Consider the following 142,528-nt stretch of genomic DNA (forward strand, 5'->3'; position numbering starts at 1 on the left):
AAAACACTGATATGCCGGTATTCACCGCATAAATAAGTGGGAAAGTAAGTCGTTGCGTGTGGAAGGCGGCAAAACCCGCATAAACACAAAAAACAGTGGAAATTTCTAAAAAGATGAGGAACACCTTCACGCATGTCAGTTATAGGTGAAGATTTGTCATCCCACTAAATGAAACTGACGGTCCTACCCGCACAATCATGATAGAGGAAACTGAACACTAACCTATTGACAACCACGCGTTGAAAGGTTAAGTTATCCAAACACTTGGAAAATTGCTAAGTTAAACTAAAGTATGCATGAGCGAATCATATATTGTTTATGAGGCAAAACAAGTGCCAAATTAAACTATAATATGCATGAGCAAGTCATATAACGTTTATAAAGCAAGTCAAAAAGATTCAAAAATAAGAGGGAATCTACCCCCTTACCTTGGTAACCAAGAAACCGTAAGACAAGTGCGGGTACAGTGTCAAGGCGAAACCCTTCACATACTTAGCACCTGCAGGGAATTGAAGCCAAGAATACCTTGGTAACCAAGAAACCGTAAGACAAGTGCGGGTACAGTGTCAAGGCGAAACCCTTCACATACTTAGCACCTGCAGGGAATTGAAGCCAAGAATACCTTGGTAACCAAGAAACCGTAAGACAAGTGCGGGTACAGTGTCAAGGCGGAACCCTTCACATACTTAGCACCTGCAGGGAATTGAAGCCAAGAATACCTTGGGAGTCAAGTAACTATAAGACAAGTGCGGGTACAGTGTCAAAGCGAAACCCTTCACATACTTAGCACTCGCAGAGAATTAAAACCAAGAAGGATCTTCCGGGCCATGCTTGTGGAAAGGGAAATAACATCCCCGCATAGCGGGAACGTTGAGAACTAGATTGTTTGAAGCTCTAAGATGGAATTGGTTGTTTAACATAATTGATCACTATGTCTAAAACTACCAAAACCTCGTGGAGAATCTACACAAGTAAAACTCAACGCTCCTGACTTGCGAGGAGGTTACATACCTACCCGCATCATACCCAAAGATCAAGCAGAAAAGTCGGGAATTTCTGCACGTGACATTAGGAAACCCGCGGGAAGAATCCCCACGGAGAACCTTAAAACCAAAAACCCTTTTCAAAACCCCTTGCTTAAGTCCAAAAGTTCACCTCACTTATTAACAATTCATGAGAAGAACATTGGACTGGGGGACTTGAAGAGGTAGGTCCCAGCAGAGCCCAGTTGGACCCGCAAGACTCACCTTGAAGAGGGACGTCTGCGCAAAGACCAACTGGTTCCGCAGGACCCACCATGCTCAGAGAGATGAAGACCTTACGCGCAGTACGACCAGCTGTTCCCGCAGGAAAAGCCTCCCAATGGTGAAGTACCCCGCCTGTTCCCGCAGCTGCGGATACAAGCCATCAGGAAGGCTACCCGCACTAATAGTAAGGCTACACGCACAAGGCACTAACTCTCAATAATTCAGTAATGTCACCTGAAGAAGGAATGAGCAAGGCGGGAATACTCCCGCCCAAATAAGCCAGTCCGTACGCTTCTGGAGGATCTTTTGTACTATACCTGCCAAGGTATGGACAAGATCTGACCAAAGCAGTGACAGCTCACTGACAACAGTACGACGAGGAGCACGCTCTAGTACTTAATGTCACTATCAGCCGCTGCCTACTCACCAACCCTTGTCGTGGCACGTACATAGCCTGCAGTTGGTGGAAAAGGGAATAGTACACAGCCGGCCATGTCACTATCAGCCGCTGCCTACACGCCAACCACCAGCATGGCACGTGCGTAGCCCACAGTTGGTAGAAAAGGAATATTATACAGCTGGCTGTACCTGCTTGGAAACCTACATTCGGCTATAAATACTCCAACACCTTGGAACGGTATCATATCTTATCATATTATCTTATACCATCACATATCTTATCTGCTCTAGCTATTTCTCTTAATATACACTTATATTCAGAGCAATCTAGTCTGATTATCACGCCGGATGGTGGTCACAAGGAGGTACCCCCCCTTCTCAGTGATGAGCTCACGGTGTCTGTTTTGCAGGTCATCAGAAGAGTAACCATCTTTGCCGGACCTAACCCTCATGGGAAACATCTACTTAACCCCCAGATTATCCGTAATCTGCCGGGGTCTTTTAGTGTTTCTTCAATGAGTCAGAATTTACTATTCGTTATGCGTATGTATATATGTTCTCATTTATGTTATATGTTTAATTTACTTATCAATGTTTCTATTACGATTGTTCATTGCCAGCTTTTTGATTATGGGGGTGCAAACGAGCCAAGCCGAGCCCGAGCTCGATTAGGCTCGTTTAGCTTACACAGTTCTCGAGTCGAGCCGGCTTGTTCCTATCTATATTTTTAAAGTTCAGGTTGGTGAGTAGTTTCTCAAGCTCGAGCCATATAGGCCCGAATTGGACATCCAATTGCTTTGATTTGAATTACCCGGAGAATGCCTTATATAGATATCCAATATATCAAAAAGATGGACAATCAAACCTATTTCTCGATTCAGTAGAAGCCCAAAGAGGTGAATAGGGTCCCAAATAATGAGAGATATGTAAAAAGCAGGTCCGATTACGCCTATTCCTAATCCTAAATGGAATGTAACGACGTAGGGATCTTGTTTACTAATTAATTTTATACCTTTATACATAATTTTAAATTTTTATACAATTATAATTAATAGTTATAAATGCTATAATTGTTCATGAGCCAGCTCGAGCTCGAATGCTCGATAAGTGATGCTCAAGCTCAGGTTCGGGCTTGTTTGTTAAACGAGCTTACCTTTAGGCTCAGGCTCGCTTGTTAAATGAGCTTACTTTTAGGCTCGAGCTCCGGCTCATTTAAGCTTGGCTCGATCGCAAGCCGGTCTTGAGCGGCTCGGCTCGTTTGCACCTCTAATTATGATGCTATTTAGCTACTAATTACAGGCGTTTTTTATTTAGGCATATTTGTCAATTATATCCAGGGTTTATTTTTGCTGATTGCAGGTTTCCATATCTTATAATTAAGTGCAGTGAATTACACAGATTAGTGTAGGAAAGATGATTCGAGTTGCCGGTAGGCAGTTGAATGGTATTGTAGGAGAGCTTCAAGGTTCGGGTTCGGGTTCGGGTTTGCGTATGGCACCACTTCTGTTGCAACATTATTCAACCGTGAATTCGAAAACAGTTTACACCGGCTCAGAGATTCTTAACTATATGGGAGGAATAGATGGAGAGAAAAAACAGTTGATCCACAAATTGGTCAATTTTCGCATGAGGCAAGGTAAAAAGACTAGGGTTCGTGCTATATTTCATGAAACACTGCATCCTCTAGCTCGCACTGATGGCGATGGGATCCAGCTTATATCTGATGCTTTGGAGAATGTGAAGCCGATATGTGAAGTGGCTAAAGTGATATTTATGATGTTCCTGGGGTTGTGGATAAAGATCGTCAGCAAACTCTAGCAGTTCGTTGGATTCTTGATGCGGCGTTTAAGAGACGAACTAATCATAGCTCAAAATTGGAGGAATGTTTGTTTGCTGAGATTATGGATGCGTATAGGAAGAGGGGAACTGCAGGGAGGTTCTTCATGGACTTGCTTCCACCAACAGGAGTTATTCTCATTTCCGATGGTGGTGAAATCGGACACACAAGACCTACTTTTCATTCAATCTAATATCCAGTAAGACACTGTTCTGTTGAATTTTTGCTGCAAACTTCATTAGTATTTTCTGTCTCTGGTTGTTTCTTTGGTTATATTTGAACAATTCATACAATGCACATTATGTCAAGAAAACCTTGCATGACCTGAGTTCTAATTCTGGTTATCAGCCTTTTACTCTTTTTTCTTTTCTGTTTTTTTTCCCTTTTACCTTTATTCCGTTGTCTTGCATTGGTTTTTTGTTATAGTAGTGTTATACAATATGTTATCATCCACACTTACCACTTCTAAACTATTAAGAAAAAAATTTTAGTTTCATAAATGCTTAATTGTTAATGGCTTATAAAAATCCTCTTGTCATTTACAGGGAAACAGCAAACTAGAGGTGCATAATACAACCCCCCTTTTTTTTTTGAAAAGTTATAATTAGACATGCTATTTGGCACGCATGTTGCTCATTGCTAATGTGTCACAATTACTAGGAGCTAAACAATTGAAAATTGTTTTTTAGGCTGGCATTTATACGTGTTCTCTAAAAATTCTCTTGTCATTTACACGGAAACAGCAAATTAGAGGTGCATGATACAACCATTTTTTTTTTGAAAAGTTATAATTAGACATGCTTTTAACACTAGTTGCATGCCCATTAATTCGTTCATAAAACCACCAATTTGGTTTGGAATCCAGACCCATTTTATCACATGTTAAAAATTCATAAAAGTCATCTTCCAACCTTTTGGTCTTTGACTGACCAACTACCGTGAGAAATCTTTCCTGTTACGAGAGTACAGCAATTTGATCTGTACTTTTGGGCAGTTTTGGCATGCTACACAAATCAATCTGCTGTATGTTGATTGTTATAATATCACTACATGCAAATGTTGTATTTGATAATTCAGCTTGGAACTCAAATAATGTCATTTTTTTTATGTTTCATTGTGTCTAGAGGACTCCAATTTCCAATTTAAATGAGTGATTGTGTCTTGTGCTTGTTGTGTTGTAAAATTGGCACGAACCAAACTTTTTCTGTGCTAAAAAAAATTACCAGTAATGATTTTAAATGTCCTCTCACCAGTTTTTTTGTCGTTAATGCTTAATTAACCATCATAAGTAGAGCATATCTGTTAGTCACTGGTCATTAAGTATTCCAACTTTGATTATATAATTAAATTTATATAGATGCTAAATGTTGTATACCAGAATTTGACTGGGAGATACTGAAATGAACCATTTATGGTTCTGCTGCTTAATGCTTATTATTTATAGTTCCCAGCAACACAAGTTGCAAATTGGATACTTGACTACAACTAGAAGAAAGGTTATATCGACTTCTTGTGTAACATAATCTTTCGTTTCGCGTTTGAATTTTGCAGGTTCTTCTACATTATGAACCAGTGAAGATTGATGATGCTGGAGAATCCATGGCAGAAAATAAGTGAAATGTTCACCGCGACTGATTGCTATGTTATTAGTCTCAAAATGTGCACTTAAATGAAGCGTTGGACTCATTTTACAAGTTTCATGCACACTTGAACCTCATCCTGCTGTGGTCTAATGGTTTTGTTTATTCCTTTTTGTCTGCAACTTTTAATATCTATTTTAAGGACGCATTATAATCACACGTTACACATGTTTAAAAATAGGTCAAAGAGTGATCGGTTAGCTTGATATACATGTTAACACCCTACCTGCTTTATCTCCCTTTCCTCTGCAACAACTAACACCATATACATTGACGCAAGGTTACAGCCCATGCTACAATATGCCACTTTGCTCCATGTTTCCCTTTTCTTACAGCAACCCCTGTCATATTCATTAGAGCAGTTTATTGTTTCAAAATATTTCTTGCGTCTTTCTTGGCTATGTCCGTCCTACGTCTCCTACATGCACCTTTATTGTCGTTTATACGACCAACTTCAACAGTTCAACATATTTCGCTAACATAACAAATCAACTGCATCATAAGTTGCTGTGTAAAAGGCTACATTTTATGTACCTAGTAGTTTACAATTGCATCAAAGTTCCTAGGAGCATGTTGAAGCCAGTCTTGTAAATAGTTGTAATAACATTCCTCTCCCTCTGTGCGTAGTATGTGTTCAAACTTCAAACGGTATACAAGGTTAATGTCATAATATTAAAATTTAAAGAAAATTATGATTTGCATCCTTGTGCTTTATGGGCAGGAGCACTTTGTAGATCCAATTCTTTAACTGCTCGATTTACACCTTTGTGCTTTTCCAGCGGGCCATCTCTTAGTCCTTCCGTCAGTTTTACACATTAGCAGCCGTTAAATTTAGGGGTACTTTTGTCTTTTCGTAATTAAATACGAGCTAATATAGTTATCTCCTTCTGGTATCTGGTTTAAACACACAAGTATACCCCTTTGCTTCACAACTTTTCATCTTCTTCCTCACACTTTCTTCTTTTCCGTCTTCTTCCTAATACTTTACCTTTCTTCCTCACATCAACTTCCCCTTCCTTAAATACCCATATAAACGTAAAACCAAAAATGGAAGAAATTTGACATTATTATTATTATTATTATTAATTACACCATGACCGTAACGTAACAAGTAACAAACCGGATCTAGAGAAACTTCACTTGGCTGTTAATAATTTACGGCGAGCCGACCGTCACCCAAGGTCATAATAATCCGGCCACGACCGCAGCATGGCGGCTTTCTCTGCTACATTCTCAAACCCGTCAATCTTCACCCTAAACACAAACCATCAACGCTCCTATTCGCCTCTTAACTTCTTCTTCTTCTTCTGTACACCACACACCACTTCTTTTCCTCTTCTTTCTTTCCGTTCACGACGCCATCGGTTTAATTCTACAATCACTGCATCTCTTAAGGTACAGCGTTACCCCCCTTTTTTCCAGCCCACCAACTGTTTGATGAAATGCTGTTTAATTTTTTTTCAGGAGAATATTAGCCGTGCTACGAAAACATGGGCCCATTTTACGAGTTTGAATTACTGGGTTGTTCGGGATTATTATCGTCTTGTGGGATTGGTTAATTCCTTTGAGCCGCAAATTCAGAAGCTTTCTGATGAACAGGTTTGACTGTTTTCATTGCGTTATGTCCTTTGTTATATCAAGTGTTTTAACTTCTTTTAATGGTGAATTAGCTAACTGCAAAAACTGATGACTTCCGTCGACGCTTGGCAAAAGGAGAGACACTTGCGGATATTCAAGCAGGTTGTTAAATGGCTTCTTTTCTGTTTAGGGCATTAAAGTTTGTTTCTTTTTCTATGTATTTACTTCACTTAATTATGCGGCAGAGGCATTTGCTGTTGTTCGTGAAGCTGCCAAGAGGAAGCTTGGTATGCGACATTTTGACGTGCAGGTTTCTCACCGTCTCTCTGTTTTAAACGGAGTTTGTTAACTTAATTCTAGTCAGATAAAGTTCAATGCGTTTATTACGTAGTTTATGTAATGAAATGCTTATTTTGGTTAATAACCTTGATTAGATTTTGGTCTTGCAATTGCTAGATTATTGGCGGTGCAGTGCTTAATGACGGGTCTATTGCTGAGATGAAAACTGGAGAGGGAAAAACACTGGTTTCAACATTGGCTGCATATCTTAATGCCTTGACTGGCGAGGGTGTTCATGGTATGTGTACAATATTTGTATTTTTTGTACTCTAAATTTACTGTAGTATGATCGCCGTAATCTATTGATTTACAGTGGTTACTGTTAACGATTATCTTGCTCAACGTGATGCTGAGTGGATGGGTCGTGTTCACCGCTTTCTAGGTCTTTCTGTTGGTCTTATTCAAGTAAGTTATTATACCCTATGCCCATGCTTAATAACTAATAACATCCATAAACTACTACTTAAAACTTCCTCTTTACTTCTTTGTTTTTATATTACCACATACAGAGAGGGATGAAATCTGAGGAAAGGAGGTCTAATTATAAATGTGATATTACATACACCAACAATTCAGTAAGTCCCAATATGTTGTTTTTACTACAATATTGTCATTTGTACTAAATTTAATTATTTTAGGAACTTGGTTTTGACTATCTGAGAGATAATCTTGCTGGAAGCAGTGGACAACTGGTTATGAGATGGTATTGCTATTAATTTCACAGAGCATATTTGATTTGAGTTGCTCCAGGACTAATAGCACATTGTTTATCAGGCCAAAACCGTTTCATTTTGCAATAGTTGATGAAGTTGATTCTGTCCTAATTGATGAGGGGAGAAACCCGCTGCTGATAAGTGGCGAGGTATCTTTTTGTTCCAACTTTTAAAATTGAAGTAGTAACTTATTATTACTATTATTAGTATTATTATTTATTTATATAACTTTGATGTGCATCTCAGGCTAGTAAGGATGCTGCACGTTATCCGGTTGCTGCCAAAGTAGCTGAGCTTCTCACACGTGGCCTTGTAATCTAGTTTCTTATTTCTATTTCTTTTTATATTTTATTTTCGGCTGTTAATATCCATTGTGCTTCATTGTTTATTTCACTGCACAGCATTACAAAATAGAGCTTAAAGATAATTCAGTGGAGTTGACTGAAGAAGGAATTACCCTAGCTGAGATGGCTCTGGAAACAAATGATCTTTGGGATGAGAATGATCCTTGGGCTAGGTAACTTACATTATGTCATTTTTTTTTCTCATGTAGAAACCTTTAAGTTTATCTTTCAATTTCAACCTCTTGTTATACATTGTAGATTTGTCATGAATGCTTTGAAAGCCAAGGAGTTTTACCGACAAGATGTCCAATACATTGTTAAAAACGGGAAGGCTCTCATAATAAACGAGGTACAAAACACAATTTTTATGTGATTACTTTCTCTTGGTTTTCTTTGATTTGCATTAAGTTACTTTTAGCGATTTTCTTTAGTTTAAATATTTCTTTTTTTCTTTTAGTTGACGGGGAGAGTGGAAGAAAAACGTAGATGGTCAGAAGGGATTCATCAGGCTGTGGAGGCCAAAGAAGGTCTACCAATCCAGGTATATAGTGATGCTTATTAATTGTCTGTGTGTCTGCCACATCATCGTTCTTCTTTGGTAGTTTACTCTCTTGTGCTTTTTAGGCAGATTCAGTTATAGTGGCACAAATTACGTACCAGTCACTGTTTAAGCTGTATCCAAAGCTCTCAGGGATGACCGGGACTGCAAAAACTGAAGTATTTGACAGTTTATGAATTTACATTCGCTCATTAATATCAATATACTATTAGATGCCTTATTCATTTACATTGTTACAGGAAAAGGAGTTATTGAAAATGTTTCAGACACCTGTTATCGAAGTCCCCACAAATATGCCAAATATTCGTAATGATTTACCCATTCAAGCTTTTGCAGTAAGACACTATTTTTTTTCTCTCATTATTAATACATCTAATTAAAAGTCTTTATCCATGCTTTTAATTGTTTTGATTACATAGACTGCTCGTGGTAAATGGGAATATGTCCGTGAAGAAATTATAAATATGTTTAGAACTGGTCGCGCTGTTTTAGTTGGAACCACCAGGTACTACAATGATATTATCTCATATTTTTCATAAATCATTCTTCTTTTCTTTATTTTTTGGGTTTATACATTTTAAATAAAATGATTCTTTTTGTGGGTGTAGTGTTGAGAATTCAGAATATTTGTCTTATCTGCTAAGGGAAAGCAGGATCCCTCACAATGTTCTTAACGCACGACCAAAGGTTTATTAAATTCTTACTTTTTATGGAACTGATTTTCATTCTTGGTATTTATTTTGTTTATATTTTTCAGTATGCTGCCAGAGAAGCCCAAACTGTGGCCCAAGCTGGACGAAAATATGCCATCACCATATCTACAAATATGGCTGGTAGGGGTACAGACATTATATTAGGAGGCAATCCAAAGGTGTGTTGACTTTTTCAGTCTCTATGTACCCTAGTTGTGTTCCAGCTTCCAAGTAACAAAGAATGTGAACAATACATGATTTATATTTGTTTTAGATGCTTGCAAAAGAAGTTATAGAGGACAGCACACTTTCACATCTGAGTCATGAAACTCCAGATATAGACACTGCAGACACAATGTCACAAAACGTATTATCAAAAATGAAAATCGGACCATCATCATTAGCTTTGCTAGCTAAGACTGCTCTAATGGGTTAGTGGCTTTGACCTTTTGACTTCATTGTCAATCTAGAAATATCTTTTGAATACACATGCTAATGTTCTTGGTACTGCTTTTATTAATGCAGCTAAATATGTGTCCAAAAGTGAGAACAAGAGTTGGACATATGAGAAGGCTAAATCTGTAATTTCAGAATCGATTGAGATGAGCCAATCAGTGGGTTTAGATGAGCTGGAAAGACTTGTAGAGGAACAGTCAGAGATGTACCCTCTTGGTCCTTGCATTGCACTTGCTTATGTGTCAGTTTTAAAAGACTGTGAAGCTCACTGTTACAATGAAGGGTTAGAAGTCAAACTACTTGGTGGGCTCCACGTGATTGGCACATCTTTGCACGAGTCTAGAAGAATTGATAATCAGGTAAGTCAGCGACTTTGACCTTTTAAGGACTTGTGATTTTTATTCTTACAAACCAGTTTATATGTGTTTTCTGTCCGTGCACAGCTTCGTGGCAGAGCAGGAAGACAAGGAGATCCTGGATCAACACGGTTCATGGTTAGGTAAGCTTCAACTCAAATAGTTGACTTAATTTTCTTTGTTACTTTCCACACATTGTGTTTTTAATTTTTCTTTTGCTTCTCGATTTTCACTTATCAATGCCACAGTTTGCAGGATGAAATGTTTCAAAAGTTCAACTTTGACACTGAGTGGGCTGTGAATCTGATCTCAAGAATCACAAATGATGAGGATGTGCCAATTGAAGGTGATGCAATTGTTCGACAGGTGTGATTTAGTTCATTATATGATAATTATATTATGTTAATGTGTGTATTATATTCCTGTTAAGTGTTAACTTCTTGATGTTTATTCGTTTTAATACTAACTGATAATTCTTATTATTTCAAATTTCAGCTTCTGTCTCTCCAAGTTTCTGCAGAAAAGTATTTCTTTAACATAAGAAAGAGCCTTGTAGAGTTTGATGAAGTGTTAGAGGTACACACATATTCTATAGCATATGTCATCATGTACATGCAGTTTTTTCTTATTTTCGGTCATCTATTAAACTAGGGCTTTGGTGATGATTTTTCATTATTATATTTTATGTTTTCCCAGTTAAAAGTATATGTCTAGTTATGTTTGAATGGCCATTGGAGTTGCATTACTGAATATATAATATTGTGGTTCCAGGTGCAAAGGAAGCATGTTTATGATCTTCGTCAGTTAATTATAACTGGTGATCCCGAGAGTTGTTCACATCACATATTCCAGTTAGTGTTTTCTTCACCTTATTTCCCTGGAAATTATTAATCCAAAAAAGTAGACCTTAAAACAACTAGTAAATACATATTTAATAAAATCCTGTGATTTTTTGTTGTTACTTTTGCGACATAAATATTTATGCATGGATATTAGGTACATGCAAGCAATTGTAGATGAAATTGTTTTGGCAAATGTTAATCCATTAAAGGTATTATGAACTAAATTATCTTTTCCCTACATCCAACTTCTACTCACCTGGATAGTTCTGATCTCCATAATGTATACATTCAATAGCGTCCAAACGATTGGAACTTAAAGAAACTCTTAAAGGACTTCTTTGCAATTTCTTGGAAGATTTTGGATGGTGAGTTTTATTTTCAGTCTTAATTAAGATTTACTCTTTATTAAGTTTTTGGATTAAATCATATCTGCGGTTTCTTCAGAATCATGTACAGGAATAACAGTGGAATCTTTATTGCGTTCACTTGTTAATGCTCATGAAACGAGTGATGTACATATTAACGACTTCCAGTTTTCAAATTTACCTCAACCTCCAAACGCTTTTAGAGGTATCCGTAAGAAGACTTCTTCACTGAAACGCTGGCTGGCCATATGCTCTGATGATTCACTCAAGTGTGTACAATAATCATTTATTTATGAATTTGGTTTCATTTTTTTTTATTATAATAATATGAAGTAGGAGGCAGTTTTGACCTATTTACTTGGGATGCTAATTGTAGAGAGGGAAGATATCGAGTTACTGTTAATCTTCTGCGCAAGTACCTTGGTGATTTGTTAATTACTTCATATATGAACACTGTTCAAGAGTCTGGCTATACTGAAGACTACGTGAAAGAAGTCGAGGTAATTTAAATCTTATGCTAATAATATTTGAATTTCATGTATTTTCTTTATTATTTTTATAATATATTAAATTTTTAAACTTGAATACAGAGAACAGTTCTTGTGAAATCCCTAGATAGTTTCTGGAGGGATCATCTTGTCAACATGAACAGACTAAATTCAGCGGTATGAACATTATTATAAATTAGATTCCAAAAAGTTTCATGTTTGATTACTTATTTTTCCTCATTATAATCATTAAAAAACGATTATATGAAATCCTGAAACATCATGCTTGTCACTTAGCTGTAAATAAGCTATGCGCATGCTTAAATAGACTTTGAACATTGTACTTCTGTATTATTTCAGTTTTGCCATTGACCTGATGTTTTTAACAGATAAATGGTTAATTTGATGCAGGTGAATGTGAGGAGTTTTGGGCATAGGGACCCATTGGAGGAATACAAAATTGATGGTTGTCGGTTCTTCATTTCGATGCTTAGTGCAACACGAAGGTTGACTGTGGAATCACTTTTGAGCCACTGGTCAACTCCCGAGGAGTCCCAAGAAGTATATGCAGGATGATCAAACAATTAGGAAAGATTATATGTGTATCATTGTACAGGTGATATGTTACATTTTTGGGAGCTAGGTTTGTTCTTTTCAAAACAATTTGTTTTGTGAATTAAGTAAATTATTGAGGATTTATATAAGGAGTGTTTCTTAGCATAATCTTTTTTTACCTTTCAAGCATGATGATGCTCTCTCCTTTAAATGATCACACATTTGTTTTTAAATAATCAACTATAATATCATATCTGTTATATAATAATATACTTTATGGAAAGTAGTCTAGCTAGTTTTATACCATGTTTATTAATTGTATTTATTTCTTGATAATGTGTCTCGTGTGGTTCTTATTATATTGCAATCAATGTTAAAGAAAAAGAATGAAGGCTATGTGGGCGTTTGTTTGGATCCTTATAAGTAAACCTGCTACACCTCCTAAAGTCATCACATTTTAAATAAATATATCTTAATTCCAATTATTCATCCAATCAATATGTTCCATCTGTCTAGTTGTCTCGTGGTGTCTTCCATAAGATAAAACACTACTATACACAAAAGCTACATTGATCATATTTCTATAGGCCTAGCTATACAAACACCAGTTATGTGCTATCTAAACTCAGTGACATGTCATACAACCTGTATGGTAATATGAGCTACATGGTAGGGCGGAAAGGGTCAACCGGGCTGTTTTGAAGGTCGTATGGGTTGTATGATATTTTTGTCATACCAATCGTACGAGGGCCAACCTATATGCGCCGTATAATTTTTCCTGACAAAGAAATGACTTATATGACCATTCACAGAACTCTTATTGGTCGTATGACCTTTTTCACCTGTCATATGGCATATGACATCGTATGACTATATAATATGGCAAAAAAGATTATACAGCCGTATGATGTGACATGCAAGCTGGTGTACACTTTTGATATATGCACCAATAGTAAGACCTTATTTAACATGCAATATATCTTATTTTTTTACACAAAACAATCATCAATAAATACATGGTGTGTGTATATATGTATATCAACCAAAACTTCATGAATAGCTCTCAAAACAAATAATGAACGACCCAAACATGTTTCATGTTTCCTATTTCCATACAGCCATGGCTAAAGACATCACTATGACTCCAATACAATGTAAGCCTCCAGAAAGAAACCTGATACCTACAAAAACCAAAAATCAAAGTCAACAAAAATGGGTTGACCTTTTATAATCTATAGTTTACACTTTACAGTTCACATGAAGTCTTTTTCTGGTTGAAAATCAGTCAAACCTTGACTGGCTGCTGAAGGTGTTGTCTCACCTTGACTGCTATCATTTTGACTGCCATCACCGGGAGGAGTCGTCTTTGTCATGTCTGGTGGCCGTATTCCAAGTCTGCTGCAATCAGTTCCAATAGCACCTGTTTCAAAATTCAAACATTTATGCAAAGATCCGATTGGGGTTAATATTTTCGAGTCAAGAATTAATGATTAATCATACAGTCACTAAAGCATGGAAAATGGGAGATGTTTAGGAGATTGGTGTATTCAGGTTTGCAGTCGCACGTATGCATATACGTTGCATCCTTGTTGTTGCATGTACCTTCTCCGCAGTATGTCCAGTAACAAGCTGAATAATAATTAGAACACCTTAATGAACTAATAATTAAAAACTATGCTAAAGTTCAAGAAAACAAGTATATGATATTTACGATCGAAGACAGAAATATTATCAGGGACGGGAGGAATCTTAGGAGGAGGTGGCATGCACGAGTAGTCGATGGTACCTAAGAAAACAACAGTGTAAAGTAGATGCAACATATGCATATATGCTAGTTTGTTTACAAGGTTAAATGTGATGTTACAGTCAGGCATGACGCAAGGAAGGAACGGAAGATCATCTTCCAAGTCCGAAACTAGAGTTCTTCGCCATCCAGGCTCACACTTGCAAATGAAGTTAAACGGTTTAGCAAGATCAATTGAGCAGTTTCCTCTTCCACAGATGACTTCATCACAAAGATGATCTGTTCATGAACAAAAACACAAACATAAGATGTTATCAGTTTGACTCCACTGCTCGTAAGATTGATCGAGGAAGGGTTTACCGAAGTAAGGAATATCGATGTCTGATTTAGCCGTCGAAGATAGGAGCACAAGAACAAGAAGCAAATAAAATATGGAGGAATTAGCCATTACATAAATCTTCTGCAAGAAATGTTTTCTTTAGTTATATCTATTCTGGAATAATATTATTCTCTAAAGGCAGCCACTACCTAAGGGCTAAGAGTAACAAAATGTTTCCATTAATAACAAAAACCTTGTGGGTAATAAATAAATAATATTATCACAACGCTTGATTACAACGCGGTTTCTAGGAACTTTTGGTCTCACCATGCTTCTATTTGCTAATGTTGGACAAATTTAATTTACCAGGCCAGTTCGTTGCGCCTGATAAGTTGTAACCGGGATGGTTCTTTACGTCTTCAAGGGGACATCCTGGTGGTGGTTAAGGTGTGTGTCTCACAAAGGTTGAGATGAGAGTTCGAATCATGCGGAATGCAAGTTGCGGTTTACAACTATTGCAAATGTATAGTTGTAGTGGTTATAACACTAACATATTAACATGCCACGCCATGCCTTTTTGTGAAGAATTGCAGCTATTCATTATGATGTTTCAACCTGTATACAAAGGAGTCATTTGGTTTGAACAAAACATAGCAAATTAACACTTAGCGGTTCACATAAGATAACTTCTCGTTCTTTGAAAATCACCTTTTTATCTTATTTGATTATCGCGCATAAGCGAAATATTTTAATCTGAAAATGATTACACGATTCATAAAGTTGTCAAAGATTATCAGATTAAAAACACGAAACCTACATTTATTATTCATCGGTAGTTGTGACACATTAGTTAAGGCAGCCTTTTCATTGTGAATTGACAAATTTCATATTATCTTTGTTGAGTGCAACATTGAATATGGAGAATAGACACTCAAGAGTTAAGTGTGCTTAAATGAAAGGTTATGTGACATTTTGAATAGTTATTACTTTAGTTAAAAAAGTATCTGACAAACACATATGCACTTAAAATTTAACGGTTGGCTATGAAAATGTTAAAATATGTCACAAGTTTTAAATATAAAGATATTGTAGTGTAATTAGATACAAGATAAAAATTAATGAGTTGGTGTCGCAAGACCATCATTGGTCCATGTGGTGGCACCAACTCATGCCACGCCATCCAGTTATTCTTTAAACTATTAGTTTTTGTTTTAGTTATGGCACCATAATGAACGCAACCGAATTACTAATATAATTTTTGGGTTTAGTGCTAGTATCGTAATGAAACTAACCTATACCAACCAAATGTTTTGTATATCAGTATACATGACCGGCTGGAGGGTGGTGCCGGTCGGACTGTCGGCCGGGGCACGTAATTTTTAGGGGCAAAAACTTTTTTATCTATATTTTTTATATATACATTTAAAATATAAAACTTAAAAAAATATGATATGATGTTTACCATCTTATAATTATTAGGCCCAAAATTCTTTTTAATCCACAATCCATTCACTCAAGTTTAAATTATTGGGCCCAAACTAAAATTAAAAACTAAAAAAATTAAATAAAAACCCAATGCAAAATAAAAGAAATAGTTGTCGATTGAAATTCCTTTTTTGGTTCATTCCTTCTTTGCGAATGCTAAACAAAATCTGAACAACGACCAACCCAGCCGACCACCAGTATTGGTTCGTTGTTGACCACCAGGCTCCTCTGCGGTTGACCAAGCCAGTCACCAAGGACCGAGCTATTTATTTTTACCAATGTTAGAAGAGTTTCAATAATCATTATTACGGTATTTGATTTTAATAATATATTTTTCTATGTTTAATAACTAATAATAAGCATTGTTTAAAAATTAGCTTATATATGTTGTTACTTGTTAGTTGTTAAGGCTATGGGACTTTTTATTTCGGCTCGACCGAGGTATCTAAATCCTTTAAGACGGCTGTGCCCTTATATGTTTGTTTTTAATATGTTAACCTTTTTTATTGTAAGCAATACGAGTGTGGCTAATATCTTGTGCGTCAACGGATTAACTTTTTCAATTAAGTGACGGTATCGTAACGAACTTGAGCGAGGAGACGTTAAAACTATCCGGAAAAGAGTATTGTTAGGAGACAAGTTAAGTTAAAAGTCGTTAGAAATGGAGACGAGGACTGACTAACAGACAATTCCACAATCAAACCACATCACCTTCACAAACCAACACATTACATCATCATCATCATCATCATCATCATCATCATCATCATCATCATCATCATCATCCACCATAGTTAATACCTACTAACTCTATGGTGGCGCCATGACGTCACGCTCACTGATTCTCCACACGGCTTCCATTGGACGGATGATATTATTCACTCCCAAACCCTATCTTCATCCATCCACTAAGTGGACGTTACCTCAACGACTCACTGTAGTTGTTGCTGCCGGAGCCGATCCTTTCTCCGCCAACATTGCCTTGGTGCATACCTAATTTTATTATTATTATTATTCAAATTGAATTCACTGACTGACTCATCCAATCAATTCTTTCGCTTATGCATACATACATACATTTAGATCTGTTGTTCGTTTATTATGGTTGCTACACCTAACCTAACTCCCTGCATTCTGAAATGGATCCAGATTTTCATTTTCAATCACCAATTTCTTACTAACACTGCTGCTTAACTTACACACTCGCTCCTTTACTATTTCTTAATTGATTTTTATATGTTTATAATCATTTTTTTCGATTATAATTTTATATATAAAATAATATATATTATTTAGTTATTTTTTTCATAACGTTATATATATATATCAGTTAATAATTATTAAATACATATTAACAAAAAATAAATTAATGACAGGCTCGGTTAGGCTCGATAAGTGAAGCTCAGGCTCGTTTATTAAACGAGCTTACGTTTAGGCTCAAGCTCGGCTTGATTGAGTTTTTTCACGAGCTGATCTTGAGTAGATTGCTAGCAGCTTGGCTCGTTTGCACAAATTGCACCCCTGTTTCTTAGTTTTTGTTTTTAATTTACAGACATATCAATCCCATAATTTGACACAATTACCATGGGTGGGTCCACTTCCGGGAGATATAGCTGAAGTTGAAGCATACTGTAGAATCTTTAGAGCTGCTGAAAGCCTTCACAGTGCATTAATGGACACATTATGCAACCCGCTCACAGGTGAATGCAGTGTTTCCTATGCTTTCCCTTCAGAAGATAAGCCATTGCTTGAAGATAAGATAGTCTCGGTTCTCGGTTGCATGATTTGTCTTCTGAATAAAGGGCGTGAAGATCTGTTATCTGGTCGGTCAACAATCATGAAATCGTTTAGTGTTTCGGATGTGGATATGATACAAGATAAGCTTCCACCACTTGCTATATTCAGACGTGAAATGAAAAGATATTGTGAAAGTTTACACGTTGCTCTTGAAATCTTTTTGACCCCGGACGATTCTAGAAGCCGGGTTGTTTGGAGAAAACTTCAAAGGCTGAAAAATGTTTGTTATGACTCTGGTCTTCCGCGTGGGGATGATTATCCACCTCACTCGTTGTTTGCTAATTGGAATCCCGTTTATTTATCTACTTCAAAAGAAGATATTGAATCTAGTGAAGTTGCTTTTTGGATGGGTGGTCAATTAACAGAAGAAGGTTTAAACTGGTTGGTTGAAAATGGGTTTAAAAGCATTGTAGATATTAGAGCCGAAAGTGTGAATGATATATTCTATGAAACCGCATTGCAAGATGCACTTTCGTCTGGGAAAGTTGACCTGGTCAAACTTCCGGTTGAAGTCGGGAACGCGCCGTCGATAGAGCAGGTTGAGAAATTTTCAAATTTGATATCGGACTCGATGAAGAAACCAATTTATCTTCACAGTAAGCAAGGTGTTTTGAGAACATCTGCAATGGTTTCTAGATGGAGACAATATATGGCTCGTTACAGTTCACCTAATAATAATCAAATTCAAGATAATGAAGGATCTTCTACCACCAATAACGGGGCCTACACTGAAGGATTTAATAAAATTGATGATGATCGAAATGAGGGTTTTGTTAATTTGTGTGTAAATCCTATTGAATCCCAGTTACCACCTACCAATGTTTTCTCCAGAAAAGAAATGTCCAAGTTTTTAAAAAATAAAACCTTTTCCCCTTCGACTTATTTTACTTTTGAACACAAAGGATTGGAGAAACAAACGAAACCAAGTAAGAAACCTAATGAGAATGGGTCGGTTTTAAGCATCACCAATCTTGATTCAACAAATGGGAACAATGTTCTTCAGAATCAAGATAATTCGCGCCCCAGTTTGAAAGAATTTAATAATGCAGATAGGAAAGTGACACATTTCACACGAACAGATGATTTAGAGGAATTAAGCAATGATGATGTGGAAATGATTGAGGCAAATATGTGTGCTTCAACAACTGGTGTTGTAAGAATCCAATCAAGAAAGAAAGCAGAGATGTTTCTAGTGAGAACAGATGGCGTTTCATGCACCCGGGAAAAAGTAACAGAATCTTCATTAGCTTTTACTCATCCCAGCACCCAACAGCAGATGCTGATGTGGAAATCATCACCCAAAACTGTGTTACTTTTGAAGAAACTTGGCCAAGAATTAATGGAACAAGCTGAAGAGGTACTTCCATCACAATAGTATTCTTGTCACTTAATATTTTATTTAAATTGGTGTTTTTTCTGCTTGAAACACAGGTTGCATCTTTCTTGTATCACCAAGAAAATATGAATGTTCTTGTAGAACCTGAGGTTCACGATGTATTTGCAAGAATGCCCGGGTTTGGCTTTGTAAAGACATTCTACAGTCAAGATACAAGGTATTAGATTAGTATTGAAAAAAGTGTAGTTTTGTAATCATATTCAAATATTTATTAAAAGAAGCAAAAGTTTGGACTAAAAGCATGCCGGATCAACCAAACCCGCATATAAATTAACCAGTTTTTCAGTCGAACTTGATATCTGACGTAGGGTTGTTCAAAAAGCTCGTGACTCACTTGAAGTTGGCTCAAAAAAAGCTCGTTTGTAAACGAGCCAAGCAAGCCGGTTCAGGTTGTAAACGAGCTGAGCCTGAGCCAGAGCCAGGGTTGGCTGGTTTAAATAAACCCCAAATTTTAATATCATCATCATCATCATCATCATCGTACTCAGTATATCCCACCAATAGCAATGCTATGGTAGGGTCTGAGGAGGGTAAGATGTAGACAGCCTTACCTCTATCCCATAGGGATAGAGAGGCTGCTTCTGGTGAGACCCCCGGCTCGATAGTAGTTTTGCATCAAGCCTTGGACATAAGGCATATAGCACTCAATCATCGGGACACCGGCTGATTGGTGCATGTGCCCTTGTCTTTCGGCTATCAACGCCACCACATGATGCCTGATTAACCTTCCGCCACTTTTAACGTTATTTTCACGAGATTAGTAAAATAACGTCAAAATTAGTGCAATTTTACTTTTGCCCACCCGAGGGTTCACACATATATAAAGATATGGACATACAATATGTGTCTCGATCTTTAAACAATGTGAAAATACAAAACAAAAATAATACAATACGTGCACAAAGATACTAAAAAAGAAATGAACGAGGCACGAACTGGCCCGAGCTCGAATTTTTGGCTCGTTGAAAGTAAACGAGTCAAGCCAAGGCGAGCCAGGCTCGGTTCGCCTAGTTTGCAGCCTTAGTCTGACATGCGCTTTTGTCACGTTCTTATAGTGATCTTCATGAGAGGGTAGATCTGATTGCGTGCTTGGGGGGAGACGGGGTTATTCTGCATGCATCAAACTTGTTTAGAGGTGCGGTTCCCCCTGTTGTATCATTCAATCTCGGGTCTCTCGGTTTTCTCACTTCACATGTTGTAAGCATCTTACTTAACGCAGGGTGATTAAAATTTGAATCATACCATTTTTATCTATAAAAATGATTTGGTGATAAATTTTTGTGGTACAGTTTGAAGACTATAGGCAGGATTTGAAGCGGGTCATTCATGGAAACAGCACACTGGAAGGTGTTTATTTAACTCTTAGAATGCGACTTCGTTGTGAGATATTCAGAAATGGGAAAGCCATGCCGGGAAAGGTTTTTGATGTTTTGAATGAGGTTGTTGTTGACCGAGGTTCTAACCCTTATCTTTCCAAAGTTGAGTGCTATGAACATAATCGCCTTATTACTAAGGTTAGTTGTTGAGTTAGTAGACTCATAGGGTGACGGCGCCTTTTTTATTTGTGACTGTTCTTTGAAGGCAAATTTAATATTGACACTAGCATTTATTGTATCTAATAGGTGCAAGGTGATGGAGTTATAGTGGCAACACCTACAGGAAGTACAGCTTACTCTACAGCCGCAGGCGGTTCTATGGTATGCTAAAATAAAATCAAATAAATAAAAATGATATAATATCCTGGTAGCGTTATATTTTAAGGGTATATTATGAATGCAGGTGCATCCAAATGTTCCATGCATGCTTTTTACTCCAATTTCTCCACATTCCCTCTCGTTTAGACCTGTTATACTTCCTGATTCTGCGCGTCTTGAATTGAAGGCAAGTATATACATAAATACGGTTATGATCATACAGATTCAGTGGGACTTGTCGGTTGTTGGTCAGATTATATATGCAAAAGTTGGAAGTTAATTAAAAAGTATTTGTTTTGATGGCAGATACCAGAAGATGCACGGAGTAACGCTTGGGTGTCATTTGATGGGAAGAGAAGGCAACAGCTATCGAGAGGAGATTCGGTGCGTATATGCATGAGTCAGCATCCACTCCCAACAGTCAACAAGGTTGACCAAACGGGTGACTGGTTTCGCAGCTTGATTCAATGCCTGAATTGGAATGAAAGACTTGATCAGAAGGCGCTCTGATTTTACTTAGAATCTTTTTACCATTTTTTTTTGTGAATTTAGTGTACATATTATGCTTGTAAGTCAACGCAATATTATATAGATTAAGCCTAGAATTTATACGGTACAAGATATGCAAGACAATGATTTTACCATATGCATGCTTCTTATTAAGAAAGCTATCTGGTTTTTTAGTTTATTGGCATCGTTATTTGTCATGTTGATCATTATTTACAAATTTAAATGCTAGAAAAAAAAAGTTTCATAACAAGCCTTTTGATGTTTTCGGAAGCATTAGAACTTCGTAACTACTTATTAAGAGAAAAAATAAGCAGGCGGATTATGCCATTATCTAACTGCTTTATGTAGCTACCTGACCTTTATGTACTTACTAGAGGCGTACACAAAAACCGGAAACCATTGGTTTGGGCCTGGTTTATAATTATCACCATCATAGTTATCTAAAGGCACAAAAGACGCTCGCTCGCCTAGGCGCTCAGGCGAGGCCAGCATGGCTAAACCGCCAAGCCACCATCAAGGCGTTAAGGTGAGCTTTTGGCAAGCTTAGGCCAGCGCAACTAAACCGTCTAGCCACCATCAAGGCGTTTAGGCGAGCTTCTGGCAGGATTCTGACAAGATTTCGGTGTGTTTCAGAGAAAAGGTAGAATAGAGAGGTGAGAGTATTAAAATAAGTCTTGATTTTCCCACAAATCTGAAATGGATGAAATAGTTTAAAAATTAAGTTTTTTAAGAGACCGTGGTGAGACGACGAGTTTTGAGCTAACGTGACAAAGAGGCAACGAGTTTTGAGCTAACATGGCGGGAAGACGGCGAGTTAATAAACATGTCGTCTCGAACTCCTAACGTAGAGACGATAGCGAGTTAGTAAGGGGACAAATAAGGAATTTGAATTTCAAAGAGATATAATTGGAATCTCTATCTTAAAATGGGACATTTTGGGAATTTTCCCATAATATTAATTTTCTAAGGTGGTTTAATATATATATTATATTTAAACTTTTGATTTTAAGTTTTGAACATATTGATATGGATTAGTATTTGAATTATGTTACTCTTCAAATATTGGAATACATAATATATATTATTTTTTCCCTTTCATTTGGTGCGGTTTTTTTTCCTTAGACCCTTTTTTTTTTTTTTGCGTTTTGCGCCTAGGGCCCAGATAAGGACTATGGGCCTTAAATGCGCCTAACGCCTTTGATAACTATGATCACCATTGAAACCGGTTCCATATTGGTTAAACCCAACAGGCCAAGAAACCGACCAAAAATTGATCAAAAACAGTCATAAAACCGGTTTCTAACCGTACAATGTACAGTTTTTACTTACCCGTTTTTGACTTTTTGTTGACCAATCCAAACAGATTTTTTACTTTGAAACTGGTTTGTGCACCTCTAGTTCTTATTTAAAACTGGTTTCGTAAGCAACCTTGAAATTTTTAAAGCTACGTTTTCATTTGATAAAAAAAAGGTTAATTCAATAGAGATTGCTTACGTTCACATGTATCTTTGATACATCACCATCAGCATAACAAAGATTCATATATTTGTCGCCGTATCAACATAATAAGATTCTGAACTAAACGACTCTCTTTCTGCACGCATGAACATTTTTAAAAGTTCATCACACATTAAGCTCATGAAGATTTCCATTAAAAAAAACACCACCAAAAACAAGATGGCAATGATACAAAAACAATTATCTGATGCATAAAATATATCACATCTTTATGGACCTACCAGTTCAGCTGCTCAAAACAGTGGTGTTCAAAAACTTCACTAAATGATAGCATTCAAAACCTCATCCTGAAAGATTAAAATGAATGGATGGTTGGATGTCTAACATTGCAATGTAATCTAAGGTAAATTCAAGATTGTGCCTGAAGTACTCGGCACCGAAACTCTCCCAACGCCCAAATAGGGAAAATGTTTCTGTATGCAGCATATGTGATCATGCAGTTCCTGTTAAACACCCCCATAATCTCCTGCATATTTCCAAGAATATTACATGTTTATTATGTCAAAACTGAAGCAGGCTATAAAGACGCGAGATTACCTCTTGTGGGAAATCTCCATTTTCCATCTGAGAATTAATCAACACTCGGGCCGCAGAGTGCAATGGCTTTGGATCTCTTTTGGCCTGAAAAGTATTTAAAGAAAAATAATGTTAGCATATGAAAGCTAATAACTGACATTGACTTTGACTTTGGATGCATACCTGCTCTGCATCAATGAGAGCTAACATAGCCCACCCTGTATTTACCACATGAGACCGATTTCCCTCTAGATTGGTATACACCTGTATAGAAGATACCGATCAGCAAATTTGAAAGAAATAAGTCAAAGGTTGACTAAAATCCCAATTTTAACCTTGTTCTGACACGAGAGGTAGCTCTCTCCCCAACCGCCCGAAGCAAGTTGTTTGGACAACAAAAAGTTACAGGCCTTGCGGATGCTAGAGCAGTTAGAGAAGTTCTTTCCAGCAGCCACTAACCCTTTGATCCCAAACCATGTGCCATATGTGAAGCAAACCGCCCACGATCCGTACCTAATGAACATATTGCAAAATGTTCTGACATGATCAAATTCTATACATATATTGAATAATTTCATTAAATAATAAGGTGTGAAACGAACCATGAACCATCTGGTGCTTGGATTGATTCAATAAAAGCAGCAGCTTTATTAATGCAACGTTGTACTTCTTCTTTCCTATGATTAGGGTACAATTTTTTAAATAGCACCAGAGCTTGAATTGCAGCAGAGGTACACTCCACATATCTGAAACATCATACCCAGCAGGTAAACAATCACAAATTCTAGATAAAGAATATTAGAGAAAAGGTTTGATATCTTACGGGTAGTCGATAACAATGTCACCAAAAGTTTCAGCAGGATTTACCAACTGAAAGTGTGTCAGAAAACATGTTTAATGACAATTAATATAGATTGGGAAAATTATATTGCTTGCATACCTCTAACCAGCTGTAGGATCTTGTGAGTTCATATGTTGCAAAACTACCATCAGAGTTCTGAAATGATATTAAAACCAGAACCAGCATTATGCTACAATGATATTACAAGTGTGAAAGAAGAATTACTAAAACCAGAATTACCTGTAAAGATAGAATAGCATTGACTGCATCATAGAATCGGTTTGCATCCAACGGTTCATCAACAAGTTCTGATGGCAATTTTGAAAGCAAAAGTGCAGCCTAATAGAAAGCAAATAAAGTGTGTTAACAGCTAACAAATTGACAACTTGAATATGGTAATGTAATATTTACCTTTAGCCCTTCTGCACTACAATCCGAAATGGGCCAACCGTGGTCTGCAGTTGAAAATGGCCAAGCGCCTTTTGAAATGTGGCGGTACCAATAATCAAGATCACCATAGCAGTTATCTAACACCTTTAGAGCCAGATTAAAAAAAGAAGAATTAGAAAGAAGCAAAAATAACCACATTTAGAAGAAGCAAAAGATTACCTGTGACCTCTTTATATACATGTGTCCTTTTATCAATGTTGGACCAAAGTCTTCAATGAGGTTTGTAGCAATAATTGCTTGAATGGCGAATGCAGTATCCCATAACTGACTACCATTATACCCCTGAATTACATGACATTCCATTTATTTGTGTTCCCCTTATAGTAACAATAAAAAAGTTACTAAATAACGTAACATGACAAAGTGCCACATCTGCAGACCTGCATTTTCATGCCGTCTTCAGCAATCCACAGATAATCAGGTATTCTTGGGAGGTGCAACTTGAAAGCCTCTGAGTTTGGGTCTTCTGCCCAGCAGCAGAGCATATTTAACACCTGAAATTAATATTTAGGTTCTAAAAAAAACATCTTTCGGTATAAAAATCTGAGTTTGGGTCTTCTATCATAACTCAGTACATAGATGATAATGAAATAACAAAAACAAGCATAAAGCCTATTTACCTTGTTAACTGGCCCTATGCATATATAACGAGTATTCTCATCCTCATAATGAATATGTTCCATTGCAGTTTTAAGAGCCTTTTCTCTTAACTTCTTCCCGGGCCATGTCATGAGCACAGGCTCCACAAACTTGTGAAGCGTTGCCCAAAGTATGTCTTGTATGAGTGGGTGTGGGTAGTAAAGATCTTCCTGCGAGTAAGTAAGATAAATTATTTAAAATAGCATAAATGAAAATAGGTGAAAGAAACTTATCATCCTTATTAACGTCTTGAACAAAATAAAAACAAATGTAGACAACGGAAACAAACCTTTGCACAAAGGTTTCGTGCATTATTCCAATCTATGTCATGATAGGGAACGGTAAAAAGTTCCTTTCTCAAGGCTAGAACTGTGGATGTGATGGGCCCCACAAACCTCCTCCCATATAAGTATGACATAGGCAGGTAGACCATTCGACAGTGACACCACATCCTACCTGAAAGGTTTTACTAAAAGTTATAATATGTTTGCATAAAAATAATAATGAAGAAGAGGCACTCACCTGGATGCACAGGAAGGAAATAAGGAAGGAGCCACATCTCAGGAGGCATTGGATTATTTCCGGACCACTCAAATACACCAAGTACCTATTTTTAACAGCATATATGAGAAAAAAGGGATGTATAAATGTAAAATCAAATGAACAAGATTAAGGAAAAGTAGCTATACTGAAAGCCAGAACTTTCCCCATGATGTTATATAAGTGGCACCACCATGGTCCAAAATCCATTTCCGCCCTTTCTCCATTGCCCCTTCTCCATCATTAGCCCCTTCACCAAGCAATCTCAAAGTAACATAGTTTAAGGCACTACCAAACATGGTGCTATGACCCTCAATGTGTAGGCCCCACCCACCATCTATATTCTGTAGTTATAACATTCTATTATTCTCTCAATGACTCTTGAAAACATAAGACATGTACATAACAAGGAAAACACTAAGATATGCATACCTGATGATTGTATAAATAGCGACACATCTCCCTTTTATGCTCTTTAGATAAGACCGCATTCAGTGCGCCAGTAACAGTTAGAGTGATAACCTGATTCGTAAGATTAACTAGCACTGTCACCATTACATGGATATAAAAATTCTTTTAAACTTGAAACTGTAGTAAAAAACGCTAAAAAAGCTGTAAATGAGAAGACAAGACAAGACTAACCAAACCAGGCAATAGAAACATAGGTCCCCCGTAGTCTCCCGGCCAATGTCCATCATCCGCTTGAAGGGTTGAATGGAAACCGATAGCTCTTCTTAATACATTTGTTACTTTATCCTCTGTGATATCTTCAGCATCTTTAATATTGACTTTTGGTGGGAAAGCAGAGAGTGATCTCTCCTTTGCAAACTAGAATATTCAAAAATAAAGTGAAAATAATTTTATTGAAAATCCACATAGAAATGAGCGTATTCATATCCTTCAAATGCATATATAACTTAAGGGAGAGAGATGGTTTGATGGAACTATGATTGCTTGTGATAAATTATATAAATACCAATTTATGTCAGGTACTTATGCGATCCCAGCAGACCTAGCTACCATTACATAGTTACTAATCCAGTTAACCAAAAAAAAAAATGGTCTGTCATCTTCATGGTTCATCATTGACCCATGCTATCTTGTTAGCTAATCCAGGATTTAATAATAACTATAAGTAGATCTGAACTATGCTTGTGCAGAGCAAACTAAAAGCAGCTAGGCACATTCAAGGCATAGGTCCACACCAAGATAAGACAGATAACGACATGACATTGAGATAGGCCCATGTTATTTATTACTTGGTTATCCAATTCAGCCATGACACTTGTACTTGGTATCATTCATCATTTGAGCATATCTGGTTCTGTGCCGGAAACATCAATCAGCAACTCAGCCTAATTTAAGCAATAAGACATTTATCCTTGAATGCATAGCTTAGGGACCATTGACAATGAAAATTCAGCATGGAAATTACACTAACCATCAATTCCACTTCTTTACTTTTCAAATCAAAGTACTAAAGAAACTTGACTGCTAATAATTTATCACACTCATAACTCTCATCAACCAGCAATTAAAACAGAAAGCTGGCTTTTATACAAAGGAACAAGACGATTTTAGCGTTTTAGGTCTACATCTGGTTTTGTTGCTAGGGCAAAATACCAAAATGCAATTACCTAATTACATGCAAACAGGCCATTATACCTTACATTCTCTAGCCTACAAGAAGTACCAACACAACTTGCAGGCATGCCATATCTCTCAAATTGATTTACGTAACTGGAAGCAACCAATTAGGTTTACGACGAAACCTAGAAATCGATCACGGATCCAATTAGGATAGACCGAAAAGTGAATAGTAACTGCTGCTGCAGCAAGTGCTTGAGCTGAGTAGTTGCTCATACAAAATTGCGGATGATTCACATATCATTTGAATAGTGTTGTAACTACCAATCCTAGCATATGAATTAATTAAAATGTACCTACCTGACTGCGCATAAGTAGATCTGAACTGTGCTTCTTCTCGAAGCGATTGTCGCGGAACGTCTGCCGGACCTTGTCGATTTCGGCGAGTTCCTCAAGGGAGCCTAGCGTCGGATCGAACTCCCAAAACTGCCGGCCGACGTGGTCGTTTGTTGTACGGACTCCCTCCCTCTGCGATCTTCAGTTTCCACATTGTTTACTTCTTCTTCACAATCAAATCAAATCAGAAATTAGATCCTAACAATTTCAGGTGCATGCTCGACAACTGTTACTGAAGAGAATGAAATGCACAAATTCATAGTACACAATCGGTTATCCAAGTAATTGATTTGAGTTTTGGATGAGACTGACTACAGCCCCTGCTTGCTTAATAGTGACCGCCTGCTTACATACATACATCTATCTATCTATCTATCTATCTATCTTGGTCCAGGAGTGGAGTTTTGTTTTTCCCAAAATCCCTTCAAGAGCTATATATATTACTACACAAATAGCCCCTCTCCTTTACTTAGGTTTTCACGCATCACCTGATTCATTACTTGAATTCAATTTAGTTTTTACATATTTAGGATTGAGATGCTTCGGGGTGTTATTCGGGTTCCTCAGGTTCGAGAAATTTTTTTTTTTGAGTACTCATATCTGACCCTAATCTTCCTCGGGTTATTCGGGTTCGAGTTTTATGAGTACGGGTTAATCGGGTTTCGAGTATTTTACCTAAAAAACTAAAAAGATATATATGTATGCTAAAATTCAAGCAAATATATCATCTTCAAATTTTAACTTACATAAGCGAATAACAAACCACATAATCCAATCGAAAGAGTCCGAAGAACGCATCGATTGATGGAATGAATAACCGGTCGACAGATGAACTAAGCCCGAAAAATTGATCAGTTGATTGAATAAATAGTCATATATAATATCTGGAATTAATGAATGTCAGAATAGTAATCAATAGATGGGGTTGGAATCAGAATGGAATAGGCGACTTAAAAAAGGAGTTGGGTAGGCAGCGGTATTCATTGAATAGAAATATTGAGTCAAACGGGTTATTCGGGTTTACCCGAAACCCATTAAAAAGTAATCGGTACTCGAATCGTATTAGTTCGGGTTGTACTCAAGTTCGTTAGATTCGGGTTCGGGTTTCATGTACTTTCGAGTTTGGGTTAATAGCTATTCGGGTCGGGTTTTGGGTTGCGGTTAAAAATGACAGCCCTAACGAACACGAACGATGACATGTTCATGTTCGTTCATTTAACTTTAACCGAACACGAACTTGTAATTGAACAAATTGTTTTGTTCATGTTCGTTAATTAAGAAAACGAGCGTGTGTGTTCATGCTCGTTAGTTTCAAGCCTAAACGAGCAGTTCATGAACGTAAACGAACAAAAACAAAATTAGAAAGAAAAAAAACAAATGAACGTAATTGAACCAATATAAATAAGCAAGTCTAATATATCCCAATTCATCCAAACTCTAGTGGATGATCATGATGATTAATGTACTTCAATTAAAAATAACCAAGTAAATGTGTGTATGTAACTTAATCGAACTCCTTTTATGTTTATATTTATACAAATCTAACTACTTTTGTATTTATTCAAATATAAACGATCAAAAATAAACAAACATAAATAAAGGAACATAAATGAGTGAGCATAAATGGATACTCATGATCATAAATGAGCGAACAAAATATGTGTTCATGCTTATTCGTTTAATTAATATCACTAATTCACTATCAAAACTTTTTTCCTAACGCGTAATGAGGATAATGGTTTCATTGCTCATATGGGTTTTAGACACGGCCATAGTCCCACACCACGGACAACAAGAGTGGTGCGTCATGGTTGTGAGCCCTACATGACCACATACCCCTCCATGATCACACACAGATAGACATGGTCTTATTGTTTACATAAGTTCTTGACATTAACCATACAAATATAAATTTTATTAAATACATTTTTTTTGTTTAATATAGTGGCTGGTTATATAGGATGAATTGTTTGTTGAAGAAGCGAAAGTGAAATCTATGATTATGTGACTTGGATTCCTCTCGATAACGAAAGTGAAAATTGCGATTACCACTATTTAAATTACGAATATGATTTATTTATAGATAAAGATAAATGTGCCCTAGTTTGGGTTATTAAATTCATATTTGGCCATAATAAATATACAATTAAACTTGTTTTTGTAGTTTTTGATCTTTTCTACGGTAGTTTTGATAATTTAATGGCAATATAAAATTAAATGGGTCAAAACATAGCAATATCAATTAAACTTGTTCACTTTAGGGTGGATATAGGCAATGAAGGATTTAAGCTAGGTCTTGTTTAAAGGTTGTCAGGTCAAACCTAGAGCTCAACCAGGTTTTCGACCCACTGTGTGTTACGCCAGAGAGTTCTGCTCTTGTGATGGCACAACGACTGTCAAGTGGCAGTCGGCAGTATGGTTTTCCGGGGTAATGCCCAAACCAAACTCTAAAGCCAGCATGGGCCCTGGTAAGACAACATAGTCTAACGAGAATGGAGCATCAGGGCTCTCCAAATTTGGAGAGTGAGATAGGCTAAATACAAGAAAGTCGTCGTTCTAAAAAAAATTGAAACGTGTCAAAACATAACAAATGAAACGGGCCAAAATATAGCAATATAAAGTGAAACTGGTCAAATATAGCAACATAAACGAAGCGGGTCACCAGTCACCACACAGGTCCAACTGTGCAAATGGTGGAAGCCGGATTGCTGCAAGGGGCATGTGAATCTCCTCACATGATGGAAACCGAGTTGTTGCAGCATGTGATTTTACTTCTTCCTCTGTGAATAAATGTGAACTCTCAGGGTCAGTTTTGTCATTTGACAGACCATGGATCTCAGGCCATGTGACTAAATGTTAAAATAGTATACATAGACAAAATTGATATAAAACTACGCAACATGCCTCCAAATAGATGAAATCCATTTCATAGAAATAGGTGCATTACATCTTTGGAGGTGCTAACAAAGTACATCACAAAATATCATTTTTTCCATTTCATACAAACTAGAGTAACAAAATACAGACCACAAATTCTTCCAAATGCATTGACAATCATATAGATGGACTTAACGGTAACAACAAAAATTAGAAAACTTGTCCAACTATAAATTATCTCCTCAATTGTCTTGCATCGTTAGCGTTAAGTTTATTCTTAATAGCTTCAAGATCGTCCTTTGATCAAAGTAGGCCTAGCATAATGGCATGACTTAAGAAAGCAGTAGCATATAAAATAAGAAAAATATTAGTAATTTCTTAAAAAAGGAAAATGAAAAATAAAAAAGTTTTGGGTGTATGGCTCGTGCAAGCGGGCATAAGATTTCGGGTAATCACCCGTATCACCTGAATCTGAAAATTTTTGTTTGTTAATACCTGGGGCTTTTTTTTCCAGCCCAAAGGCTATGACCGAAAGCCCAAAGGTTTCAGAATAAAATATAATTGGCCTAATGTCATTCATAGAAGGTGCTAAGATGGATAACGGAACACAACAGTTGGTGAATCAAAAGATTAAACACGGTTCTTAGGTGGTCAACTATGAGCAGCAACTAGCAAAGCATGGATGACAAAAAAGCACTAACAAACAATTTTTACAATTGTTTTCATCATGATAACAGAGAACAAAAGTAACAAATAACAAGTCAAAAGCATTAGTAACAAAATTTATTCTTTTAACAACTACTACAATTTCTTTTTTCACGTTAATAGAAAAATCAAACTAAATGTTACAAACACCAACAAGTACACGGTAAAACTAGTGTTTATAACTAACTGGTAGCTGTGGCCGGAAGCTGGTAGCTGGTTAGATATACTTAAATGTTTGGTAAAGTAGCTGGAACTTTTAACAAAATATATAAAATGACCAAAATGGGCATAACTAAAAAAAATAATATTAAATGTACTTATTTTGAAAGGTTATTTAAGTAATTAAAATACTAAAAGCTTATAGCTCTTTCTAAAAGCTTCAAGCTCCTTCAACCAAACAATGTTTTTAATTGAGTATGAGCCTTTTTTTAAAAGCTTGAAATTTGAAACCCCTAAAAGCTCCTTACCAAACATACCCTATATGTTGTAAAACAGCAACGCTAACAACAAAAGTAGCTTAACTCATAACACTTAGGACCGACAAATGGCTCGGGTTCAGGGGCGGACCTATGGTATAGGTGCAGGGGTCGGCCGTCCCTTGAAAATATTTAGTGTTACCCGTGTAAAATTTCGACACCGACCCCTGTAAAATATTAAAAAGTAGAAAAGAAAAAAATATTGATCTAAAAACCCACCGGAATTTTTATTCCAACAAGAATTATAGGTGCATGTTTTTGTAGCAATTGAGTTGGGAAGATGGAACCAAAATGTCTACTATTTTGTATTTTTATGTAGGTTAGCATAGATATAAAGATATAGGGGTATTTAATTTACAAGTACCTTCAGATTTCTTTTTCCTTATCATTTCAAAGAAAGAATGTAAAAAAATTAATAAAGTACTTCATACTTATAAATAATAGAAAAAAGTATCACAACAATTGACATATAAGTTTGTCAAAGTAATCAGAAAACCCTGGGAAATAAGTATCACAACAGTTGACAAACTAATAATTGTTCAATAATACTAAACATCAAAGATTATAGATTATGATATCAATTAACAATTACATATAAATCACTTCTAAAAATGACAAAACTGAAAAGATTACAATATTTTACACCCCGGAAATGACTCGAATTATTACTATAACAAACCATAATAAAGAATAAAATAATCAAAGAAAGAAATGAAGAAATGAGAAAGAAAAGAGAAGAAGTAAAAGGAAGAATGTAAAATATAAAGGAAAATTCCATCCCACATTGGTGGAGGAAAGAAAATGAAAGGCTTTCACCATGGTATAAATAGGATTTCTAACTCTTGTCCCACATCGCTAGATTACAAAACTTATAAGCTCTTTATAAGAAAGAGAGTTCACATGATAATATTCTTATGTGCCAAATCACACCCAGTAGTCCTAGCGGAGGGTTCACACCCCGACACGCACGGGCTCGGGCGAAGTGCGATTGGCGCAATGTCGCGCTTTGATGGCACACTTTGCGCTTAGTGTTTTTGCACCTTCGCGATACGCGAAGGAGTATGCTTAAGCTTCTTCGCGATACGCGAAGATGTGACGTGAAAGCTACGCAACATTGACACATAGCCTGACACGTGTCGAGCCACGTGGCATAGCTAGGGTTGACTCGACAACCCTACTGCAACTTCGCGATACGCGAAGATGCTCAAATTCAAGCATAAATAGGGCAGCAATCTGGACTTCACAAACTCGTCCCAAAAATCATACTTTCTCTCATATTTCTTATATAAGGCTAGTATTATACCAAGTAATTGTAACGGTACCTCTCCGATTGAAAGGAACGTTTATAACACGAATTCAAAAGCTCTACCTAACCAAGGTATAACATTGTGCTATCGTGTAAAGTTTCATGTCTCATGATTATCGTCATGATTATGGGTTTATACTAATAGAGATATACTACATTGTGTTTAATCTAGGTGCTTAACACCAAAAGGCTTGTTAAATATAAACTTGCAAGGTGAGACATTCGAAATTTTTGCATAACTCACATTTGCGTGAGACAATTGATTTTCCAACACTGTCATGATGCTTTTTCAAAACCATCAAACTCATGACGGATAGTTTAAATATTTTAAAAGGATTTAAACTACATTACAGTGATTAAGTCTCTGTAGACATATGGGATAGTTACTACTGGTATTGTGGGGTTTTGTATACAAGGCTTGCCTACTGGGCTGTAAGGCCCCGTTCTCGGTAACCCTACTTTGGTGTTGGATTTACTCATAAACACAGTTCTAAAATCAGGGTTAATTTAGACTTTCGCGGAATAATTTAAAACTTCAAACATCACATTACAAACATTCATTTTTGTCTTAACATACAAATTATCTTTCTATTAACATTAATTAAAACAGTCATGACACTTCTTCGTAGATGCCAATCTCTTCCGTCCATGCCATGTGTCCCTCTTCAAGCCAGCTGCCTCAATCTATTTGCCTGCATGCATACTAAAAGTCAGCTACGCTGAGTGAGTTATAGTTAAACATTTAACATACTATACATTTATATCTTTACTCATACGCATCCGAAGATACGTATTCATACCTTATTTACTCTTACTTCTTTCATACAAACTTTATATACATGCACACACGCTTACATACTTTCTTTCATAAGGCCTTGTAATTTACCATAGGCTATTCTATCTCTACCATCACAGATATTATTAGGGTCTGGTCCCTTCTGTCTCAGATATTATCAGGGTCTGGTCCCTTCTGTCTCAGATATTTTTAGGGTCTGGTCCCTTGTCTCCAATAACTATACATGTCACGTCACTCGATCACCCATTCACTTTCGTTCATGCATGCTTTACATATCTTCTGGTCATGTATATACGTATATATACATATTCATTCGTATATACATTCCATAATAACATTCAATACTTAGTCATACATATAACATACACATATCATACACTTACCACTTAAGTTAAGTGTATTAACAACTATCACAAAGGAGTATGCACACAGCCCCAAAAACATAACAGATAAAGGGGCTAGAAACTCACCTGAAGTCGGTTTCTCTCGCCGTTAATAGTAATGCCCTTCTTTAGCTGTGCACGGCTAATTGTATAACGCATTACGAGTGTCAAATATCCATTACTACTACCTTTTATATCTAAGTCAATGACACCCTCAACTAACGGGGGTCCGGGGGCAGAGCCCCTGGTAGCGGGGTCTAGGGGCGGCAGCCCCTAGCAGGGTCCAAGGGGCAGCGCCCCTGGTTGGGGTTGAGCTGTTTCGTTTCGCTTGAAACTGTTTCGCTTCGCATGCAACTGTTTCGCTTCGCTTGAAACTGTTTCGCTTCGCATGCAACTGTTTCGCTTCGCTTGAAACTGTTTCGCTTCGCATGAAACTGTTTCGCTTCGCATAAAGCTGTGCGATGCGAAATTACCTTTTTCGCTTCGCATGGCTTATGCGATGCGAAATTCTTCTTTTCTTCGTTCTTACTATTTTAAAGCCATCTTCCGACATATTCTGACCCCATGCACCTGATCCTGAACCCATATCTCTCATAGTCTAAGGTCACCTTTTCATCTTAAGTGTACCCAAGAGGTTATAACTTAACAAGTTTATATTTTTCTTACATTTTACAACCCGATCTATCATTATCTCTGTTTGCATGACGATTCTAACCATAAAACTTAACCATTAAACCGAAACCTACCTTTGCTTCGGGTTCGAGTTCAGATCCGGACAATACGTAGATCTGGACGATGATTCTTGTTATTTGATGATGTCTACACACGAGATTCTTCCTCTTTTTACACGGATTTGGATCCGGAATGTAGAGAGAAAGTGTGTGTGTGTGTGTGTTCTTGAGTGTGTGTGTGTGTGGTGAAAGGTAACAAAGTGGTGAAAAGGTGGAGTGGTTAGGCTTATATAGGGGGCCATGGGCCCCAAAACCCACTCACAATTCCAAATCTAAATATTATCCCAACACTTAACACACGACTAACTTAACGACACACAGTTAAATAACAAAACTTTCCGTCATTTATTATTTAACAAAAAGTTGGGTGTTACATGGGCTATTACACGTTACTTATTGGACAAGTGTTAGCCAATAAGTAATATGACCACAGTCACAGATACGGTCGAGTGACAAGTACCTTTCGGTAATTTGTAAGCAGGCAGATGTAAAAACATCTTAATGCTATAACTGTAAAATGTGTCATTTATAAATGAATGTACTCACCAGTATTTCCTGCTGATCAAATATTTTTAAACATATTTCAGGTGACTTATTAGAGACAAATGAATGATGTCTGCGGGCTTCCAGCTTAATAAGTAGCTTGTCACCAAAATAAAGAAACGTGCTTTGTAAATTAGGGTTTATCCCTATAAAACTTATGTTTGTATAAAAAAATGGGTTTTTATCCCAGTTTATGAAATAAGAATTTTGGTGTTTTTATAACTCTGATTAATTTTCCTAATTACGGTTCTGATGAAATATTCCGCTGCAAATTATTTTAATAAACATCGATATCACCACTCAACGTTCATGACTCCCCTCCCGGGGTATAGGGGTCGAGGCTGTGACAGCTGAAGTGGTATCAGAGCCACTAGTTTAAGCAATATAGGTATTTTAACAATACCTAATTAAGTGTTATGAAATAAATGATTAACCTATGTGTTAACTTTATGGAAGAAATTTTAACTACACATAAATATAAATAATATGTTTTTATTTTGGAGGTCGTTGTTTTATTGTTTTTGATTAAACAACATGAGTGGGCTTATAGAGGCTTTTGAGAACATATCGGTCAGTACGGAAGAGATGGAGACAGTAAACCCAACAACTGAAGAAAAATCAAATGAACCAATGATATTCACTGCCCAGCCCTCGACTTCAACCCCAAATCAACCAAAAAGAAGAAAACGATATATGGACTGGAGAAAAGGAATGAGAAAACAAAAAAGAAAAGTTATGATTCCAGTACCAAAACCAAAACCACAACCACAAATTCAACCACCAACTAAATCACAACCCCCTCCAGCACAACCCGTCGCTGAACTTCCCAAGGAAGAAAGGCTAGGCCAATGCCTAGATCAGTGTGAGTTCTTCCAACCAATAGTTAACAACATGGGATCAGGAACCTCGACCAACCCAAACCAAAACCAAGAGAACCCACTTCCCTCTGATGACCTCATAAATCAATCTCAGTTTGAAGAATGGTGGACAAACGATTGGCAATTTCACACAATGACCACAAACCCGTACGCACCATTCCAGCCGGAAACTGCCAACTACCCCACGATGACACCGGAGCTGACCACACAACTCCGTCATTACGGGGAAGAACTTAATGAGACTGCCAACCGACTGAGAAACATCGGGGATAGAATGATCTGGTGATTTTACGATAGAGAACCCTATATATATTATAAATAATATAATATATATATGTTTATTATCGTAATCTCCTCTATGTAAAAAAAATATATGGTGTGTTGTATAAAATATAGTGATGCATATATATATAGATTAGATATAGAAGTGACGCATATGTATAAATATAAATATATATATATATTTATATATATATATATATATATATTTATATATATATATATATATATAGGGGAGGGATCTTTTGAAAACCATGTTGAGTTTTAAAAACTTAAGAACTCAATTCTAGGCCACACATTTAATTAAATTGATTGGAATATGTGATTGAGATTAAATCTGTCAAAAAAGTCAAAGTAGGAGAGAGAATAAAGATGTAACTGATTACACTAACTTTTACGCCCGTTACACACGTGTAAAAAGTCGACTCGGTGCGTAAAAAATTCTGTAATTTTTTTATGTGTATGTAACCTACATATATTACGCATGTGTAAAAAAAATTCAAAAAAAAAATCGCTACACTGAGTTCTTTCGAGTTCTTAAAACTCAAAGGGGTTCTCATTTGAAATCTCCCCAATATATATATATCTATATATATATATATAAATAGAGTAAATGTCGCAAAGCTCGACGATTTTGACATATTCTGTACCTATGTGTTAACATGTTTTGTACTTATGTGTGGATAATACCTTGCTTATTTTATTATTTAATTATGATATTAATATTCCTTCTTGTTTGAAATTCAGATGTCAAATCAAGTTTCTGTTAACAACCGTGAAAATAATCATGAAAATTCCAATCAAGAAAATGCTCTGAATATGAATGCTATTTACGATATGATAGCTCAAAGAATTGCTGAAGCAATCCCACAAATTGCTGCAGCTATTAGACAACCAGTAACTGTCATTAGAGATAAAACCGAGAGTAATAAACGAAAATCCGACACTGAAGCTAGTAATAGTGTGAATGGAGGAAATAAAAATAAACAACCTAAAAAGTTAAAAACTAATGGTTGTACTTACAAAGATTTCTTGGCCTGTAAGCCAACTGAAATTTCTGGAAATGAATGAGCTATTTCAGCACTACGCTGGTTAGAAAAGATAGAAGCTGTTATAAGAATTAATAAATGTGCTGAAGAAGATAAGATATTGTATGCTTCTAATCTTTTTATTAATGAAGCATTAGAATGGTGGAATACAGTTCTATAGGCAAAAGGAAGCAATATAGTTTACATTATGACCTGGGGTGAATTCAAAGAAATAGTAGAAAGAAAATTTTGTCCTCCACATGAAAGAGAAAAGATTGCTACTATGTTCTTGAACCACAAGATGGAAGGTGTGAAATGTCGTGAGTATACGACAAAATTCTTTCAATATGCAAGAATGGTACCGGCTCTGGCTTTGCCAGAAACAGTACTAATTTCTCGTTATATTTGGGGATTAGTAAGTGAAATCCATGATCTGGTAAAATCGGCTAGACCTCAGACTATTGAGTAAGCAGTTGAACTAGCCAATACCATGACAGATAGATTAATCCGAACACAGGAAGGAAACAAAAAGAAGGATTTAGCCCAAAAGATTTCTCAAGAATTTCGAAATAAAGGGGCAGGGCAATCCTATGCTTAGCCTTTCTGTAAGGTCTGCAGAAAGAGGCATTCAGGAAGATGTGCTTTTAAAAGACCAAATTCTGCAACTACCGCAAGATGGTTGGTCATACAGATGAAGAGTGTAGAAGAAAAGAAACCCGTGTTTGCTATATTTGCGGAGAACCTGGCCACATCGGTCCAGAATATCCCAAGTTGATAAAGGTGCCTGACAGCAAAGCTAAGAATACAGATGGACCTAAGAGGAACGCACGAGCTTTTCAGCTTACTGCACAAGAGGCAGCAATGATTTCGGACGTCAATGCGGGTACGTTTCTTATTAATGATGTTTATGCTAAAATACTATTTGATTCCGGAGCAAATCAAAGTTTCATAAACAAGAATTTTTGTCAAGTCCTAAACCAACCATTAACCAAACTTAAACAAGTTTGCATAGTAGAAACAGCCGATGGAAATTCCACTTATATTCATGAATGTAACATTCGTTACTTTTCAAACCCGAAAACCCGACCCATGGGGTCGGTTCGATGTATTTTTAGTTATTATTTATCATTAATAAAATAGTCTCGATGATTGAAGTTCCTTGTTCGTTCGGTTCATACTATTTTCGATCCATTAAGAAAACTCCGGGAAATTAACGTTTAAACAATTTGTCAACTTTGCGGATTATTATATAAAAATCCAAAACATATTAACTTCTAATTTATTATTAACACTTTTCTAAGTCCAAGGTTTAAAATGTAATTACCTTTCAATTTTGTTTTAAAACTAACTTAAACTTGAAGGGTTAAAACTGAAATTTATTTAAATTATATTATAATAATATAACCATCATCTTCCAGCGTCCATTTGCCCCGGTTTTCCGGCGTAATACCCGGCAGCAAGAAAAGAAATCCGGTAGCCCGAAACCCCCCCTAAATCATGCAAATTAACGCAATTAACGACTAATAATAACCATAATGCATAACGGCGACCATAAACAACAATTAATAATGCGTTAAAACATCGTATATCATACGTTAATTAGCATAACCCGTAGGAAAATGCGTAAACTACATTAACGAGCATTAACCATCCTCCGCTCCAACTGAGACTATAAAAAGGCCATAACACATCGTCTAAATGTGCTCACATCATCCAAACATACTAAAATCCCCTCTAAAACCCCGTATTAATTCCGATAAGATCGTATTCCGGCGAGTCCTTGTTCATCGTCAAAAAAAGGAACCCTACCAGGTAATATATATATATGTGTTTTGATCATTTTTATCCAGAAAACAAAACCCCTAAACTGATCTAATCAAACACGAAACGAATCTACAGATTTGAAAACTAGGGTTTAAGGAGTAGGGATGATGAACTTGATCCTTAGTATACATATTTCTGTTTCTATCTCTAATCAAATAGACTTGTTAGCCTAGTGGTTGTGTTGTGTGTGTGTGGCAGGCCGTTTTGGCCTTCATTTTTTTTGCTAAATCATTCTTTTATATTATATTAAATGATATAAATTTCTATAAATTACATAAAAATCGTAAATAAATTATAAATTGTATTTTATCCTTTCGCCTAAAAACTAAAATTTTATCTTCGTTAAACCCGGTAATATTATTTTACAACTCTAATCCGTTAACTTTATATTTCCTTTTCGTTAATGTTTATAAAACACTAACGTTTTTGGTTGCGAGATAAAAACTACACCGTTAAATCCGTATTTCATTAATTTCATATTTCTCTTATTAAAAATTGTTAGATGAAATAATATTTACGCTAATATTAAAATGCCTTCCCGTTAAATCGTTAATAAATCCTGTTAACTTTACAATTCGCTTAAATATTTGTTTTCAAAGTTACTTTCCGACAAAAATCCCGTAAGAAATATAATATTCAAATTTAGTATTAATCTTGCAATTTGAATAATATTAAAATATTAATAAATCTTTAACCGATATTATAAATTTGATCACTTTTAGTCGTTAAGCTTTAAATCAGTTGGTTTAATTCGATAACTTATATTTTGTCAACTATCTAATTCATGATAATCCCATAACATAGTTATAATTATTTGAGGAAAAATCCCTATTTAAAATCCGTACAATGTAATATCGTAACTCTCTCATTGGCGCTAAAATTATAATATTAAAGTAACGTAAACCGTTAAGATTACCGTTAAAACTTAAAATAATATTAATGTTTTAAGATATTAAAATACATATTAAAAGAGTGCAACATATCTAAAACAAAAGTTAACTAAATCCCGGTAGCTGTACTTGATTTCCTTTGCATTTTTATTTATAGTTCGAGATGTTCGGTTGCATTGGTTTCATTATTGTGCTTTTGATTCATATTTCAAGTTATCTCCGATTTCGAGGTGAGTTTCTCATACCCCCTTTTTCAACACTTTTATTACTTTTGGGGTAGTATATGTATCCTATTACTCAATGATTTATCGAGTCATATACAAAACTACAATTCATTGCATGGACTTGTGTGTTTACTTGATTACTTGCTCAGTGGTTGCCTCAATAAGTATGATCATACGCCCCCCTTTGCACTCAGGTCCATTTGTATCGAGTGGAAAAGGGACCTCATATCCGAGACGTTGGTAGCCCCAACTGGAAAGGGCCTTCGTTTGTTCTTTACACTCAGGTCCATTGCATCAGGTGTAAAGAACCCTTATGTGCTCATTTCACAAGTTTCATGGAATTGTATGATTTTTATGTATTATATCAAACTGTGGGATTCTCACCAGCTATGTTTATAGCTGACTTTATTTTATACATATGTTACAGGTGTAAAGATATGAGGATGAAAGTTAGAAGACACATAGCATGCCTACAGGATATTCAAGGAACAACTTATCATTTGTTTATTTATTTGTGACAACTTGTATTATTTGATAAACATGTGTTACATGATGATTTAAATGAAATAATGTTATTATGGTTACCTAATAGTGTCACGTGTGTTTGAACAATCTGTACGTCACACTCAGACATTTCCGCTTTAGCCGGGGTGTTACAATGAAGTACTTCAAGGAGAAAATATAGACCTATTAGGTCACAAGTTTAAAGCAAATTTGCTTCCAATGAATTTGGTCGGATTCGATGTTATATTAGGAATGGACTGGTTAGTAGCCAATCATGCTCGAATCCTATGTAATAAGAATTATGTTGAGATTCGTACACCAATAGGAGAGATAATTACAATTCAAGGAGACAAAGTTCTTAGACCTACGAAGTTTATATCAATAATGAAAGCGGCAAATTTCTTAAGAAAGCAGGGTATAGTATATATGATTTCTGTAATCATTAGCGCCAAAGGAAGGGAGCTAAAAGAAATTCCGGTAGTATCAGAATATTCTGATGACTTTCCAGAAGATTTACCGGGACAACCGCCTGATCGTGAAGTAGAATTCAAAATTCATGTGATCCCAGGAACATCACCAATTGCTAAAGCACCGTATCGCTTAGCACCAGCAGAAATGTTAGAATTGAAAAGGCAATTAGACGATTTGCTAGAAAAATGTTTATACAACCAAGCTCATCACCCTGGGGAGCACCAGTGCCGTTTGTTAAAAAGAAAGATGGATCGATGCGTATGTGTATCGATTATAGAGAATTAAACAAGGTCACAATTAAGAATCGGTATCCCTTACCGAGAATTGATGATCTATTTGATCAACTTCAAGGAGCTCGATATTTTTCAAAGATCAATTTACGCTCAGGATACCATCAATTAAAGGTACAGGAAGAAGACATTCCTAAAACTGCTTTTAGAACCAGATATGGTCACTACGAGTTTACAGTTATGCCGTTTGGTTTAACCAATGCACCACCTGCATTCAAGGATATGATGAATCGGATATGTAAACCGTATTTGGATAAATTTGTGATCGTTTTTATAGACGATATACTTATTTATTCCAAAACTAGTGACGATCATGTCAAACATCTTCATACACTTTTAACACTATTGAGAAAAGAGAAGCTTTATGCTAAATTCTCAAAGTGTGAGTTTTAGTTACAAAAAGTGCAATTTCTAGGTCACTTGATTAATCAGGAAGGTATTCATGTTGACCCTGCCAAAATAGAAGCGATCATTAAATGGGAAATTCCTAAAACTCCTACAGAAATTCAAAGTTTCTTAGGATTAGCAGGATATTATAGACGCTTCATTCAAAACTTTTCCCGAATAGCAGCTCCGTTAACAAAGTTAACATGTAAAAATGTTAAGTTCGAATGGGGAGATAAGCAAGAAGAAGCTTTTGTAACTTTGAAACAAAAGTTAACAAATGCACCAATACTTGCATTACCAGAAGGAACTGAAGATTTCACAGTTTGTTGTGATGCTTCCAAGTCAGGATTGGGATGTTATTAATGCAACGTGAAAAAGTTATTGCTTATGCATCCAGACAATTGAAGAAGCATGAAGAGAATTAGACAACACATGATTTAGAATTGGGAGCAATAATTTTTGCCCTAAAAATCTAGAGACATTATTTGTATGGCAGTAAGTTTATTGTATTCACAGATCATAAAAGTTTAAAGTATATATTTAGGCAAAAGGAGCTTAACATGAGGTAAAGACGCTGGATGGAAATTCTTAGCGACTATGATTGTGAAATCCAATATCGTGAAGGAAAGGTGAATGTAGTAGCCGATGCATTAAGCAGAAAAGAACACGAGAAACCTAAAAGAGTATGAGCTCTAAGATTAGAACTTCAAATCAATTTAATTGATGAAGTGAAAAATGCTCAAAAACAAGCAATGGAAGGAAATAACATTGCTGATGAAAAAAGAAATAGTATAATTGACCAACTGACAAAAGAAAATGATGAGATCCTCCGAATAGGGAATAGAATTTAGATACCAATCATTGGAAATTTACGAGAAAGGATTCTCGAAGAAGCTCATAAATTCAAGTATACGATGCATCCCGGAAAAGATAAAATGTATCAAGATTTAAAGAAAACCTATTGGTGGATAGGAATGAAAAAGGACGTAACTAATTATGTTTTGAAATGTATAACTTGTTCGCAAGTTAAAGCTGAACATAAAAAACCATCAGGATTACTTCAACAATTAGAAATGCCAGAATGGAAATGGGAATTACTAACAATGGATTTTGTTACTAAATTACCTACAACGAGAAGAGGTAATGACACAATCTGGGTGATTGTGGATAGATTAACAAAGTCAGCTCTTTTCATACCAATGAAGGAAACTTTTAAAATGGAACAATTAGCTAAACTGTATGTAGACAAAGTTATCTCATTATATGGAGTTCCATTATCCATCGTGTCTGATCGGGATAGCCGTTTTACTTCTCATTTTTGGAAGAGTTTCCAAATAGCCATGGGAACAAGGTTAAACTTGAGCACAACATACCATCCACAGACTGACGGTCAAAGTGAAAGGACCATACAAACGTTGGAAGACATGCTAAGAGCTTGTGTGATAGATTTTGGTGGAAATTAGGACGACCATTTACCACTGATAGAATTCTCTTACAACAACAGTTATCATACAAGTATTAATGCTGCCCCATTTGAAGCACTTTATGGACGAAAGTGCAGAACACCAGTGTGTTGGGCAGAAATAGGAGGAAAATAATTATCAGGTCTTGAAATCGTACAAGAAACTACTGACAAGATAATTCAAGTCAAGGAAAGATTAAAAACCGCACGAGATCGTCAGAAGAGTTATGCAGATCATCGACGCAAACCATTAGAATTTCAAGTTGGAGATAAAGTGTTACTAAAGGTATCTCCATGGAAATGAGTAGTCCGATTTGGTAAGAAATGAAAGTTAAGTCCAAGGTTTGTTGGACCATTCCAAATTATAAAAAGAATTGGACCAGTAGCCTATCAGCTGGAGTTACCGGAAGAAATGGCGGGTATACATGATGTATTTCATGTAAGCAACCTAAGGAAATGTCTAGCTGAAGAATCATTAAAAGTTCCCCTTTAAGATATAAAGGTAAACGAAAAATTGAAATTCGTTGAGAAACCATTACAAATTGAAGATAGGAAGATCAAGAATCTCAAGCATAAAAGAAAATGGGATTCAAAACGTGGACCAGAATATACATGGGAATTATAATCATAAATGAAGTGGAAGTACCCACACCTATTTCAATAGATCTCGAGAATGAGATTTAAAATAAGGAAGGGAGACTATAACAAACCATAATAAAGAATAAAATAATCAAAGAAAGAAATGAAGAAATGAGAAAGAAAAGAGGATAAGTAAATAGGAAGAATGGAAAATATAAAGGAAAATTCCATCCCACATTGGTGGAGGAAAGAAAATGGAAGGCTTTCACCATGGTATAAATAGGATTTCTAACTCTTGTCCCACATCGCTAGATTACAAAACTTGTAAGCTCTTTATAAGAAAGACAGTTCACATGATAATATTCTTATGTGCCAAATCACACCCAGTAGTCCTAGCGGATGGTGCGAAGCACCCGATGCGCACGCGCACGGGCTCGGGCGAAGTGCGATGGGGGCAATGTAGCACTTTGATGGCGCACTTCTCGCATCGCCGCGAGCCGCTTAAGGGCCGCCTTAGTGTTTTTGCACCTTCGCGATACACGAAGGAGTATGCTTAAGCTTCTTCACGATACGCGAAGATGTGACGTGAAAGCTACGCAACATTGACACGTGTCGAGCCACGTGGCATAGCTAGGGCTGACTCGACAACCTTATTGCAACTTCGCGATACGCGAAGATTCCTTCGCGATACGTGAAGATGCTCAAATTCAAGCATAAATATGGCAGCAATCTGGACTTCACAAACTTGTCCCAAAAATCATACTTTCTCTCATATTTCTTATATAAGGCTAGTATTATACCAAGTAATTGTAACGCTACCTCTTCGATTGAAAGGAACTTTTATAACACGAATCCAAAAGCTCTACCTAACCAAGGTATGACATTGTGCTATCGTGTAAAGTTTCATGTCTCGTGATTATCGTTATGATTATAGGTTTATACTAATAGAGATATACTACATTATGTTTAATCTAGGTGCTTAACACCAGAAGGCTTGTTAAATATAAACTTGCAAGGTGAGACATTCGAAATTTTTGCATAACTCACATTTGCGTGAGACAATTGATTTTCCAACACTGTCATGATGCTTTTCCAAAACCATCAAACTCATGACGGATAGTTTAAATATTTTCAAAGGATTTAAACTACATTACAGTGATTAAGTCTCTGTAGACTTATGGGATGGTTACTACTGGCATTGTGGGGTTTTGTATACAAGGCTTGCTTACTGGGCTATTACACGTTACTTATTGGACAAGTGTTAGCTAATAAGTAATATGACCACAGTCACAGATACGGTCGCGTGACAAGTACCTTTCGGTAATTTGTAAGCAGGCAGATGTAAAACCATCTTAATGTTGTAACTGTAAAATGTGTCATTTATAAATGAATGTACTCACCAGTATTTCCTGCTGATTAAATATTTTTAAACATGTTTCAGGTGACTTGTTAGAGACAAAGGAATGATGCATGCGGGCTTTCAGCTTAAATAAGTGTCTTGTCACCAGAATAAAGAAACGTGTTTTGTAAATTAGGGTTTATCCCTATAAAACTTATGTTTGTATAAAAAATGGGTTTTTATCCCAGTTTATGAAATAAGAATTTTGGTGTTTTTATAACTCTGATTAATTTTCCTAACTACGGTTCTGATGAAATATTTCGCTGCGAATTATTTTAATAAACATCGATACCACCACTCAACGTTCACGGCTCCCCTCCCGGGGTATATGGGTCGGGGCTGTGACAATTATCCACTTATCGTCTTTGTTAATTCTTCGATTATGATGTAGGAAACCATAAGGATTGATATATTTTATACAGAGAGCTCTGGAATTCGCCTATAAACTCCTTGGAAATGGCCGAAAGAAGTGCTAAGCTGAGTTAGGATTAGAAACTGATTATATTATTCGACCTATTTTTTCATGTTTTATACACACTTTGCGTATCACGAAGCCTTATCGATATGCCCTTCGCGTGGTACAAAGGATAAAATAGTCCGGCTCGTCTTCTAAGTCCTTCGGCGGAGCGCGAAGGACCAAGCTCTCACTCTTCGCGTAGCGCGAAGGCCTTCATATGCAAAATATTAATTCTGGTTCAGCCGTTTTGCATCATTTTGCGTGCCGATTATCCCGGGACTTCATATCGTACTCGTTCAAGTCCAAAATACGCATCTTTAACGATCGTTGACTTGCAGATATAAACACGCATGAAGTGCTATTGTTTACAACCATCAAAAAACCGATCCGAACCAAACTTTTTTTGATCCGAAACCCTTTTCGTGCATAAACCAGTCCCGCGCGGAAACTTGTGTCGTATTGATACCCGATCCAAACCGAATCAGTCTCGTGCCGAAACCCCGTTTTATTAGTTACATATTTTTTAATGAATAAGTATTGTTTAATTATTTATGTATTTTTTAATGAAATTTATCAAAAGCATGTGAAAGCTGGTAGGCGCTACGACCTATAATCAAGATCAAAAAAGGCTTTGTTTTAGGCGCTTCCTCTTCTTTCAGTCGAGCTAGGCTGAAGACTTTCCTTTGTAGCCAAGCAAGCTCACAAAGGCGCGTGTCGTTGGCTAAGGCGTCACTTAGGATGAGTCGTATGGGCCGCCTTGAAAGAGAATTCCCACTTGCAACCTTCACGCCCATTGCGTTGAATCTAGCACGAGAACAGTTTCAGACTAGACCGCTTCTGTCATTAATTAGTTAAGGCCTATTGGTGATTTACTTTACCTCGTCTCGCCGCCTTAAACTTTATTTAGATATTGCTATTGGCCCTCCTAGTTTAGGGTTCAATAAATAAGGTAGCTCACTTTCATAAAAACTTAATTAGAGTTGTGCATGCTGACCGGTATGCAACAATCATTTTCTCAAGGAATAGTCTAAGGGGGTGTTTGGTAGAGGGAATTGAGGGGTGAGAAATGGAATTGGAAAGAATTCTCTTGTTTGTTTATGAAAGAAAGAGGTGAGAAATGGAAATAAACCATTTCCATTTCTCTGATTTTGTTTCTCTAAAAAAAAGCGGAGAATTGGATTTGTAGGGTTTCATTTCTCCCATTTTCCTCTTTTTCATTTCTCCCATTTTCCTCCTTCAGCAAGGATAGCACCGCAACCCAATTGCCTCCTGTTAATCGTTATCTCGACAGTCACTCACCAATCGGTTGCAACATTCACCTATTCCTTCAATAACCTTATCTAAGCTACGAATTAAAGGTTAGTAGTTCCGACCTTATCTAAAGCTTAACCATGGAGATGATTGGAACGAAGGAGCCAAGGTATAGGGGATTTTTTTACCATTTTTGGTCCGTGTAGCTTTAGATCTAGGGTTTCATCTGCTAAGATCCATAATGATGGATTCATAAGTCGCTTGAAACTTTAACCTATTTTTTTCTTAGATCCACATTCGATTGCAACCTGGGAGTTTTCTTTGCGCATGCTTGAGGGCTTAGGTAACAAATTCATCTATTTTTAATATAAATTGTTGAGTAATTACATTCATTTTTTTCTTGGAATGTTTAATGATATATAATATTATTCTGTCATGCTATTTGTTTAAATTTCCATTGATTGATTTTTATTTTTATGCTATAGTCATACAGATTGTAGAGTTTATTTCTTTATTTTCTGCTTTTTATTTTTCGTTTAAATTATTTGGTGGGATTGTTTTAGCATAATGCATAATTATATATATATATATATATATATATATATATATATTAAGAACTAACATTTAGCCCACATGAATCATTGTTCATGAAAAACACCAATTACTTTCAAACGCGTGTTAACAGTTTTCAAGTAGGTGGTTGGAGATTCACGTTCATTTTCCCTGTGACTCACCTAATTCCAAACGTGTCCGGTTCGAAACCCTTGTGGCGACGATGGTGTGGTGCCGCTGTGGGGGCAATTGGCTTTTATGAACTGCTTCTTCAGGTTATTTTCTTCGATCTGTTCATCGAGGGTTTTCAAATAACTCTTTTATGCTACTGTTAGTTTGGTTTATTATAGTTAAATCATCAATATTTATGGAACTCATGTTGATTTTTAGATTTTGTAGATCTGCAAACACATTTTCTGATCTTCCGTGGCACCTGAAAATAAGTTTTTTTTATGAATTTTGTTGAATTTAACAGCTGCAAATTAGGATTTTCGTGGATTACCGTTGGAATTTGGGGATTTGAGGTTTAATTAGAATGTTGTTTAGTAAATTATGTTATTCTGAAAATACAGGCTCCAATCCTGAACCTTTGGTGGTGGTAGTGGTGGTGGTAGTGGAGTCATGGTGGCATTTGCCTTTTGTCAGTTTGGTTGTGAGCCTGTGACAACGATCATTTACCGTTGCGGGTTTCGACTTTGAATCCTTGTTGGTGGTGAAGTTACCTGTTCTGTTGTGTCAGCGGCTGTACGGGCGACTCTGTCAACCCGTAATTATGTGCGCAGCGTGCCAACAATGTTTCTTAATTATGTTTGACAATTATGTATTTTTTATTTGTAGAACCAAGGATGTTTCTTATTAATGTTTATTTATGCACTTTATTTGTTTCTTATTAATGTTTCTTGTTATATTTGTATTTGTAGTTACATGAATTATGATTTTTAATTGTATAATTATGCATTTGTACGTAGACATGGCAGATTCAAATATAGTGAGAGGAGTTACTCGGAGCAAGCATACCTGGACAAATGATGAAGATGCAAAGCTAATTGATGCATTAATGGAGATACATGCATCCGGAAAGTATGCTGGTGCTGACAATGGATTCAAACCAGGTTATTTAAATGGTGTTCAACAATTGCTATATGTAAGTCTTCCTAACTCTGGCCTCAAAGCAGAACCACATATAAAGTCTAGGATGAAGACATAGAAGACACACTTTAGCATTGTATATGATATGGTGCATACAAGTGGGTTTGGTTGGGATGAACAAAAATGTTGTATTATTGCCGATGATAGTGTTTGGAATGAATACGTGAATGTATATTCTAAAAAATATATTTTTTAGATTTTAAAATTTTAGTCTAATTTATTTGTAATTGTCTTGTAGTCTCACAAAGGTGCTGTGAATTTTCGTGACAAGTCATTTCCTTTCTATGACAAATTGTGTACCATATTCGGTAAGGATAGAGCTACTGGTAGTAAAGCAGTTGACCTTGGAGAAGAAGATGTTGTTCAAGAGACGCAAAAAAGCTCACCTGTTGATATTGAAGACTTTGATTTTGTTGATGAAGCCGTTCCAAATGTTGATAAATCTGAAGGACAAACAGGAAGTGTAACAAGCAAGCGCAAAAGAGGTAGAAGCACGGATGCAGATGAGATATATCGAGAGTCTTGCAAAGATATCAAGGAAGTTTTGCTTCGATTTGGGGAGATGGTGGGTGAACAACTTAGCAAAGAAGGTATGGAGGCTCGTGAAATCTATGAAAAGGTTAGTGATGAGTTGAAAGCTTTACCAGGTATCACTACGAAAAAACGGTTCAAAGCAGCTCATTTGATTGGTAAAGATGTGGATCTAGGACGTTCTTTTCTTGCGTTGACAATAGAAGAGAAAATTGAGATGGTCGAGTTGTATACCGATTGTTCAATGGGATAGTTGTGTATGGTTGAAGTATGTTTTGTATGTGAATTGGTTTTAACTATGGTTGATGTTTTTTGCTTAAAAACTATGTTTTGTATGTGAATTGGTTTGATCAATGCATATTTTGGTTGGAATTTATGCATCTTTTTATATGTTTTTTATTTTTTAATAAATATTTGTTATGAAAAAAATACTTGTGCTAATGATAAAGTTGATATAATTCTCTGTTTATTTTCTATGTACCAAACAAGAGAAATGATTCTCAGCTATATTTCTCTACTGAAATCTCTGTACTACAAAACAGAACAGTCAATTCTCATTCTCCAGACCAATTCCCTTTCTCTGCAATTCCATTTCTCTATTGCATTTCTCTACAATTCCATTCTCTGTACCAAACACCCCCTAAGTGAGTTAGAAATCCATTTAGCAAGGGACATGCTTGAGAAAGGAAGTTAATAGACTTAATGGTCTTTTAATGAATATGCCCGACGAGCTAAAAGATTCAATCCCGTCCTAAAGGAGCTAATGAAAACCCAAATTCAATATGAAACTGGGCTCTTCATTTTCGATTCAAGCTAGTTGACCATAAGGTGAACCGATGAGCTGATTAAAGCCATTCTTGGCAATCATTGCTTTTTATTTATTTTTGCATTTTAAAATATATACATTTAGTTTTATATTAAAAAATGAAGAAGAAAAGGTTCCTCCATGAATCATTGAAACTTCATATACCCCTAATAAATCTCTATGAATCTCTAACAACTCCATACCTTTTACATGACACTCTCTAATGTGATTGACCGTTCTTCATAAATCTTTAATCACCTCTAGTGTATATAAAAATAAATTAACTCAGTATTTGATATATAAAAATGAGCCAAGTCATTGCCAGACTCAATGTATTTTAACTTAAATGAAATGAGCTTGAACCAACTTAGCTTGGTTGCACTTCACACTTTTCATCCAAAAGTTTTGGGGTATCATAGCCATGATTTACGAAGAAATCAATAAATTGATTTTTAGTAATCATACATATTTACATTATAGTTGGGTATATTTGGGTATAGTTGAATATCAAACTATTTCTTCTTACCTTAATCACTTTACCACCCACTAGAGTGGGAATGGCTGTATACCTACTATTAAAGAATTTTAATAAAATTCATCTTTGCCTTTTCAAGTTGATGGAATTCGAAGCTATCTATTTATATCATGTTTCTCCATATCAATCATATATTCAATAAAAAGCTGAGCATTAAACGATACAAGTTAATTCAAAACCTCCCCGTGTTATAACTGTTAGTGCTTTTTTAAAACAGAGAAGAATTAAATACTTTTATGTCAACTTTTACTGTCAAAAACCTCACTTGTCTAAAGACCTTCCCTTTTCTCTCTCGTTTCCATCTCACACGGACGTACTTTCATATGAACTTCCGCATTAGAAACCAACATCGGTCTTGTAAATCAATGCCCATTACATATGCTCTAAGAGCTTGCAGTGACGAAAAATGAATGAAAGAAACCGTAAAAGTATGATTGAATTAGAGGAATACACGATCATTTGTGTCGAAGCATGTTTGTTCCACGGTATGTCTTTACTTTCCAAAATATATGAACCAAATCCGATTAAAACGGGAACGCTTATAATTTGTTAGAACCGGATATTCTTCTCACCTATTCTAGTTATATTTCTATAACGTAAAAACTGCACATTTTGACCTAACAAGTCAACTAAAGTCAGCCATAGAAAAAAAAACAAAACGAAAAACCTTCTACCATATATATTGACGTGTGGAAATAAAATATCATCATAAATTACTTATTTATTATTTGTTGAAGCAACCAGATTTGAAAGTTCCATACTCACTTCATTTGATTCTTTCAACCGACTATAGTTATGCCCTAATTGAATTAACAAATGATATTATTATTTTTTTAATATAATGATTAACAGTCTAGATTTAATGGTTTAAATACATTAGAATTTTAGTTTCCTAAAATGATTTGGTATTGCAACGTCATTGTGCACGCATTCAGGTTGTTGGCAAGTAAAAACTTTGATATGAAAGGATTTGTAACATTAGTATTTGTAAACCTTTTTATCCCACGGATGGCGCCAATGAAGAGACACTAAGTCGAACTGGTATTTCCACAAGAGTGAGTATACTGAAGTACTGAGAACAGATCCAAGCTGATGCCTGCAAAACAGAACACTGTTGAGTCTCGTTACGGGAAGGACAGAGCGGGGGGTCTTCTCGTAACCACCCTTCGGCGTGAGAATAAGTATCGTACTTTGAACGGAATAAAGTAAGACAGTATGTAATCGCTTAAGGCGTGAGAGTGTGAATGAATACCTTGAAGAGATGGTCTTCGTATTTATAGCCGAAGGGGGAGGGAAGGTGATTGGTGGAGTTGTCACTATCAAGTTATTTCCTCCCTGCCTGAACGGACACGTATCGGGCGTTTATTGGATGTGACAGCCTGGACCCGTTTATGGTGTAGCCATTATCTGTGCACGTCGTGGGATGACCATTACGTGTCCAGGTGTCCTCATTCCATTGGCCAATGTCGCTATCAGGAGGTTTTGAGGGGATCTTCTAGAAGTAGTTTGTTACAAATGCTCTTCCATATCACGTGGGGGATCATACGTGTGATGAGTCCCTTGAGTTTGTTTGTGGGTTCCTTCCACGGATGCTCGCGTGACCATCCATGGGTTATGATGGAGTTCCACGAAGTGTGTTGGATTGTGGATGGCTTTGCCAGTCCACTTATTCCTTGTGCGGATGTCTTTTGGCAATCCGTGGGTTGGTTGGTGGATTCGTGGGACGCGGATGTCTTTGACGGTCCGCGGGTCGGATAAGGGATCCGTGGGTAGCTTTGCTACCCTCCCTCTATACCATTCCAAAATTTCGTAGATAACATATAAAGATTAAAGAATGGTCTACATTTACAATACTTCACAATTATTTTGTTTTCTACAAAATACAGCAAATTTAAAAATAACTATAAGTGGTTACCATAAACATTTTGAAAAACAAATGAAATAAGCATCAACATTTATGCCAATATGATGATCATCATCAACTCACACAAAAATCTTATTAAACAAGATAGTTTAGGTAACTAGGCGTCATATCCACAAGAAGTATGCAACTAGCATAACGCCTCCAACAAAGCAAACACAATATTGAATTGTAAATAGAGAACCAAATGGATTTAGGATTTTGACCAGGTCAACATCCATTCTTATTATTGTGATTTAGTTTTCAATTATTTAGTAGACGATTCTTAGCATCCATGATCACAAACAAGAAAATAGTTTGCATAATTGTATTATTTGCTTTTAATAATGACTGTATATAACACTAGATTTTTATTCAACTATGGCACATGAGTTGATAGTTATCCTCTATGTGGTATGTATGTCTGTGTATTTAATTTCCATGTGACACCTCAACTTTATTGAATGCGACTTCAAAAATACAAAAAATAAAAATAAAAAAAAACATAAAAAAAGATCTTTTCCTAAAATGATTTTCCAACCACCACTTCCTAAAACTACTCATGTTGCAAAAACGTCTCCATGGCATGGACACACGATCTCAAACATCCTTTCAGTGTTTGACTAGATGTGAAACCACATGTTAAAGAGTTAAATAATCACCTACATATTATTAAAAAATAAGTAATCATCTTGTCACAAATTATGTGATTTAACATCCCAATCCCAAACACCCTGGGCCATACGGGTGGGTATAAACGAGCTAAGCCTTTTACTCGTAACTCAAAATCAAATCAATAAAAAACTTGAAACTAGTCTTGCTTTTTCAATGCCGAGCTCGAGCCTCAAACACGGCTCGATTAGTTATTGAGCCCAAACTCAAGCATATGATTGTTTATCTCATTTAGATTTCTGTATTTTAATTTCACATTACATAACTGAACTCAAGGACGAAGCATGGTGAGGGTCAGTGATGGCTCCGCCCCTTTGTTTTTTTACGCAGTAGTGTAAATTATCTTGTTTTTCGCCTGAAAATTTGTGTATGTAGTGTAAATCTACTTGTTTCCGGCCGAAATTTGAGCCCCCCCCTCACTTATGAAATTTTCATATAATTTGAGTCCGCCCCCTGGCATTTTCGTCCAAGCTCCACCACTGAATGAGCTAGAGCCGAGCTTTAGCTTGTTGAAGATACTATACGAGCTCGACCTCTTTTAAGTATTTCTTAAAATATATACAAATAATAAAAAAAAGCATAAATATAAATTAATTAACAAATAACAAATAAGCCGAGCTCAAACTTAAAAAATCGACTTATGAACCGAGCTCAAGCTATAAAAAAACATGCTCGAGCTTCTGTAAGCCAAACTGACCCGAACTTAAACTTGGTCAAGCTCGATCTCGACTCGTTTACACCGGTAACGCAAGAATAAAAAACGAAAAAAAAATCAAAGAAAGTTGTTGAAGAAAGGGTAAGGGGTAAATATAATGGTAGAAGACTAGAATCGAATAAAAGCATGTGAGTCGGTCCAAAAAGGCGTTTGCTTACGTCTTTTTTAATCTACTGCCACCACCACCGGCCGGTAATAGTATATTCCCTCCGGTGACCCCCGTAATTCACGCCTCCTTAATTAACTCACCACCACCCTTCAGTCCAATCCAATTCCAACACCACCGCCACATCATCATATGCATCCCTTCTGCTGCGTTCCCGCCGATCAAAACAACAGCTCCATGCCGACCACTCCTTCCTCCGATCAAAACAATCACAATCACAATCACAGTCACCCCAACAGCAATATGAGGCTGACCAGCGGAGATCAACGGGATGTCAAGATCAATGACATCGTCGGAAACGGGATATCCGGGATTTTAAATAAGTGGGTCAATTACGGCAAAGGATGGAGACCCAGATGGTTTGTTTTACAAGATGGGGTCCTTTCGTATTACAAGATTCACGGGCCTGATAAGATTCTCGTCACTAAAGAAACCGAGAAAGGCGCTAAGGTTATCGGCGACGAGTCTTTCCGTCGGTTATCTCGCCACCGGAATTCAAGTATTAATATTATTAATTCCCACCGGAAACCCGTCGGTGAAGTCCATTTGAAGGTAACCCGTTATTAATTTGTTAAGCTGTTTATTTGATTTTAACAATTTTGAATAATTTTGACTTTTTTGGTCAACGGGTTGTAGGTGTCGTCTGTTCGTGAGAGCAGGTCGGATGACAGGAGGTTTTTGATTTTTACGGGGACGAAACGGTTGCATTTGCGGGCGGAGACGAGGGACGATCGGATTGCGTGGATGGAGGCTTTGCAGGCTGTCAAGGGGATGTTTCCTAGAATGTCGAACAGCGAGTTGATGGCGCCGATTGGCGGCATTACACTCTCGACGGAGAAGTTGAGGAAACGGTTGCTGGAAGAAGGTGTGAGCGAAGCGGCGATTCAGGATAGTGAGACTATTATGACTACTGAGTTTGCTGCAATGCAAGATCAGTTGGTGCTTCTTAAACAGAAGCATTTGCTTCTCATGGATACGCTGCGGATGTTAGAGGTAAATATAATGTTCCGTATTATAATCATATGTACCACTTTTAATATGTTTTATGTGTCTTGTAGACAGAAAAGGTTGACCTCGAGAACACGGTAGTTGACGAGAGTCAAAGGTTGTCAAAGGAGGTCGGTGCGACTTCAAGATTAAGGCAAGAGAAATACATCGGTATGCTTGTGAAATTGTAATACGAGAGTCTAATTTTTTCTTCATTTTCTTTTGTAATTTTATATGTTTTATTATTTGTTAGATGCAAGTCCGAGTGAATCGGAGGATGATAATGATAGGGGTGATGCTGCAGAAGAAGAGTCAGATGATGAAGATAATGCGTTCTTTGACACTCGGGACTTCTTATCATCAGGCTCTTTTAGAAGTAGCGGGTCCGACATGAGATCATCTTCTTTCACATCTGATGATGAAGATGCTCTGATCAATGAACCAGAAATTGATGCTTCAATTAGATCAGTTGGTACTAGTTTCCCTCGTGTTAAGAGACGTAAGAAGTTGCCGGATCCTGTTGAGAAAGAAAAGGGTGTAAGTCTTTGGTCAATGATCAAAGATAATATTGGGAAAGATCTTACCAAAGTGTGTCTTCCTGTGTACTTTAACGAACCTATTTCTTCTTTGCAAAAGTGCTTTGAGGATTTGGAGTACTCTTATCTTCTTGACCGTGCATATGAATGGGGCAAAAGGGTGAGTTTGTTTGATTTAATGAAGTTATGCTATCTTTTAGCACTTAAAAGAGTCTCATCAATTTGTTATGAAATCTGTTTTAGGGTAACAGCCTTATGCGGATTTTGAATGTGGCTGCATTTGCAGTATCTGGATATGCATCTACTGAAGAAAGAAGCTGCAAACCTTTTAATCCATTGCTCGGGGAGACTTATGAGGCGGATTATCCAGATAAAGGTCTTCGTTTCTTTTCTGAAAAGGTTTACTCTTCACTAAGACCGTGAATTATTATCTTCGCCTTTTTAGAGTGAAATGTTAAATCCTTTAATTTTGCGACAGGTGAGTCATCATCCTATGATTGTAGCATGTCACTGTGAGGGTAAAGGATGGAAATTTTGGGGAGATAGCAACTTGAAAAGCAAGTTTTGGGGTCGATCAATTCAGCTTGACCCTGTTGGGGTTTTGACTTTGAAATTTGATGATGGTGAAACTTTTCAGTGGAATAAGGTACTGAATAAATGCTTATTGGCAGTTTTTTTATTCTTTGTAAGATTGAGGTAATGTTGGATACTTGGATCTTGTTTCAGGTTACAACTTCCATATACAATCTTATATTGGGGAAACTTTATTGTGACCATTATGGCACGATGCGTATCCAAGGGAACCAAAATTATTCATGCAAGCTGAAGTTCAAGGAGCAGTCTATTATAGAGCGGAACCCACATCAGGTTTTTCTTTTTTCTGCCTTCTCTGAAGTCTTAGTTCTGATGGATTTGTTAGTAGTGCAACAAGAAGTTAATAACACTATCATAATGGTGTGTTTCTGTTTCTTTTTTATGCAGTCAACTTGAAAGACAATTTTCAGTTTTTAACCTTATCTAAAATTGCAATAGGTAATAGCAGATAGATTTTATAAGGTCATACTTGCATTCAGAGTTCACCTGTATCAGTTATGATGCAGGTATTATCTGCCCTCACTCTGCTATTTGGTATTGACTGTCGTGCGTTGTCTCCTGTTAGATTCTGTTTCAATAATTACGGAAATTGGATACGTTGGTTTGGTAGTTAGCATTAGGGTTACTTAATTTTTGGTTTGCGCACCTGCTACAAATACTGTCTATTAAGCCTGGCAAAGCGGTGGGCTGGGTTGGGCGTGGTAAAGGGTTATAATGGGCCATTCTAAAAATTTTCCTTTTTGGTTTGGGTCAGAAACGAGTTCTGATAAAATTGGGTACGGGTCAAAACGGGCCGTCTTAAAAATGATCAATTTGGTTAGTCGGAATGGGTTTGACCCAAAATGATAGATATACAAATTTAAACAACACCAAGGCGGTTTCTGTGAAATGCCAGTATGCCACACTGATGCATTCTACTCGATCATTGAAAGCAGCCACTATTTCCTACAAAATGGTTAGTATAAGCAGTGGTTACTGCATGTAGAAGCATAAAAGCATCGCAAATAAGTAAAGCAAGAAAAAAAAGAAAAAAGAAAAAAGAAAGAAAAAAACATACATTATCTTGCAAAGGGAAAAAAATGTGAATTGAAGATTTACCAGGATTCATTGAATGGCCAACAGTTCAGCTGGTTCATGAGCGTAGGTGGTATTCAGCTCAGACTTAGAAGATCACCCATCTTGCCATATATAGTTCAACATGTCAATTACTGAGTAGTGAGTACCTTGCAATGACTATCAAAGAATATGGCAATGAATATTATCCCTACACAGTTCAAATCATCATATACTAAAATTCATGACATTATAATTGCAACAAGAACATATTTAATTCCCAAATCAGGTGATCAACTCATAAACTCCAGATGGCATGATGTTGGATTAGCAAAATCAAAATAAATAAATAAATGAAAGAATGGAATTTGAAGAAACGGCGACATAATCGTAAACAGATGCAAAATCAAAATTGTAACTTGATAGAAGCAAATCGAACGAAGACTTGAACTAGAGAGACGAGTCGAGGACGAGTTGGTTTTTTTTTTTTGGTTTGGGGGGGGGAGTTGACTTGTAAAGGGTTGTGAAACGCTCCAACAATAAAGAGACCAGAGATTTGATTGCTTAAACACAAACACCCCACTAACACAGAGACCAGATGTGTGATCGTAGTCGTGGGTAGGGTGAAGAGCGTGAGAGAAAACCTGAACGGTCTGCTACCTGACCCGTTCTTTCTATTTCCTTGGCTCAGTGTGACCCATTCTGTAACTTTTCTTTTAACCCAAAATAACCCATGACTGAAATTAGAAATCCATATCGACCTATAGCTTAGTGTTTGGGTCAGCATTGCCCCCTTTACTGTCTATATATGATGAGTTTGATGATCCAGCATTACTGTTCTAAAAGACCACAACTATTTGATGGAATAGAGGTGTGTGGGGATTGATCGGATGAGTTTATTATCTGTATTTTGTAGTTTTAAGATTATCCTTCCATGATGTCTATAGGCTTGTTGTTCTATTGTCAAGAAAATACTTGGCCCCTTAGTTGGTTCAGGGTGTAGCTTCTTCATGCTCTATCATTGCCGGTTAAAAATGATGCTTATTTATTTAACGTGTTCGTGCAATTCTATAATTGAAAATCCACGCGTAGAAACATGATTCACTGCATGTCGTCTCATCACCAATTTTGACTTGAAACCTAATCTTATGCAGGTACAAGGCGTTGTTCAAGATAGGAGTGGAAAAACCGCAGCAACTTTAATCGGAAAATGGGACGAAAGTATGCATTTTGTTAACGGAGACTGTTCTGGCAAAGGAAAAGGTGATCCCTTTTCAGATGCCCATTTGCTCTGGAGAAGAAGCAAACCTCCAAAATTTCCCACAAGATATAACCTAACTCGCTTTGCTATTACTTTAAACGAGCTCACCCCCGGACTAAAGGTGCTTCTAGTTTTCTATGCAAATCAATGCTTTTTTTCTTCTAAAATATTAATTTGATAATTTGTTGGTTTATATCTTTTTCAGGAGAAGCTTCCACCAACGGATTCAAGGCTAAGACCAGATCAAAGGTGTTTAGAAAACGGTGAGTATGAAAGGGCAAATGCAGAGAAGCTAAGATTAGAGCAACGCCAACGGCAGGTACATGTTTGTTTATACATGGTTCAGTAATTGTTAAAAACCTTTGATATAGCATCTTAACCGAGCGTGATATAATTCAGGCTAGGAAAATGCAAGAGAGAGGGTGGAAGCCGCAATGGTTTGCAAAGGATAAAGCAAGTGATACTTTTGTTTATACTGGGGGATATTGGGAGGCTAGAGAACAAGCTAAGTGGGATTCGTGTCCCGATATTTTCGGACAATTTTCAACGGACCAGACATTAGAATAATGAGCTTGATGATTTCAAGATCCATGAAGATGTTCATAGAAAGAAGGCTGTTTTTGGTTCTGTTTGTGTTTTATTTTCTATACTCCCCATTCCCCTGCCTTGTATTTTTTTTTCTTCCTATAGTTTTTCTTCTTTAAAGTTAGATTCTTCACTCACTAAACATATTTTATACAAGTCGGAAATTGCGACCATTTTAGATTTTCTTTTAATTAATGAAATGTCGATTTGGTAATCTTTGCCTCGCTAAGAATTGTTCTATCGTCATGTGTTTTATTCTTTGTTCATGTTCGTTTATTTAATATCATGTTTGAAAATTTGAATATATCTTTGTAGTAGTGTTTTCATTCACTGTATTTTATTTTTATTAATTTATATATATATATATATATATATATATATATATATGTATAGGGAGATGATCAAGAGAGAACTCCTTCTTAAAAAGAGAACTAACTAGAGAACTAATAAAGAAATATTTTTAATTTAATTAAAAAAAATATTTTTAAATTTCCGTTTTTTGCTATTATTCTTATATTATGTTACCATTTACTCGAAAAATATAAAAAAATAAAAAAAACGCGTAGTGCATATATGTAATACATCGATTTTTTTTATTGCATATGTGCAGTAGTATGTATTTTGAAATGTGCAATAATGTTGAATAGCATATATGCAATTTTTTGTATTGTATTAGTGCAATAGTGTTATATTATATACAAAAATACCAAAAAAACAATATAGTACATATGTGCATTAGTGTTGTATTACGTATATGCGATAGTTTGTTTCGAGTACAATTATTAATGCTTGTATTTGCATATATTCAATAGTGTGTATTGCATAATGCAATTGTGTTGTATTTTATGCAATAAAACACTATCTTATATATGCAATACATATTAGTACATATATGCACTACATCGCCGGTTTTTTTAGGAACAATATCATCTTATTAGAAGGAGGAAAAAAAATCGCAAAATATTTTTTTAAAAAAAGTTAAAAATAGTTTTTATTAGTTCTCTAGTTCTCTCTTTAAGAGGAGTTCTCTCTAGATCTCACCCCTATGTGTGTGTGTGTGTGTATATATATATATGGTTAGGTTAAAATAAAAACCCACTTGAGATGTGAAAACTCTAGAAACTCATTCTCAACCACATGTTTTTAATTAAAGATTAAATCTTGTGGTCCACAATTAAAGTTAATAAAAAATGTTAACATAAATATAATTTTTTCTCTCTCCTAAAAACATATAAAAAAATTAGTAAATAAATGTTAAAAAATAGCAAAACAATTTTTTTTAATGTTTCGATGTTTTGTATTAAATGTTACAACATATATTACATGTAACAAAAAAAACCGATGTTACATAGGGTTTTCGTGGGTTTTAACAACTCAACTGGGTTTTCATTCTAGACTTTGCCTATATATATATATATGTGTGTGTGTGTGTTTCAATAGAAAACAAAACCAAAAAATAAATTGTAATGGAGAAGTGATACAAGTAAAAACAAAAGAAAATAAAGTAGTGGAAGCTATAGTAGCATTAGCATTTGGACATTATCTACAACAACAAATCTAGACAGTACCAAAAAAGAAAATCTTTGGCCCATATCTTAATGCATGATATTTATTAGACCCATTAACCCTTTCCACGTAATACACCTATGTTGTCCCTCAACTCTATACAAATTGAAGAAACAACCTTTTCAATACCTTTTTGTTGACGTATCTAGCCTTTTCTTTAAGTTAAATATTTAAAGTATGATAAAAGTTTGTTAACAAATATTACATGTTGGTTAGATTACATGAGTCATTCTTGTCACAAGAAGGAGAAATATTCTTATAATCGGATTCAAACGTGAAAATAAATATTACAATATAAAACGTGGAGTGATTGTGAAGGCACTATTGCCCCTATCTCTTTATACTAGAGAGTATATTGGAACATATTACATGCGTATGATTCTCTAATCCACTATGTAGTAGTAGTAGTAGTACAAATTGTCTTCTCAAATGGTTCGAAGTTATTAGGTTCAAAGCATTAGCAATATTCCTTTACCAAACTTTTCAATAAGACATAATTAAAATTTAGTCAGATAAACCAACCTGTTTTCCTAAATAAATAAAATCAAAATCAAATCACAAGATCAATTTCATGTTGGCAATCTCTTCTTGCATTCCAAATTCCAATGACATCATAACTTGTGCATCATGAGTTTATACTAAAAACGCGTTTTCATCATCACTATCCGCATCATTACATTCCTTGACCATCTCCAACGCGCTAGTCGAATTCGTTAGCTTCTCCGCATTCAAAGCCTCGCCTTCCCAATCCGTTTGAACAAGTACCGAATACAAAATCGAAACCACACACGCAAACTGAGCCGACAAAAGACCAAACCACAAACCACTGAACCCAACTTTGTAATAAAAGGCTAAGCCCACGGCCACTGGGGTGCCCACAAAGTAAAAGGACCCGAGGTTGATGCGTGCACCAACCACAGGTCTAGCGGTCCCACGAAGGATCCCACAACCGGTGGTTTGGGGGCAATTGCCAAGCTCACATAGACCCATGATGGGCATGACGGATGAAACAAGCGACTGGAGCATGGGGTCATGGGTGAATAGGGCACTCCATTTGTCCCTAAAGACGATGGTCCAAATCACATTAATGAAACCGACTACGAAAGCACACCCCAAAGCCACAAGAGCTGCTAGTTTTGCCTTGTCTGGTCTCTTTGCTCCGAGCTCGTTACCCACCTTAAAGTTGAAAACACATATACGGTTATTATTAGCATAAAATATTTATCACTCGTAAGTTTTATATGTTACAAGTAAAGATATAAATATATATATATATATAGTTATGGTAGAAACAATATCAAAATGATATATTTTATTATTTTCAGAATATACTAAATCAACAATACGAATCTTTTCGTCTAATCCTTTATCTAATAATTTCTTAATGACAATAAAATATAGATGCTCAATCAATCACAAAGAAATTAAGGGATTCGAGCATTTATATACTGAATTATACGTAGTTCCTTTCCCATCAAGATGTAAGCATGAACGTATATATATTCTTTCAAGTCTAATAATATTTAAAACTAAAGCAACAAGTCTTTTGTCTTTATGTATGGTTAAACTTAAGATTTATAAAAAGTTAACTAAATGTGTCATTTTTTAAACACTAAAATAAACATTTCAATAATCAGGTTACACGTTATTTTTAACAAACTAGAACATAACCAATTCAATAACATGAATAACACAATACGACATGTTTAACATGATTAAAACAGGGGTTGTTATTTGGTTATTTGGACACTACCTCCAAAGCCAGACACTAGGTAATTTTCATTGATACTAATTGTATAAACCTATACGACTCGTATCAATTCAACATTTCTAGGTAAACCTGATGAGCATGTAACTTATACGAGTTGTATAGGTATATGCGAGTAGTATATGACTTATACAAGTAGTATAGGCTTACACAACTCGTATATTTCATAACTTCTAATTATCAAATTTGATAAATCTTGTAAAATTATTTTTTATTTCATAACTTCTAATTATTTTTACACAACTCATCTCATCAACTTTCATATTATCATCAACAAAAAAAAATATAAATAAAAATAAAAAAACAAAAACAAACAACAAATTCACCGACTAACCACATAAAAACTTTTCAACTCTTTTTTAAGATTTGGTTGCGAGAAAACATAATGAAGTTCAACAAGGATTGAATCAAAAGAAAGTTATCTGTTATGAACTTATATAATCTGTATCTGTATCTGTATTTAATCATTATATAACATTTAATAAGGCTTTGAAATAAAAGTTACAAAACATTATAATCTGTATCTGTATTTAATCATTATATAACATTTAATAAGGCTTTGAAACTACCGATTTTATAAATGATTTGTAAACGTGTAATGTAATCGACTGTTAACTTATTTAACATGATTGTAAAACTTTTTATTCGTTTTATACTTTTATAAATAGGTTAAGGCAATGAATCCGTTTAAACTTATTTTTAACTATAACACTTAACTACTCAAAATTTAAAAATATGAGCTGCCTTGGTAAAAGATAAAAAAGTTAAAAAAGAAAGTAAAAAACATGAGAGCTTACTCGTGCAGAGACACAGCCAGCCAAGGCCATGGGAACCGTGTACATCAAACTAGTTGTCTGAAACAATATCCCAGTCCCTGCTACTGCCAACCGTGGATTATCGAGATATCCAGCAAGAACGGTCACGATCTCATACCACCACCACTCCAAGCATATTCCCATACAACTCGTCACAGACACCTTCACCAATGCCCACATCCCATTCCCACCCATCCATTTCCACCTCCACCTCCACCTCCCATACACCCACACATACCCGATCATCAGCACCATCATATTCCAATTCGTAACCACCGAAGCCACCGCCACCCCACCCACACCCCACCCCATCACCACCACCATCACGTAGTTCAACGGCACGTGAAACGCAACCGCTATCAAGCTGCACCACATCATCGGTTTCGTCACCCCCTGTGACCGTAGATAAACCCGTAACGGCTGTAACAAACAGTTTGTTACCAAATCCGGTAACGAATAAATACAGTATGTCGCAGCCATTGACGTGATCGCTGCGTCCTGTCCCATAAATAACATAATAGGCTCTAGCTTAATCCACAATATACCAATAGGTATGATCGCCATCACTAAGATGAACACCATACGAACTAAAGACGCAGACAACAGCTCCCACTTGTTACTCCCGTACGCCTGGCTGCACACCGGTTCCAGCCCGGACGCTAGTCCGACTAGAACCGAGTAGCCGGTGATGTTAGTAAACCCTAACGACAGCGAACCGCCGGCTAACTCCAAGCTACCAAGCCGGCCGAGAAACAAAACCGAAACAACTGCTCGAAGAAACACGAGACAGTTCATTGCGGTGATTGGGATCGCCATGGACATGAGCTCCTTTAGCTCATCAATCACCTGTGAATGAAAGTATATATATATATATATATATATATATATATATATATATATAGTAGTCAAGAAACAGTTGATTAAGTAATACTGAAGATCAAGCTTTTAGATTTAACCTGTGAGGTGGTAAACGTAAACCCAGATTTGTTGCTGCTAATCGAGTGCGAATTAAAAGTTTTCATGGATTTGGTTATCGATCTGCAAGCAAACACACGTTAAGAAGATATTAATGAATCCATCAAAATAAGATCAAAGATAGATCGATATATATGTATATAAAAAGAATCTAAGTGTGAAGAATATGTACAGAGTATGTGTATAGGGAAGACCAGATGGCATGAATGAATGGAGAATACAATTGATTTTGCAGAGCTCATATTTAATTTGTAGTCACTTAAGTTATATTATATTATAATATAATATTATACATGGTTTTGGAATTATTATAAACTGATAAATATATATATATAGTTGTTTTGATTAGGAGGAAAAGAAATGACTTTTTAGTACATGAGATATTCGTTTAAGATAGCGTATATAAAAGAAACTAGTTCTTTTGTGTCATGATCCCCGACCGCTGTCATTGTTAGACATTAACCCTACGTTACCTCACATCGCCATCGCCATGGACCGTAACCACTTGAATTCGACCACCCGTGTTTATTGAAACCGGACTTCCTCTTCCTGCGAAATCCCATCGAGACCTACCTCAGACCTCATGTTTGATCAATTATCAAACCAACCGATCCCAGCTTTTTTTCAGGACATATCCAAGTCTCCTGAACGGTTTGCCAACCCCGAATAATGGTTCCTTGCCAATTTCCTTGCCCTCTAGTCGCGTATATGCTTCAAGATACAAATTTCTCCCAAGTTTGAATTTGTGGGACGTCATTCTCAACAATTAACTAAAGGTGTGTGCTAAAAGTACTTGCATTTCTCGAACCACATTATGTAGGAGCTTGGCTGCATGCTGATTTCATGATAAGGCAAAACTGATGATCAACGACCATATGCGTTAGGAATTCGAGGATGCCACATAATGAGTCTATGACAAGTTGTATCGAGGTAGGTTCAGGCCTTCAAGGACGCCACATAATGAGTATGACAAGTTGTATCGAGGTTGGTCAATCTAGTCTATCCTTTGCGGATGCCTTATTGATAATTAGATATGTGCTTTAAAAGTGCATGTGGTTCTCTCACCCCATGGGTCACAGACTGGGCACACCCCACCGATGAGTCCATGGTAGGATGAACCAATGATCCATGATCATAAGTAGGGTGAAATGTGTAACATCCCGATTTTGGGACGTATAAATTCGAATATGTTTTTTTTTCTAATATATAGCCTTTTAAATATAAATGATGAATTATTGTGAAAACTTCAAATTAAAGTTTAAAATGCTCGAAATTGTCATCTCAACTCTCATTAGTGATACAAACCTACACAATTATCTTTGTAAGCTTTTCAAGCCTTAATTACATACATTTGTTGCAAAATAGTCATCCCATGGATTTTGGTTATATTAACTTAAAGTCATCACATTTGATAAATAGAATCAATTATAGGAGCTGAAAATATAAATATGTTTGGTGTTTATTCTTTAAAGAACATCACAATGATGTCTAGGGACTATTAAAACTCGTTAATAAGGGTTACATATCAAGAATTTCCTATTTGAATTCTTGGTAAAGTTTGACATTATTTGACCCATAGGGGAAATTTCCACAAATGGTGTTTTGATCATTGTTAATATTTGAAACTGAGTAATATCACCATTGAAATGCAGTTAGACACAAATACTTAAACTTGATGATGAAAATTTGATGAGTTGGTTAAAGGGTTGTTTTATACCATTTTAGCCTTAAAATGACTAAATGATGTTTTAGCCATCCTATTCACCCAATAATGGTTTTAATGGATCAAGTATATCTAATTTGATGTGTTTTGGGGGTATTTGAACCAAGAAATATAATATATAATGGGAATAATTCAAGTTTATCCTTTTCTTAGCGAGTCAAAATAATAATCAGTAGGTCCAAATTCTATAACGAACATTTAATTGAAACCAAATGAATCCCGGTATGTAAGTAAACATGATCTAGACATGTTTACAGGTTTATATCTTGTGGAAATATGGAAATGTGCATAATATAGACACTAATAACTATTTGACTTTAGTAAGTCAATCAAGAGTGAGCATGAATCACATAATAGAACTTATATATGAATCAAATTGGGTTACTCTTCAAATGAATGAATTTTTATGGAGTATACATATTCTAAAATTTTTATATGTTTAAAGCGTGAAACTACAGAAATGATATCCCTATTATGTATCGATGTGATTATATGCTTGTAACTTAGAATATGCAAGCAAATGAGCAATTCGTTGTGATTATGCGTATTGGAACTTATCTTTAAATTGTTTGAATGAGACTATGAGTCTGACTAGATGTATGCATTTTTATAAGTTAGATACCGAGTCTGTTAGTTTATTCTTTGTCAATTATTTAATAAGAGTTACATATGCTTTTATATTGCAAGCACAATGTTTGATAAGAGACTAATTTTGGTGTATGAATTTCTATCTTTGTAGCTTAAAGACTCTCGGACCTCGTCAAACCCAAACAAAAAGTATCACATGAACTCACACCTTTAAGGCTTTAACATCTTACATTTGAATATTCATTTTCTTTTAAATAAGATCTCACAATCAACATCAATGGTTTCTACCAAAAGGACTTCTAGTCCAATGGTATCTTGGTGGTGGGATAAGACTTAGTGACCATAAGATCCTGGGTTCTAATCTCACAAAAGGGGGTTTTTCTCAAATATTGAATTTCCTCCTGAATTGGTGGCTTGGTGGTGGATATGATCGCGTGGTACCACTCGTAGCACGATGATACTCCAGTGGTCCATGAGTGATCCAAATTAGTCGTTCAAAAAAAAACATCAATGGTTTCTACAAATTCAACTTTTGAAAAATGTAAAGCTAGCATTGCATTTCATTTCTTTTTTAATTATAAAAAAATCAGGATAATTATCACACAAATACTTAATGACTATTCTAATAAATATCATATAACTAGCTTTTGAACCCATGTATTACACGAGATTTGTCAAATGTTAAAAATAAATATGGTTTGTTATTTCAATTAATTTAATTCTCAAAATACTTATGAATTAAGGTACTAAAGTTGCGTAGTTGGTTAAATCTCGGGTATGAAAATGACACTTAACACAATAATGAATAAAATCCACACTATGTTATAACCCAATTGACAAAATGATTTTGACCCATGACCCATGAATAGTTAGAATGAATGAGATGAAAGATTAGGAGTTAGAAGTAATGTGGGCTTGACACCTAAGCATTAATATTTTCTTTTATTAGTATTGTAAGATACTCCTCATCTCATTGTTCATATACTATCTAAATAAGTTAAAACATAGATACACAAATTATAAAATAGCTAATAAAATAGATACACAAATAATTATAAATACTTATAAAATAATTATAGATACATAAATAATTATAAAATAGCTAATAATCAAAAATAGATACACAAATACTTTTCACAATAAATTATAAAATAGCTTATAAGTGCATTAGCGATTCACAAACCAGCCCTGAACTATATAAATGTTAAATTCCACTTAAACCAGCCTTGAACTTCAATAAAGACGTAATCCGACGCTAATGCTTTACGAATAATATGTTAATGCTTTATGCTTAATATTCTTTAGTTTATTCCTTTAAAATATAAAAAGATTACATGCTCTATATTTTTTTTGATCGACTGATATTTTATGAACATAAACCTGACTAGTAAGAAACTATACAGAGCGAGACAAAATTACAAACCGACACAGAAAATCAAGTCCCTGGCTGGATTGAATCCTTCGCGATAGAAATTCCCTTCAAGGTGCTTCCACTAGTGGCGGGCAGGCGAAGGGTCCAAAGGACACGTTGCCGGGGACGAGTCAAGCAGTAGCAAGACTAGAAAACATAAACACACAAAAATTAACAAAGCAAAAGAAAACGAAAAAAAAGGCCAAAATTACATACTTAATTTTAAATAAATGACTAACACTCACTGATTCTGCTCGTAAATCTACGTCATTGTCTGTTATAAGACTTAAACTATCAACCTCACTAAAATCAACCACCTTATACCAATATGCTTGAAGCCCGCTTTTGCTAAAACCATTAAAAAACTGATAGTAGCTTGATGGATAAGGCGTGGGTCTTGGAGTCTTGGTGTAGGCATCTCATAGCTTTTCAATTATTTGATTTATTAATATTATTATAAAATTGTCTTTTATTGTATTTTCTTTAAAAAACAAAACTGACTTTTGTTTCTTTTTTATAGTTTCTGACTTTTAATTAATTCTATATAGCTATAACATTTAGTATACTTTTCAACCTGAAATACTTTTAATTGTTTTGAATACCATCATACAAGCAAGATGCATGCTGTAAAATACACTGAAATTTTAATAGTGTAAAGTCAGGAAAGATATATAAATGAATGATTAGTGTTGTATAAATAAATTAACAAAAATAATGCCAACAACTAAGGTGCATGAAAACACCATATTCAATATCCATTTTTCCCTTTTATAGAAATGAAAAAGTGAATATTGTTTTGTTAAATACGTAACATTGTACGCGAAACTTATCAAAATAACGTTGCTTTGATTAAAACTAATTAAAAATTAATTTAAATCTTTTTTGCTCAAGTATTTATAACTATGTCGATTTTTGACACTGGCAACAATAGTTGTAGTCTAGTTTCTTATGCTTTGTTGGTTTCTCCATTGGAGATTCAAACTTTTACTGTTTCTTGATCATATTTGCAGACGGATTTGGAGAAAGCGAACACTAATGGGTTAAACTAATTGAGATGGTTGAAGATAAAATACTAAAATAATTATTATTTTAATCAAAACGACGTAGTTTTAATTGATTTTACATATGAGTATCCTATTAAGGATTCACTTTACATTTACAACATCTGAATTTATTTTATATATATCTTAGTTTATATTATACAACACACCTCGTGCGTCAAAAAAGGTTCCAAAATCCGACATGATTAGCCTCTAGGGGACAATATCCATTACTATTTACAAACCAGACAAGAGAGTACAATGATTTCAAATATTAAAAACGAAATTATTTATGTTTTAAAATTTTAACCTCAGAACATGCTACCCAACACTTTCTATTAGTATGGGAAAATTGATTTTTTTATTATCACGAATGAGTGGCTCCTATACTTAATTAAATGTGACATTTTTATATATGTATATTTTTTTAACAAACAAAACGGACATGTATAAGAATGAGAAATAGTATTAAAGTGATGCAAAATTTGATACAAGTGTCATAAATTTCTCTTAGACCATCTCAAAAAGGAGCGCACGAGATCCTTAGACGTATGTGAGAGAGACAGGTGGAAAGGCCATGGCGAAGAGAAACAATAAGAAATCTGTCTATGCGGGCGGGTTCAAGCATGTATTGTGAGAGGGAAGGAGAAGATCAAAGACAATCAGTAACGCCCAACCCCTCACGTTAGAGAAGGTACGTCTTTGTATATTATCGAGGGTTTTGAGGTCCACGCGTGACAAGCTAACACTTGGTTTTGCAATTCATGAAAATATTTGGTAAGTTGGTGTGTTATTTCAAATTATCATATAAGAAAATAAAAAATTGAAAAGACTTTTGTCCCATTGACATCAAGTAGAATATTGTGGTGTTATACTTGTCAATACTTTGCTAGCAATGTCCAAAATCTTTATATAGGTTGAAGGATCATCTATCTATAATGTTAAAACTTAAAACATGCTATATTAAAGAACAAGACGGTAAACTAAACTCTGGAGACTATAATACTCATAGTTCTATCAAAATTCCTTTAAAAAAATTATTTAAATAGTTGCATAGTTTTCGGGTTCTAGGTTTAAACTTCGTTAAATACTAAAGTGGACGGTGAAAAAGGTATGACAGTTGGCGGTTATAATCATCAACAGTAGGTTTCAGTGGGAAAACCCACTGCTGTCAGGTTGCAGCTGCTACTAACAATGCATCACTTGGCCTCCAAGTTGATCGATGCCTATATAACTCAAAACGAAACAAAAACTAATTACACTAATCAAACGAAACAAATACAAAAGTACATTAATATTTTTATAGCTTTTGCACAAACATACCTAACCACTTTGGATTTGGAATTAACAAAACTGAGCAGAAAGACTAACAAAATTAAGCACAATCACACCATTTGAGATTAATATATTACATATATGCCAAAATGGCTAAATCCAACCATCAATCAAGATTGGTAGAACTTTGCCAACTCCTCTGAAAAAGTCTTTCTAATAACATCTCTTTTGAGCTTTAGTGCTGCAGTAACCAAACCGGATTCAGGAGTCCATGCTTCCGAAAGCAACTTAATCTTTGCAGGAATCTCAAACTTCTCCAACCACCCTGTTTTTGCAGCCTGTAAAGATCGATAGCGTATGACCCAAGTTATAGCATATAACATATAAAGCTTGCAACTTTGAATGCAAATATGTAATAATATATTGTTACCTTTAACAGGGAACCATAAACTTCCTTAACGGTTTCTTCCATTTCACACAAACTTGTGAAATCATCAAACTTGATACCTTTTTGTAAAGCCCATGATTCAACTGCAGCTTGTGAAGCCACCACAAGAGCTACACAGTAACTGTGAAACGAATTCGCATACACCATAATGTTATCAACATAAGGGCTAGCACTAAGAACCGCCTCAACCTGTAGAACAAACATTGGTTTTCATTTATATAAAATAAGAAAAAGAAATGAAAATGTACCTTTCCTAGAGAAACATATTCGCCGTGTTGAAGTTTGACAATATCCTTCTTACGGTCAATGATTTCAAGGCATCCGTCCTTATGAAACTGCCCAATATCACCCGTGTAGAACCACCTCACCCCTCTCTCATCAACCTTTACACACCAAAATAGGATTATGTAACGGGTCAAAACGGTCAAAATATAATGTATGCGAAGAAACTAGAAAGAGTATTACTTTGTATACTTCCTTTGTTTTCTCATCATTTTTGAAGTATCCAAGAGTAACATTGGGCCCACCAACCACTATTTCTCCACGTGGCATAGGTGAATCGCTCGTTAAGTAACCACCTTCAGGCCAATCTACTAGCTGTACATAAGTATAAGCAATTGATAAATTACAAGTGACAAATAAGAACGACTATATAAGATTCAAAACAAACAGATGCTAATATAACCTTAATATATGAGCAAGGAAGTGGTGCACCAACACGACCAACAGATGTATCATCGTACTCAGAAAACGCCCCGCCGGCACACGTCTCGGTTAGACCATAACCTTGACCGATTGGTGCCCTGGTGTACACATAAACACACGGTGATATCATGAAATTACAAAACAAAAAAAATAAGTATAAACAAATAATAATATATGTTAATAGTTAGTACTAACCGAAGACAAATGTTGATAAATCTTTGAGTATCAGCTGACAAAGGGGCCCCACCAGCCAGAATGAACCGGATATGACCCCCCAAAATGGCTCGAACCTTTCTAAACACTAGAAAGTCCCATAGAAGCTTTTCTAAACCCCACGCCCCTAACCAACTTCCGTTTATAGCCAACAGCCGACGGTTATAAGCTAAATTAAACAATGCCTTTGATAATCCACCTGCTGCATCCACCTGAAAATTTTAAGCCAAAATTCATACAAATATTGTAGTAATATATCCTATATGAATGTAACTATATAAGACATGTGTATATGGAATATTAACCAACCTTATTCCTCACACCATATCTAACACGATCCAGAATAGCGGGAACCGATGCCATTAAAGTCGGCTTTAGAGCCGATGCATCTCCCATTGTGCCCTTTTTAATTTTACTTGATGTATCTGTTAGAGTTAAAGCGGTACCATAACCTATTGTACCTCCTATAGCCGCAATAATATTCTGTGACATGAAAAATGGGACTAATAGTTTATACATAATTATGTAATAATATTTTTAAGAGAATATATTATAGTTTTAAAGGTATGGTATACCTCAGCTACAAGCTCAAGAATATGTGCTAGTGGTAAGTAGGCTAAATAGACATCTTTGACGCCGAGACCAGGCACAATGGTCATGACACCAGAAACTGTAGCTAAAACATTGCTGTGTGTCATCATCACACCCTGCATAAAAGTGCATATTTATAAGTTTTTTTAACGAACCGAACAAACATTAAGTAAAGATACTATTTACTAAGGGCGAACCTTAGGCAATCCAGTACTCCCACTTGTATACATTACCACTGCCACGTCAGCAGGAAGTGGTAGATTTGGTTCTGCAGGGTTCTCGTTACCAACTTTTTTTACTTCAGAAAATGAAAAGACTTTCCAGTTGCTACTTCCTTCAGTTAATATGGGATTTGAAGGTATTTCATCATCCATACATATTACACGTTGTACTGTGTCTATTTGTCCACTTACATCCAAAAGTTTTTTCAGCTCTTTGTTTCCACAAATTACAGTTGTAACCTCTGTCTGAAAAACATTTTAGAATGTAATTAGATGGCAAAGCTTTGCACTCATTAATCATTTTGTCATTCAATAAGTTGGTTATAGTTTTGTTGAGAATAATATACAATTTAGCAAGCCAAGTAGGATCCGCATCAGCATTTATGCTAGTTGATTGGACACTTATAAACAAAAATTACCACATTCTAAAGTTAGTCGACCATGTTGACTCGAAAAGTAAAAGCACCACGACTCATATATTTGTTTTGCCAGACAAAAAAATTATGTAAAATTACTAGTTTTTGTTCCATATGATATATAATTAGTTAAGAACATTTCACAGCTACAAAAGCAAACTTCCTACTTGCATTACTTTGTTTTACAAATTGTTACTTTCTTCTATCAAATTTAAATTCTTGCATCCACTTATAAAACAGGACCACAGAAGCATAAATGCATCTTTTTAATAAATAGTAGGATAATGTGATTGTAATCCCACTTGCATTACATATATTTTAATTGATCAAAATCTTATTACCTCCATTTCAGATTTAATAGCACACTCAACTTTTTATAGGATGTATTGCATTTATACCAATTAAACAAAGAAAAAAGAAATACCTCATTCAATGAGTGACAGATGGCTTCTTCTCCCAAAGATGCATACATGGTGACAACCGTGACATTGCGCCTAAAACAAGCCTGATTGACAACATAATAATAATAATAATAATAATAATAATAATAATAATAATAATAATAATAATAATAATAATAATAATAATGGCTACATTCACAATCATGCCAATTTGCATATTAAATTACAAATTACCTGCAATGCAATAAACCATTCTGCACGCGTGTCTGCATAGATTGCAACATGTTCACCACGTTTATGCCCAATTTGCGCCAGCCCGGATGCAAAATTACACACATCTTGAAACACTTGACCATAAGTCAACCACTCGTAATCACCTAAATGAAGCTTTTCAAATGACCTCCCGTCTTGACTTACTTCCGTCTCACTAGATATTATTTTTCTTCTCCCAAGAAGATTCCTGTCGGCATTCTGATTGCATGTCTGCTCAAAAAGAGCTGCCAGAGTGTTGATCCCTTCCCATGCTGTTTCAACCGGAGTTGTAAATCGGTAGTTTCTGATAGCATACCCGGATTCCCCGCTGACATCAGCGAGCAAACCTCGGTTTTTTCCCTTTCTAGAGTTGCGAAGGGCGAGGGCCAGTAGAAGAGGGGCCAAAACACCAACAATATATGCACTCATGTCCAAATTACTCGTATATTTCCAAAACTCGACTTGATCACTGAAACAGGACTTTCACTTGTCAATACGAGACAAAACAATATGTGGATCATAAATAACTCGGTCTAATCATGGTATTTGTAACATATTGAGATCCATATCTCTTTATTAAAATTTATGGGCATAAAACATCATTTGTAGCTATCGTAGAATAAAAGATCTTTTATATTAGACTTACAAGATTTCAATAAAATAATTTGCTTTCACTATGGGAGAATTATAGGCCTTTATGAAAATCTTGGTGCCACACATCTTTGTGCGTTCTAGTGAAGCAACTAAAACATATACGGTTATACATGCAAATAAATTCTTAGATAGTAAATATATGTTTCATGCAATAATAATGGTGTGAGGAATCAACATAACTTACTGGCTTGATGTGAACTAGTGTTTTTGTATTTATAGCCTAGACAAAACCAAAACTTGTGCTCTCAAATTTTCTTGTTTTATACTTGTATAACAAATGTCTTATTAATCAATCAGTGTTTTTATCGAGTATATGTTGGAAATCAGTCCCAAACAACACCACTTGAACAATTGGTTTTGTGATCGAAGACAGGATCACGCCATTTTCTCTTATCGAATAAAAATCGATCTGCTTATACTAAACAAACAAGTTGCAAAACAAGAACACTTAATAATATTTTTAGCATACTAAATAAACATTTAAACCGACCCGTTTCAAGATTAACTTCCAGAGGTTAGTTGATGAAGCACATTGGTTGTAGGAAAGTGATTCATGATCTCCAGATATTAAAATAACAAAACAAGCACGAGCTAAATATATATGGAAACTGAGCAGAAAGAAAGAGATGAGATTGTGGGATGAATAAGGTGCAAAATGCATACACAAATAAATTTAGCTATGTTATTGTCTTGTTGTTACCTGGTGTGGGTTAAAGAGCAAGTATGAGAAGAATGATCTGTTCTGTGAAAGATTATTATGCTGACTTTTAAGGTTGACGACGGGCGGAGAATCCCAAGAGCAGATGCTCAGCTTTAGACGGCACTGGCAGTACCACTACTGACTATTGAAGAGGTCGTTGGGCTGTTTATTTACGTTACAGTATATTCCAAATTCCTTATCTAAACTCCTATCCTAATTTGTCTATTAATATTACTTTCTCTTTTAACATCAATTTGAATTGCGACGGTTCTATTGACCCACCCGATCATCTTCATTCCTCAACTATGGAATGCCAAGTTGGCACATCCCAGGAACCTTGTCCCGACCTAGAAAGAACTCCCTGTTAGGGCTGTCATATCGTGTATACCTGTACATGACAAGAAAACTTATTGTGTACCTGTATTCAAAACCTAGACACAAGCATGCTAATACCAGACATACACGATAAGAGTTGTTTAGACTTTAGAAACACAGTTTGCAAGTGTGAGGAGCCGGAGAATCAGAGATGTGGAGGGGTAGACTGGAGAATCGAAGGGCTGCGACTATCGAAGATGGGTAGGGAACGCCTGACTACCCGAGATCTAGAGAGGGAGTATCAGAGAAGGGTTTGTGCGCCATCAGCTTGTTGTTGGATTGAAATGATATGCGTCATGTTTAATTGTTTGATATAAAAATTTAGGGTTAACTATTGAGGGTATATAACATATTATATTTTTATATTTTTATTTATTAAAAAATATAATCAGGTACTAACGGGTGTTTAGATACGAAAATTAACATGTCAATTTGTGTCTATCTGTTTAGTACATAAAACCTGTTAAAGCCATACCTACTAAAATCATGTATTTGTATATCGTGTCTAAATTGTCACCCTATTTTTAAATGAAATTTTAACTGCTTGAATAGAAGATGATTGGCTTTGATAACAGTTTTATAAGTTCATTTTAAATTAAACATAAATACTTCATTTGCTTTTTTTAAAATAAGCGTCAATCGTTCACAAACAAATTTATGACGTATTGACCATTAATTACTTTATCAAAGGCTTAACTAACATATAACTTTTATTTAATAAAAAATTTCCAAAAACATAAATTTGTCAGTGTACAAAGTCCAAATGTGTGGACGGTATCTCATTCTGCAGGTCCACTTGTATGGCTTTAGCCCTTTTTCCTTTTTGACCACTAAATCTTCTCAGCTTGTAGCCCCACTTTTTAATAAAATTATTCTTTTCATTAACGTGTTACTGGTTTGTTGTTGAAACAGAATTTGTTAGAATAACAACTCTTTCATATTATATTTTTGTTTTATTTATAGTTATTAGAATAACAACTCTTTCATATTATATTTTTGTTTTATATATAATTATAACATTAATCATTAATCATCGTTTATAAAAATTAACTTGTATATTTTAATATTCGTTAAAGTCTACGGGCCTTTTTATTTTGGCTCGGTCAGAGTATTTAAACACTCGGAGATGATCGGGTAAAGATATTTTCACAAAAAGTTATAAAGAGGTAAAATAAAAAATCTCAAACACACCCATAGAAGAATCATAAATTTGTTTTTGTTTAATTTTATCAATTAGACTATTCTTATCATTTGGGTTACCTTGTTTGTTTATAATTAAAAGAAAAAACAAAAAAAAAAAATTAGGGTACTTATGAATAGGTGCTACCAGTGAATTTGTGATTTGTGGGTACTTGATGGTTGAATTGAAGTGGTGATACAAGATTGGTCGATGCATGGGCAGTACCCATGAGTAGCCATTCCCCTCTTATCTAAACTCTTATCGTAATTTTCAATTTATAATGAATAGTTAAGCTGCTATTTACAACGAAGCTAAACAATAATAAACACATAAATACTTAGTTAGATATTTATGATAGAAAAATCCAAAAAGACCCTAAATGTTGAAATTGGAAGCGGACAGATTAGCGTTTCGCTATAAAAGAAGAAAAAACACAATTAAATGAACTTGGACTGTCTACAAAGCCCGACTATGTGAACGCTACCTCGTCATTGTAGGTGTCTCAATCTCCAACAAAATACAAACACAGTATATCTTTACTTAATTATCTATACTTTTCAATATAATATTTTATTCATCCTAGCCGCATATCAAGAACATGTTAGTTCATTACGAGGCTCCAAACAAGAGAGACACAAAGTTATCAGTTTTATAACACATACACAAACATAATAGTTTATCTAAAGTGAAAGTTACTTAAAAAATATAATATATGAAACAAGCAAAGACTAAGTATTATTAGATAGATGTTATACAAGGCTCCGATCATCACCACTTTAGTGTATACTCGTGATCAAAATGTTATACAAAGTTAACTGTTTAATTTCGTATTATTAAAAATAATAAAACTAATTTTAAAATTATATTATCATATAAAGGGAAATTTTAAAATTAAAGCTAAAAATTAACCATTATCGTTGCGGATCAAGTTATTCTATAAATAAGGACAAAAATAAGAAGGATTTTTAGCCAAAAAAAACCTATCAAACAAAATAAAAAAAAAATCATAACTCAAATTTTAATACAAAAACGAAAAATGTAAAAACACAAAAATGTCGTCTTCCACCGTCTTCCTCGTTTAAAAAAAACTCGTAAAATACATGATATTGAGTGAAAAAAATCATTGTGTCTTCTTGCTTATCATTGTGTTTTTGTGTTTATTTTCGTCATTGATTGTGTCTATTTTCTCAACACTGTGTCTTTTTTCTTGATATTGTGTTATATTACTCAATATTGTTTCATATTTTGTTCGGCATTGTGTTATATTTTGCAATCTATTGTGTCTTTTTTTTTGTTTATCATTGTGTTGTTTGTTCATTTTCGGCATTGTGCCTTTTTTCTCAGCATTGTGCCTTTTTTTTGTGAACGGGAATGCCGGGGGAAACAAATTTGGTTTTTTTAATTATATATCGAGTTATGATTTTTTATTATATTTTTAAAGGGTTTTTTATATGACCATAAATCATTCTCATACTTCTCATTTTTGTCTTCATTTGCATTTAACTTTACCATATCACTATAGGGTTGAGCTATTCTTGAAAGGCCAACAAAAATAAGAAGTGTAAGAAACCATAATTAAATGACATGTGTTAAGTGGGGATTAAAAGAAAAATGGTATAAATGGTTGGAAAAATGGGGATTAAAGGAAAAATGACATGTGTTAAGTGGTTGAATGACAACATAATTTCTCTTTCCACCTACAAGTCACATGTTAATTCCCCCATCATTTTAAAACGTCTATGACTTTTTCATATGATATTTAAAAAAAAATCACCATAATAACAAACGCTTTTTTTAATCTTTAATATGAGTTGATTTTGTTATATAAAAATTAAAACAAAAATTGTGTCATTGTGTCTTTTTGTTTACAATTATGTCTTTTTTTGTCATTGTGTCTTTCAACTCGTCATTGTGTTTTTTAATACTAATAACACCGTTGTGTAATAATAATATGCAAATATAATGATAAGATAACAACAAATTATCTAATACATAAAACACAATGATGAATACCTATGACCCAAATTAACGGGTATGGGTCTTACCAAACCCAGATAGCCATTAAACGGGTTATAAGATCTCATTAAATTAAGGGTCCTACTAGGGACACCCACCACACGCCCTAATACGTTGCGTATAGGCTTATAAGCGGCGTATTAGTGGGTTTTTCTAGAAAAACCCATCAAATTGTTTTATTATGTTTTTTTGTATGAAGATCAGAAGCGGCGTACAACGCTATACGCCGCCTCTGATATATTTTTTATTTATTATTTGTTATTATTATTGTTATTATTATTATTATTTATTTATTATTGTTGTTGTTATTATTATTATTATTGTTATTATTATTATCCGACTCGTTGTTTAGATTATGGTCAGTACCAGCTCGCTTAAACGTTTAATTTAACATAACCGAAGTTCTAAACATCCGTTTGGATCGAGTCCAGCGACATTAAGTTCGTTTTTACTTATATTATCATATCTCAAAGTTTCAGGTTCTGATTATTATCTCGTTCGACGCATTAGTAAGTAAAGGTTGCATTCTCGGCAGAAGGTTCTGGGACTTTGTGTAGATTTTTATGTTTTATTTGTCGTATTTACTTTTATTATTATTTATATGTGTACAATACTGGTTTTGGTGTATATATGTGTTAATTGTGTTATTGGCTGCTTTTGTTATGGTTGAACCATTCTCAGTAAATACGCCAAAACCAGTATTGTACAATTAATACATATATACATATATACCAAAAATTGTGTTGTTGGTTGAATGATGAGGATGAGGATGAGGATGAGGATGAGGATGAGGATGAGGATGAGGGTGAGGGGTATAAAAAAAAAGAAAAGAGAAATGACAACTAAAAGTAAATACGACAAATAAAACATAAAAATTCTACACAAAGTCCCGGAACTTTCAGCTGAGAATGCAACCTTTATATTACTTAGTAAAGCAACTTTTATATTACTAAGTTCGTTTGGAAATGTCAATTTTCCCAAATAAGCCCTATAACTGAACGCTCTTTGCCAAATTTCGAATAATAATAAATAATAAATAAATAATAATAATAATGATAAATAACAATAATAATAACAAAATAAAATAAAACAAAGAAAAAAAAACATAATAAGACAAAATTGGTGGATTTTTCTAGAAAAACCAACTAATATGCCCCAACCTAAGGCGGAAATGCCGGGGTTTTCTAGAAAAACCAACCAATACGCCACTAACGTGTCGAACGCGATAATAATCAGAACCTGAAACTTTGAGATATGACAATATAAGTAAAAACGAACTTAATGCCGCTGTAATCGATCCAAACGGATGTTTAGAACCCCGGTTATGTTAATAACAACAATAATAATAAATAATACTAATAATAATAATAATAATAACAAATAATAAATTAAAAATAAATAAATATCAGAGGCGGCGTATAGGATTATACACCGCCTCTGACCTGTAGACAAAAAAAGATAATAAGACAAAATTGGTGTGTTTTTCTAGAAAAATCAACCAATACGCCGTATTGGTTGGTTTTTTAGCAAAAAGGGGGTGGCTGTAGAAAACCCCTAAATTAAAAATTAATCTCACCATATATTTGATATGAAAATCTTATAAAATAGGGATATAATCAATATTAACATTCGATTAAAAAAAATATTATTTCTAATTAAGAAACACTTTTATAATAAAAAAAATAAGCGGATCATGGATTTCACTAAACCCAAATAGCTTTTAAACCGGGTTATGGCATCTTATTTATTTGTGTTTTGAGAGTCTGCTTGAGCTTGTGATCATTTAGGTAGGTTCTGGTCTGTTTCAATCGTTTTGTTAATTTATGTAACAGAGTGATTCGTCACACTGAGAAAACGCACCGAAACCCAAAATACAACTTTTTCAATGGCTACTTGTACAACCAAAAAACTACATTTTCTAAACACGGATGCATTTTCAATCATATCTTTGTATCGAATATTCGAATTCCAAATAGAAGTCTTATGATTCATGAGCATTACTTCGTTTTCTCTCTTTCTTGAAAGCATTGAAGAGATCTATGCCAAGGAAAACATTGAGCAAATTCATTCCCGCCATACAAAACAGAGCGAGCGGAAGCTCAATTCCCTTCTCAAACTTAGAAGCGTCTTTGACTAGCTTGACTGTAATTAGCACATGTGATAAGAGACGTGCGAATAAAAAAGTGCCCATATTTAACAACCATTCAACTTTCACCAACTTGCTCTTTCCATCGCGTAAACCAGCCATCCGTCTCACTTTTCTCACATGGAGAGAGATAGAATGCAACTACAATCACAATAAAAAAAGTTGAGATTCATATATCATTATGTTGTGATCTCAAAAGCAAAGTCAAAGTGTACCTCACATATAAGCGTAAGAATAAGGTAGTTGATTGTGATATTGCGGTATAGTGCTAGAGTAAAGCATCCAAGGAGTATAAAATGATGCAATAGAATGGAAGGTATCCATCCACTATACAAACCATAAAGCAGCATATCCAATTGGTCGTACGCGAAGTAGCCACATGATATACACAATGCTGAATACGCCCATGGCCATGTAGTGTTAACGAGCTGCGAATGCTCAAATATCTGATTCACATCATTAGATGCCAACTGCTTCACCAAAATGAACACCACTGTCAAGAAAATCAGCCCATGCTTACTAACTTTAAATATATTATTGTCAAAAATTCACCCTTCATAGACAAAGTCATAGAGAACATTTGCAGCCATTTTGTTTTAGTCAAACATATTAGGTCAAACATAATACTTGCAAAATTCAAAATTTTCATAGATTTATTTATGAATTATAGCATACAAAAGCTACCCATTCAACTTTTCTTTATATTGTACGAGATACTTCAAATAATTTCGAAATTAAGACGATATTTTTGACGGATTTTGAAGATAAAAAAACAACTCATTTGACTATTAAAAAGCTTCAATTGAAGAGCATGCCAGCCTAAAAGCTTCTTGAAGCGAGCAATCGAGATCAATTTACCATCAAATCAGCTCAATAAACTCAAACAGATGCATAAAAAAATATAAAGAACAAAAATCAGATTGTGTGCAGATAACACATTCACACCATTAGATGTCAACCGACTCACCAAAATATACACCACTGTCAATCAATTCAGCCCGTATACTGTTGTCAAATGTACATATAATGTTGTCAAAATCCACCCTTTATTAACAAAGTTATAAAGATCATTTGCAGCCAATGTAATATGACCATGTTCACCGATTACTTTAGTCAAACCAAAATTTGCATAGACAAATTTATGAATTACAGCATACAAAAGTTTCCCATTTAAGTTTTCTTTATACTGTACAAACTGCATCAAACAATTTCAAGATTAATACCATATTTTCGAAGATTAAAAACAACTCATTTGACTAAAAAAATGCTTCTTGAAGAGAGCAATTGAGATCAATTATCATCAAATCAGCAAACAGATGCATCAGAATAATAATACCTGAAGCAGAGGTTATAGAAGAGTGAAGAAGAGAGACACATGTGTTGACCAAAAGCGGGTCTCTGGAAATAAACTTCCGGCAAACCCAGTTGGCGAATTGGTAAAAGCAGAAGCCGAATAGGAGTGGGAGAAGCTCGGTGCGTTGGTTGAATAAAATTTCGAAGAAAACAGAGACCGCCCACATGATTAAAGTGGCCATGAAGAAGAAGAAAGCACCGGTGGCGTTCTTCTTCCGGTGATCGGTCGCCATGGCCTTCAAGATTTGGTGGTTGGGTTTTGTTGACTGTGTGATGGAAACGACGTGGGCTATCTTATACAGCAAGCTTTTTTTCTTTACCTTTTCTTTTGGAAGAAGTTACACCTGCTAGTATGGGTTATGTTCGTAACGATAACGATGACAAATTTTAAAAAGATAAACGTATGTAATAGTAATGACACTTGTATAGCTTATGGTAAAAACAATACTTAAAATGATGTGTAGTCGGTTGGTAAAACCCGCACAATACAACTGCGAGTAGATGCGAACCAAATACAACAAATTAGCATATTTAAAAAAAACAAAAACAAAATGTGAGCTAAAGTGGTATTGGGTTACGGTACCGAAATAGATATAAAACAAAATTAGCATATTAGAAAAAACAAACATGCAACTAGCCACCCAAAAAATAATCAAAACAAAAGTCGCTCATTGTGATAAGAACCGACGATAATTCGGTTGGTATCGACATTGAATAGTAAGCATAAAGTAGTAAGCCCAATGAAATAACATAAGCAAATCTTTTTAAAAAGTTGACGTGGCTAGCCAAGTTTCGCCACGTGATCCGCTCATATGAATGTGGCACCAAGCAACTTAGAGCGTTCACATCCTATCCACTAAATAATGTAAGTGAAGTTTTATAATGTATGGAGTGATTTACGGTGTTCAGAGTGGATGTGAGAGAATGTGTAGTGATTTTTTTGTGTATTTTTTAAAAATTCTTGTAGCATTCTATTAATTTTTTAATATTTTTTTAAAAATAGTTATGAGTGGTCGGATGAGAGAAAAAAATGTCATGATAAATGTATAAGACAATTATTTAATTGAAAAGAAAAAAAATATAGTGATTTTTATTGTAAGTTTAAATTTAGAAATAGTGGAGTGAATGCAAATGCTCTATTTAAGCTTTAAAAAATGTAGTGATTTTTGTTGCTATATATGCATGTGATAAAGGTAATTGAACTCTGATAGAAAGGGGTGTCTGGATTCCTGTACGATCGTATAAGGGGTGTATGGATTCTTGTAAAGGATATACTAATGTAGGGTTTGGATCAAATACAAATAACTTTATCGTGAGAAACGTACAAACAACTAGAATAATTATGTTAGTATTAGAGTAATTACTATTACACTACAACTTTTGAACTAGAGTAATTACTATTATTATATTATTATTATAGCATAATTACTCTAGTTTAAAACTGTAGTACCCATAAGCCCCACCAATATAATATATATCTCCTCGATATATAAAATTACGTTGATCAAATCGTAGAAAACATCATAACAGTTTGAATTAATATTAATAGCATATCAATAAGTTCAAAATTGTGAGAAACTTTCTCCAAAATCTTATGGTTTCGGTTACAATTTTATCCGGTTCTGTAAAGATTTTTTTATAAGATATGATGATATATTACTTAGTCGGAGTCGTAGCCTATAATATAATATTGCGCCATAACCGTAGAGGCTAGCAATCTCGCGAGTAGCTTGTGGTGTGATGATGGATCTAAAGGTAGAGACGATATCCAACTTGGCTCAATGGAGGATCTACAATTTCGAAACTTCTACCGGCATCCAAAGATCCCAACCTTTCAAAATGGGCATGTGGAATTGGTATGGGATTCTCTTCTCTATATATACCTGGCTATTTCATTTCATTTCATTTCATTTCATTAATATATATATTCATTCATTCCTGATATATGTATGGTACGTGAATTAGGCGATTATCATTTAACAAAAATGGCCATCTCTACATTCGTCTGTTTCCCGAGCACTCTCTGCTTTACAGAGAGCAGCCGCCTATTGCCAAATTCGTATTACAAGTTACCACTACCGGACCTAACCGCCGACTCTTATCTCACCAAGTACTCACTCTTATTCTAATTTACTACATATATGTACACGTACATACACAATGAATATGCATAGTAAGATCTAGCTAGTTACTCATTTGAAACATTAATTCTAGCTAGTTAACCAGGTTCCCTAATTCATTCATTGTTGTAGCTCATGAGAGGCTTCTTCGGACAAGTGAAGACTTTGTCTGGACTGTTGATTATACCTTTCATGGTGGCTTCATCATTGAGGTCGAGTTTCTGGGCCTGCGGGTTTATTCACCAAATGTAAACACCTTGACAATTCATGCTTAATTATTAATGCTAAATCATACTACACACACTTTCAATCCATTTTTAATATAAGAAACGTTAAATTGCAATATGTAACTTATTGTAGTGTGAGGTAGCAAGTTTGATATGGCCAACTGATGGGAAAATGCTGAAATCATCAGCAAGTGAAAACATTCTTCGATGCCTTTCCCGCATGCTTCACGAGTCAATCGATGTTGATGTCACCATTAACGCATGTGACGGGACCTTAAAAGCTCACAAAGCAATTCTCTCTGCAAGTTCTCCGGTTTTTCACAGCATGTTCCAACACGACCTCAAGGAGAAAACATTATCCACCATTGATATCCAAGACATGCCACTAGAATCATGCACCGCCCTTGTTTCTTACTTGTATGGAACCATAAAACCAGAAGATTTCTGGAAGCACCGAATTGCACTTTTAGGTGCTGCAGATAAGTATGCGATTTCAGGTTTGAAGGATTTATGTGAGGAAAGTTTGATAGAAGATATAAACACGGATAATGTTCTTGACAGGCTGCAAGAAGCTTGGCTTTACCAGCTTGATAAGTTGAAGAAAGGGTGTTTGACTTTGGGAAGGTAAGTGATATTAGGGATGAAGTTATTGACTTTTTTAGGAGTGCAGATAGAGAATTAATTCAGGAGACCATCCAAGAGATGATTACGGTATGGAAACCGGCTTAAAGAGTTCTTGATTCTAGTTGTCTGTTGGAGTTTATGTTAAGCAAAAGTTTTGAATGTTTAATGGCTTTAAACGATGGCTATATTGTTGGTTTGATGGCTGCACATCATTTGCTCCTTATGCTAATTTATAGCATCATCATAAATCTGTATATGACATTTGAATAAGTAAATGTAATCCATACTCTATGCTTAATGTAACATCAATAAACAACAATTATTTTAAACTAACGGCAACAGTAATATCATCCTAAACCTCTTCCTTTATTAACTACCCGTCTCTTTTACTCCTATTCCCGGTTCCCTTTACTGTTGATAGATGGTATGGAGCCTGGGGAGGGGACTTTTGGTGCTCGGCCCCGCATGTGAACACCACTTCCTCCAATTTGGCCCCCAAACATCATTTCAATTAAGAGTTAGGGCTACGAGAATTGTCGTCAAGTCATTCAAAAAAAATCACTGAGCACTTAATTAAAACCACTACACTTGATATAAAAAGGACTTTAGTGAATCTATTATTCGTCACATTTAGTTAAAACCACTACACATCACGTGGCTGCTTGGCAATCTTGTGTTAAATCAATAAAAGGTCAGACTGATTAAAATTAGTCTTTGAATCATTTAACATGTCTATCTGAAACTTAGCAACTAAAAGATTTTATGAACCATTTAAGTGGTGTAACCAATTAACCAAACACACTCTACCTCGATTTGACCGACTTAGATGTAACTTCTTAATGAATCATTAATAGGATACCAAACAGCCCATAGTCTGACAAACCAAAATATATAAAAAAGGGTAGGAACTAATAGCTCTTAGAAATCAGTAACCAAAATCAGACTAAATCAATTAAATTTAAATATTAAATACTAATCATAAATATAAACAGTATTATGGTTCATATATGATACTTTAAGTTAATTTGAATTGGATATATGTGATATTTGAAGAGATATTTATAAAATTCACCCAAAATATTAATCTGATTCCATACAGATTTCTTAAGATACGGTTATATATTATAACCTTTTTGTACCTGGTATTATATATGCCATGTGAAGAATAAGTTTATATTTATAATCAAGAAAATATTGTGTTTAGCCTGTAGAATACCAAAGGGAGCGTACTGTAGAGCGAGTAGAAGATGATGGTAGAGACGGTATCGAGATTGGCTCGATGGAGGGTTGATAATTCGACTCAGTATGCCAATAGAAAATCAGAACCTTTCAAAATCGGCATGTGGAATTGGTATGTGTAGGGGTATGGTACTAAACCCGGCTTACGACCTTAATTTATTATGTCTGGCTTATTTTATTATATGGACTAATACAATATTATTGGGCTGAGGGGGTTTTGTGGAGGTAACCCTAACTGGGCTAGGCGCATTAGGGTACCATGATGGTGGCCATGAGGCTCCCTATATAAGGAGGTCTCCACCTCCTTATTAAGGGTTGTTGTTATCAATAAGAGCCACCACCATAACCATTTTTGTGTCTGTAAACAAGAGATCCTCGAGATTTCTTAGCAGTCACCTCCACACCCCCCATATTTCTATGGCAGATCTCAAGCTACCGGAGAAGAAGATCGAGTCGTGGTTCGTTCATCTCAAAGACTGGGAAACATCGTCATGGATCAGGTCAGATTCATTTCATGTTTCTTCATTGGCGCCATCCGTGGGACGGTAACGAACCACACCTCAATCTTCCCCGTTTCATGTCCAGATCTGTGTTTCTAGAGTGACGGAGGTTAGATCTGGGTCTAATTCCTTCAGATCTGATTCCGTTTTGAGCAACAGTTACGTTCGATATTCTTGTTTGTCTCTCTAGATCTGCGTTCATACGCAATGGGTGCCGGATCCAGATCTGATTTTTCAGTGTTCAATGCTGGAATAAGTTCTAGATCTATAGTCACAAAGCAAAAATTGGGTGTAAAAAAGGAATACACAGGTACAACTCTTTTTGCAGTGGGTACCATCATATTTGCATATCTTTGACTCATGTGGAAAGGCATCTTCTAGGAGAATGATAGGCTGTGTACAGCCTCAAAATAATAGCCATCAATATTATCCCATTTTGGGGTTTCAAATAAATTATACTCCCGCCATGCATGCGCGCTCAACCTTTCGCCATGCATGCGCGCTCAACTCTCCGCCATAGCGGGTTGCATGCGAGCTCCCGGCGATTACTCTCCGCCACAGCGGGTTGCATGCGCGCTCCCGGCGATTACTCTCCGCCACAGCGGGTTGCATGCGCGCTCCCGGCGATCAACTCTACGCCGCCATGCGTGCGCTTCCGCAGATGAACAATCCGCCGCCATGCATGCGCGCCATGCACATGTTGCACTCCACCGACATGCTTGCGCGCCGCTGCTGATAGTGCACTACGCCTTCATACATCATGCGTGCAGCCGCGGATCAACACTCCACCACCTGTGGAAGACTTCGCCACGATGCATGCATGCGTCCCCGCGGATGAGCATTTCCACCAACATGCATGCGCGGGCCGCGGATAATGCACTACCCCGCCATGCATGCATGCAGCCGCGGATCAACACTCCATGCATGCGCGCTCAACTCCCGCTATGCATGCGCGCTCAACTCTCCGCCATGCATGCGCGCTCAACTTTCAGCCGCTATGCATGCGCGCCCGCGGATCACCACTCCGCCGCCATGCATACGCGACCTTGGATCACCACTCCGCCGCCATGCAAGGGCACTACGGAGGATCAAGATTCTGCTACCATGCATGCGCGCCACCGGAGATCAAGTCTCCGCTTCCATGCATGCGCAGTGCCGAAGATCAAGACTTCGCCACCATGCATGTGCGCCCACGAGTCACCACTCCGCCGCCATGCATGCGCACTACCAAGGATCAAGATTCCGCTGCCATGCATACGCGCCATCGGAGATCAAGTCTCCGCTTCCATGCATGCACACCGTTAAGGATCACCCACCACCTCCGCCGAGGAGCCGCGCCTTTAACTTGTTAGATCCAGGGAGTCCGCTTGTCTGCACCGCGCTTGATAAAAAGCAAATTTTACAAAGTATAAAATGTCCAAGAAAGTTTATAGACGTGCGAAGGAAAAACCCGTTTATAACCGCAATCCGGGTATCAACACCTGCGGGTTGGCAACGCCACCCACGGATCATAGCCGCGATCCGCGTATCAACACCTGCGGGTTGGCAATTGTGACATCTGCCCAATCCGACCCGACCCAGGTACCCGTTTTCAGATCCGTTTTTAAGATTTAAAATTTGATTTTAATCTTTATAAATTTAATCTTATATTCATAATAATAATAATTCCTTTCCGCCGTCCCGCCCTTTTTCTCTCTTGTCGCCGTCCCGCCCCTTTTTCTCTCTTGTCGCCGTCCCGCCCCTTTTTCTCTCTTGTCGCCGTCCCGCCCCTCTGCTTAACCCTTAAGCCTGGAACCCCTTTTTCTCTTAACTCTTTGCTTGTCCTTTGGTTCTTCCCGCCTAAGGATGTCTGCGCAGCTCCACGCTCCAGACTCCTTACAAGGGAGCCTGCGCAAAGACCAGCTGTTCCTGCGATACGCGAGGCGAACTGTTCCCGCAGCGCGCTAAGAATGGTAGTTCTTCCCGCGGCGCGCTAAGGATTATAGTTCTTCCCGCGGCGCGCCAAGAATTGTAGTTCTTCCCGCGACGCGCTAAGGATTATAGTTCTTCCCGCGGCGCGCAAAGAATTGTAGTTCTTCCTGCGACGCGCTAAGGATTATAGTTCTTCCCGCGGCGCGCTAAGGATTGTTCTCTGTCTGCCTTCGCCCTCGCGCGCGCTCGAGTCTTCTCGCGCTAGACCTTAAGTCTTTTCTTCAGTTTAGGTCAGCCTGTATGCTTTTGAAATATCCTATCTTTTGTATGAGCACTGTAGGTCAGTTCCGACATCTGTCCGAAAAGCCACTTTCGGCGCAGCATGCGCACCAATCCTATTGGTTGACAGAAAAAGTGACTGACATAATCTTTTGAAATCTTCTTTTGCATGTCTTGAACAGTGCTTTATCTGACACCTCCCATGCTTTGATCTGTAACCTGTCAGCTTTTCCCCATCCCCTGCAGCTGCCGGCATATCTTTTTAATATCTTTTGCTTTTGGTTTCTTGTGCTTTTTAATATCTTTTGCTTGATTTGATAAGATCTTTTCCCCTTTTAAGGGATTGTGTTCCCTTGGGTTTTCCTATAAATTAAGCTAATTTCTTGTTTATTAACACTACACACACTACACTTAAACACTCCCCAAATCTCTCTCCCTTTGCTCTCTGCCGTAGTTCCTCAGCAACGCCACTCCCCTCCTTGCCTCCGTCTTCTCTTCTGTTCTGCCCAGAATCTCGGTAAATATAAATATATATATTTTGTTTTAATTTGTTTAACTAACAAAAATCGATACTTACTGCATATATTCAAGACATAAAAACCAATCGTTAAACCAATAACTTCTTATTTATAGGTTAACTTTCGCTTGTTTAAAAGTTGGTTCTTGCATTATCTTCCAACGCACCTTTTACAGGTGAGTAATCTCGTACTTAATCCCCTTTTATTTTTAACGTTTTGGGATGTTCATGTGTTCGTACAACTTGAGTCTTAAACTTGTTTATGAAATTTATGTGCGCAAAACCCCATGTGTTATGGACGTTTACTTGGCTGTTTATTTGTATGTGTGAATCATTAACCGCTTTGTTCGGCCTATTCCGAAGTTTTCATGGATCCATTAGATGAACACGGGAGACCTATCGTTTACGGTTTTCTTGTTTTGTTTACACATGCACGTATGATTATTTGTTTTTGTGCTCGATTGGGAGCACGGATTGAACTATGAGCTATGATCTATTTAGGCTTGATCACAATCTGATTACACCCTATGTTAAACCCCAGTTAAGCACATGTTGCGCGCAGTGTTTGTTATTATCTATTTATATCTATTAAACTTGATTTCTCACCGACACGCAAGTGTTGACGTTTTATTTTAACACATGTTCAGGTTTGCTGTAACTGCTTTTGGGAATCTCAAGGACACGTAGGATGTTTTCCTTTTCTTTGGACCTAGATTAAAATGTAACAAGACAAATTATGTTATTTGAATATTTTGAGTTATGATATGATTTATGTTACTTTACGATTTGTGTTCTGCGCATGCGCAATGAAAATGTATTTATTAAATATTGACACCCAAATAGTGTCACGAGTAATGAAACAATACGTGGCGCCCCGATGTATAATCCGCCATCGGTCGGGGTGTTACAGATTGGTATCAGAGCTCCGTGACTTTAGGATAGGTGGTTAGACGTAACGACCTAGAATACCTAAGAGTCCCTTTTCGCGCATGAGAAATATCTCATGTTTGCGCGCTAATTGTTAATTACTCGATATTTATAAAATATGCTTGCGCATACGCAGCACATGATTTCGTGTTTTATCCGCGATCTTTCGATTTTTATTGTTAAATTTCAATTTATTTCTTTACTTACATATTCGTTTGTTGTTGGAATTTAGCATTGAAAATCCGAAAAGTCATTGTGATACATGAATAGTTGATTTTCAATCCCCATTAACTTTATGTTTTAAATTGAAGATTTGAAAAGTCATGGTGATACATGAATTGTCAATCTCCAATATTCATTTACTCGATATTTTAAATTGAGAATTCGGAAAGTCATGGTGATGCATGAATTGTCGATTTTCAATTCAAATTCATTACGTGTATTAAGTTTGCATTTAAATTCATATTTTACTTCAAAATTTGATAGCATTTAACTCCGCGAAACAAGCTTTACGACGATATACTTTGCGCTAAAACGATTTCCCATACCAAGATATTAACAAAAACTAAAACTTTTATAGAATGCCTCCGCTATCAGCTCGCCGTCATCAGAGGAGAGAAACCGCGCGCAGATGTATGCAGCGTCGTTCCCAGGAAATGGCCGCCGCAATAGCCCAAGCCTTAAACCAAAACAATACCAACCCCTCCAGATACAATATTAAATCCTTTAATGCGGGTAACCCTACGAAATTCACAGGGCTTGAAGGAGCCACCGTAATGCTCCAATGGCTCGAGAAAATTGAGAACACCTTCCTCCATACCCATTGCCCTCCAGACCGACGAACCTTATACGCCTCAAGTGTCCTAGAATCAAGGGCGCTTACTTGGTGGAACGGAGTAGCTCACGCGCGTGGCGCAGAGGCTGCTTCTAGCATGCTCTGGGAGGAATTCAAGGAACTTTTGACTAGAGAATTCTGCCCTCCCAACGAAATAAAGCGCCTTGAGGAGGAATTTTGGAACTTGAAGCAGTACAGTGGCGAAGCGCGCGAGTACGCTACGCGCTTCCACGAACTAAGTTTGCTTGTCCCGCACCTAGTTACCCCTTCCCGCCGAGCCATCGAGAAGTTTCTTGGGGGTCTCCCCATGGAAATTCAAGATTCTGTATGGGCCAGGAACCCAGCAACCCTCTCTGACGCCATCGAGTTGGCCGCTGTGCTCAGCGACAACCATGTCAGGGCAGGAACCCTGTTCCTGCGGGGAGCCGAAAGGACCAAACTCACCAAGACTGTCCCAGAACCAACAGAAACCAAGCCAGAACCCTCAAACCGTAACAACCTCAAGCGTAGGCGCAGACCCAATCATCAAACCTACGCGCTTACCAACCCGCTCATTGTCCAGCAACCCGCCTACCAGCCTCCAGTATACGCTCCTAACCCACTGTCAACCTACCCAACACCCCCTGTAGTCCATAACTATGCCTTAACCAATCCCGCACTCCCTGCCCCGTCAACTAAGAAACCTTACACAGGAAACCAACCCTTTTGCCCAACCTGTAGACTTCACCATCCAACTCAAGTCCCGTGTCGACAATGTAACCGATGTGGCCGTACTGGTCACACTGCTGAGAACTGTAGAGTCCTTCCCGCCAACCCAATCGCGCAAACACCACCAACTTACCCGCTAAACCCACAACCAACATACCCTAATCCACGACCCAGGTCGTGCTATAACTGCGGTGACCCCAGTCATTTCCGGAACGCGTGCCCGAGACTGCAAGTACAAATTACGCAAGCTAATCCGGTTAACCAAATTTCAAACCAAGTGACGCGCGGACGAGCTTTTAATATAACCGCGCACCAAGCGCAAGCGAATAATGACGTGGTTAATGGTACATTTTTACTTAACGGACAATATGCCTCTATACTTTTTGATACTGGCGCCGATAGAAGTTTTATTTCTCGCGCATTTGAACAAAAACTTGCGCGACCGCGAATAAACTTAAACGAAAACTTTTCAGTTGAATTGGCTAATGGTGAAACTATTTTAATAAACTCCGTGATCAAAGATTGCACGCTTAACCTTAATGAACATGATTTTCTAATCGACCTCATTCCCATGCCTCTTGGAAGTTTTGATGTGATTATTGGAATGGACTGGCTCTCGCAAAATCGCGCCGAAGTAATCTGCGCCAAGAAGTTGATTCGCATTCCTCGGGAAAATGGTCAAGATCTTCATATCTACGGCGAGAAACAATCTAACGGTCTTAAACTTATGTCATGCTCTGAAGCCCGGAGACTTTTGCGAAAGAAATGTGTCGCATTCTTAGCTCATGTGGTCAAACCCGATGAAGGAAAGAAGAAACTTTCTGAAATCCCATCGTGCGTGACTTTCCTGAAGTCTTTCCCGATGATCTTTCTGGTTTACCTCCCGCTCGGGAAGTCGAGTTTCGTATTGATCTTGTCCCTGGTGCATCCCCCGTAGCCAAATCTCCTTATCGACTTGCACCCGCTGAAATGCAAGAATTAGCAAGTCAACTTCAAGAGTTGACCGATAAAGGATTCATTCGCCCTAGCTCTTCGCCGTGGGGTGCTCCGGTGTTGTTCGTTAAAAAGAAAGACGGTTCGTTTCGCATGTGTATCGATTACCGCAAGCTGAACAAGCTCACCATTAAGAACCGGTACCCCTTACCGCGTATTGACGACCTCTTTGACCAACTCCAAGGTGCCTCTTGTTTCTCCAAAATCGATCTCCGTTCTGGCTATCACCAGTTGCGTATCCGCGAAGAGGATATTCCCAAGACTGCCTTTCGAACCCGCTACGGTCATTTTGAATTCTTGGTCATGCCCTTCGGTTTAACCAACGCACCCGCTGTCTTCATGGATCTAATGAACCGGGTGTGTAGGCCTTTCTTGGACCAATTCGTGATCGTGTTTATCGATGACGTTCTGGTGTATTCCAAAACCAAGGCCGAGCATGAACAACATCTTCAGTTGGTGTTGCAAAAGCTTCGAACCGAACAACTCTATGCCAAACTCTCCAAGTGTGAGTTTTGGTCTGACGAAGTACAGTTTCTTGGTCATGTTGTAAACAAGATGGGTATTCATGTCGACCCATCCAAAATTGAAGCAATCAAGAACTGGATTACACCGATCACTCCTACCGAAATCCGTTCCTTTTTGGGCTTAGCTGGTTACTACCGGCGATTCATTTCGAACTTCTCAAAAATCTCCTTGCCTTTAACAGCATTAACGCACAAAGGCAAACCGTATATTTGGGGCTCGAAGCAAGAAGAAGCCTTTCAAACGCTCAAGCGATTGTTGTGCGAAGCTCCTGTTCTAGCGTTACCTGAGGGTACTGACGACTTTGTCGTTTATTGTGATGCCTCCAACCAAGGTCTCGGTTGTGTACTTATGCAACGAGGCAAGGTTATCGCTTACGCGTCTAGGCAACTCAAAATTCATGAAAAGAATTATACGACTCATGTGACAACCGGTAAATTCCCAACCCCTTAAACTAAGTAATCAACCTAATAATTAGGTGATTGTGAATATTAAGCGCGCCATGTTAGTCAGCGCGTGCATTTGTTATGTGCGCCCTGCGCGAGCGCGCCATGTTAATCAGCGCGTGCAGTTGTTACATGCAACCTGCGCGAGCGCACCATGTTAAGAACCAGCGTGAGCATATGTTATATGCGCCATGCGTGAATGTTTTGGCTTTATGTTTTCATGTAACTTGAACGTTATGTTGTCTATGGGTTGACCATCCCGCATGATGCTAAGGCGGGTGCATCCTACATCGTTTATGCGCGTGCGGAAGGGAACTAACCTCCCCGCATGGCGGGAACATTGAGAGCTAGTTTGTCTGAAGCTCCAAGATGGAATTGACTTCAACATGACTGATCACTATGTTGAAATACCAAGACCCCCTGGAGAATCTGCAAATGAAACTCAATGTCCCTAACTGCGAGAAGGTTACGCACCTACCCGCAGCAAAGAAATGTCCTTCACGCAGAAAGCTATGCGCACAAAGTGATGCGCACAGAACACTTAGTCTATTCTCCAGTTATAAGGAGATTACTCCCGCCCGAAAGGAAACAGTAGCGTGTTTCAGAGATTTTCCACCTTTTACTGTACACTGACAAAAGTACCTGAAAAAGCACACTGTAACATGAAAAGTCAACTGTCAGCCACCCTATTCTCACCAACCCCAGACCTGCATGTTCTGTCCAAATCAAATCAAAATCTTTTATCCACCACTCCACTCTTAAGTAAATAATAATAACTTCCATACTTTATCATCATTACATTTAGATATGAAAAGATTTCAATCCCCTAAAGCAAGGGATTGTGTTCCCTTGAGTTTGCCTATAAATTTGTAACCTAAATTATCACCCAAAACACACTTCAAAGAACTACAAACTTGCACTAATCCTCTCCCAAGCATCCGTTGTTTTCATCTCCGATCCTGTTACTAGGTAAGCCGAGAATATAACCTTGAGACCTACTATCCAACCCTTATATTCTCCTATTTCTTGATCTTAATATATATACTTCTTGTTATTTAATCGTATTCTAGACCTTCGATTCCAAGGCCAACACCAAGAAAACCCGAATCTCGATTAATCCCTTAACAAGAACCTCAGGTGAGTCTCACAGCCCCTATTTTCACTGTTTTCACTGTTTTTAAACTACTTTCGGGGCGAGGGACACGTACTTAAATAATGTTTTATCATGTTATACTTACAAGTTATGCAAACGATTGTGTTTAAATTATGTTTCATGATGAGCAATGCAAACGGTTATCTATGGTTTACGATGTATGTGCGCCAGAATTCGAGTAAGTGATCACTTTACCATTGGAACTCTAAGGGTAGGGACTGCTGGTTTGATCCGCCCACTCGTAGGGGTCGCACCTCTTACACAGACGAGTGCCTAGTATGGTCATGGGGCAGTACTATGGGTTTGAGCCCGCTCGTAGAGGTCGCTCCTCTTACGCAGACGAGCGCCTTGTTTTCCGGCACAACGTCCGCGCGTAACCCGCGGGACGGTATTACAGTATTATTCGCTCGTAGTGGCAGCGCCACTTACACAGACGAGCACAGTTTTCCAGAAGTGTCCGCGCGTAACCCGCGGGACGGTATTACATTATTTTAGCTCGTAGTGGCAGCGCCACTTACACAGACGAGCACAGTTCCCAGAAATGTTCGCGCGTAAACCGCGGAACGATTTTATCAGAATATGTTGATAGAACTATGTTTTACCAAGCATGTGTTTTAATGATGCTACCAGAATTATGTTTCAGAATGATTATGATGCAATACGATTTATCAAGTTACTAAAACTTGTGAACTCACTCAGTTTATACTGATTCAAATATTTTTACGTGTCTTTCAGGAGATAACTAGGTAGCGCATGGAGTCACACTTAGAGCACCTCACGCTGAACATCTAAAACTAGCTTTTTGGAAGATTTTAGTTCTATCCCTTCGATGCGCGTGGTTGTTCCCGCCGCGCAAGGGGATATGGCTTGGAAATCTTCAACAGTTTTATACTTGGATGTTTTTATGTAATTTTTAAACAATGTAATGTATTTGTATTAAACTTTTCATGCGCAATGAAAATCTTTGAATGTTTGCAATGGCCCGTGCTTAATTATCAATCCCCACTCGCGCGCGCCCGGCTGTTTCCGCCGCTCAGGGCCGGGTGTGACAGATTGGTATCAGAGCACTGGTTATAGCGAACTAGGAAAAGAAGTTTTAACCTAGACTATAACCGTTGGGGAATCACATGAAATACTTTTCAAAGAAAATATTTTCAAAAGAAACTATACACACACTTAGGAACACGGGTCACACAGTGTCTAGTAAATAATGATAACATTATGTGCTCAGAGTACATGCGCTAAGTTTGATATATTTCCATTCTCTTTTAAAGCGAGAATGCCTCCAACTAAAGCCAAGGGAATTACCATGACACCCGAGGAACTCGCGGAAATAATCGCGCAAGCGATCGCAACACATGAGGCCAGCAAGGCCGAATCTAGTCAGGGTCGTCAGAATGAGACCCCAGAACCCGAATCAGGAGCCTTGGACAAAGGATGCTCCTATAAAACATTCATGGCCTGTAGGCCTTGGCCATTTAAGGGAACCGAAGGGGCCATTGGGCTCTACAACTGGATTGACAAGATGGAGACAGTTCTCTCCATTAGCAGATGTAGTGAGAACCAGAAGGTTCTTTACGCGACCTGCATGTTCCAAGAGGCAGCTTTGTCTTGGTGGAAGCTTCAAACGAAAACTTTGGGGCGAGAAGTTGCTCTCCACAAGACCTGGGAGGAACTGAAGGAAATGATGATGAGAAAGTTCTGCTCTCGCGCAGAAATCCAGAGTCTGCAGCAGGAATTCTGGAACCACACCATGGTAGGAACGGATATCGACGCCTACAACAACCGGTTCAACGAACTTTGCCAGTTGGTGCCAGATATGGCAAACACGGAGGAAAAGAAGATCGAGAGGTATATTTTTGGGTTACCTCCTGTTGTTAGGGTTCCGCTCAACGCCGCAGCGCCTCCAACCTTTGATGAGGCGGTAGCGCGGGCCATCACCCTTACAAGGGATACGGTCCGTGCGGGTATGTTAACTACGCGCGGAACCGAGCAGCGAACCTCTGATCCCAAGAGGAAATGGAACTCTCACCACCGAGGGTCCGACTCCAAGCAGCCACCGTTCAAGAAGCAGGAAAGCGCAAGGGTTTACGCGATCCAAGCCGCGGAGCCATCAAGGAAAGGATACAGTGGCCCTTACCCATGGTGCAACAAATGCAAGTTTCACCACGAGGGTGAATGCGCGAGCGTCACGTGCGCCAAATGTAACAGGCCAGGACACAAGACGGTGAATTGCCGTGCTAAAGAAGCTGGAGCCAATGACAACTGCTACGCATGCGGAAAGCCAGGGCATTTCAGTCGGGATTGCCCGCAAAGGGGAAACCAAGCTCGCGGGAGAGCTTTTGTGATCGGCGCAGGCGAAGCTAAAGAAGAGCCGAATGTGGTAACCGGTACGTTTTTGCTTAACGGACATTTTGCATCTGTCTTATTTGATACTGGCGCTGACCTAAGTTTTATATCTGCTGAGTTTAAAAACTCCCTAGGCTTAGCAACCAGTAGGCTAGACACGCCTTATACTATAGAACTAGCCAATGGTAGGCAGTTATGCGCGAACGAAAGAACTGAAGAATGTGTAATAGTCATGGGAGGTCACGGGTTCAATATTAACTTGTTGCCAATAGACTTGGGAAGTTTTGACATTGTGGTAGGTATGGATTGGTTAGTCGAGAACCACGCGGAAGTTATTTGCCATGAGAAGCAGGTTCGGATCCCACTGTTGAACGGAGAAACCTTGGTAATTCAAGGGGAAAGAAGGGGAGTTGCGACGAAACTGATTTCGTGCCTAAAGGCGCGTAAGTGCCTAAGGAAAGGGTGTTACGCCTTCCTGGCGTATGTAGTAGAGAAGAAAGGAGATGAGCGAAGAATTGAAGACTTACCAGTAGTGCGCGAATTTCCAGAAGTTTTTCCTGAAGATTTGCCCGGATTACCGCAGCCGCGACAAGTAGAGTTTCGTATTGATTTAGTCCCAGGAGCTGCGCCAGTAGCTCGAGCGCCTTATCGACTAGCTCCATCTGAGATGCAAGAGCTATCCAATCAGTTACAGGAACTATTGGATAAGGGTTTCATACGCCCAAGCTTTTCACCTTGGGGAGCTCCAGTACTGTTTGTTAAGAAGAAGGATGGTTCGTTCAGAATGTGTATTGACTACAGGGAGCTGAATAAGCTGACAGTCAAAAATCGGTACCCCTTACCGAGGATTGACGACCTATTTGACCAGTTGCAAGGATCCAGTTATTATTCGAAGATAGATCTACGGTCCGGATACCACCAACTTAGGGTCCATGAGGAAGATGTGCCGAAAACAGCCTTCCGAACTAGATACGGCCATTATGAGTTCTTAGTGATGCCTTTCGGGCTAACTAATGCGCCGGCTGTATTCATGGATCTGATGAACCGCGTGTGCAAACCATACTTGGACAAGTTTGTGATTGTGTTTATAGATGATATTCTGATTTACTCACGGACCAAGGCCGAGCATGAGCAACACCTGAGATTGATTTTGGAATTGTTGAGGAAAGAAAAGTTGTATGCGAAGTTTTCCAAATGTGAGTTTTGGCTTAGAGAAGTTCATTTTCTCGGTCACGTTGTAAACGAGAAAGGAATACACGTTGATCCTTCTAAAGTCAAGGCCATCGAAAACTGGGAAGCGCCAAAAACCCCAACTGAGGTGAGGCAATTCCTAGGGCTAGCTGGCTACTATCGACGCTTCATTGAGAACTTCTCCAAAATAGCTCTACCTCTGACCGCGCTAACTCAGAAAGACAAGAAGTTTGTTTGGGGCGAAAGTCAGGAAACAGCATTTCAATTGTTGAAACAGAAATTATGTAGTGCGCCAATTTTGTCTTTACCCGAGGGGACGGATGACATCGTCGTTTACTGCGACGCTTCACATCAAGGACTCGGATGTGTCCTTATGCAGCGAGACAAAGTCATAGCGTATGCCTCGCGCCAACTCAAGACCAATGAAAAGAACTACACAACGCATGATTTAGAACTTGGAGCGGTTGTCTTCGCGCTAAAGATTTGGCGCCATTACCTCTATGGTACAAAGTGTGTAATCTTTACGGATCACAAGAGCCTTCAACATATATTTGATCAAAAGGATTTAAACATGAGGCAACGAAGATGGGTTGAATTGTTGAACGATTATGATTGTGAAATCAAGTACCACCCTGGAAAGGCGAATGTGGTAGCAGACGCGCTAAGTAGGAAGGAGCGAATAAAAACGCTACGAGTCAAGGCTCTAAGGTTGACCATTCACGCAGATCTCTCTGCCCGCATCCGAGACGCTCAGCAAGAAGCCTTGAAACCAGAGTTTGTTAAAAACGAATGCCTTGGGGGTATGGTTAAGAATTTGGAACGGAAAGAGAACGGCAATCTATATTTCGCTAACCGCATATGGGTCCCTCTCAAGGGAGGATTGCGTGAGCAAGTATTAAACGAAGCTCACAAGACGCGGTATTCCGTACATCCTGGCGCAGACAAGATGTACCAAGATGTTAAAACGCTGTATTGGTGGCCCAATCTTAAAGGCGCCATCGCGACGTATGTCAGTAAGTGCCTGACGTGTTCAAAGGTAAAGGCTGAATATCAGAAGCCGTCGGGGTTACTTCAGCAGCCAGAAATTCCCATGTGGAAGTGGGAACAAATCTCTATGGACTTCATCACCAAACTGCCAAGGACACCTGGGGGTTATGACACAATATGGGTTATTGTGGATCGGCTAACTAAGTCAGCGCACTTCCTGCCGATCAAGGAAACCGATAAGATGGAAAAGTTAGCCAGATTGTATATTCGAGAGGTAGTTTCAAAACATGGAGTCCCAGTGTCCATCATTTCTGATAGAGATAGTCGGTTCACATCAAGGTTTTGGAGATCGTTACAAGGAGCTCTAGGTACTCGCCTTGATATGAGTACAGCTTATCATCCTCAAACGGATGGGCAAAGCGAGCGAACAATCCAGACATTGGAAGATATGCTGCGCGCGTGCGCAATCGATTTCGGAGGTAGCTGGGATACTCACCTCCCATTGGTTGAATTTTCTTACAACAATAGCTATCACACAAGCATTAAGGCTGCGCCGTTCGAAGCTTTGTATGGGCGCAAGTGTAGATCCCCACTGTGCTGGGCTGAAGTGGGTGACAAGCAAATGACTGGTCCAGAATTGATCCAAGAAACAACAGACAAGATTTTTCAGATAAGGGATCGCCTTAAGACAGCGCGCGATAGACAGAAGAGCTACGCAGATGTGCGAAGGAAACCATTGGAGTTTCAAGTAGGGGATAGAATACTTTTGAAAGTCTCTCCATGGAAAGGAGTCCCCCGTTTCGGCAAGCGAGGAAAGTTGAATCCACGCTACATTGGACCATTTGAGATCCTGGAAAGGATCGGTCCGGTTGCTTATAAACTCCGTTTACCCGCCGAACTCAGTGGAGTTCATGATACGTTTCATGTGTCCAACCTCAAAAAGTGCCTATCTGACGAAACGTTGATTTTGCCGTTGGAAGAAATTCACATCGACAAACAGCTGCACTTCGTAGAAGAACCTATAGCAGTAACCGATTGGAAAGAACAAAAGTTACGCAGAAGCAAAATCAAGTTAGTAAAGGTTCAATGGAACTCGAGGCGTGGGCCTGAATTCACTTGGGAAAGAGAAGACCAGATGCGCACGAAATACCCACACCTCTTTCAGAGCATGGCTTCTGACAGCAACGTCTCTTAAATTTCGGGACGAAATTCGTTTAACGAGGGGAGAATGTGACAACCGGTAAATTCCCAACCCCTTAAACTAAGTAATCAACCTAATAATTAGGTGATTGTGAATATTAAGCGCGCCATGTTAGTCAGCGCGTGCATTTGTTATGTGCGCCCTGCGCGAGCGCGCCATGTTAATCAGCGCGTGCAGTTGTTACATGCAACCTGCGCGAGCGCACCATGTTAAGAACCAGCGTGAGCATATGTTATATGCGCCATGCGTGAATGTTTTGGCTTTATGTTTTCATGTAACTTGAACGTTATGTTGTCTATGGGTTGACCATCCCGCATGATGCTAAGGCGGGTGCATCCTACATCGTTTATGCGCGTGCGGAAGGGAACTAACCTCCCCGCATGGCGGGAACATTGAGAGCTAGTTTGTCTGAAGCTCCAAGATGGAATTGACTTCAACATGACTGATCACTATGTTGAAATACCAAGACCCCCTGGAGAATCTGCAAATGAAACTCAATGTCCCTAACTGCGAGAAGGTTACGCACCTACCCGCAGCAAAGAAATGTCCTTCACGCAGAAAGCTATGCGCACAAAGTGATGCGCACAGAACACTTAGTCTATTCTCCAGTTATAAGGAGATTACTCCCGCCCGAAAGGAAACAGTAGCGTGTTTCAGAGATTTTCCACCTTTTACTGTACACTGACAAAAGTACCTGAAAAAGCACACTGTAACATGAAAAGTCAACTGTCAGCCACCCTATTCTCACCAACCCCAGACCTGCATGTTCTGTCCAAATCAAATCAAAATCTTTTATCCACCACTCCACTCTTAAGTAAATAATAATAACTTCCATACTTTATCATCATTACATTTAGATATGAAAAGATTTCAATCCCCTAAAGCAAGGGATTGTGTTCCCTTGAGTTTGCCTATAAATTTGTAACCTAAATTATCACCCAAAACACACTTCAAAGAACTACAAACTTGCACTAATCCTCTCCCAAGCATCCGTTGTTTTCATCTCCGATCCTGTTACTAGGTAAGCCGAGAATATAACCTTGAGACCTACTATCCAACCCTTATATTCTCCTATTTCTTGATCTTAATATATATACTTCTTGTTATTTAATCGTATTCTAGACCTTCGATTCCAAGGCCAACACCAAGAAAACCCGAATCTCGATTAATCCCTTAACAAGAACCTCAGGTGAGTCTCACAGCCCCTATTTTCACTGTTTTCACTGTTTTTAAACTACTTTCGGGGCGAGGGACACGTACTTAAATAATGTTTTATCATGTTATACTTACAAGTTATGCAAACGATTGTGTTTAAATTATGTTTCATGATGAGCAATGCAAACGGTTATCTATGGTTTACGATGTATGTGCGCCAGAATTCGAGTAAGTGATCACTTTACCATTGGAACTCTAAGGGTAGGGACTGCTGGTTTGATCCGCCCACTCGTAGGGGTCGCACCTCTTACACAGACGAGTGCCTAGTATGGTCATGGGGCAGTACTATGGGTTTGAGCCCGCTCGTAGAGGTCGCTCCTCTTACGCAGACGAGCGCCTTGTTTTCCGGCACAACGTCCGCGCGTAACCCGCGGGACGGTATTACAGTATTATTCACTCGTAGTGGCAGCGCCACTTACACAGACGAGCACAGTTTTCCAGAAGTGTCCGCGCGTAACCCGCGGGACGGTATTACATTATTTTAGCTCGTAGTGGCAGCGCCACTTACACAGACGAGCACAGTTCCCAGAAATGTTCGCGCGTAAACCGCGGAACGATTTTATCAGAATATGTTGATAGAACTATGTTTTACCAAGCATGTGTTTTAATGATGCTACCAGAATTATGTTTCAGAATGATTATGATGCAATACGATTTATCAAGTTACTAAAACTTGTGAACTCACTCAGTTTATACTGATTCAAATATTTTTACGTGTCTTTCAGGAGATAACTAGGTAGCGCATGGAGTCACACTTAGAGCACCTCACGCTGAACATCTAAAACTAGCTTTTTGGAAGATTTTAGTTCTATCCCTTCGATGCGCGTGGTTGTTCCCGCCGCGCAAGGGGATATGGCTTGGAAATCTTCAACAGTTTTATACTTGGATGTTTTTATGTAATTTTTAAACAATGTAATGTATTTGTATTAAACTTTTCATGCGCAATGAAAATCTTTGAATGTTTGCAATGGCCCGTGCTTAATTATCAATCCCCACTCGCGCGCGCCCGGCTGTTTCCGCCGCTCAGGGCCGGGTGTGACAACTCACGACCTCGAACTTGGTGCAGTTGTATTTGCCTTAAAAATCTGGAGACACTACCTTTATGGTACTAAGTGTATCATTTACACAGACCATAAAAGCCTTCAGCACATTTTTGATCAAAAGGAACTTAACATGAGACAACGCCGATGGAACGAACTCATCAGCGATTACGATTGTGAGATCCGATATCACCCTGGAAAGGCTAATGTGGTAGCCGATGCGCTCAGCCGCAAACCCAGTCAACTCAACTGTATCTTGCCGCGCACGCAGCTTCATTTCGCGCCGATCCAAAACGATCTTGAATCGCGCATTCGCGACGTGCAGCGCGCATCGATCAGCAAAGGCAACCTACGCGCCGAGTTAGCGTGTGGTGCAGAAGCGCATCTAGTCCCTAACCTGAATGGAATTCTCTGTTATCTCAATCGCATTTGGATCCCCAATGATGAGAATCTTCGCTCTGTCATACTGAGTGAAGCACACAAAACTCGGTATTCCGTTCATCCTGGTGCTGACAAGATGTACAAAGATTTGCGCCTTTCTTATTGGTGGCCCGGTATGAAAAAGGATATTGCTGTGTTCGTAGCTAAATGCCTAACTTGTTCTAAGGTAAAAGCTGAACATCAACGCCCATCTGGTTTACTCGAACAACCTGAAATTCCTTCGTGGAAATGGGAAAGTATAGCAATGGACTTTATTACCAAGTTACCCTTGACCGCAAGCAAACATGATAGCATTTGGGTAATAGTGGATCGATTGACCAAGTTTGCCCACTTTCTGCCCATTCGTGAAACCTACCGTGTTGAACAACTTGCGCATCTTTATGTCAAAGAAATTGTTTGCCGTCATGGTACTCCCTTGAGCATCATATCCGATCGCGATGGCCGTTTTATATCTCGCTTTTGGAAATCTCTCCAATCTGCGTTAGGAACTCGTTTGGACGTAAGTACTGCATATCATCCTCAGACTGACGGACAGTCTGAGCGAACCATCCAAACCCTTGAGGATATGCTTCGATCTTGTGTTCTTGATTTTGGAGGTAATTGGGATTCACACCTACCTCTGATCGAGTTCTCTTATAATAACAGCTATCATTCCAGCATCGGTATGGCCCCATTTGAAGCACTTTACGGTCGAAAGTGCCGCTCACCGATCTGTTGGAACGAAGTGGGTGAAGTTCAAATCACAGGACCCGAACTAGTTCAAGAGACAACCGATAAAATCGCCAAGATCCGTGATCATCTGCTGTCTGCCAGAAGCCGACAGAAGAGTTACGCAGATCGCAGGCGGAAGCCTCTCGAATTTCTAGTTGGTGATCTTGTTCTCCTCAAAGTATCGCCCTGGAAGGGTGTTGTCCGCTTTGGGAAGAAAGGTAAGCTTGCACCTCGTTATGTTGGGCCGTTCAAGATTCTCGCGAGAGTAGGAAAGGTTGCTTACAAACTGGACCTGCCGCCCGCGCTCAGCAATGTGCATCCATCTTTCCATGTGTCCAATCTCAAGAAATGTTTAGCTGACGAGAACCTCCACATACCACTTGATGAAGTTCAAGTTGATGAGTCTATGCATTTCGTTGAGAAGCCTGTTGAGATTATGGATCGCGAGGTAAAGCAAACCAAGCGCAGTCGCATCCCTATTGTCAAAGTTCGTTGGCAGTCCAAGCGCGGAGCCGAGTTCACTTGGGAAAGGGAAGATCAAATGAAGATCAAGTACCCGCACCTTTTCTCTGCGCATCCTACTTCGAGATAAATTTCGGGACGAAATTTCTTAAAGTAGGGGAGACTGTGACATCTGCCCAATCCGACCCGACCCAGGTACCCGTTTTCAGATCCGTTTTTAAGATTTAAAATTTGATTTTAATCTTTATAAATTTAATCTTATATTCATAATAATAATAATTCATTTCCGCCGTCCCGCCCTTTTTCTCTCTTGTCGCCGTCCCGCCCCTTTTTCTCTCTTGTCGCCGTCCCGCCCCTCTGCTTAACCCTTAAGCCTGGAACCCCTTTTTCTCTTAACTCTTTGCTTATCATTTGGTTCTTCCCGCCTAAGGATGTCTGCGCAGCTCCACGCGCCAGACTCCTTACAAGGGAGCCTGCGCAAAGACCAGCTGTTCCTGCGATACGCGAGGCGAACTGTTCCGCAGCGCGCTAAGAATGATAGTTCTTCCCGCGGCGCGCTAAGGATTATAGTTCTTCCCGCGGCGCGCCATGAATTGTAGTTCTTCCCGCGACGCGCTAAGGATTATAGTTCTTCCCGCGGCGCGCAAAGAATTATAGTTCTTCCCGCGACGCGCTAAGGATTATAGTTCTTCCCGCGGCGCGTTAAGGATTGTTCTCTGTCTGCCTTCGCCCTCGCGCGCGCTCGAGTCTTCTCGCGCTAGACCTTAAGTCTTTTCTTCAGTTTAGGTCAGCCTGTATGCTTTTGAAATATCCTATCTTTTGTATGAGCACTGTAGGTCAGTTCCGACATCTGTCCGAAAAGCCACTTTCGGCGCAGCATGCGCACCAATCCTATTGGTTGACAGAAAAAGTGACTGACATAATCTTTTGAAATCTTCTTTTGCATGTCTTGAACAGTGCTTTATCTGACACCTCCCATGCTTTGATCTGTAACCTGTCAGCTTTTCCCCATCCCCTGCAGCTGCCGGCATATCTTTTTAATATCTTTTGATTTTGGTTTCTTGTGCTTTTTAATATATTTTGCTTGATTTGATAAGATCTTTTCCCCTTTCAAGGGATTGTGTTCCCTTGGGTTTTCCTATAAATTAAGCTAATTTCTTGTTTATTAACACTACACACACTACACTTAAACACTCCCCAAATCTCTCTCCCTTTGCTCTCTGCCGTAGTTCCTCAGCAACGCCACTCCCCTCCTTGCCTCCGTCTTCTCTTCTGTTCTGCCCAGAATCTCGGTAAATATAAATATATATATTTTGTTTTAATTTGTTTAACTAACAAAAATCGATACTTACTGCATATATTCAAGACATAAAAACCAATCGTTAAACCAATAACTTCTTATTTATAGGTTAACTTTCGCTTGTTTAAAAGTTGGTTCTTGCATTATCTTCCAACGCACCTTTTACAGGTGAGTAATCTCGTACTTAATCCCCTTTTATTTTTAACATTTTGGGATGTTCATGTGTTCGTACAACTTGAGTTTTAAACTTGTTTATGAAATTTATGTGCGCAAAACCCCATGTGTTATGGACGTTTACTTGGCTGTTTATTTGTATGTGTGAATCATTAACCGCTTTGTTCAGCCTATTCCGAAGTTTTCATGGATCCATTAGATGAACACGGGAGACCTATCGTTTACGGTTTTCTTGTTTTGTTTACACATGCACGTATGATTATTTGTTTTTGTGCTCGATTGGGAGCACGGATTGAACTATGAGCTATGATCTATTTAGGCTTGATCACAATCTGATTACACCCTATGTTAAACCCCAGTTAAGCACATGTTGCGCGCAGTGTTTGTTATTATCTATTTATATTATTAAACTTGATTTCTCACCGACACGCAAGTGTTGACGTTTTATTTTAACACATGTTCAGGTTTGCTGTAGCTGCTTTTGGGAATCTCAAGGACACGTAGGATGTTTTCCTTTTCTTTGGACCTAGATTAAAATGTAACAAGACAAATTATGTTATTTGAATATTTTGAGTTATGATATGATTTATGTTACTTTACGATTTGTGTTCTGCGCGTGCGCAATGAAAATGTATTTATTAAATATTGACACCCAAATAGTGTCACGAGTAATGAAACAATACGTGGCGCCCCGATGTATAATCCGCCATCGGTCGGGGTGTTACAGCAATGCCATCAACACCTGCGGGAAGAGAAGTTAACCTCGGACTCCGGCAGGTTAAGTTATTGATGGCGTGTTAATCACTCATGGCGGGACCCTCTAGTTTCGCATGCAAGCTCTGATAGATCAACACAATATTCACCAACAATCACGGTAATCCAAAGCATCTGGTGGACCACCTCGGGCTCCCGCGAGCTACGTGCAAAACTTCCGGCGAATGAATTCCACCACTATGGCTTCCGCAGACCACATGAAAGCTCCGAGTAAAACTAGGGCGGGTCGATTCCGCAAGCTCCGAGTAAAACTAGGGCGGGTCGATTCCGCAAGCTCCGAGTAAAACTAGGGCGGGTCGATTCCGCAAGCTCCGAGTAAAACTAGGGCGGGTCGATTCCGCAAGCTCCGAGTAAAACTAGGGCGGGTCGATTCCGCCTCCCGCAGGCATTATGCGTGCTCCATACTCCCTCTAGTAGACCAACTCCACCACCTGTGGAAGACTTCGCCACGATGCATGCATGCGCACCAGCGAATCCTTAGTATGCCGCCATGCATGCGCGCCGCGAATCAGCATTCTGCTGCCATGTATGCGCATCCGCGGGTCCTCAATACGCTGCCATGCATGCGCACCCGCGAATCCTCACTACGCTGCCATGCTTGTGCGCCGTGAATCAACATTCTGCTGCCATGTATGCGCATCCGCGGGTCCTCAATACGTTGCCATGCATGCGCACCCGCGAATCCTCACTACGCTGCCATGCTTGCGCGCCGTGAATCAACATTCTGCTGCCATGTATGCGCATCCGCGGATCCTTAGTATGTCGCCATGCATGCGCGCCGCGAATCAGCATTCTGCTGCCATGTATGCGCATCCGCGGGTCCTCAACACGCTGCCATGCATGCGCACCCGCGAATCCTCACTACGCTGCCATGCTTGCACGCCGTGAATCAACATTCTGCTGCCATGTATGCGCATCCGCGGGTCCTCAATACGCTGCCATGCATGCGCACCCGCGAATCCTCACTACGCTGCCATGCTTGCGCGCCGTGGATCAACATTCTGCTGCTATGTATGCGCATCCGCAGATCCTTAGTATGCCGCCATGCATGCGCGCCGCGAATCAGCATTCTGCTGCCATGTATGCGCATCCGCGGGTCCTCAATACGCGCCATACTTAAAGGTTGGGAATCCTCATAAACCCATACGGCTACGCGCCACACTTAAAGGTTGGGAATCCTCATAAACCCATACGGCTACGCGCCACACTTAAAGGTTGGGAATCCTCATAAACCCATACGGCTACGCGCCACACTTAAAGGTTGGGAATCCTCATAAACCCATACGGCTACGCGCCACACTTAAAGGTTGGGAATCCTCATAAACCCATACGGCTACGCGCCACACTTAAAGGTTGGGAATCCTCATAAACCCATACGGCTACGCGCCACACTTAAAGGTTGGGAATCCTTATAAACCCACATGGCCACGCGCCAAACATAAAGGTCGGGAGCCTAATAATATCCCACATGGCCACGCGCCAAACATAAAGGTCGGGAGCCTAATAATATCCCAAACGGCCACGCGCCAACGTAGGTTGGGCACACCTCATAATTTGCCCGAGGCTGGGAACCTTGTAATACATCCACTTTTAGTTGATATGTTTTTGCAGGTTTGGCTACGAGTCGCACAAGCACCTATGACATTGTTATTATTATCTGGCCGTTTGTGACTCCATTATTATTTTGAAGACAAGCCGGAATAGTCATCCTGCGTAGAAGAGGCCCTTGTGGGCCAGTCATTATCATCATATTATAGCTCATAAGCCGCAACTCGCGCATGCTTCATTATTTTATAGCTCGTAAGTCGCCTCGCGCGCAAGCTTCATTATTTTTATAGCTCGTAAGCTGCCTCGCGCGCAAGTTGCATTACATTATTATCGAGATGCGCACTCTATCTTTTATCAGGCCCCTCGCCACTATTGTTATGATGCGTGCTATATCTTATTCATGCCAGTGCACCATTATTATCATAAGGATCACAACATGTCACCATCATGAAGAAAACCTCTCAAAACTCAAAGACAATAAAGACAAGGCCGAAGAAAGGGGAAAAAACCGCCTCATATCCTAACACACCTTATGAAGTCCAGCGCTCCACCTAAACGCTTGCACGCCTAGGAGCAACACTGGACTTGGGGGGCTTGTAGGGGTATGGTACTAAACCCGGCTTACGACCTTAATTTATTATGTCTGGCTTATTTTATTATATGGACTAATACAATATTATTGGGCTGAGGGGGTTAACCCTAACTGGGCTAGGCCCATTAGGGTACCATGATGGTGACCATGAGGCTCCCTATATAAGGAGGTCTCCACCTCCTTATTAAGGGTTGTTGTTCTCAATAAGAGCCACCACCATAACCATTTTTGTGTCTGTAAACAAGAGATCCTCGAGATTTCTTGGCAGTCACCTCCACACCCCCCATATTTCTATGGCAGATCTCAAGCTACCGGAGAAGAAGATCGAGTCGTGGTTCGTTCATCTCGAAGACCGGGAAACATCGTCATGGATCATGTCAGATTCATTTCATGTTTCTTCAGTATGTATATATATTAATCTCCCTCCGTACTATATAGCTAGCTTTTGTAGTTTGTTTATTATTCCTGATCATTGATGATAATTTTTATGATTATGAATCAGGCAATTATCAGTCATGTATAATGGCTCTGATCTGTGTATTCGTCTGTTTCCGGAGCCCTTCAGCTTGCTATCCACAGAACACCACCCTTTTGCCAAATTCATATTACGAGTGCACACCACTGCCGGACAATTGTCCGTCTCACCAGGTACGTGCACTTATTCATTGTTCATCTTTAGAACTCATCAACCAGTCTTAGCTTATATTTATATTATATAGTTTATATACAAAAATTATAGAATATGGAAGTAAATTAATGTTATATTTGTTCAACGGCTGGGGTTTCCTAATACATTGCTGTTTAATGTTGAAGTTTACGAGAGGCTTCTTAGGAGAAGTGAAGACTTTGTCTGGATTGTTAATTCTACCTTTCATGGCCGCTACACCATTGATGTCGAGTTTCTGGACCTGCGGGTTCGTTCATCAAATGTAAACACCTTGACTCATCACAATTCATGGTTAATTAAATGCTAATTAATCATGCAACACATATAGGATGATTAATCTTGGTTATAATGGGCTAGTATGAACAACCGAGAAGTACTTGCATAAAGAGTTGAGATATAAAAGAAGATAAATCTTAGAATTTAAATATAATAATGGCGGTAATTAGTATATTAATGTTAGGATATAATTGATAGAGTTAGAGATAGATAATCTTAGAATTTAAATCAAACCATGTTATTATGTGATTGCCAGATCCAGTTAATTCCAACAACACACGCTTTCAATCCATATTAGTTTATATAAAGAAAAAAGTTAAATTGCAATCTACAATTTTACTACAGGGTAAAGAAGCAAGTTCAATATGGCCAAATGAAGGGATGCTGAAATCATCAGCAAGTGAAAGCATTCTACGTTGCATGCTCCACGAGTCAATTAATACCGATGTCAACATTAACACGTGTGGCAGAACCTTGAAAGCTCACAAAGCAATTCTCTCTGCAAGTTCTCCGGTTTTTCACAGCATGTTCCAACATGACCTCAAGGAAAAAATATCATCCACTGTTGATATCGAAGACATGTCACTCGAATCATGCACCGCCTTTGTTTCTTACTTGTATGGAACCATAGAACAAGAAGATTTCTGGAAGCACCGCATCGCACTTTTAGGTGCTGCAAATAAGTACGTGGTTTCGAGTTTGAAGGATTTATGTGAGGAAAGCTTGTTAGAAGATATAAACACCGGTAATGTTCTCGAGCTGCTGCAAGAAGCTTGGTTCTACCATCTTGATAAGCTGAAGAAGGGGTGCTTGACTTATTTGTTTAACTTCGGGAAAATACATGAGATTAAAGACCAAGTTAATGACTTTTTTAAGAGTGCAGAGAAAGAACTGGTTCAGGAGATGCTTCAAGAGGTGCTTATGGTATGGAAACCAGTTTAAGCAGTCTGGATTTTGGTGGTCTGTTGAAGTTCCGTTTGAAATGATATTGAGGCGGTGAGTATAAACTTTGAACTTGAAAACATAAACGAGGTAGGATAGCTTTGGAATGTTTAATGGCTTCAAACTATAACAGATTTGGCTATATTATATTCTTGTTGGTTAGATGGCTGCACATCATTTGCTCAATATGTGAAAGATCAGCCCAATCTCTCTTTCATTTAGCCCATGCCCGTTGACCATAAGAAATAAACTATAACCAATAGTTTAAATTTCATTTGTTCTATAAAACTTCTAGCTGCATTACATGATGTTTGAACTTTTAATTTAAAACCAGATTTGATCATTTCCTTTTATTCTCGTGTCTACGTCTTTTGAACACATAATCAGGTTGTTTTAGTTCATTCTAGGGTATGTTTGGCAAGGAGTTTTTAGGAGCTTTTATGGGCTTCAAACTTCGGGCTTTTAAGAAAAAGCTCATATTCAATTAAAAGCTTTGTTTGGTTGACGGAGCTTGAAGCTTTTAGGTCATGAGAAAAAAGCTTAAAGCTTTAAGCTCCTACTAGTAGCGTTTAGAAAAATCTACAAGCTTTTAGTATTTTAATTACTTAAATAACCTTTCAAAATAAGTACATTTAATATTATTGTTTTAGTTATGTCTATTTTGGTCATTTTATACATTTTATTAAAAGTTCTAGCTACTCTCTCAAACATCTAAATATATCTAAAAAGCTACAGCTTCAAGCCACCAACCACCATCTTCCGGCTACAGCTACCAGTTAGTTTTGCCAAACATACCCCTAATGTTAAACCTACGAATATAAAATGATTATGATGTAATATTAGGTTATAACGATAAATCGCCCCAAAGCTCCAGGGAACACCGCCCCCGGGGCGTTTTGGAGGGGGGGGATCGTTTCTCACAAAGTGTAGGAAGGGGAGAAGAGGTGAATGGTGATTGGTGGGCTTGTTTATTTTTGATAAAAAAAATAAATAATTAGGTAATACTTTGAAGGGGCTCCATCTACTACATTCCTTTTAGCCAAAAAGCCTGACGTGACATCATATTGCGCAAAACGTCCCCCATAAAAACTCTATCCACTACACATGGTCTAAGGTAACACAAGGCATCTATACTCATTGGAATTTACAAGTTAAAACCTCTATACACACAAGAATTCTCACTTGGGAGATCTGTTGTTACATAAACATGCATAATTAATAAACACTATAGTATACAAGTTTGTTGGTTAACATAGACACCACAGAAAGTTTACCTACATATATATAATTATAAAAAGTTTACCAATATATATATATGTGTGTGTAGGATGGTTCATACGAGAAGTGCGATAAATAAATCTAGACCATTGATTGTGTTTAATCAATGGCCAACAATAGTAATGACATTATCATAAATAAAGACACATATTTATAGCATGTTTTTAATTAAAAAGGGCAGACATACCTTTTGTGGTGTGACGTCATTAAACCCGACATTAATGTATTCAATGGTTATTTTTCTTGTATAATCAATGCTCATAAGATGATTAATATTATTTAATATTTCTCATTAAAATTATGTATATAAAATTATATATATATATATATATATATATGTTTTGGAATTTATGGTTGTGTAAGCTGTTTATATGTTTATAGAATTTATTTATAAACCACATAATTTTTTCAACATTACGTTGTATATTATGGATTTTTCATATAGTACCTACGTAGCAAAATTAGAAACACACAGTTATGTGAAGGGGATTTTGTGAAAGTGTAGTTACCTACTGAATCTAAATTTGTATGTTTGGATGGAATAAATGTTTATATAATAGTGTAATGTATGATATGTAGGAATTATTATTTACTGTGTAGGGTGGTATTTTGAATTGTGTATTGTGTAGGTTTATATATTATACCATGTAGGGATTAGTTCAATGTTAAGGTATTTTTAGTTCATTTCATTTTCACCAACTTGTAACTAATATTACATATGAAGGATAATTGTGCTTACTATGTAGGGTATGTATGATAAAATACTTTATATGTTGGGTGTGCAGGATAATTATGGTTACCATGTAGGGTATGTAGGTTAAAATACTTTATATGTTGGGTGTGCAGATTCATATATGTACTGTGTATGTGGTGTTTCAAATTGTCATGTGTAATTATACCGTGTGTAAGTTCATATATGTACTGTGTATGTTGTATGTTGAATTGCGTATGTGTAAATTTTATCATGTGTAGGTTCATCTATGTACTTTGTTGGTGGTATTTCGATTTGTGTATATTTAAATTTTGTCATATGTAAGACCATTTATTTATAGTATAGGTTCACATATGTACTATGTAGATGATATTTCTAATTGTGTATCTAGGTAATAAGATAGTTGTAGAGTAATTCAAGATTTTAAGTCATATATGTAATTTAGGCTTTGTTGATCGTATGTGCACGTACATGAATATTTTATATTATGTAATATGATACAGTGGCGTACATATGTTATGGGCAGGGATAGCCCAGGTTACCCCTCAACTTCCATTTCGTAGTGTAAAAATTATTTATTTTCGTCGTTTTATATATCGGGCTATCCCTAAACGAAAACTAGGTTACCCTTCAAAGATTTTAAGAAGTACACACATTATTTAAAAGCCCACACAACTTAAATAAAAAAAAACAAAAAAAAAACATAATATAAAACATATTACCTCTCCCTCTGCTCCCACCACGTCTAAGATAATTACATTTTCTAAGATGTATGAGAACGATTTTATTACAAAATAAAGAATGTGTCTTTTGGGTGAGCTTAATATCTCCTACCACTCAGTAAAAGAAGATGAAAGATTTACAAAATTGGATGGAATACGTGATCTTACTCGTCTAATGGTGGAAACCGGAAAAGATCTTTCTTTTCTTCTGGGTTATCGGATATTAAAGCTAGCTTTCGTTTTACCGGTTGCAGGGGCAACTGTTGAAAGATGATTTCTAAATTAAAGCTTATCAAGACGGATTTACGCAATCGAATGGGTGACGATTATTTGAACAATGCTCTAGTTTGTGCAATCAAAAAAGAAACATTTGATAAATTAACGGAAGACGATGTAATGGCTCCATTTCAAGCTATCAAATGCCGAAGAGAAGAGGTCATCTATTAGGCAGGTATGTTAACTTTATTTGTTATCGTGTTTTTTTTTTTATTATTTACATAAATGTATGATAAAAACAAAAATTTTTGGGTTACCTTTGGAATTTAGTTCTAGATCCGTCCGTCACTGATATGATATAATGATATTTGATTTGTATTGATCTTAATTAGTTTTATTAGCCATAAAAGAATCTTTTGATAACGCCAAAATAAAATATTTCTATAAATTTTGCAAGCAGATTTTGAATGATAAAGAATTAAAAATTAAAAGAATAAAAACAATTTTGAAACTTTTAAAACATCTATTAGTTACCAAAAAACAAAACCTGAAAATTTTACTATTATATACATCTAATTAATTAAAAATAAAATAAATAAAAAAATTCTGATTGATTCTAATATATTCTTGTATTAAAAAATACTTATGAAATAAACATATATATATATATATATATATAAAATAAAGAAAAAATAAATAAAAACCTTGTTGAGTTACGCAAGCCATAGAAAATTAAATGGATGGTTAAGATGAGGCCACATCTCCCATTTTCTTATTTTAATTCAATAATCATAAAGGGACATTTTAGCCTTTTTCCATAGCTTCTCTCTCTTCTCCTTTACAAAATATCAAATATCCAAACCATTACTTCAACAATCTTATCATCCCCGAGTACCAACATTACATAGTGTCAACCTAAACCAGGTTGTAACTTACGCTTAAACATCAGTACATTTGGAGGCTGGCTCTTCAAGTTTCTCTTCTTCCTTGGGCAGTCTCCTCTGTTCACAAAGAGGTACAAATTTTCATTCAATTCAATTTGGTTGTTTATGTTAAACAGGGGAATGGAGCTTTTGTTTCTAAATATGTCAAATCTGATTTCAGCCCTCTTTTAATTGGAACAAAAGTAATGTTTTTATGTCTTTTAAACTCAATTTTGTAGAAAGTATTGCAATTCTGTATTTGTAATGGATTGAATTGGAACCTTGCTTTATAGAATTTGAGGATCACTGAAATTGTAATTATTCCAATTATTAATTGTAAATTAGGACCGGAAAATGGGTCGGGTCGGGTCGGGGATGATCTTATTTTGCACCCCCACCATTGTTTCCCGATAACCATCGACTTGTTGCACCCCCACCCACCATTTTTTTCAGATCTGATCTTATTTTGAATCTTATTCTTAGTATATGAGTTTTTCAACTTATTTTTTTACTTTTGCTTTGTTCATTTTTGTTTTTTAAAAATAATACTTGATTTTTGAAATAAAAATTCCAGATGTTTTTTCAAATAGGGATTGACTTTTGCTTAGAATTAATTTTATAATCAAATATATAAACTGATTTTTGTTCATGTAGAGAGCTATTAATGCGTAGAGAGAAAATAAAAGAGAGACGATAGAGTGAGTGAAGACAGAAAGGAAAATTGAAGGTTGTGCAAACTCCGGTCGGCGACATCTTTGTCCTCGACTTTGGAAAGAAGAAAAGGATAACGAGTGGGTGGAGGTAAATGAATTAGTGTAGTAATGCTACCATATCCCACTCAATTGGAATGAACTGTCAAACCCAAATCTAGGGTTTAGGAGTCTGACACACTAGTTGGCACATGTTTTGTAAATATATCAGTGCGTATGGTTGTAAAACGGAAGACTTGATTATAATATTATTATATTCCAAAACACGGGGATTAAACACCCGGTGGTTGGTACAAAAGTGTTTAAAGTTATAAAACTATAATTTACATTATTTAAATATAAAAAACTTCATCTGAGCCATCAGATCGACTAACGGCTAGTCATCATCTCCACTCATCTAATCAGATTACATGTAAAACAGTTTACACTATAGTTATAGTTGGTTACGTTTCCTAATTACATTGTAGTTATAATTGGTAATGGATTGTTTAGCAAGTTAGGTTAGTCTATATAGTTATGGTAAGACATTATATAAGAGAAAACATATGAGATGTAACCGAGTTAGAATTCATCAAAAATCAAACCCGAGTTAGAGTTTGAGAGATTGCAATTAGTTTTTGAGTTATATTTCCTAATTAATAGAAATAAGAGTTAGTCGTTTAGTTCGTCTTTGATTATCGAATTTTTGTAACCTATTTATTCAAATAAATAAATTTTAATTTTTGAAGTTATAATTTATAAATTTTATTATATTAATTTTTTTTAGAACGACTCTTCTTTATATTTATAATCAGTTAAGGTTTTAAATTTTAAAAATTTACCTATTATTATTATTATTATTATTTAACTCCTATAATACATCCAATATTTAACTCCTATAAATCTATAATACAGTTTTGAATAAAATAGTAATATAATCCAACCCATATTTGATAAGTGTGAAAAATTAGTCCATAAATCAATTAAAATTTAATCTGATTCTATAAAGATTTCTCAAATATATATATCATAACTTTTTTATTAAGCAAATATTTAGGTTGGTAGAGTCGTAGGAGTAGAAGGGGACGAGGGAGTATCCAGACAGACTGGCTCAATGGAGGTCCGCAAACTAATTGATTGATTTGGAGGTTATGTTATGCATGAATTAGGGAATTATCCATCGTGCAGCATGTGCATATTTATCTATCTCCCAAGACTTTTCGTTGGCTTTCCAAAGCCAAATTCACCGCTGGATCCGGAACCAACAAGCAAGTGTTTATCTCGCCAGGTACGTACGCGCTCTTAATTATTCTTTGTTCTTGTGGTAAAGGCCGGTGCAGGGGTTGCGGAATTCTGCTTTATTTTGTTTCAATGGATGATAGCATGAGAAATTTATGGATTCGTTATATATATAAAGTTTTAGGGTTTGTTAACTTAGTAAAGGTTTAGGGTTTGTTAAATGATTTCTGGATTATATAAATAGTTTGATGAAAAATCTTCTATTAGGGGTTTGCAATCAACCGATCGACTGGGGATAGGACGGTATTGGTTTGGTTAGTTGCGGTATAGTGTCGGTTCCACGAACCCCTCACCACCTAGCCTAAGCCCATCCGAATTGGTGTTTGAATGCATGGGTTGGAATGTTTCAGAAAGCCATCTTTTAATTTGAATTTTGAATTCCCATTTGCTTTGTTTTGGTATCATTGGAACGGAAGTTTTGTTTTTTCCTTTTTATTATACATTCTAGATTTTATCCCCCGTAATACGGGAAATATTTTACATTATTCGTTTTTAATATTTATATATGTATATTTGGATTTTAATTTTATTTATTGTAAGAAAGTTAATAATTAATATACTTGAGGTTTGATGATGAAATGGTTTCACAAATAAATGATATGTTATAATCCGGTTTAAAAGCTATCTGAGTTTGGTGAATATCAAATATTTGATGAGATTATTTTTTAATATAATGAGATGTTATAACCCGTTTAAGAGCTATCTGGTTTTGGTAAGACCCATACCCGTGAATTTGGGTTAAATCAATGAGAGACCCAGATAGCTTTTATAGATATGATATTTTTTAATATAATGAGATGTTATAACCCGTTTAAGAGCTATCTGGTTTTGGTAAGACCCATACCCGTGAATTTGGGTTAAATCAATGAGAGACCTCCATTTAAAAATCAAGAAATCTGGTGGCTTCCATAAAAGGGGAGAGCGACCACATCACGACACATATGATTTTTGGGTTTTCGTTTATATATATTATAGATATGATATTTCTTTCAAACCTTGAGTTTGAGGATTATTTAGATACCATGAAATCTAGCCAATTGAAATTGTATACGAATCCGCATCAAGACGTAATCTTAAAAAGCATATGTACTAACTTAATATCTAAAACCATTCAAAGTGTTTCTAATTAATTTTTAGGTTTTCCTTTTAATAAAATAGAATTTAGGAAGAAAATATCATTTTAAAAATTCTAAGTATAGCGTTGGCCCTAAATTATTGCTCACAATTATTCTAGGCCAGGAATTTGATCCTAAGGCCATGTTTAATGGGTTGTCATATCATCTAAAGCCGGCGTCAAACACCACTTCGAAGAGGAGGAGAGGGGCGCCATGGGTGGGGTGGGGGAACGGTACTTCAATGGCGAGCACGAATGCAAGGGGATGTGAGGTCACATGTGTTTTTCCGACCAATGATATTGACCAATTCATTTTTTTATAATAAAAAAAATTAACTAATGATAGATATGTATGTTAGTTAAATCATCACGTGTTTTTGAAGGAAAAGTTAGTGAATACTTACGTGACAGTGACGGTACCACATTGTGATAAGATCTAAAATTCCAGCAGGCAACTTTTATTTAAATTGAGATAAACAGCCCGATTTGAGAGGGGCAATGTCTCCAATTACACAATACTTTGATAATGAAAAACTAGAATGAGGAATACAAAGTAAGAAGCCTGCTTTTATTAACCCAAAATATGTAACTGTTGGCATAGGAACAGCCCCTCACTCCTTTATCTTCCTGTTAATAAAGGTCATATTAGCTATTCCCCACTCTTCCAACTTACCACTAACTCCTTGACCAAGTGGATGTGGATCCAGCTTAAGCCCAAAAACAGAATTCAGCTGGCCCGCATTGGCAGCTGTGGCCCGTTTCCTTCTTCTCGAGTATACTTTAATTGGGCCTTTATCATTACTTCCCTCCCGGTAAAACGCCTTGTCCTCAAGGCGGAATGTGGGAAATTGTTCTGCCAACAGATCATAGGATTCCCATGTAGCTTCTTCCACCGGACGATTACACCAAGATACCAGTAATTCAAGAACCAAATGATCAGCTTCATAAATCCAACGATGAGCTATAATAGAACTTGGTTGTAAGTCAATTTCCCAGTCTTTAGCGATGGGTAATGGAGTTTGCTGGTCAGAAGAGAAAGATCCATAGGCGGGTTTAAGCATGGACACATGGAACACCGGGTGAATTCTAGCAGTAGGTGGGAGCTCCAATTCGTAAGCAACTGGACCCATTGCACGTTTAATACGATATGGACCGAAAAAGCGTGGAGAAAGTTTTTCATAGCGACGTTTGGCTAAACTTTTTTGACAGTAAGGTTGAATTTTTAGGAAAACAAAATCCCCAACCTGAAATGTTAGATCTCGCCGTCTGTGGTTAGCTTGATTCTTCATCCGGTCTTGGGCCCTTTTGAGATTGTTTCTAAGAAGCTTTAACATATCATCCCGGTCTACTAACTGTTGTTCTAATTCTGCATTTTTTGTCTCTCCCATGGCATAAGGCAATAAGGAAGGAGGCTCCCTACCATAGACGATAGTGAAAAGAGTGGTGCTTGTTGCCGTGTGATACCCCGTGTTATACGAATATTCAGCCCATGGTAAATAAGTACTCCACTTTGTAGGTTGTTCACTAGCAAAACATCGTAAATAAGCTTCAAGACACCGGTTCAGGACTTCAGTCTGCCCATCCGTCTGGGGATGGTAACTTGTACTCAATTGGAGCTTAGTTTGGCTTAAGCGAAATAGTTCCTGCCAAAAGTGACTGAGAAAAACCACGTCTTTGTCAGATACGATGGATCGCGGGAATCCATGCAAGCGAATTACTTCCTTACAAAAAATTGCAGCCACCCCTTTTGCAGTGAATGGATGCGAGAGGCAAAGAAAATGAGCGTATTTGCTCAAACGATCAACCACCACTAATATAGTATCGTAACGACCCGAAGGAGGTAAGCCGACTATAAAGTCCATGGAGAGATCCTCCCAAATCTGATTGGGAATGGGTAAGGGCTGAAGTAAGCCAGCAGGTGATAGTGTTTGGTATTTCTGTTGTTGACAGATTACACACTGCTGCACAAAAACTCGAACATCTTGTTTCAACTTAGGCCAAAAATACCTTACTGAAAGACGCTTTAAAGTCTTTAAAAATCCCCCATGACCATCGGTTGGGGTATCATGTGTCTCCTGTAACAATTTCTTCTTGAGATCAGGCACATCAGGTATCACTAAGCGCCCTTTATAAAATAGAAACTGATCAACGATGGAGAAGCCAGCAACTGATGATGGGTTAGCTTGTAATTTGTTGACAATATCACTCGTAACTGGGTCATTTTGGAGTCCGAGTTTGATGTCAGCCACCTCTACACAATAGGGCACCATCAGTGTTAATAACTCACCCGAATGGGGTCGGCGTGATAAGGCATCTACTCCTTTATTTTCTTTCCCTGCTTTGTGAATAATAGAGAAGTCATAAGGCATAAGCTTTAATAGTAGACGTTGTTGCTCGGTAGTTGTAATCCGCTGCTCAAGTAAGAACTTCAAGGTGTAATGATCGGTACGGATGAGGAAATGTCGGCCAAGCAGGTAATGACTCCACTTTTGTACTGCCAATACTAAAGCCAACAGCTCCCGATCATAAGCTGATTTAAATCGATTAGAAGGGGAAAATCCCTTGCTAAAATAAGCCACGGGATGTTCTGCTTGGGACAATATCGCCCCCACACCATCAGAAGAAGCGTCACATTCAACAACAAATGGTTGTGAGAAGTTGGGTAACCTCAAAACAGGTGTGGACAGCAGTGCTTGTTTCAGTTTATTAAAAGCATTTAGGGCTTCTTCCGACCATATGAACCCATCTTTCTTTGTCAACATTGTGAGAGGTCACGCTATCAAACCATAGTTTCGAACGAAACGTCTATAGTATCCCGTTAGACCAAGAAAACCTCTCACTTCCTTGACTGTTGAAGGTATCGGCCACGATTGCACTGCTGAAATCTTTTCTTCTTCAACTTTAACACCTTTTGAATTAACCACATGCCTAAGGAACACCACTTGGGGCTGCCCGAAACAACACTTCGACATCTTAGCAAAAAATTGATTGTTGTGTAGCAACTTTAGGGCCTGTTCTAAATGAGACCGATGTTGCTCCATGGTATGGCTGTATATCAATATATCGTCAAAAAATACGAGTATGAAACGATGTAAAAAGGGGCGAAATAAATCGTTCATAATGGCTTGAAAAGTGGAAGGCGCATTTGTCAATCCAAATGGCATCACCTTGAACTCGTAGTGCCCTGAGTGAGTACGAAAAGCTGTTTTTGCAACATCTTGAGCAGTTACTCTGATCTGGTAATACCCAGATCGTAAATCAAGCTTTGAAAATACCCGTGCGCCATATAATTCATCCAGTAACTCGTCAATATTCGGAATGGGGTACTTGTCGGCTACTGTTATCTTGTTAAGGGCTCGATAATCGACACACATTCTCCAAGTTTTATCTTTCCTTTTTACTAGTAAAACCAGACTCGAAAACGGGCTAGTACTTGCCTGAATAAACCCAGCTGCCAAAAGTTGGTCGACTTGTTTCTCTATTTCTGTTTTTTGCGAATGGGGGTATTGGTAGGGTCGGATATTTGGTGGTAGTGCGTTGGGAATTAAGGGGATTGAGTGGGTCTGAGTTCTAACGGGTGGTAGGGTTGTGGGTTCATCAAACACAGTGAAGTATTTGTCGATAATAGGTTGTAGTGGAGATGGAATTTGTGGGCTGCTCATTGGTTCGATAGCCAAGTGTTGGAAGCTAGATGATTTCTGGGTTCCCGTTTCAATACCTTTCAGCTTGTATCTCTTCCCTTCGATAGTGAAAATCATGAATAGTTCTTTCCAATTTGCTTGAACCGTATTCAAGGTGGATAGCCATTGAATACCCAAAACTAAATCAGCCCCTCCAATTGAAAAAGGGTGAAAATCTTGAATAATCTTTAAATCATTAATCTGTACAGAAAGTCTTTTGCAAATATGGTGACATCGGATTACATCTCCATTGCCAATTTGAACCCCGAAAGGTGGTATCGCTTGGGTCTCAAGATTAATCTCTTTCACCAAACAATCTGAGATAAAATTACGGGTAGAACCCCCATCAATTAAAATCAAAACCTCAGTGGAATTTAACATACCATGGACTTTCATCGTTGTGGGATGTGATTTCCCAAGAATAGCATGTAAACTGATTTCTGCTGTCTCTTCTTGTGCCTCATCATTTTTAGGAATTTCAGTTTCATGCTGCACCCCCAAGTCCTCATCGGCTTCTAACATTTTCAATGTACCAACTTTACATCTATGCCCAGGACTATATTTCTCCCCACATCTGTAGCACTCACCCCTTAATTGACGGTTTTGTCTTTCCGTGTCTGAAATTCTGAAGGGAGTTTTTTGTTGGTTCGAAGTTTGAGGAATGTGAGGGATAATGGTTTTAGAATCAAGTGGCTTGGAAGTTGATGCCCCGGTAGAACTTTTTCCGGGTCGATGCTGGTTGGATTTAGCCTCAAATTCCAAAGCAAGACTCATGGCGTTGTAAACAGTTCGTGGTTTGTGTATCCTCACATCAGCCTTTAGTTCTTCCTTCAATCCGTTAAGGAAAACCCCTAATAAACAATGTTCTGGCCAATTCGAAATCTGCGAAGATCGCTTAGCAAATTCTTGACGGTATTCCTGGACCGACCCAGTTTGTTTGATACTGCATAGGTGTTCATCTGGATTTTGAAATTTGGTTGGACCGAAGTTCTTGGGTGAAGGCTTGCACTAATTCTTCCCAGAAAGTTAAAGGATGATCGTCTGACAGCCAGGAATAGAGGTCTAAGGCATCTCCCTCTAGGTGCATGGAGGCTATTTCTACCTTCTCTTCGTCTGGTATTAGATAATACCGAAAATACTTTTCTGCCTTTAGTATCCACCCACGTGGATCCCCTCCATTAAAAACAGGAAAATCAATTTTGTTGTAGGGTTTGTATCCAGATCGTCCCCTCCACGAGCTCTCCCCTTCGTCAAACCTACTGCCTTTAGAACGGTCTCTTTTCAAGGCTGCAATGTCTTCCTTCATTGAATCCATAGACTCCAACTTTGCAGCAATAGCAGCCAGTTGAACAGCTATTTGCTCTGTGTTGGATCCACCGCTCTCAGAATTGTTCCGGGTTTGAACCATCTTTGTTTCCCGGCAATGGAACCAAATGATAAGATCTAAAATTCCAGCAGGCAACTTTTATTTAAACTGAGATAAACAGCCCGATTCGAAAGGGGCAATGTCTCCAATTACACAATACTTTGATAATGAAAAACTAGAATGAGGAATACAAAGTAAGAAGCATGCTTTTATTAACCCAAAATATGTAACTGTTGGCATAGGAACAGCCCCTCACTCCTTTATCTTCCTGTTAATAAAGGCCATATTAGCTACTCCCCACTCTTCCAACTTACCACTAACTCCTTGACCAAGTGGATCCAGCTTAAGCCCAAAAACAGAATTCAGCTGGCCCGCATTGGCAGCTGTGGCCCGTTTCCTTCTTCTCGAGTATACTTTAATTGGGCCTTTATCACATTGTCTATAACATCTTGTTTCACATTTGAAGAAATGTTCTTATTTTGCTTATCATGGTCCTCCATCTTTACAATTTATCAACCAAATTTTGTTTGACGAGGGTGTCCTGATACATCGTTCTTTAATGTTACAGTTTTTAAGAGACTTCTTCGGACATTTGAAGACTTTGTTTGGACCATTGAGTCTAATATTTCTGGTAGCTTCATCATTGAAATCGAGTTTCTGGACCTGCAGGTTCATTCAGCAAATGTAAGCATATATCAATTCATTTGTTTATTAAATTCAAACTGGATCAAATTGCCATATGTAATTTTATTGCAGGAACATGAAATAAGTTCAGTATGGCCAACTGATGGAATGCTAAAGTCATCAGCATGTGAAGGTTCTCTTCGGTCTCTTTCTCGCATGTTTCACGAGTCAATTAATACCGATGTCACCATTAACACGTGTGACGGAACCTTAAAAGCTCACAAAGCAATTCTTGCTGTAAGTTCCCCGGTTTTCCACAGCATGTTCCTACAGAACCTTAAGGGAAATACATCATCCATCATTGATATCCAAGACATGTCACTTGAATCATGCACCGTCCTTGTTTCTTACTTGTATGGAACCATAAAGCACGAGGATTTTCGGATGCACCGACATGCACTTTTAGGTGCTGCAAATAAGTATGCAGTTTCAAGGTTGAAGGATATATGTGAGGAAAGTTTGTTAGAAGATATAAGCACGGGTAATGTTCTTGAGAGGCTGCAGGAAGCTCGGCTTTACCAGCTTGATAAGTTGAAGAAGGGGTGTTTGACTTATTTATTTGGCTTTGGGAAGATACATGATATTAAAGATGAATTTATTTGGCTTTGGGAAGATACATGATATTAAAGATGAAGTTAACGAGTTTTTTAAGAGTGCAAATAGAGAACTAATTCTGGAGATGTTTCAAGAGGTGCTTACCTTACGGAAACCGGCTTAAACAATTAGGATTATGGTGTGTGCTTACCTTATGAAAATCGGCTTAAACAATTAGCATTAGCTTTTCAACTTGAAGTTGAAAACATGAATGAGGTATGTTAGCAGGAAAGTTTAGAGTGTTTGATGGTTGCAAACTTCAACAGATTTGGGGTTTTCCTTGATGAATTCCGCATTAGAATTATTGTAGATCAGTGATGTTATTTTTAGTTTTATTTTCTTTATTATTTAGTTCGTGTGACTCTACTTGATAAACGAGTCAATTATTCAGGGCTACAATATTCAAATTATATATATGTTTAATTTACAACTTCTTGACATGTATTGAGAGCTTCATAACATGTATCTTATGCATAAGAAGTGGTCTACATGTTGTACATTTGTTTTGTAACACGTCTTCTTTATGTTCTCACACATGTCAGTTTACACCTGTTGTGTCACCGTCTCTTTCTCTTTTATTTTGCAACTACAGATCTCTTTTCATATTCTTGATCGTCACGGCCAATGCCATCATACAACCACCGCTCACCATCTCCGCTACTTGGTTACCAAAAGATGGTTGGATGCGTTAAATTTATTTGACAAATTGTCGAGTAAGTTTCTCTCATAAGATGGACAAATGTGGTTATTACGGGGATCAGGATTGTTATCGGGTTCCTTTTTGGAACCGATTCACCCCCACTATTGTCGAGTTCCTTTTCCAAACTCTAGGTGGCGGTTTCTTGGTGGTGGTCTGCTGAAGCGACACCTTTGTGGTTGTCGTCATTTATGATTCGTTGTATCAGTGGCCTCCAAAATGTCCGGTTACCCAATATCGATGTTTTACCAGCGTCTTACTCTTTAAGGCCTACTTTGTCTTAGCTTGGTTTACAAGGGCTATATTGATCATGTATCTGAGCCCATGATGATGATTGTCTATCGTTACCAGGTTTCGATTCGTAACCCTTGGTGGCGATTGAGTCGATTTGGCATTTTATGACTTATGCTAAGTTTGTTTTGTTGATAATGGTCAGCTATGATGATTATGTATCTGTGCCAATTATGATTCATTTAAAAGTTTTTTGATGTCTTTTTTTTTTTTTTTTTTTTACTTTATAAAGACCTGAATGCAGTTTGAAGGAAATGCTATGATTGGTTTTAGTTTACAAGACCCACGGTTATTTGCTTTGTAACAGATTTGATCTCAAATTGCGTTCTATTTTGGTGCAGAAAGGAAATTTGGTTCAAGTTATATATTTGGCCTTTCTAAGGTCAAAAGGCAGTTTACTTTACCACTAGCAGGTCGAATTTGATTTCAAGTTGAATTTACTGCATGACTCCGTCAAAGGGCAGCCTTGGCTATTTGTTTTGCTTTGATGATATTTGAAACGGTAACGTATGTTGCATCCGTATTGGATACGTTGCCCACCATATTGGAGATCTGAGCCTTTGTTTTGTATAGTTGATTTATTTTTATCTATTAAATTCATCTGGTGCTATGATTTTATTTTATTTAATTTATTTCATTTGTGTTATGATGATTTGAAACCGAGCTTTGAACTAATTTGTCAGTTTTTAAAGCCATAATGATCAAAATTGAAAAGATTCGATTGACTCTTGACCACCAAATCTGAGCTTCGCCGGTGGTTTCACAACTGTGGGGGGTCGAAATACTAGTTGTAATTTATTTCCCAATTTTAAACATTCTAATTTAATTTAATATCTTTATTTATCATACTTTAGCAACTTATTCTAACAAATAAATTTTAAATTTTGTTATGTTTTAACTTTTGAAATTTTAAATATTATTTTTAACTCCTATAATACCTCAGTTTTTTTTAACAACATCAATTTTCTTTAACAGCGTTTGAAACTAACCTCAATATCCGAGTGAGTATCGGGATGTTAACCATTCATGCTGATTTTGACGTTCCAAATCTAACTCACCCAAGAACACCATCAAAGAGGAAGGAAAGTCAGAATTTGAATGATCCATACATCCCGGGGCGGACCTAGTGAGTAACTAGGGGTAGCCTCCGCTACTCCTCAACTTTTCGTAGATAGTGCAAATTTATTTATTTATTTGTCGGTTTTCGTATTTCGCTACCACTGGAAAAATATTACGTTACCCCTATTTGCTTAAAGCCTAGCTAAATTAAAAGCTAAAACCAATTAAAGCTCAACCAAACTAAAGCCCAAACCAAATAAAACCATTGTTCGTTGTTCCTCTGGACGGACCTCCACGCTGCAACCAAGTAGCTAACGACCGTTGTTCCCCTAGTCCCTTTTTTTCATGGTTTGACTTCTACTTGTTCAATTTAAGTACTTTTCTACTTTTACCTAAAGTTGTAATTGTTAATTTGTTTATATATATATTATTAATTTGGAATTGCTTATTGGCAATTGAATATTTGAATGATTGATTGTTGTTTGTTAGATATCTGGATAATGTAACTTGTGATTGATTACGGATTTAGGGTTTATGTCTAAATTGGAATTAGTTATGGATTTAAGGTTTATGTGTAAATTGAAATTGATTATGGGTTTATGATTTAAATTTTGTTTCTTCTAAAATTAGAGAACTTGAAAGATGAAACAATAAAGTCATATTAGCAACGTTTTTAAACGAAAATTTCAAAACAATGATGATATCGGTCCAACACCAATTTCGAACAAAAAAATATATAAAATATTTTTGATTATTGTATGAAATACGGCAAAAAAAAAAAATCGTTTACATTATATGAAATACGTTAAAATTAAGAATTTTAAACATTACCCCTGAAATTTTAGTCTAGATCCGCCATCGATACATCCAATCTAGTTTTGAATAAAATACTAACATTTCCAACCCATAATTTAATAAGTGTGAAAAATTAACTCCAAAATTTGTTATCACTAAAAATTTAATCTGATTCTATAAAGATTTCTTAAGATACGGTTATATATGATAACCTTTATATAATACACCTCTTATTATATGAGCAAAGTATATAAGAAAATATTTAGTTTGGTAGAGTGGACGAAGATGGTGGTAGAGACGGTATCCAGATTGGCTCAATGGAAGTTGACGATTGACAACTTCGGATATTGTAGTCTCCGTTCCGAATCTTTCAAAATCGGCATGTGGAATTGGTATTAGTTTTCTCCATCCATGCTAGCATGCTTTTGTAGTTTATCATTAATATTATTAATTCCTGGAGGTTATGCATGAACTTGGCAAATATCATTGGTGCAGAGTGGCTATCTGTATATTAGTCTGCTTCCGCAGCCCTCCTTGCTATCCACAGAACACCACCCTTTCGCCAAGTTCATATTACGACTCACCACTGGAGCCGGAACCAAGCGATTACAACTGTTTGTCTCACCAGGTTTATCTTCTTATTTTTAATACTTTTTAACTTATACAACTCCCCTTGATTTTGTTTCAATGTATCTTTTTTGAATTTACGGATTCGTTATATATGATTTCAGGATTATATAACAAGTTTTTAGGGTTTGTTAGTTAATTCACAAGTTTGTGTATCAGTAAACTGATTTAGTAAAGGTAGTAGAAGTATATAGTTTGATGAAAAGTCTGCTATTAGATAGCCTATTAGGGTTTGCAATCAACCGTGAATCAGGGTCGTCTCACAGAATCAATAAAATTTTTTGGGCCGAGGGCGAAAACAATTTTTGGCCTTAACAAAAAGGGATTTTTCTTGAGTTTAGATAATTAAATTTTTAAATGAGTATACTTGTTATGATTTGGGTTGTGCAAAATTTTTTTTTTTTACAAAAATAGGGTTAAATGAGTTGAGTAATTGGGTTTAAACATTAAAAACAAATATTTTTTTTGCATAAAATTATATATAAATTAAAAAAAAGTTGGGGCCTACCGGATGATCGGGTCGGTGGTCGTCGACCACCCTGCCGTCCTTTAAAGCCAGCACTGCTGTGCATCGTGGCAGGGATAGGACGGTATTTGTTTGGTTAGTTGCGGTATTGTGGCAACTCCTTTTTGCACATGAAAATGTGATGCATGAGCTTCGGGCGTGAAGGGAAGGGAAGTGGGGCAACATGTTTTTACAACCAATCATATTTACCCATACATTTTTTTAATATTAAAAAAGATTAAAATAATACTGGTGCTATTAGTTAAACATTACGCATTATTATGGAAATGTCTGTGAATGCCCCTCTACGTAGCAGTGTCGTGATGGTACTTTTTTTTTAGTGAAAGTCACTCTAGTACACATGGTCTAATAATATCTTATTTCACATATGAATAATTGTTCTTATTTTGCTTATCATGGTCCTCCATCTTTAGAATTTATCAACCAGTCTTGGCTTACTTTTCCATTAAAAGTGGCAATCTTGTTTTAACGGGGTTTCCTAATGCATCGCTGCTTAATATTGAAGTTTTCGAGAGACTTCTTCTGACATTTGAAGAATTTTTCTGGATTATTCAGTCTTGTATTTCTGGTAGCTTCATCATTGAAATCGAGTTTCTGGACCTGCAGGTTCATTAAGCAAATGTAAGCATTTTGATTTCATGGCAACTCGTGATTAAATGCTGAATCATACGTACAACACATATCAATTCATTTGTATTTTCAATTCAAATCAGGTCAAATTGCCGTTTGTAATTTTATTGCAGGGAGATGAAGTAAGTAGTATGGCCAACTAACGGAATGCTGAAATAATCAGCAAGTGAAGGCTCTCTTCGGTGTCTTTCTCGCATGTTTCACGAGTCAATTAATGCTGATATCACCATTAACACGTGTGACGGAACCTTAAAAGCTCATAGAGCAATTCTCTCTGCAAATTCCTCGGTATTCCACAGCATGTTCGAACACAACCTCAAGTAAAAAACATTATCCACCATCGATATCCAAGATATGTCACTAGAATCATGCACCGCCCTCGTTTCTTACTTGTATGGAACCATAAGACAAGAGGACTTCCGAAAGCACCGTATTGCACTTTTAGGTGCTGCAAATAAGCATGCGATTAGGATTTATATGAGGAAAGTTTGTTAGAAGATATAAGCACGAATAATGTTCTTGACAGGCTGCAAGAAGCTTGGCTTTACCAGCTTGAGAAGTTGAAGAAGGGGTGTTTGACTTATTTGTTTGACTTGGGTAAGGTATGTGATATTAGAGAAGCAGTTAATGACTTTTTTAGTAGTGCAGAGAGAGATCTAATTCAGGAGATGTGTTAAGAGGGGCTTACTGTATCAAAACCGCCTTAAGCATTTTGGATTGTGGTGTGAAGAAGCGTGGATCGACTTACTTGTATTCGATCTGCGTTCCTCGGGTGTGAGTGTGCTATATCACCGATGGTTTTCCAGAATATGAGTTCTTCCACCTACAAAACGAACAGCACCGTGAACTTACCCCTCAGAAAGGGACAGAGGGGTCCTCTTTGGGGTAACCCTCTGGTGTGAGAATAAGATATTGTAGGAGAAGATAATGAGAATGTGAAAATGAGTAAGGACTTAGAATATATTTTCTTGCTTACCTCCCACTGTGGAGGTGGTGTGGTATTTATAGTATTAGGGTTTCCAATGATTGGGCTCAGACCCAATTAGGGCCTTTTTGGCCTCCTCCTATTGCTTTGCGCCACGTGTACTTAGGACACCTGGTGCTTTTTTATTGATTATTCTCTGACCAAGGTATTTCACCTGACCCATGTGCCATCACGTGGTAGCATATGGGCTTTGCTGAGTTGTCCACCCTTCATTGCAGCTGTCAACATCAGCATATTCTTTATTCCTTAAAAGATACCTTCTGGAAGGTTGTCTGATGAGCACAATCATGGTTGTCCTTATCCTGATTTGGATAAGGACGTGGTTGATTGTGTGCATGTGTGATATGCGCCTATCCTGGGGATGCGCGAGGTCTTCTCTTTATTCTCACGCGCAGATGTTTCATGCGTGAGCATGTGATATGCGCAAGCATATGTAATATGCGTGAGCATATGTGATATGCGCCACGCGCAGATGTGATATGCGTGAGCATATGTGATGCGTGAGCATATGTGATATGCGCCACGCGCATAGGTTTTGGCTTTGTGTCTTCATGACATCCTGATTTCAAGCCTCTTGTCTATATCTTGTGGGTTGACCCGCCCCGCTCGATGTTAAGGCGGGTGCATACCCCTTCAAGCCCCCCCTAGTCTAATGTGTGTCTTGTCTCGCGCGAGCGAGGTAAGATAGATATTAGACTTAATAGTTTGCTCTTTTAATAGGGTTTGTCTTTTTTTTTTCATTTCTCATATGTGCGTTGCGCGAAATTCTATCCCTTTGGTTAAAACGAATCGTCAATACACGTGGTTGGTTGGTGCTGACATGCATCAGAGGTGGAGGCGTTGTGTGTCAGACCTTTCGTGTGCTCGAGGTGCTACAGTTGCCTTTCATGTCTCCTCATACAGTGTCAGGAACATGTGTCGCGCTTATGTTCGCCTACGCTTGCGAGTGGGGGCGCGTGAGCGTAGATCTGATTATTACTTTTTTTTCTCTCTCCCTCCTGGGCCTATAAAACCAAACCTTTTGAACGGCTTTTTCTTCATCTCCATTGTCATTTTCAGAGCTTTTGCTTCTTCAATTTACATTCCGATTAAAAGCTTTCGTCTTTGTCCCTGAACTCCGTGCTTAAAGTAAGCATATTGTTTGGTTCACAATTGTATGTCTGATAACCCAGACACCACAATTTCCCCTAGTAAACGCCGTGTCAAATCAGTTGTTATGTCTACTTTGAAGAAGACCGGCAAGGGTAAACGGGTTGCCGAGGCCTCGTCGGAGGAGGGAGGGAAGAATAAGGCAGTGAAGAGATGGGACGAGATTCCATGCAAGTTGAAACAAGCTGACTTTGATAGTCTCCTTGCTTCTCAGGGTTTTCTCCCTGAGTATGGTTGTCTGCTTCCGGCAGCCGGGCAGACGGCGGCAGATCCTCCTGCCGGCTACATCTCTCTATATTCTCATTTTTTTACTCACTGTAACCTTCGTCTTCCGATGACAAGGTTTATAGGTGCGCTCCTTCAGTTTTATGGGATTCACATATCCCAAGTCCATCCCTGTGGATTAGTGCGCATGACTCATTTTGAGTTCATGTGCAAAGCTCAGCGCGAGGAGCCCACCCCTCGGCGCTTTCAATATTTTTATAAGCCAAAGATCCAAGATTCTTGGTTCTCATTCACACCGCGCAGTCAGAAGGTTAAGTGCTGCACTGTTTCTTTCAAAAGCCTTCATGACTGGGCTGAAAAATTCTTTTTCATCAAGGCTGGTGTTATCCCAATTCGCATGACTATGCGCGCGATCACTTCTGCGCCCGCGGATGATAATGTCCTTAGGAACCCAATGGGCGCGTGGGTTAAGAAGTTATCTGCTGAACCATCCCCCGCCAGGAAAATTTGCGATGAAGCGTTGGTGGGGGTTGGCATGAGCAAGAGGTGGATTGACAGCGGGACTGAGCCTGTCATCCAAGTTGATGGCTCAGGTGGGCTGTTTGTTCATTGCATTAATTTTGCTCAAGTATAATTCGTTTTGCTGATATCATTTGTCTTGTTTTATGCAGAAAGCAAGGAATACATCCACGCCGCCTATGACGAGCATATGGAGGGTGGCTCTGTCGCGCTGAGCGCTGGGGAAGTTGCTTTCCCTGATCGCTTCGATGATATGTTCATCCCTGTCGATTTAGAATTTTGTTTTGACAGCGATGCGCCTGGTGAGCCTTTGTATTTGTGCTTAGGCCCTTAGAATACCTGCGTTTTGTTTTACCATTTCTGTTGCGCGTATTGTAGATGAGCTCGAGAATTATGAGTTGGAGCTTGTGGAAGAGGAAGTGGAGGAGGAAGAAGCTGAAGCGCCGCAACTCAAGCGCAAGGCTAAAGGCAAGACTGGCGCAGGGGCCAGTAAAAAATAGAAAAAAGATGATGCCTCTGTTGCCCAGCATCCTCCTCCTACTCAAGCGAAGGGACTTGAGAAAACCAAGGGTTTTACATCCAAGTTTTCCTCGTCTTCTTTTCCTAGAGGTGTGGGCAATCCTCCAGTCCACACGAGGTATGGTGCTGCCACCTCATCTCTTCGCGCGGCGGACAAGGGAAGCAGCGCTGCGCCTGCTGTTCCGTCTTCTCCAACATGTAATACTTTGTTCATATTTTGTGATTTTATGAGCGTGATTCCGATAGATTTATTAATGAAGCTTTGTTCACTCAAATGTTTGTAGAGCCGGCAACGTTGGTGGCTCAACCTCAGGCGCAGCAAGGTGCCGAGGCTATGCCAAAGGTTGTTTTGAAGTCCCCTGTTTTACCCTCGAAAAAGGGGAAAATGGACTTCATGGCGATGCTTAACTCGCGGACTGCGGTGCGCCAAGGTATTTATTGCGCTTTTATCGTCTGATTTTTCTTTAGTTCAAGTCATGAATCATTTCTCCTTGTTGGTTTTTTAACAGAAATTATAGCTGGCACACAAGCTGCTGGTGGCACTGCTGGCGCTGGCGCCGTTAGTTCTGCTCCTGCTCCAACAAGTACTGAATCTCCTCTCATTGGGATCACTAAGGAGCAGGAGACCATTTTACGCGCTGATCTAACAGCGTAAAGACCTCCCTCACCTCCTCCTGCACGCAGCCCTCCTCGCGAGACTATTTTTGATTTTTCTAAGTCGCAGGAGAAGAGACCTGTTGTAGAGGATGATGAGGAGGTTAATTCTGAAGGTTCTGATGGTGGTCGCGCAAGCCCTATAGCGCCACGAGATTTCGTGGCGCAGCCTTCTTCTCGTGGGGCAGGCAGGAGCTCATCAGCTGGCGCTAATCTTTCCGCCGATTCTCCTCAGGTATAAGTTTGTTTTACTCCGCTGTGCAGACTTCCAAATTAGTGTTTAGATAACTAAAACATTTCTTTGCGTTGCTTTGTGCTTGCAGGAAGCCGATCACATATACCGCCCGAGCTGGAATATTACTGAAGATAACTCATTTCAATCCATGGGCGTATGTGAAGACTTCTGGGCTCACTCTGTTCCTCCGGCTGAAAGGAGGTTTCAAGAGGACCGCGCTCGTGTGGACTTGCTTAATGACCACCTTTTTGTTGGGTTTGTGTTCTTTGCTGCCTCCCAAGAGCTTCTCAATGATTATATAAAAGTGCGTGATGCCCTTGTGGAGGCCAAGCAAGAGGCTAAGGTTTCTGCTTGGAATCTTTCTGATGCCCGAGAGAGGGCTGAGAAACTCCAAGCAGTACTTAGTAAGAACCGGGCAAGTGCCAACGCCGCTTTTGTGAGGCGCGGGCTTGAGCTGCAAGCTGCGCGGGAGAAGCTGCAGGCGGCAAAGGCAGATGCGGCCAAGTACGCGCGTCGAGCGCGTGACTTGGAGTTGGAAGCAGAGGCGCGTGACCAAGCTATTGCGCAGGCTACTACTGACAAATCTTTATTGGAGAGTGAGGTTGTGTGCCTGAAGAAAGAGCTCGATGCTGCGCGAGCGGAAAAGAATGAAGCCTTGGCGGCAGCAGCGTCTGACAAAGAAGAGCTAAAACAAGCCAAGGAAACTGTTGAGTTGTTAAACTCTCAGATTCCTGCTCTTGAGACGTCTGTTTCTTCCCTCGCGCAGGACCGTCAATGGCTAATTTCACAGGGTGTGACTCGTTGCGCTTATGCGATGAAATACTCAGACGAGTTTCAGACCCTTGTGATGGATTGTAATGCAGCGTCGCGCTTGGTGGGTCGGGCTGAAGGGTTTAAGGATGGTTACGAGTATGGCATGCTAAAGAAGAATCCATCCGACTACCCTTGTCAGCGCAGACACGCTGAGGTGGGGGAGAAGTACTTGAATACTCCAATTCCCATCCTTGAGCAGGTAATTTAACTTTAATGAGTTTACTTGACTTATTTTCATAATCTTTGGTACTCATACTGTTCCTTGTGACTTGCAGATAGCCGCGCTTGCTGACCAGCCCGATCTTGGCGCTTTAAAGAAATTACTTGATGAATGTGAGGGGACTAGTGGCAATGATGATAGCGCGGGCAATGCTAACTCTGCCAACGGCTCTGGCGTGGCCAAAGGACCTACTCCTGACACTATCGTGATAGAAGACGACTGCATTCAAGACGAACAGCTTGATTATGGTAAGTTTGGAGATGACGAGGAGCGGGCTGCGCCAGATGCTGGGGGAGGAAGTAATGATGATGACGATGAAGAGGCTGATATTGATATAGAGACTTGAAAAGCCATTCTTGTTTTTTTTTTGTTGTGTTTGTTGTTTTTACCTCATCATTTGTAAATTTGTAAACTTCTATGTTTTGGAATGAAATTTTGTTTTTTCCTTATTCGCGTCTTGCGCATTCCCAATTCATCTTTTTATATTGCATGCGTGTGCTTGTTGAATATAACGTATGCTTACACATTGAAACTTGAACAAGGTTGTAAGGAAATTATTTTTACTTAATCCTTAACAGTTGTCATATTTCAAGTTATTTTGCGATATTTTGAATATGCTGACACGTGCCTTGGCATTTCATTATTCCTCTTTTGCGCGACGTTATCGCGCATTTATTATAGGGAATTATGAATGAGTTTTTTAGCCTTTACATGTCAGTATGTGTTACTCTGATATCCATTATGATCCCATGCGCGACCTCGACCTGAGACCTTAACAACTATGCTTTGGCATGTGCTTTGCCTTAGCTGTGCTTAGGTATTTTTATGGTCTAGCTGCGCAATACATAGGATGGATGCTATGAGTAATTTGAGCTAAGGCTCATATTATTGGGCTAAGGCCCTGAGCTAAGGCTCATATTATTGGGCTAAGGCCCTGACGTTTTAGAGTTAAAACTCGTTAACGCGTTTGAGCTTGAAGCTCGCGCATGTATGTTTTACTTCGTTTTATTTTTAGTTTGATGTCAATACAATGTTGTCGTATTGCTCAAAATTAATAAAGGGAAGTGTGAAACATGTATGCAAAAGGTAATAGAACGCATATTAAGAAAAAATAGCGCGTATCATTATTCATAATGGCTTAAAAAGCCTTGATTACAAATTTAACAACTTTTACATGAAACATTTTCTGAGTTGTGCTGCGTTCCATGTGCGCGGGATCTTCTTTCCATTTAAATATTTTAAAGTGTATGCGCCTTTTCCCAATTCTTCCGAGACTTGATAAGGTCCCTCCCAGTTGGGAGACATCTTTCCCGGGGGTATTGCGCGACTAGCTTCATTGTTCCGAAGGACAAAATCATTCTTCTTGAAGTGGCATTCTTTCACGCGCTGATTGTAATATTTTTCTAGTTTTTTCTTGTATTTGGCTTCACTGATGATAGCTGCCTCTCTGCGCCCTTCAAGTAAGTTGAGATCCAACCTTTTTTCGCGCTCGTTATCCGTCTTACGCATCATGAGCACTCTATAGGATGGGCATCCAATCTCTGCTGGAATCATAGCCTCCGTTCCATAGGTTAGGCTGAACGGGGACTCGCCATTGCTGGCTTTGCTTAATGTCCTGTGCGCCCACAGGACATTAGGTAACTCTTCAACCCATGCATGGGACTCTCCCTCCAACCTTTTCTTCAGCCCATTCAGCAAGCTTTGGTTCGCGCGTTCCACTTGGCCATTCCCTTGAGGGTGGTATACTGAAGTGAAGACCTGGTTGATGCGCAATTCCTTGAACCAACTGGATATCTTCTTGTTAGTGAATTGTTTGCCATTGTCGCTCACGATTTCCATGGGCAGGCCGAAACGGCATACGATGTGGCTCCAAATAAATTGTTTCATTGCCTCGGCTGTGATTTTTGCTAGTGGCTTGGCTTCAACCCATTTTGTGAAATAGTCTACTGCCACTACCAAAAACTTTACTCGCCCCGGCGCTTGTGGTAAGGGACCCACAATATCGATTGCCCACTTGTGGAAAGGCCATGCAGAGGTCACCGGGATCAAGTTGTTCTTTGGCCGCATGGTGTTTGGCGCATAGCTCTGACATGCTTTGCATTTTTGGATCTCTTTTAACGCGTCCAAGTACATGCCTGGCCAATAGTAACCTGCGTTCATTGCCTTGGCAACCACCATGCGCGGGCCAGCATGTATTCCACAAATTCCTTCGTGTATCTCTCTGATCACATAGTTTGCTTCCTCAGCGTCTAGGCATTTCATGAGCGGTCCAAGATAAGAGCGTCAATATAATGTACCATCAAGCAGTTCGTAGTTCTGCGACTTGTGTCTTATCTTTCTTGCCTATGCGCGATCGTCTGGTACCTTTCCCTCCTTCAAGAATTCCATTATTGGAGTTATCCATGATGAAGGTGTTGTATGAATTACAAGGACAGACTTTGCTCCCACTGACGGGTTGCTCAGTACTTCTACCCTGACATCTTTGCCAAAATGATCGAAGCTGGTTGATGCCATCTTGCTTAGCGCGTCGGCAGACTTATTTTCACTGTGCGGAATGTGTATGATTCTGAAAGAGTCAAATTGTTCGGTGAGTTTCTTCGCCTGCTCTAGATACAGAGGCATGGTGTTCTCCTTGGCATCATAAAGGCCATTGAGTTGCGCTGCTACCAGGTATGAATCTACATGAGCCTCTAGCTTTTTAACTCCGAACTTGCGCGCGATGCGCAAACCAGCCAGTAGGGCTTCATACTCAGCTTCATTATTGGTGCTCTTGAAATCCAACCTGATTGCGTAAGTATACTCATGATTTTCTGGATCCACCAGTTTGAGGCCTGCGCCGGACCCTTCGTTGTTTGAAGCTCCATCAGTGAATAATCTCCAAATGTTTTCTTCATTATTGGTTTGCAGAGGGTCTACTTCGCGCTGAGCCTCTTCGACTTTCCCTTCAGGGATTTCTGCGATGAAATCAGCTAAGACTTGTCCCTTGATTGCTGGACGAGGCTTATAGGTGATCGTGTGCTCCCCTAATTCCAGCGCCCATTTTGTCAGCCTTCCTGAGAGCGCGGGACGCCGCAAGACTTGCTGGATGTTGTAACTAGTCAGGACTTCAATAGGATGACCATTGAAATATCTGTGAAGCTTGCGCGACGCATGCGTTAGTGATAAAACTAACTTTTCTATGATGGTGTAGCGCGTCTCAGGATCTGTCAGCACCCGACTTACATAATAGATTGGTGTTTGGATTCCCTTGCGATCCACCAACAATACTGCGCCAATGGCGAGCTCTCCTGCTGACAGGTACAACGTTAGAGTTTCACCAGGTAGTGGAGCTGTGAGCGCAGGCAGGTTTATCAGACATTCTTTTATCTCACTGAAAGCTTGCTCGGCCTCAGGCGTCCACTTGAATTGGCTTTTCTTTAGGCAATTTCTCAATGTGTTAACGAATGGGGTAGATTTGCTTGCATGGTTTGCTAGGAACCTGTTAATTGATACCAATCTACCATTCAACTTTTGAACTTCCTTCATGGTGGACGGTGAGGGTATGTCGAGGATAGACTCCACCTTCTCTGGGTTCATCTTGAAACCATCCTTGGTGACCATTACGCCGAGAAATTTCCCTTCTTCCATGCCGAATTTGAATTTGCTCGGGTTGAGCTTCATGTTTACTTCCTTTAGGCGCCGAAGGGTTTCTTCGATGTCTTTGAGCATTTGTTTTTCCTCCCTGCTTTTAATCACCAAATCATCCACGTAGACTTCTAAGTTTTTTCCAATTTGCTCGTTGAAAACTGCATCCATGAGTCTTTGGTAAGTGGCTCCTGCATTCTTCAGACCAAAGGGCATTTTTGTGTAACAGAAAACACCCTTGTCAATTCTGAAAGCAGTCTTGTCTTCATCCTGTGGTGCCATTTGAATTTGGTGATAGCCCTTATAGGCATCCAGGAAACATTTGAGCTTGAATGGCGCCACAGAGTCCACCTTCGCGTCAATATTTGGGAGGGGGTAACAATCTTTTGGACACGCTTTGTTGAGGTCCTTGAAATCAATGCACATTCTCCATGACCCATTGCTCTTCTTTACCATCACAGGATTGGCTACCCATGTTTGGTATCGTATTGGGCGAATGATATTTGCGCGCAGTAGATCTTCTACTTGCTCATTCATGGCCTTTGCATTCTCATCTCTCATGACTCTTTTCTTTTGAGCAATTGGCTCTACAGACTTGAATGTGTTGAGAGAATGCTGCGCCAGGTCTCGCGGAACCCCAGTCATATCAGAATGTTGCCACGCGAAGACCGATATATACGTTGTGAGCAATCTTTTCATTCTCACCCTTGTGTCATCTGATATCGTAGCTCCGATTGTGATTGTTTGTTCCGGGAATTTTGGGTTGAGAATCCATTCCTCTGGCGCGTTGTTTGCCATTGGAAGCTTCATTCTCCCTTCTCGAGGTGTACTTGTTACTGCGCATAAATGATCTCGATACACAAATGTTACTCCTGTTGGTGTTGGAAACCCCAACGCGTCGTGCGCTGGTGACGGTATGGCATTGAATTGGGCAATCGTTCCTCTACCCAAGATCATATTATGGCATGAAGTGGTGGGCAAGACCAAGAAGTTGACAATTTCAGCTCGCTTGTGCTTTTCATCCCCCATAGTTAGTTCGAACTGTATCTGACCTAGGGGGTGAATAATTTCGTTTGAGACACCCGAGATTGGTGCATTCACAACTTCGAGCCTTGCTTGGTCTGCTGGATCCAACTTCCTGAAACATTGCTCATAAATGATGTCTGATTCACTACCGGTGTCCACCAGGACTTTTGACACCTCATAATGACGATGTGTGCAGTGATGACTAGAGGACTGCTGATGGACGGGCCTCCTCTGATTCTTGGGAAGATTACTTGTTGCTCGCGCCAATCCCCTTGGGTTTGCGCGCTTCTCTTCCTCGATCTTTGCCCTTGCCTTCCTCCTTCAGCTACACAGATTCTTTTGAATTTTTTACTGGCTGAAGCTCCGTCTGGTTGTTCATTCTCTGGTCTTGGGTTTTTTACTAGGTGAGCCAACTTGCCTGATTTCACGTCTTTTTCGATCGCATCCTTCAAATGATGGCATGCATCGGTGTTGTGCCCTGTGGATTTGTGAAACTCACAATATTTGCCACTGTTTGGTGGTCCCTTATGGAGTAATGGCCTGGGGCTTTTAAACTGGACATTCTCTGTGCTTAACACTTGCGAAGGCGTTTTGGTGAGGGGAGTCCATATTCTTGGTAGAGGTCTATTAGGCTCTCTGCCGCCTTCCTTCTTGTCACCCTCTCCGGGATTAAGAATGTCTTTTTGGGGCTGGGATGAACTTTGTTGCGCTTGCTTTTCTGCGGGAGAATAATTGGTTTGTTGCAACCTGGACCATACGGAGTTTTGTTTGCCCCTCCTTTCATTGTTGCGTGGTGCTTCTGTTTGATGCCATCTATCTCTTGCTCTGTCTTGGGCAATTTGTTTTTCATTTCGCGCGAAGACTCGCGATGCTTCCATAAGCTTAGCCCAAGTGGTTGGCATTCCTTCTCTGCTCACGAGAGCTATGCGGAGTTGATCACTGCGCGCACCTTGTATAAAGGCCACGCCCAAGATTTTTTCAGTGATGCCTCCAATTGCAAGAGATTCCTGATTGAAACGAGTTATGTAGTCTTCAATGGTTTCATCATTCCTGCGCACGCAGTGCATGATGTCATCAGGGTCGCGCGTGTGTCTGCGCTACTGTACAAAGTGAGCCTGGAACTTTTCCAATAGCTCTTCGAACCCATTGATTTGTCCTGTCGGCAAGCTTTCGAACCAGACAGGCGCTGCGCCCGTGAGGCAGCGAGCAAACATGTGACACCATGTTGGCATCGTCCAGCTTTCTAGGTTTCCAGTGTTGTAAAAACCTTGTAAGAAATCATCTGGATCTGTTGTACCATCGTACTTGCCTAAACCGCTTGGCATCTTGGTTTTGTGTTGAATGGGAGCCTTTGCAATGCGCTCAGTGAATTTTGAATGTTTTACCAAGATGGATGGCCTATATGGTGTGGTTACATCCACTTGCTCTTTCGCTTGTGGGTTGTATGGTGTGTATAGATCCATATCGGCTTTGGCTCCAGGTGCTATGTTCATGTGTGCGCGAAGCTGTGAACCTCCCGCATGAGTATCTCGCGTCTTCCTCATGCTGTGCACCTCTTCATCATCACTAATATCAGCGTGTTCGGTGTGAACAGAATGACCGTCTTCCGGCGCGCGCGCCTTTTTTGTTGTTCTCCGAATGGTTTGTTTATCAAATGCGAGCCTTTGTGTTAAGTCGGCTAACTTTTTGTGTTTTACCAGCTCATTGTATTTGTCCATTAAACGCTGTTGTTCGTTTATGAGCTATTCTTTAGGGTCATTGGTTTCAACTTCCGGACCCATTGGTCCTTTTTGTTTTGTACCAGTTAGATTTTGGAACGTGAGATCGTCTGGAGGAGTTTCAGTCTGGCTATGAGGTGTTGTGTTGAAGGGATGGTTACTGGTGGTGCGTGCAGTGTCACGCGGCGCCCTCAGAACCTGATGTCCCTCATTAACATCCTCAAGCTCATTATCCTCCAGAACTTGATCATTGTTTCGAACACCGGAAACCATGGTGAAGATTTTCAGAGAGAAAACTGATGAAATAGTGGTTTTGTTGTCGTTGTAACAGGTGATGGCGCCAATGAAGAAGCGTGGATCGACTTACTTGTATTCGATCTGCGTTCCTCGGGTGTGAGTGTGCTATATCACCGATGGTTTTCCGGAATATGAGTTATTCCACCTACAAAACGAACAGCACCGTGAACTTACCCATCAGAAAGGGACAGAGGGGTCCTCTTTGGGGTAACCCTCCGGTGTGAGAATAAGATATTGTAGGAGAAGATAATGAGAATGTGAAAATGAGTAAGGACTTAGAATATATTTTCTTGCTTACCTCCCACTGTGGAGGTGGTGTGGTATTTATAGTATTAGGGGTTTCCAATGATTGGGCTCAGACCCAATTAGGGCCTTTTTAGCCTCCTCCTATTGCTTCGCGCCACGTGTACTTAGGACACCTGATGCTTTTTTATTGATTATTCTCTGACCAAGGATTTCACCTGACCCATGTGCCATCACGTGCTAGCACATGGGCTTTGCTGAGTTGTCCATCCTTCATTGGCAGCTGTCAACATCAGCATATTCTTTATTCCTTAAATGATACCTTCTGGAAGGTTGTCTGATGAGCACAATCATGGTTGTCCTTATCCTGATTTGGATAAGGACGTGGTTGATTGTGTGCATGTGTGATATGCGCCTATCCTGGGGATGCGCGAGGTCTTCTCTTTATTCTCACGCGCGGATGTTTCATGCGCAGATGTGATATGCGTGAGCATGTGATATGTGAAAGCATATGTAATATGCGTGAGCATATGTGATATGCGCCACGCGCAGATGTGATATGCGTGATGCGTGAGCATATGTGATATGCGTGAGCATATGTGATATGCGCCACGCGCATAGGTTTTGGCTTTGTGACATCCTGATTTCAAGCCTCTTGTCTATATCTTGTGGGTTGACCCGCCCCGCTCGATGTTAAGGCGGGTGCATACCCCTTCATGGTGTGTCTTTACTGTTTAGTTTCAGTGTGTATAAATAATAGTATATCTTATATATTTATATTATATTCTCACATTATTAGCATGTATCGATGTAAATTAATTCCTAGAATAGGGGATTCTATTGTATTTGTATAAATATATTTCATACATGAATGAGGAGGACAATGAATGATAATTCCTATATGGTATCACACCTTTTAACCTAGCAGTCGTATCATCTCTGTGCAGGCTGCCTCACCCCTCCGATCCTTTTCTCTTCCACAACCTACCATATTTACGCTTCCTCCATGGATTCCAAGTTGCATCCAGCGGTCACCGTTTCTAATATCAAGAACCTTATACCCATTACTCTTG

General features: G+C 38.0%; 9 protein-coding genes and 4 pseudogenes across 10 annotated transcripts; 8 read left to right on the top strand and 5 right to left on the bottom strand.

Annotated features, from left to right (window-relative positions):
• Nucleotides 1-2,994: 2,994 nt before the first annotated feature.
• Nucleotides 2,995-3,676, top strand: LOC143536038 (small ribosomal subunit protein uS7m pseudogene; annotated as a pseudogene).
• Nucleotides 3,677-6,332: 2,656 nt separating this feature from the next.
• LOC143536090 (protein translocase subunit SECA2, chloroplastic-like) lies at nt 6,333-12,567 on the top strand. Its single transcript, XM_077030164.1, has 30 exons — nt 6,333-6,518; nt 6,588-6,722; nt 6,794-6,863; nt 6,947-7,011; nt 7,158-7,278; nt 7,354-7,445; nt 7,550-7,615; nt 7,679-7,743; nt 7,815-7,902; nt 8,000-8,065; nt 8,155-8,270; nt 8,356-8,446; nt 8,555-8,638; nt 8,722-8,814; nt 8,896-8,991; nt 9,076-9,161; nt 9,265-9,343; nt 9,414-9,527; nt 9,623-9,779; nt 9,874-10,163; nt 10,248-10,303; nt 10,409-10,526; nt 10,656-10,736; nt 10,932-11,011; nt 11,157-11,211; nt 11,298-11,367; nt 11,447-11,636; nt 11,744-11,867; nt 11,958-12,032; nt 12,267-12,567. Exons 1-30 carry the CDS (start codon nt 6,333-6,335, stop codon nt 12,429-12,431), a joined length of 3,174 nt encoding a protein of 1,057 aa, XP_076886279.1. The 3' UTR covers nt 12,432-12,567.
• Nucleotides 12,568-13,480: 913 nt separating this feature from the next.
• On the bottom strand, nt 13,481-14,610 carry LOC143536039 (uncharacterized). The gene is made up of 6 exons (XM_077030124.1): nt 14,515-14,610; nt 14,275-14,433; nt 14,122-14,196; nt 13,911-14,039; nt 13,732-13,830; nt 13,481-13,591 (listed from the first exon to the last, which is right to left on the bottom strand). Exons 1-6 carry the CDS (start codon nt 14,600-14,602, stop codon nt 13,515-13,517), a joined length of 627 nt encoding a protein of 208 aa, XP_076886239.1. The 5' UTR covers nt 14,603-14,610; the 3' UTR covers nt 13,481-13,514.
• Nucleotides 14,611-17,501: 2,891 nt separating this feature from the next.
• LOC143536061 (NAD kinase 2, chloroplastic-like) lies at nt 17,502-21,370 on the top strand. The gene is made up of 7 exons (XM_077030146.1): nt 17,502-19,112; nt 19,187-19,308; nt 20,207-20,348; nt 20,441-20,665; nt 20,774-20,848; nt 20,931-21,032; nt 21,152-21,370. The coding sequence occupies exons 1-7, from the start codon at nt 17,631-17,633 to the stop codon at nt 21,353-21,355; spliced, it is 2,352 nt and encodes a 783-aa protein (XP_076886261.1). The 5' UTR covers nt 17,502-17,630; the 3' UTR covers nt 21,356-21,370.
• A 1,687-nt stretch (nt 21,371-23,057) lies between these two features.
• Nucleotides 23,058-27,996, bottom strand: LOC143536062 (cycloartenol synthase-like; annotated as a pseudogene). Its single transcript, XR_013135819.1, has 18 exons — nt 27,807-27,996; nt 26,502-26,687; nt 26,292-26,381; nt 26,009-26,203; nt 25,842-25,926; nt 25,609-25,775; nt 25,301-25,489; nt 25,061-25,174; nt 24,840-24,962; nt 24,642-24,764; nt 24,471-24,569; nt 24,330-24,386; nt 24,213-24,259; nt 23,992-24,135; nt 23,725-23,902; nt 23,573-23,653; nt 23,411-23,494; nt 23,058-23,339 (listed from the first exon to the last, which is right to left on the bottom strand). The product of XR_013135819.1 is annotated as a cycloartenol synthase-like (transcript).
• A 26,728-nt stretch (nt 27,997-54,724) lies between these two features.
• On the top strand, nt 54,725-59,854 carry LOC143536064 (oxysterol-binding protein-related protein 1C-like). The gene is made up of 10 exons (XM_077030147.1): nt 54,725-55,159; nt 55,244-55,600; nt 55,666-55,765; nt 55,848-56,290; nt 56,374-56,529; nt 56,609-56,776; nt 56,857-56,997; nt 58,932-59,159; nt 59,244-59,357; nt 59,438-59,854. The coding sequence occupies exons 1-10, from the start codon at nt 54,740-54,742 to the stop codon at nt 59,603-59,605; spliced, it is 2,295 nt and encodes a 764-aa protein (XP_076886262.1). The 5' UTR covers nt 54,725-54,739; the 3' UTR covers nt 59,606-59,854.
• A 1,874-nt stretch (nt 59,855-61,728) lies between these two features.
• Nucleotides 61,729-64,804, bottom strand: LOC143536065 (protein DETOXIFICATION 54-like). Its single transcript, XM_077030148.1, has 3 exons — nt 64,729-64,804; nt 63,755-64,618; nt 61,729-62,365 (listed from the first exon to the last, which is right to left on the bottom strand). The coding sequence occupies exons 1-3, from the start codon at nt 64,792-64,794 to the stop codon at nt 61,823-61,825; spliced, it is 1,473 nt and encodes a 490-aa protein (XP_076886263.1). The 5' UTR covers nt 64,795-64,804; the 3' UTR covers nt 61,729-61,822.
• Nucleotides 64,805-70,852: 6,048 nt separating this feature from the next.
• On the bottom strand, nt 70,853-74,496 carry LOC143536066 (long chain acyl-CoA synthetase 9, chloroplastic-like). Its single transcript, XM_077030149.1, has 11 exons — nt 74,014-74,496; nt 73,803-73,883; nt 72,939-73,208; nt 72,726-72,857; nt 72,460-72,633; nt 72,133-72,362; nt 71,918-72,035; nt 71,698-71,829; nt 71,481-71,615; nt 71,215-71,421; nt 70,853-71,122 (listed from the first exon to the last, which is right to left on the bottom strand). The coding sequence occupies exons 1-11, from the start codon at nt 74,458-74,460 to the stop codon at nt 70,955-70,957; spliced, it is 2,094 nt and encodes a 697-aa protein (XP_076886264.1). The 5' UTR covers nt 74,461-74,496; the 3' UTR covers nt 70,853-70,954.
• A 6,441-nt stretch (nt 74,497-80,937) lies between these two features.
• LOC143536040 (uncharacterized) lies at nt 80,938-82,688 on the bottom strand. Its single transcript, XM_077030125.1, has 3 exons — nt 82,439-82,688; nt 81,318-81,595; nt 80,938-81,243 (listed from the first exon to the last, which is right to left on the bottom strand). The coding sequence occupies exons 1-3, from the start codon at nt 82,686-82,688 to the stop codon at nt 80,938-80,940; spliced, it is 834 nt and encodes a 277-aa protein (XP_076886240.1).
• A 1,507-nt stretch (nt 82,689-84,195) lies between these two features.
• On the top strand, nt 84,196-85,556 carry LOC143536041 (BTB/POZ domain-containing protein At1g21780-like; annotated as a pseudogene).
• Nucleotides 85,557-86,673: 1,117 nt separating this feature from the next.
• On the top strand, nt 86,674-111,326 carry LOC143536042 (BTB/POZ domain-containing protein At1g21780-like). Its single transcript, XM_077030126.1, has 4 exons — nt 86,674-86,777; nt 109,944-110,089; nt 110,255-110,370; nt 110,730-111,326. The coding sequence occupies exons 1-4, from the start codon at nt 86,674-86,676 to the stop codon at nt 111,324-111,326; spliced, it is 963 nt and encodes a 320-aa protein (XP_076886241.1).
• Nucleotides 111,327-123,813: 12,487 nt separating this feature from the next.
• Nucleotides 123,814-124,727, top strand: LOC143536091 (BTB/POZ domain-containing protein At1g21780-like). Its single transcript, XM_077030165.1, has 4 exons — nt 123,814-123,850; nt 123,894-124,009; nt 124,082-124,597; nt 124,635-124,727. The coding sequence occupies exons 1-4, from the start codon at nt 123,814-123,816 to the stop codon at nt 124,725-124,727; spliced, it is 762 nt and encodes a 253-aa protein (XP_076886280.1).
• A 3,003-nt stretch (nt 124,728-127,730) lies between these two features.
• Nucleotides 127,731-129,935, top strand: LOC143536092 (BTB/POZ domain-containing protein At1g21780-like; annotated as a pseudogene).
• The last annotated feature ends 12,593 nt before the right edge of the window (nt 129,936-142,528 follow it).

Source organism: Bidens hawaiensis, unplaced genomic scaffold (assembly GCF_021521415.1).
Source record: "Bidens hawaiensis isolate Kalapana, Puna unplaced genomic scaffold, B.hawaiensis_p1.1 tig00010732_1, whole genome shotgun sequence".
Taxonomy (NCBI): domain Eukaryota; kingdom Viridiplantae; phylum Streptophyta; class Magnoliopsida; order Asterales; family Asteraceae; genus Bidens; species Bidens hawaiensis.

Coding starts and splice junctions, on each gene's coding strand:
- LOC143536042 (XM_077030126.1), top strand. CDS start 86,674: ATGATGGTAGAGACGGTATCGAGATTGGCTCGATGGAGGGTTGATAAT. Junction 86,778..109,943: donor AAAATCGGCATGTGGAATTG/GTATGTGTAGGG, acceptor ATTATGAATCAG/GCAATTATCAGTCATGTATA. Junction 110,090..110,254: donor ACAATTGTCCGTCTCACCAG/GTACGTGCACTT, acceptor TTAATGTTGAAG/TTTACGAGAGGCTTCTTAGG.
- LOC143536091 (XM_077030165.1), top strand. CDS start 123,814: ATGGTCCTCCATCTTTACAATTTATCAACCAAATTTT. Junction 123,851..123,893: donor CAATTTATCAACCAAATTTT/GTTTGACGAGGG, acceptor TTAATGTTACAG/TTTTTAAGAGACTTCTTCGG. Junction 124,598..124,634: donor GGAAGATACATGATATTAAA/GATGAATTTATT, acceptor ATACATGATATT/AAAGATGAAGTTAACGAGTT.
- LOC143536040 (XM_077030125.1), bottom strand. CDS start 82,688: ATGGCGACCGATCACCGGAAGAAGAACGCCACCGGTGCTTTCTTCTTC. Junction 81,596..82,438: donor TTCTATAACCTCTGCTTCAG/GTATTATTATTC, acceptor TTTTCTTGACAG/TGGTGTTCATTTTGGTGAAG. Junction 81,244..81,317: donor TTCTTACGCTTATATGTGAG/GTACACTTTGAC, acceptor TTGTGATTGTAG/TTGCATTCTATCTCTCTCCA.
- LOC143536090 (XM_077030164.1), top strand. CDS start 6,333: ATGGCGGCTTTCTCTGCTACATTCTCAAACCCGTCAATCTTCACCCTA. Junction 7,903..7,999: donor CGCTGCTGATAAGTGGCGAG/GTATCTTTTTGT, acceptor TGTGCATCTCAG/GCTAGTAAGGATGCTGCACG. Junction 11,368..11,446: donor TTCTTGGAAGATTTTGGATG/GTGAGTTTTATT, acceptor CGGTTTCTTCAG/AATCATGTACAGGAATAACA.
- LOC143536061 (XM_077030146.1), top strand. CDS start 17,631: ATGGACACATTATGCAACCCGCTCACAGGTGAATGCAGTGTTTCCTAT. Junction 20,666..20,773: donor ATAATCGCCTTATTACTAAG/GTTAGTTGTTGA, acceptor TGTATCTAATAG/GTGCAAGGTGATGGAGTTAT. Junction 21,033..21,151: donor CTGCGCGTCTTGAATTGAAG/GCAAGTATATAC, acceptor TTTTGATGGCAG/ATACCAGAAGATGCACGGAG.
- LOC143536065 (XM_077030148.1), bottom strand. CDS start 64,794: ATGAAAACTTTTAATTCGCACTCGATTAGCAGCAACAAATCTGGGTTT. Junction 64,619..64,728: donor TTACGTTTACCACCTCACAG/GTTAAATCTAAA, acceptor TTTCATTCACAG/GTGATTGATGAGCTAAAGGA. Junction 62,366..63,754: donor CTGGCTGTGTCTCTGCACGA/GTAAGCTCTCAT, acceptor TTCAACTTTAAG/GTGGGTAACGAGCTCGGAGC.
- LOC143536064 (XM_077030147.1), top strand. CDS start 54,740: ATGCATCCCTTCTGCTGCGTTCCCGCCGATCAAAACAACAGCTCCATG. Junction 56,291..56,373: donor CATATGAATGGGGCAAAAGG/GTGAGTTTGTTT, acceptor AATCTGTTTTAG/GGTAACAGCCTTATGCGGAT. Junction 59,160..59,243: donor AGCTCACCCCCGGACTAAAG/GTGCTTCTAGTT, acceptor TATCTTTTTCAG/GAGAAGCTTCCACCAACGGA.
- LOC143536066 (XM_077030149.1), bottom strand. CDS start 74,460: ATGAGTGCATATATTGTTGGTGTTTTGGCCCCTCTTCTACTGGCCCTC. Junction 71,422..71,480: donor AATATGTTTCTCTAGGAAAG/GTACATTTTCAT, acceptor TTTGTTCTACAG/GTTGAGGCGGTTCTTAGTGC. Junction 71,123..71,214: donor TTTATGGTTCCCTGTTAAAG/GTAACAATATAT, acceptor CGATCTTTACAG/GCTGCAAAAACAGGGTGGTT.
- LOC143536039 (XM_077030124.1), bottom strand. CDS start 14,602: ATGGCTAATTCCTCCATATTTTATTTGCTTCTTGTTCTTGTGCTCCTA. Junction 14,434..14,514: donor CATCGATATTCCTTACTTCG/GTAAACCCTTCC, acceptor GTTCATGAACAG/ATCATCTTTGTGATGAAGTC. Junction 14,197..14,274: donor TCCTTGCGTCATGCCTGACT/GTAACATCACAT, acceptor TTGTTTTCTTAG/GTACCATCGACTACTCGTGC.